At 40.0% G+C, this 134427-nt stretch overlaps 8 protein-coding genes across 10 annotated transcripts; 5 read left to right on the top strand and 3 right to left on the bottom strand.

Annotated features, from left to right (window-relative positions):
• The first annotated feature begins 18599 nt into the window (after positions 1 to 18599).
• On the top strand, positions 18600 to 28792 carry fbxl9 (F-box and leucine rich repeat protein). The gene is made up of 11 exons (XM_054620253.1): positions 18600 to 18833; positions 19873 to 19974; positions 20149 to 20283; positions 21422 to 21601; positions 22575 to 22880; positions 24203 to 24419; positions 25461 to 25618; positions 25700 to 25915; positions 26005 to 26217; positions 26299 to 26516; positions 26605 to 28792. Exons 1-11 carry the CDS (start codon positions 18780 to 18782, stop codon positions 26765 to 26767), a joined length of 1962 nt encoding a protein of 653 aa, XP_054476228.1. The 5' UTR covers positions 18600 to 18779; the 3' UTR covers positions 26768 to 28792.
• A 2866-nt stretch (positions 28793 to 31658) lies between these two features.
• Positions 31659 to 52838, bottom strand: elmo3 (engulfment and cell motility 3). Its single transcript, XM_054619738.1, has 21 exons — positions 52612 to 52838; positions 47551 to 47659; positions 44864 to 44904; positions 44664 to 44736; positions 43511 to 43561; positions 43039 to 43208; positions 42547 to 42646; positions 42273 to 42424; positions 41503 to 41581; positions 40693 to 40743; positions 40420 to 40542; positions 39839 to 39961; positions 39604 to 39708; positions 39141 to 39249; positions 38870 to 39006; positions 34843 to 35006; positions 34042 to 34154; positions 33771 to 33875; positions 33563 to 33642; positions 33388 to 33468; positions 31659 to 33275 (listed from the first exon to the last, which is right to left on the bottom strand). Exons 2-21 carry the CDS (start codon positions 47626 to 47628, stop codon positions 33063 to 33065), a joined length of 2148 nt encoding a protein of 715 aa, XP_054475713.1. The 5' UTR covers positions 47629 to 47659; positions 52612 to 52838; the 3' UTR covers positions 31659 to 33062.
• A 1511-nt stretch (positions 52839 to 54349) lies between these two features.
• On the bottom strand, positions 54350 to 61847 carry e2f4 (E2F transcription factor 4). 2 transcript variants are annotated; one of them, XM_054619833.1, is made up of 11 exons: positions 61398 to 61847; positions 59819 to 59928; positions 58871 to 59031; positions 58454 to 58498; positions 58287 to 58351; positions 58001 to 58189; positions 57669 to 57756; positions 57346 to 57489; positions 56682 to 56729; positions 56523 to 56567; positions 54350 to 56403 (listed from the first exon to the last, which is right to left on the bottom strand). In XM_054619833.1, exons 1-11 carry the CDS (start codon positions 61557 to 61559, stop codon positions 56288 to 56290), a joined length of 1173 nt encoding a protein of 390 aa, XP_054475808.1. In that variant the 5' UTR covers positions 61560 to 61847; the 3' UTR covers positions 54350 to 56287. The 2 variants fall into 2 exon arrangements, with proteins under 2 accessions (XP_054475808.1, XP_054475807.1); XM_054619832.1 differs by having other exon boundaries at positions 57346 to 57492; positions 61398 to 61846.
• A 1597-nt stretch (positions 61848 to 63444) lies between these two features.
• On the top strand, positions 63445 to 76594 carry c19h12orf4 (chromosome 19 C12orf4 homolog). Of its 2 annotated transcripts, none has more exons than XM_054619994.1 (14): positions 63445 to 63577; positions 64056 to 64244; positions 64801 to 64946; positions 66708 to 66889; positions 67555 to 67654; positions 67838 to 67962; positions 69134 to 69240; positions 69422 to 69619; positions 69851 to 69979; positions 70608 to 70676; positions 70824 to 71026; positions 73419 to 73476; positions 73954 to 74021; positions 75164 to 76594. In XM_054619994.1, exons 2-14 carry the CDS (start codon positions 64064 to 64066, stop codon positions 75254 to 75256), a joined length of 1659 nt encoding a protein of 552 aa, XP_054475969.1. In that variant the 5' UTR covers positions 63445 to 63577; positions 64056 to 64063; the 3' UTR covers positions 75257 to 76594. The 2 variants fall into 2 exon arrangements, with proteins under 2 accessions (XP_054475969.1, XP_054475970.1); XM_054619995.1 differs by lacking the exon at positions 63445 to 63577 and adding an exon at positions 63836 to 63886.
• Positions 76595 to 78455: 1861 nt separating this feature from the next.
• On the top strand, positions 78456 to 111658 carry slc45a3 (solute carrier family 45 member 3). Its single transcript, XM_054620584.1, has 6 exons — positions 78456 to 78542; positions 97121 to 97462; positions 103148 to 103338; positions 103441 to 104104; positions 107800 to 108065; positions 108158 to 111658. Exons 2-6 carry the CDS (start codon positions 97315 to 97317, stop codon positions 108575 to 108577), a joined length of 1689 nt encoding a protein of 562 aa, XP_054476559.1. The 5' UTR covers positions 78456 to 78542; positions 97121 to 97314; the 3' UTR covers positions 108578 to 111658.
• Positions 111659 to 113250: 1592 nt separating this feature from the next.
• LOC129108688 (fibroblast growth factor 4B-like) lies at positions 113251 to 117143 on the top strand. The gene is made up of 3 exons (XM_054620585.1): positions 113251 to 113596; positions 114206 to 114309; positions 116967 to 117143. Exons 1-3 carry the CDS (start codon positions 113251 to 113253, stop codon positions 117141 to 117143), a joined length of 627 nt encoding a protein of 208 aa, XP_054476560.1.
• A 5755-nt stretch (positions 117144 to 122898) lies between these two features.
• Positions 122899 to 124937, top strand: LOC129108781 (fibroblast growth factor 23-like). The gene is made up of 3 exons (XM_054620696.1): positions 122899 to 123168; positions 123515 to 123618; positions 123720 to 124937. Exons 1-3 carry the CDS (start codon positions 122955 to 122957, stop codon positions 124149 to 124151), a joined length of 750 nt encoding a protein of 249 aa, XP_054476671.1. The 5' UTR covers positions 122899 to 122954; the 3' UTR covers positions 124152 to 124937.
• A 621-nt stretch (positions 124938 to 125558) lies between these two features.
• On the bottom strand, positions 125559 to 131534 carry tigara (TP53 induced glycolysis regulatory phosphatase a). The gene is made up of 6 exons (XM_054620717.1): positions 131497 to 131534; positions 130179 to 130216; positions 129980 to 130101; positions 129505 to 129582; positions 129279 to 129389; positions 125559 to 126704 (listed from the first exon to the last, which is right to left on the bottom strand). Exons 1-6 carry the CDS (start codon positions 131532 to 131534, stop codon positions 126315 to 126317), a joined length of 777 nt encoding a protein of 258 aa, XP_054476692.1. The 3' UTR covers positions 125559 to 126314.
• Between the last annotated feature and the right edge of the window lie 2893 nt (positions 131535 to 134427).

Raw genomic sequence — 134427 nt, 5'->3', positions numbered from 1 at the left:
TAGATGAGTTTTTGTCTTTGTGATTTGAATTTTGCACATTTTCTATTTGACACAAAAATATTTAGTGATTGCTATTTATTTGAAACGACTGCAGGTTTCATTCACAAAAGATTGCAGACAGAACATTTTATGTGACTTTATTGTGTTTTAAGCTTTGGCAATGTACTCTTTATATTCATGTTGCCATTTCCACATGTCTGTCTATCTCTTTATATTATAGGACATAAAAAAAATGATTCACTGGTCATTCATTTAGACACAACAATGTCATTAAATTAACAGAAATCTGCAACTAATACTAAAATGGCAGCTATGTTCATTTATGATGTTATTTTTTGACAAAGTATAAACTCAGTATTTATACTTGATATTTAGAGGAAACTAAACCAATAACTTATTTTTTAATATATAAACCCTATCTGCTAATTATTGTGCTCCTATAAAGTTGTGTCTAATTTGGGTCTTGATTACGTAACAGTTTGAGAATGCTTTTCCACAGGTTTAATTAATTGAGGTTTCACTCACAACAAGACACAAATCTGAGAGTAGGCCTATTTGATCAATTTGATTGGTTTCTAGGTTGAACTGTGAAATGTGGCCTGTGGATCTGGTGTGGTGTTGTTTTAAAAGGTTTGACTTAATTTGAAAGAACCATATTTGCTCAAATTGAAAAAATGTTGACTGTCATGCAGACAAAGTGGTAGAACACATTCAAGTAATTACACACTGTAATGTTAGGATACTACAGGACTAATAAAGATTCAATGTGAAATTATTTAATGTGGTGGTCTTATCAATAACACCTTCCCTTACCTCCTCAATATTCTACGTATAAAGATGAAATAAATAAGGAAAGCTGTAGTGGATGTTTTCTGCCTTTCAAAAACCTCCAACATTAAATTAACCACCTCACAAGCATGGATGTAGAAACTTGAGTTAAGTTGTATAAACCTGTATTATAAACAGTCCTGTTTAGTATGTACAGTAGATTTATATACTGTCATCATTTCAAATCTCTGTGTAATATGTCTTCACTCTTTTCATAATTTCCATATCTAAATCCATCACCAACATTTCCAATGTCAACCACACAAATCGGCGCTTGTCACCCTCTTGCAGCTTCATCCAAACTCAAACCTGACATGGTACTAGAAGACGTGGACTCAGACAATGAGGGCCAGCAGAAATGTATAGATCAGTCCAAAGCTGCAGCACCATCCACATCAATTATTCTACCATCACCGACAGCAAACCAACAGCAGGAAGCGACACAGCAGACACAGTCCAACCCAGAGCCAGAATCATCAGATAGTGTAAGAAGATCTCAAGAGGATGCTGAGACCCAGACGGGCCGCTGGACGCCGTTCATCGATAACATAAAGAAGGAGGCTGAAGGTGTTGCTATGGCTACCATGGAGGAACGGTAAGACGTGTGAAGTACAAGAGAATGGAGCTTGTCAGAGCTGCAGTCCTTAAACATTTTTACGTCACTTCCACTGAATGTAAATGGCCCCTTTAATATAAATTTATAATTTAAAAAAAATTAAGTTAGTAAAGAGTATTTATCTCCTAAAGAATAGTCACCATAGTGGACCCTGTCTAGCCAATAATACCAGTATTTCCAGTTAAGCCTACAGGCTGCTTTCCAGTAACAAATGATGCAAACCTTAACAAATGTTACAAGGGTTACAAGGTTCTTTGAATATCCCATAACCATCATTTACGAGCTCTATCACAAAGCATGTGTCATTAATTATATTCACCCTGATTAACTTTGGAAAGGATTAAAGGATAAGGAGACCAGGGATCAAGTCTTCAACAAAACAGTAGCAATAACACAAGCTGCAAATGGTAATTTCTGCCTCTTTTTAATGGATTTATATGCCTCGAGCTCTTATCTTCCTGTCTGTATAGCTTGGTTGAAGCAGTAGATATACAACTATACACAATGGTTGAAACATAGTCATAAGGCTAAACTAATCTTGTTTGGTGTTGGTCCAGATAGTTTTTGCTGTGTGATCTAAAGCCACTGCATTTAGAAGGAAGACACTTTTCACATCCCACATTTTATTTACCATTTTATAAACATTTACTCACATCAGTGCGTCCTGTCTCTCTTTAGTCTTCTGCAGGAGCGCATAGAAATGTCACGTTTGGCTGAAGAAGTGGCCAGACAGACAGCTGAGATGGCCATTAGACAGATGGTCAGTGAGGGACAGTCCATCAATCTCTCACTGGGGAGTCAGGAACTGCTGCAGGAGGAGCCTGAGGCCGAGTATGAACTTGTGTTCAATTAGACAGAGAGAAAGTGTTTGTTTCTGCATTTGTGTATTTTGCTGAGCATCCTTGTGAAGTGATGTGACACTATGTGATCACTGTGACCAGGCTGCCTGTGCCACAAGAAGAGGAGACTAAGGTGGACCACAGTAACGTCACAGAGTAAGAATGCATATATACCCATCCTCAACTTCCTTGAAATCCTTTGTATGACCCTCAACTCACTTAGTCTTTCACCTAGAATATGTATCATAGTGCTCTTGTGCTGTACCTAATAGATACTTAAAATAGTTTATATTTCTACACATATAAACTATCCTGATGACTTTATTTGAAGATGAAATATGCACATCTTGTCACTGACACGAGCAGCTTGTTGAACTAATGATGAAACTATAGCAGGCCACTCAGTGGTGAAAGCAGTATTCTGATCCTTTACTTAGGTAAACGTAGCAACGCCACATGTAAAATACTTGATTACAAGTAAAAAGCACATAAGCAGCATTTAATGTTCCAACTACAAGTACCTTGGGGTGCAGATAAACAATAAACTGGACTGGACACACAACACTGATGCCCTCTACAGGAAAGGACAGAGCAGGCTGTTCTTCCTGAGGAGGCTGAGGTCCTTCAATGTGTGCAATAAACTGCTCAAGGCATTCTACCAGTCTGTGGTAGCCAGCGCCCTCTTCTTCGCTGTAGCGTGCTGGGGTGGTGGCATCAGGACTGGAGATGCCAACAAACTTAATAAGCTGGTGAGGAAAGCCAGCTCTGTGGTGGGTCTGGAGCTGGACAGTCTGGAGTCAGTGGGTGAGAGGAGGATGAAGGCCAAACTTGGAGCCATCCTGGACAATCCCTCTCACCCTCTCCATGAGGAACTGTGGCAGCTGGGCAGCTCTTTCAGCCATCGGCTGATTCTGCCAAAGAGCAGGACGGAGCGCTTCAGACGCTCATTTGTGCCCACTGCCATCAGACTGTACAACAACAGCGGAGACCACAGTCTGTCATCATGCTGACCAGGCGCCCCCCCCATGTGGATATACTGTACATTTTTATTCCTGTTCTATCTTTATTTTGTTGTATAGTATGTGTATTTATTGTCTGTGTAGTTGTATAGTATGTGTATTTATTGTCTGTGTCTGTGTAGTTGTATAGTATATGTCTGTATTTATTGTCTGTGTGTCTGTGTAGTTGTATAGTATGTGTATTTATTGTCTGTGTCTGTGTAGTTGTATAGTATGTGTATTTATTGTCTGTGTCTGTGTAGTTGTATAGTATGTGTATTTATTGTCTGTTTATTGTCTGTCTGTGTAGTTGAGCTGCTGCAACACTTGAATTTCCCCCATGGGGATCAATAAAGGAATATATAATAGAATGGATGGATGGAATAGTTCAAACTGTAACAATGCGTCATCTGTAATAAGATGAACATTTGTTTAACAGTGCAAAGTAACACTAACTATTAGATAAATGAACAGTACAATATTCTGACATGTAGTTGAGTTGAGTAGAAGTATTAAGTAGTGTGAGAAAAAAGTTTGGGTGCGTGCAGCTCCATGGAACTAAACCGAGATTGGCTACTTAAACCTGTAGTTAGGCCTGCTATCCCCAGGTCCACTGCCAGTCGAATGACTTCAGTTCCCAGTCTGATCCAGCACAGCCATTTGGCTGTCAGCTCCCAAATCCCGTGGGTTCTCGTTATGTGATCCTCGCCGCGCAGTGCCTCAGCATCACACTACCGTGTCATAGCAACCGCAGCTTCCCTTGACGACGGCTGACCTCCTCCCCCCCTCTTAGCGGTTCCCCCGGTAACAGTGCGCACCTGCAGCTGCTGTTTCACGTCTCGAGACGCACGCAGGGAATATAATGGGGATGTAATGGGACATTTCTATTGTTGTTGCTTTTTTGTACATTTCTAAAAATCTCCTGATCTGTTTTTTTACGACCTCACAGTCGAGTTCATGTTTCGTGGACATTTTATGTTGCGACTGCTCACGATTTACGCACGTGAATGTTGACAGAGAAAGTGAGTATTTGGTGATAACATCGTGTTTAGGTATTGGACTTACTTATGTTATGAATGAATAACGTTGACCTATTATTTAACCATAACTTTATGATGTAATAAGCGTCACGGGCCTATAAGCTTGCCTGTCAAAGGTGTATGCTTCCACATTTTCCAGTATCAAATGAAATGTGAGTCAGGACGTAACTTGTGCTTAGTTTTTCAGTGTCTTCTGTTTGTAATTGTTAGTCAGTTAAGAATAAGTGAGCAGAGAACACAATTTATTTCAATAACATTTACATTCTTCTTTCAATAACTAGCATAAGTGCAGTCTTTAAAATAATAACTCTTATTTTTGTCCTCTTTGGGACATTAATTCAACATATCATCTTATATAAATGTGTACTACTACTGCAGATAATAAAAACTAGGAAAATCTACCCTAAAATTTAATGTAAATAATTTGAATTGTTATTTCTGTATTGTGCAGTCAGAATAGGTTTTAGCCCAGTTTTATAACATTAGGCTACATGTGTCGTCATTTGCTACCAAACGCTTTTAAAACATCCCATTTCCTTGTTTCCATCCTTCCAAACCATGCTCTTAAAGGCGATTTAAGTGTGCAAACAAGATTCAATGAGCCCACGCAAATAGACCGAAAATGTCTGTCTGCGTTTGCAAAATGTTGTTTTACTTTCCAAAGTAGCTGAAAGTGTAACATGTACATTTTGTGCAAGGTTTTCCCTAGAAATTCTAGCATTTTGCTCCTAACTGCATTCCTCTTTTAATACATCCGTCATTTAATGGACTGAGTTACTGAACAGTGAGCTCAATGTGGGGAACCTCACACTATCAGACACAGTGAAACATGATTTGTCCAACTCTTTTGTCCCCTGTCCTGTCCTGCAGACCAGAACAGAGCCTTGCTGAGGAGACTGAGGAACCTATCACTGAGGAACCAGGTAGAGGATCCAGACACATCCACCAGTACAGTTTTTCTCTACATTAGTGCCAAAAATCCCTTAGATTGTTGAAAAGAGTCACAAAATCCAAGTAACATGCCATATTCAAAGTACAGAGTTTTCTTTTACATTATATATCTAAATTCTGTTTAACCCCTTCATCTTATATGTCATAGTATATTTCTGTAATATTTGCATCATGCCGATGTACAATTGTGACTGTTGGGTATTCAAATGTTAAAATCTCATGAAATCTATAATTACAATGAAAATATAGAGCCAAAAGAGGAACCAGAGCCACACCAGACCTCCCCCTCTCCACCTCCAAGTCCTGAACCGGTTAAGATCTCTGAGCCGGAGTCTGAATCAGAATCAGAATCAGAACCAGAACCAGAACCAGAACCAGAACCACAGACCAGGACCCAGGAAGCAAACTCAGAAGCTGAGCCTGTAACCCAGCAGCCTCAGAAAGCAAAAGAAGACGGTGAACTCACCGACACTGACAAAGCTGGTGAAAAAGTAATGTCCACAAGTTAAACATGAACAATGATGAATGTTTCAACTTATGACACTTTTAATTTGACCTCATGCACTGCTTACTTTAAAAACAACCTTCATCCGTGTCAACATAACAGATAGAAACTATTCATAAATCAGACATATGTACAATCTTTCTGGTAAAGAGTCCTTTTCCTCCTTTCCTCCTGTTTTACCTACACATTATCTTATCTTATCAAATCATTTATTCATAGGACTCTCATGTGTTTATTCCATGCAAGACTGAAAGGAGAAATACTTTAATTTGATAATGTAGCCTCGGGCTCATTAAAATTCTTACACAGATGTGTGATTCTTATTTCTTTTTTTTCCCATCCACCTTTGTCATATCCGATTCCCAGCTGATGCTCACCACTCCCCTGCCATTCATTCATATGCTTTGTGTTTTTTTTTGTAGGAGGAAGCTACTGAGGATGGCTGTGGTGGTATTTATTATTCTAATTTGTTATGTTTGGTGTTTTTGTTCTATATATGACTGCGGTTAGAGCTGTTATATTACTGCTCTAATTAGCGGCTGGTTGTAATGAACTCACAAGCTGCTTTACTGACTGCTGTTTTACATGCTTGTTTACATCCAGCCTACTCCCACTATGTTTGAATTAATTACTGTTATTATAAATGTTGCCAGGTGAGTGTAAGCCATGGTCATTATAGATCTTGTCTAGAAGTAGTCTGATGTTGTCATCCAGACCGACTTCTTCAGACTGACCACGCTGCTGTTTGCTTGTCTACTGAAGCCATCTGTCATCTTGCTTAAATCCTGCCTGACTGTATCTCTGGCTATACACCTTTTTCCTCTGTAGCTCCAGTCAGCTGTGATGCATTTAAGAGCTGCCTGATGCGCATTCCTCTCACCTCCGAGTGCCTCGGCAACATCAACGCGTTCTTCAAAGAGAACGGCATCTCCACTCCCAAATTACCCCCCATGCCTAAGCTACCCACGCAGCTCTCTGATGTTACCAAGTTCTTACCCACCTTACCCCCTGAACTGCGGCAAGAGTTCTCCCAGATTCGACTCACGCAGATCCCCCGAAATATCGCCCAGACTGTGACTGAATTTTTGCCCAAAACTTCAGAGGGTTCAGTTAGCTTCAGTCTTTCCGAGAGCTTTTCAAACATCCCGCAGAAGCTCTCTCAGATCCCCACCCGAACGCAGCAGTACTTCCTCAACATACAGAACCGCCTCAACAGCCTTATGCCTCAAGATGCCTAAGAAAGAACAACAACAACAACAACAACAACAGCAAAAACAGAAGCAAGACAAGAATCAGCAGGACGTTGAACTGAACCGGCTAGTCCGACACTCCCCTCTCCCTCCTCCTCACATTACGCAGCTCCAGTCCCGCTCCCCATCTCCGTCCTCCCCCAATGGTAGCGCCCTCGATTTGCCCAATGTGCCATCCTACACTCGCCTGCCACCAATTGTCAGCCCCCCGTCCAAGCAGCTCAACTCACCTTCCCGCCATCTGTCAGGTCTCTCTAACCCAGCCTTCTTCATTGAAGATGACTCAGACATTTCAGCAAGAAGACCCACAGGTGACTATGCAGGAGTGGAAAGTTAAATGTGTTCCATTGTTAGATTTCTTGTAGATACCTGAACTCAGCCATAACAAGTGATAAACAGTTGCCTAATATGTGGAATCCGGATAAGCTTGCTCTTAAATTCAAATAAGCTAGCTCTTAAATTCAAAGTACAATTAATTGCCCCTAAAATATATTTGCAAACAGTCAACTGAGTTCAGATGTCATGGAAAATTTACTGAAGGTGTGTTCAGTGTGCTAGTCCTCTCAGCTATCAGGGCACTCTTAAACATGGCCTAGTTCACAGGTGGATCCTCTTGCATGAGTCCGATCTAGGCCCTGGTAAATCTGCTTCTCTGTCACACTGTCCTGCCCTGTCTCTGCTTGTAACTGACCTGCTTTGCCTCTGGCAGTGCTGCATGACAGTTCTATTTGTCCTAAATACACATACAAATTATTTGCGATGCTCTTTATTAATCAACAAAACATGTGTTTCAACCTCCCCAGAGAGCTCTAGCCTCAGCCTTAGTCCAGCTGTCAATGTAGAGGATGTCGACTCGAACCATGAGAAAGGAGGAGGAGGAAGAGGAGGAGGAGGGGAGGAACAAAACAATATCCCCAAAATCCTCACCCCTCAGGACCCCAAACTTACAACCCTCACTGTCCCTGTGACCCCCTCCGGAGGTCGTCAAAGGTATGAAATACTGCCATTCGAGGTTTATGGAATCTGCTATTACGACAGCAACAAATCTTACATAATATGATGTATTTTACATTTTCTTCACATCTAAGGTTTTACCAAGAGGTGTAGTCCCCGCTGTGGGACTAATAAAGGATTATCTTATTTTATCTTATCTGATGCTGTGTAATAAGTAAACACCTGTTGTGGATAATTTATGTCATATTTTAAAAGACTTTGAGAGGCTGAGTTTCGGTATTAAAAACAGCTTATCAGGGTGTGCATTATTGATCTTTTCCTCTCCCCTCATGCTTTCATCTACAGTAAAGGAGATAAAGAGTAAGAAAACTGCATGGATCGTTTTAGTTGTAGTGCTTGTAATCTTCTTTCAACAGGCATTTTTCTTTTTCTCCAATGAAACCACACATATGAATAGTGTATGCATTCAAGAAAGAAATGCAAAGTAACATCACTAGTATATGTTATTTGGGTTACGTCAAGGTGCATTCTTCTCTGTTGGCAAGTGGAGGGTTTTCAACCAAAATGAGATGAGATTGAATATTGGTAGCTGGCAAATTAGCAAAATTGACAAAATTATAGATGACAAAACAGTTTCTTATAAAATACAAATAATTCCAGTGATAGAATTATGTTTAATCATCATTTATGGTTTTAATGAATCATTGAATGTATCATTTTGGGTTGAAATTCTTCATGTTTTCCCTCTGCTTAGTGCTGTTTGAAATGGATCTACTGCCCCCTACTGTTTGTTGTACAGTCTGGATTTCAGTGTCCTGCAAAATCCTTGTGTGCTGCTTAGTAATGTCTGAAATATCCCTCTATTTGGTCCCAGGCTTGTGAAATTTCTTTGCACATAAACGCCAAAATAACATGCACAAGCAAACCAGCACATACTGTTGTGTTTATGCAGAACACAGTTTTTCATGTGAATCATTATGGAGCTAAATTGTTTCTGTTTTGTGTTGTGGTGTTCAGTTCACTTTTGCATGGTTTTCACCGATGTCTTGTTCCTATGCACACAAGATTGGGGCCCATTAGATGTCTGTGCCAAGGGCCCATTCTCTCATAATCCATCCATGACTGTAGAATACTGTAGGTGGTGATCTTCATTTCTCATCTGTTTCTTGGATCAATATCATGTCTTCCATTGCACACAAACCCTCTCTCTCTCTCTGTGTCTCTCTTTATCTCTCTCTCTCTCTCTCTTACTCTCCCCATCCTTTTTTCTTGAACTCACACACTCTCTTCAATACCTGCTCTGATCTTCCCTGACCGTAGTGGAAGGAATCGTAGGACTATCTGGACAAAGATGTAAGATATCAACCCTTCTTGAATACTGTATTGACTCATGTAGTATCCATCTATCTCTGTATTCACACATCGTGCTGCCAAGTCATGGATATAAAGTGGATATAATCTCCATAGCCATTCATTAATCCAGTCTTTGCTCATTCACTCTTTAAATCATAATTTTAGGTGCTCATTATTTTGCATTCCTCACAATCATGAATACAGAGTGAGCATTAAAGGCAGAACTCAGTTTATAGTGTATGTAAATTACTTGATTCTGTGTCTTATTTACATTTACACATTCTGCTTAACAGATTGTGCAGTAAAGCCACACCGCAGTGGATTTTTAGTTTGACAAAAGAAACCAATAATCTAAGTTAGGCAGCAGTGTCGGTAAATTGAACCATCTATGTTGCTGTGTCTACGTTACTTATACAGTAGGACCCTTCACTCTCAAAGTGAAGATGATGATGAAGAACTAAGCATCCCTGTCAGAGCCTGGCCCAGCCAGTCCAGCCTGCACAATTCAGATGACATGTGAGTGCTGTGCACACACACACACATATATGGACATTCATAATCATAAAAATAATCATCACTTAACTTTTATTTTTCTCCAAGACTGAAAGAACGACCAGCATCTTCAGCCAGTCAGACCAGTGTAGTGGTCAACGAGCGTCTTCAGGAGCTGGTCAGGATGTTTAAAGAGAGAACAGAGAAGGCCAAGGAGAAACTCATTGACCTTGACAGCTCAGATGAAGACAGCATCATCGCCTGTGAGTTAGAATCTCTGTCCTTCTCTCTGTTTTACCTCCTAACACACTGACAGACACATAATGATGAGGAGTAGCTGTTGTAGCTTATTTTAATGCGCCTTCATCCCTGTAGTTGTTCCAACAGGGTCCGTCATTCACCCCGTGGTGTTTCCCAAAGTGGATGCCTAAGGGGAGGGGAGGTGGCAAGGGTGCCTCAAGATTTGTTCATTCACGCTTTCTACAGTACATTTTTTATGTAATTTACCCTTATAAAACACAAGGCAGCATTTGCTCTAACAAAATTTTTCTTTCTTTATTTTTTACCATTTCAAAATGTAAGAACAAAACAATAAACATTGCTATCACTAAATAAAAAATCTTGTTAATATGCAGTTAAGCTGCAGGTAGGATTGGTGATAATGACAGTTTACGGTTACTGTTTTGTCTTCTGATTGCCCGTTAAACAATGTGCTTTCTGGCAAATTAGTTTTCAGGGTTAACAACAATCAGGACAAAATCGGCATTGTGCCGTTGAAAAAGGGAAGTGAGCTTACTGAATTTTCCATCTCCTGAGTATTTATTGAAGCCACACATGACCAGTAAGTTCTTTGTTGAACAAACATCTGCTGGTTGAAACATCGTTATAAGACATACTTCTTCTTTTTTTAACTACTTTTTTATTACTTCTCTTTCCACATGTAGTAATTACCCAAGTCTGATCTGTCTGTGACAGTCAGCAACTAGTTAGCTGGAGTGTACAAAGTGTACACTAGTAGGGTAGGATCCTCACCTTGTTCCTCTAAGTTATTAGGAAAAAAATATGTTCCAGATTCACTAGAATTGTTTCGTATTTTGAGCACATTCATTTATTTGTGGCATAGAAAAGCTTTTCATAGGACCTCCAAACAGGCAAACAGAAGCCTACATCACCTGCTGCAAGCACACACTGCATTGTAAGACTAATCTACCAAAGCTAATACCTTTGTGCCCTTAATGATTGAAGCACTCTGATCCGGTCTGAGATGCTAAACCTTCTTCTTTGCATCCTATCTAAAATCTCTCTCGTGAGTTATTCTAACCTTTTGCCCCTTCCCCTCTCACTTCCCTTCAGCTCCTCCTCAGGCTGCAACTTCTCAGCCTACTCCCGGAGCTCAGCCAGTGGACGAAGGAGAGAAGGAGGCACAAGCAGGTCCATCAGGAGGAGGAGGAGGAGGAGGGAGGGGGAGGAGGAGGAGTGGAGAATGGGGCAGAGGAAGAGCAGTCTAGAAGCTGCTGCAAGGTGAAAACTCCTCGGTGGATACAAGCTTGTATGCACTACCGCTTCCCTGCCAGCATCGACCCTTTCACCAGTGAGAACCCAGCCGAACATCACCCGCTGCTCCCTACAGGGCTGCACTGTTCAGTAGATTCTCCTTTACTTAAACTACTCAGAAATGAATGACACACACAGAGTCTTATCTGGTAGATCCATTTTTTTAGCCACACAGTTCTGACTACATTTTTTTCAATAAACGATTGATTAAAATGTTTTGAGCTGTTTAATGCTCATCCAAAATGCAACGAAAGAAACACCTGTTCTGTTAATATGCAACCAGAATGCAATGATTTAACATTATGAGGGTTGTGTAAAGGAGAATCAACTGCACTTGTCTTCTTACTATATAGAAACCTGTCTCCTTATCATCTGACATTTACTCTTTTATCTTCCTTTTTTTCACATTCATAAGGACTTTGTGAGCCAGTCCATTTTCTACCTCCGTTCTGTCTCCTTTAGTACAAAACCAACTTCAAAATTTACAAATGTTGCTTTATAATATAGATTAGTTCCTGCTTATTTATAATGCTATTTGTAATGCTCTTATTCTAGTTAACAGCATATAATGGTAGTTGATGCTTGCGTAGTGACCACCACTTCTTCTGTGAATACTGAGTAACTCAAGACTTTCTTTACTTTCAATTCTCCTATTGTCTATTTTCCCTCAATTTTCTTCATCTCTCTCACTCCCTTCATCCTCTCATCTTTGGCGTTCTCCTCAGACCTAATGTACGTGCTGTGGATGTTTTTGGTCTCTCTGGCCTGGAACTGGAACGTGTGGTTCATCCCAGTGCGCTGGGCCTTCCCCTACCAGACTCCAGACAACATTTATTACTGGCTGCTGACCGACTACCTGTGTGACCTCATTTACATCCTGGACATCACCATCTTCCAGCCGCGCCTGCAGTTTATTCGTGGAGGGGACATAGTGGTAAGTGGTGACATTAGCCATTACGGAGAGCCGTCTCAGAGTGGGAACTTGAAACTTGTCAGGGGACACAGGCTGCTAAAATCACAGGTAACGCGGTTTTACAGCGAACAAAAGAGGAAATAATCACTGTCGTTATCAACAGCTGAAATGAAATTTATCATATGTGTAGATTTTACTGATTTAATATCAAGGTCAGCAAAATACATCAAGGTTATGTCCATATGTACTGAGATAAGTCAATGATGTTATTATTGGGAGAGGCCTAACATAGCTCATTTTTTAAAGTAAATAATATGTCCGTTTAAGACCGTAAAACATGATTAACTTATCAGGATCATCATTTTTATGTGCAGTTATGTTTTTATTACAGTGTGACAAAAAAGACATGAGAAAGAATTACATGACAACCAAACGATTCAAAGTAAGTAACCACAGCTGAATAAAAGTCAATTTTTGAGTGTATTCGGTTTTGTTTCAGATATTATTCGTTGACTCCTTCATCGAAGCAGTTCAGTGAGTGAGGTGGTACCTTCTTGTTTTTCAGTTTGATGTTGCCAGTGTTGTTCCTCTGGAGATCTTCTATTTTAAAACAGGCATAAACCCTCTCCTCCGCTTACCCAGGCTGCTAAAGGTGAGGTTTTATTACAGTTTATTCAACCATTTTTCTCTTAACAGCCCTTTATAACCTGTTCAAGTATCAGCATTCTGACAACCAATACTCTTACACTAAGAATCCTTCCACATAAATCTTATAAGCTGCTACACACGACAACATTACACTAATTGCACTTATACAAAGTAAACGTTAATTTCCAAGGCTCTATGTATCCCTTATGAGAAATCAGATTGCAATTATTCAGATTTCACTTTTTCAAATGTTTGGTGGCCAATTTTGAAACTAAACTCCTAAATGTTTTTTTGTGTTCTATCTATGCCTCCCTAGATCAACTCCTTCTTTGAGTTCAATGAGCGTCTAGAGGCCATCTTGACCAAAGCCTTCATCTACAGGTAAGCTGTGGTCTGATGATATCTTAGACTGCATTCACACCAAAACAGGCGTTGTGCTGATTAGCACTGGGTTGTGCAGTGGTGTAGGAGTATCAATTTAATCAGCTATTCTCAACCACACATCATCAGGTAGACAAATGGGTTACCTAACGTTCTGGGAGCCAACCCTGTGTGAATAATAGCTGTGGTGAAGAAATATGACCCAGAATACATTAACTTTGGATATTGGCAGGCAGTGATGGGTCAATGTAAGGAGAATAATTATTTAGGTCATAAAAGCTGACAGTGGCATAGCTCAGTGAATTGTTTTTCATTATTGAGATTTGGAGTGAATGCAGCCTGACTGTACTGGCAGTTCTCCTGTACTCTGTGTTTATCTCTGTATCCTGACATTGTCATCCATCCTATACATGAACTCAGATGAACTAATTACTCACTCTCTGTCTCTCAGGGTGATCCGCACCACCACCTATCTCCTTTACTGTCTCCACTGTAACGCCTGTCTTTACTACTGGGGCTCTGCCTACACAGGATTGGGATCAACCAAGTGGGTGTACAATGGCGAAGGCAACAGGTTGGTGGAAAGGAAACATACACACACAAACCACACACACATAAACACGAGTCAACAACTTTTTTTGTTCTTGTTCTGAAGATTAGGACCACTCATTCATTTTAAAACCCATCATCTTCATTTTATCCATTTTCTTGTTCTGTCTCTTTGTAATGCCTCCTGTCTTTGTCTCTGCTCAGTTACATTCGCTGTTACTACTTTGCGGTGAAGACACTGATCACCATTGGTGGTCTCCCAGACCCCACCACCCTGTTCGAGATTGTCTTCCAACTCATCAACTACTTTGTTGGAGTCTTTGCCTTCTCTATCATGATTGGACAGGTAGGTTTAGAAATGTATTGGAGACATTTGTGCCTTCCAAATCTGTTTAACCTTAAAAGCTTGAGTGTGTTATTTTGTTATGCTCTTTATGCAGCAAAGACACTCATACGGCATCAATGTCTTTGTGCACGGATGGTGTTAAATAAGCAAACGTGTTTTGTCTCTCAGATGCGTGATGTGGTTGGTGCAGCTACAGCAGGTCAGACCTACTACCGCACATGTATGGACAACACTATCAAATATATGTCCTCCTATCGCATACCCAAAGACGTGCAGAACCGTGTCAAAACCTGGTACAACTACACCTGGCAATCACAAGGCATGCTGGGTAAGGAGAGCGCTATCTGTGTCCATTCATATGTATCTTATACATCTGACCTTTCAGTCATACTGTTCCTATTACTGTCTGTCTTCTAGATGAGCAGGAGCTGCTGACTCAGTTACCAGATAAAATGCGTCTGGACATTGCTATAGACGTCAACTACTCCATTGTCAGCAAAGTCCCTCTTTTTCAGGTAGGAATTCCTAAAAACAAATGAAAAAATAGCACAGTGTACGTTATAGAGACAAAGTCGGACATTGTTGTAAGTGTCCCATCTGAATGAAAATAGTCTCTCTGCGAGGCCCAGCTGAGTTGTTAAGCTAGTGCAGTAGTCATATAGAGATCAACAAGAGATCACTGATTTATCTTCTTTTTTTTTTGTCCTCCCTCTTGTCAGGGTTGTGACCGACAGATGATCTTTGACATGCTAAAAAGTCTGCGCTCTGTTGTCTACCTGCCTGGGGATTATGTCTGCAAAAAGGTAAACCTGTGTTCTGTTTAAAGAAGACATCTGTATGTGGCAACCTTTTGTTGATTGTTGCTACTTGTATTGCTCTCTGCCTCTCGTCATCCTCCTCTGCCTCTCTCTTTTCTCTTGTTCAGGGCGAGGTGGGTCGGGAGATGTACATCATAAAGGCAGGGGAGGTGCAGGTGGTTGGAGGACCGGATGGGAGGACAGTGTTTGTCACTCTCAGAGCAGGATCCGTCTTCGGAGAGATCAGGTGAAGAGATTTTCCCAGGTGGTGATTAGTGAAAACATTTTCTTTAAAGATGACAACATATTCCCCACCTTTGAACAGGATTTCTTATATATCTAAGCTACCATGTCTGACAAATACCTTTGAATGAAATCCCCCAAATTATGCATGAAGAAGTCCAGCAGACCTCTGCTTTCATGAAATTGAAAAGTCAAACGAGGTGGAGAAAGTCATTTTCAACCATCATTACTTCTGATTGGCAGTTTGCTTGCAGTAGGCGGGGGTAACAGGCGCACAGCGAATGTAATCGCCCATGGATTTGCCAATCTCTTCATCCTCGACAAGAAAGACCTGAATGAGATCCTGGTCCACTACCCCGAGTCCAAGAAACTGCTCCGCAAGAAGGCCAGGTTAAACATCACTGAAACCACATTAACAATTACCCTAAACATCACTGTACTCTCTGCTTTGTATATGTCCGGTACAGATGTAGCGGGGCCACAAGATCAAAAATGGAATCACACAAGCGCCTTGTTTCTTTGTCTGCTTGAATGTTATTATTACTGAAGTATTTTACTGTATCACAGGAAGATGCTAAACAAGGGAAAGAAACCTGAGCCCAAAGAAGAGGCGAAGGATCCCCCTCAGGTCCCGGCAGCCCCTGTTAGACCAGAAACCCCCAAACTGCTGAGAGCAGCCCTGGAGATGACAGAGAGATCCTCTGGACTTAAAGGAGCTCTGGCTAAAGTCAAAGGGAAGACTAGCAAGACCAGTGTCTCATTACAGGTAAACATAACAAACCAAAGACTAAACATATTCACAAGTGGCAGAGACAAGAAAAATAATGCCTTTTATATAGAAGATTAATCTTTTCTCTTCTCTTCCAGCCCTCCTTCTCCTCCTCCCTGCCTCCTCCATCCCCCACCTTCAGCTGCGGACCTGACAGAGACGTGGACACACCATCACCCATATCAAACAGCTCCGCAACGCTTCGCTCTACCTCCCATTGCCCAGACAACAACAACTCTGTGATGCAACACTCTGCATCACGGTGCCACGGTGACGCAGACGAAATGCCGGCCGCGGACCAAAGAGAGGAGGATGTCAGCGAGGTTGAAGGGAACGAGGGTGGGAAGAGGAAAGAGAAGAAGTTGTGATAACTCTTTAAAAGACAAGGGTAAAGAGAGAGATGAGTTACAATCCCTTAGAGGAGAGGGGAAATCGAAGTGAGCAAAGGGGAATTAAGAAATGCTCTCTTTAAAGGGAAAATAGAGGAATAAACAATGCAAGGGTATGTCTGCAATGAATTGACAGAATGGTTAAAATGAAAGAGAGAAGAGGTGTTGTTAAGGAACATTTACAAAACTGCTATGTCCTGATGTCAACCTGATCCGATAGTGGGAGTTGTGTGGGACAACGTCATGCAAAAATATCAAGGTATTACTGTATACGACTCTGAAATATGAGCACTTACCCATTTAGTAAGTTATAGCCTTGTAGCCCACTATATTTTGTCACGTTTGTGTCAAATATCATTAACCTAACATTAGCTGTTGTAGGAGGAGCTTTGATACCCATTAGCAGTTATTTCAACCTCCACACACTGTGTTTATCTTTATTAATCACAATAGATCATCGAATATAAGAGCAAGTCATTCCTCACCTTGTTAACTCTTCAGAATTCAAGCACATCTTCATCATCTACACTGAGTTGACATTACTGAATTCAAATGTAGCTATGACGATGAGTGGATTCTGCGTGGGATGGCATAGTAAAGCCATAACTGCGAACCTAGATCAGTCCTTTCTACAGAACTGAACTTCTTGTCTTTTTTTGCTGTTGTTGTCTGCTGACTGTTGGATTCTTTTGTTAACTTGAAATAACAAATTGCCTTAAACGTTTTGTAATTTACCTTATTGTTTTGTTGGTGTGAGTAGCTTGCTGATGTATTTACAAGGGGGTTTGAACAACAGCACAGACCCAGTTAACCTGTATTTAAGGTTGTAACAACATGAGCGTCTGTACCTCCATCATCAGATATGTTACAAATAATGTTGACAGGTCATTGTAAAGTCATTACATATTATTGTACATAGATTTCCAGTTGATCCCTGACTATCATAGCTTTAAGCATTGCGAGCTCAAACATCCCCTAGCCTCTTATCATCTCCAACACTGGATTTTACATGCTTATCAAAGCGATCAATGTATCAACAATCAATAACGTACAAAAATGTAGCCATCAGCACATGTAATACCAGTTTTACATATTTTATAACTATGGTTAACAATTTTATGTTCATGTTTTCTTCTGTTCGTTTTGTACAATAATGTAAATATATTTGTATGTTGAAATTTAGATCGATCACACTTTCTGTTCATTTAAAATCACTGTCCTGCTTTGTAGTGTCATGACATGTACATACATTCTAATAATGCTAAATATTTGTGCTGTAAATGTGTTAAGGATGCAGTAATGATGTCAGATTTATTGTTTTTGTATAGATGGTTTATTTTATCGATACAGCCTCAGAAGAGGAGCCCATAGACCAGCCAACCATACTGCCAGACAATCTGTAGAAAGGATTATCAATGTTGTTTCTCCTTATGGTTGTGTGTGTGTGTTGTGTTTGTGTGTGTGTGTTGGTTTGTGTGTGTGTGTGTGTGTGTATGTGATGAGAGGGGAGATATGTGTGCATAATGGACTCAAATGTGTGTGTATTTTAATGCCCTTAAAATTTTGTCACAGATGTATGTCTATCTTTTGTGAATAAATGACCTGTTTCAGCATAAATAGTCCTGAGTTTTATGTCTGACCTGCAGTGATCCATTTAGGTTAAAAAAGCCTGACAAACAACATGACAAACTGTTAAGTTAACCAACAAACCAAAACAGCAACAACTAAACAGGAAGCTCTTTGTGATAAAGTTGTTGTTGAAGATAACATGTGATTACCGGTTTTCTTCATTCCGCTTTATATAGACTAGGCCAATGATTTGTTTTAGTTAGTGCATTGATATGAACTTATTTGCAAAGACGGCATGCCCTATCATTTACAGTATATTTTGTAAAACACAGATATCAAGTTCTTTATCATTTCTGTTTAAAGGCAAACGGTATCATCCCGCCTTAAGTGCAAATACATTTTTCCATTTCGTAACGTCAAAGTGTATTGAGTGTTAGAAAACCACTCAGGCTAAGCAGTAGGGGACATGAGAGAAAACCCCATTTCCCACAATGCTCCGCACCTTTGACGTCGATGATTTCTCTCCGGTCAGCTGATCCTACTGAAGTCAGGGTGCCGATGGAAATGTACAGCCTGTGTGTGGAGCAAAGTAGCTTAGTGAGATGACAGCAGGCAACATAGCTGTTCATTGGCGGCCATTGATCATCTGATATCGGCAATGTTATCGATTAGTTAACTGTCAACGGCTTCCCCTTACACAGAAGCTGTTTTAACTTGTTCAGCTAGCTAGTGAATGGCTAACTGAGTCTCTTGTGATGGTCTGGAGTTCTTCATCATAACTAAGGAGAAGCTGAGATGGAAGACTGCAATGGGGAAGACCTAATAGAGACACCTGAGCTTCCTCTGGAGGTGAGTGACTGAAGGATAGGATTTATTTGTGTTGTTTACAGAAACACCTCATAACCAGAGACTGTGCTTATAACCCTCCATACCCCCCTGTGCTCCGGAAGAACAAAGGTTGTCATATTTAGATTACTTTTTTTTTTTTTTTTTTAAACATAATTTAAGTTATTTGGATGTAACAAACACATCAAAATATATGTATATATTTTATGAATAATAATAATAATAGTTTTTATAATGTGTCTTGTAAAGGACATGCGGTCAATATTCCGCAAAAAGTAGATTACAAGGCACAATTTGGTATTAATAAAATAATCTTTCTTATTTGATGAATATTGGAAAAAAATATGAAACAACATTTCAAACCTGCTCTAATGCCCTGGCTCTCTTCCTCCTAATCTTCTGATGGCTCAAAATCTGTCTCTCAATCAATTAGTTTTTACAAATTCGTTTCTGCCTCATTCCTGTTTCCTGAACTGCGAAAATATGTTTGAAGATGAGAAGAAGCAGATCTCATTGTCTAGGAAATGGGTAAAAATTAGTTTTTTTTAAAAAAGGCTTACAATTAATATATATATAATAACACACACTTTTAAATTTGTAATATAATAAAATGAAACTACATACTTATAATAAACAGATACATTTGACCACTCAACTCCCTTACTGCCTTAAAACTTGTTTCCCGTCATTCTCTGTTGTCTATAAAGCCCAGGATGTGGTTTTCACAGTACATTCAGATAACCTGCATGCATTGTGTTTAAAGGAAAGGTCTCAGTGTCATGACCTCTGTTGAGGACATAAATAAATTGTCATGTTGCAGGAGTTTGTCAGTAGAGAAACAGTGACATTCCTCTGCCGGTGGATGATGACTGGTAATGACATACTGTTCATACTGTCAAAGGACAGCATATCATTCAGTCAAACAGTATGCTGTCATTTCAGTTAATACAATCCAGTCAGGTGACCCTGGGGTGTATTTTTCTCTTCCAGGGTCTTTCAACTTTAACGTGATCTAATGCTATATTTCCATCCCTTGCTGCAGATCATAGTTTACATCCTGAGCTTTCTTCACACTTCAGACAGGAAGGAAGCATCGCTGGTCTGCCGCAGCTGGTACTATGCCAGTCAAGACTCACACTTTCAGGTGATTTGCTTCAGAGCATAATGCAGCATCCATCTTCATAATACATATTTCATAGGCTGTAGAGCCACAGTTTTGATAACTTGAAAGACCTCTCTGGAAGGATCTGCTTTACCATGTATGCTATAGGACAAAGAAAACCCAATGCTACCTCTCTTTCTTCTTTTCTTTGTGCAGAAGAATGTCACCTTCTGCTTCCCGGCTTCAGCCTCGTCTCTGGAGCTGATCAGAGGTCTGGGCAGAAAGTCACGCTGCAGTCTTATTATCAGCCAGCTTGATGGGTTCAGTATGTCCAGATCACTGCTTCTGGAGGTGCAGTATGCTATTACGATTAAAAAAATGTCACTACTTGGGTTATCATAAGTTCGGATAGTTACTGTCTCATCCATATTTATTTTCTCCATTCTTTTCATAGCTAAAAACAAAAGCTAAGGAGATTAGTATTGACTACATGATATTATTGTAAAATGTTCTAATTGCCAAAGCTTCAATTTAAGAATATGCTAAACTGAACATATATATATTACTAATTCATCTGAAGAACACCTGAAGCTTCCCCATGAACCCAAAATAAATAATGCTTTGTGAGGTTAAACAAGACAAATTGGAAGTAGAAGTTGATGGGTGAAATATCTAATTGGGGAGCATTTTTGATTGTCTGTGTTTGTGTATCTCTTCCATCTGTACTGAAACAGTAGCTTTTGTTGTAGAAATGACATCGCTGCTGTCATGTGAGTTCTGATTTAGATTAGTGTTGTGATTTCACTTGAAATGATCACACGCTTCGTTGTGATACCAGAGTCTTCCCGCACCTCGAGGGCTTATGAAAGCCTTTTTGAAGAAATCTGGGCAAACCCAAGTTGAGTGGATTTAATTTAACTTAGAAACACATTGCCTTCAGGTCCTCCCTGCTGAAAGGATAACATTGTAGTCAACCAGGAACAAGAATTGTACATTGTGTTGAATATTTGCACGGCAGCACTCTTATCATTTAGATTTCCCGTCAAACTGACCAGGATAAAGTACAGCCATAATTAATTGTGGTCCAAAGTTCAGAGCAGCTGCAGTAGGTACTGCGGAATTCACACTTATTATCCCTTATCACTATATCAATAATCTGGGTGTGTGTGAGTGTGAACATGCAATCATTGAATTTACCATTAAAGCTTTTGTGGGCAACTAAGTTGTAAAACCTCAACTTTTGCAACACAGTCGAATCTACTAGTGCTTACATTAATTCAGCATGTCAATGTCGGAGTTGTTTTATTTTAGGAAATTTGCTATAACCATCACACATTGTCCTAACGTCATTTCTCAGTCCTCCTGCCATCGTTTACTACAACCTCTTTTATTATCCTCTCTTTGAATTCTCATCATGTCTTCCCTCTGTGTGTCTCCCTTTGTGTGTGATCGTCTCTGCTATCTCTTTTTGTCTCTCTCCCTTCTTTAGGTGGGTCTGAGCTTGGGCTCTAAGTTGGAGAGCTTGGCCCTGCCTGGTAGCAGTATAACAGAGGCCTCTCTGCTTGCACTCCTCCCTCGCCTCACCTCCCTCCGCAGGCTGGACCTCAGGGGCCTGGACAGCCTCTTCATGTCTGGGGCTTTCCTCTCCAGGGAGGAGCACAGACAGCAGGTATTATACATTATATTATGTAATAGTGAGGTGGAGGGCTGAGGCAGACAATTGTTTAAAAAGACCTTAGCTGAATATCTTGCAAACATGTCTTGACCATCCTGTAAATCCATTCATCCAGCATAATCCTTGTTTGAACACTGAAGATGAAATAACAATAAATACTAACAACAAAACTTGACCAAAGCCATTTTGGTTACTGACACACTGCAAATGCAAAGAACAAAGATTGTATGCATTCTTTCCCCAAAGTCAAAACACGGTAATTACATGTTTGGTTCAATTTAATTTGGTGAAATGGTGCCTTACTTTTTGAGAGACCCTTTTACCTATGATTAGTTTATGATAAAGTAATGATGCTTTCCTAGTAACCAATCAGGCTAATGAAAAATTGTTACTAATATTGTATTGTAGTTTTTAAAAAGGAAGTAATGATAGCTATCAGTTTTGGGGCATTCGGTAAAAAAGTGGCTAATATGTAGATTCATATGAGCTTGTGATTTGACACTGATCCTTAACGTTGTATGTAGCAGTCTGGCCTCAAGAATTGTTAGTTATTTTCTGACATTCATGCAAGTTGTTGCAGTTGAGCTACTTTTAAATCACATAATCACATAAAGTCTATTAAAATGTAAAGGTATTAATGGTATTATTTTCTGAATAAATATTAACAGTTGAAAGACAGAAAGACACTTAACGATATAGGTTATATGTACATTTAATTCCTTTGAATTAACAGAGTTCTTTTTTGGGTATTTGTAGTAGCGTTACCAGCGTCTTAAGACAAGTCACTAAAAATGTAATCACAAGGGTGACTCATGGCATTCCCCTCAGTATTACAGCAGATAAATATAGCCTCCCCTTTCATGCTTGTTCTGAACAGTACATTTCTATTGATATTGATTTTTACAACTTTATTGTTTTTCCACCTGTAGTAATGCTCCATATTCAGGTCAAAATCTTCTTGTTTCAGGTGAGGGCAGCTCTGTCTGGTCTGGAGGAGCTGGATCTGTCCGACCTGCGGTACCTCTCCGACGTCACTTTCAACCGGCTCACGGGCTGTACCCCTCGCCTCCGCCGCCTCTCGCTGGCCGGCTGCCATATCGCCTTTGAGTTCGACCCATATCGAGGGTGCCCGGTGGGAGACGTTAAGGACTCGTCAGCATTGCTGTCACTGAGGAATTTGCGGAGGTTGTTAACAGAGCAGAAATCCACCATCGTAGCTCTGGACCTCAGCAGAACCTCTATTACCCCTGAGTCACTACGCACTATTGCACAGGTCAGCTTGCATTTAGTCCCTGCAACAGGTTATTTATGGATTAAGCAGCCAGGATGATTCTTCTCAAATGAAACTGCTCAAGTCATATCTCATCACCTACAGTGGGTACGGAGAGTATTCAGACCCAGTATTCACTCTTTGTTTCATTGCAGCCATTTGCTAAAATCGAAAAAGTTCATTTTTTTCGCATTAATGTACACTCAGCAACCCATCTTGACAGAAAAAAACAGAAATGTAGAAATTTTTGCAAATTTATTAAAAAAGAAAAACTGAAATATCACATGGTCATAAGTATTCAGACCCTTTGCTGTGACACTCATATTTAACTCACATGCTGTCCATTTCTTCTGATCCTCCTTGAGATGGTTCTACTCCTTCATTGGAGTCCAGCTGTGTTTAATTAAACTGATTGCACTCACAGTGCATGTCAGAACAAATGAGAATCATGAGGTCGAAGGAACTGCCCAAGGAGCTCAGAGACAGAATTGTGGCAAGGCACAGATCTGGCCAAGGTTACAAAAGAATTTCTGCAGCACTCAAGGTTCCTAAGAGCACAGTGGCCTCCATAATCCTTAAATGGAAGAAGTATGGGATGACCAGAACTCTTCCTAGACCTGGCCGTCCAGCCAAACTGAGCAATCGTGGGAGAAGAGCCTTGGTGAGAGAGGTAAAGAAGAACCCAAAGATCACTGTGGCTGAGCTCCAGAGATGCAGTAGGGAGATGGGAGAAAGTTCCACAAAGTCAACTATCACTGCAGCCCTCCACCAGTCGGGGCTTTATGGCAGAGTGGCCCGACGGAAGCCTCTCCTCAGTGCAAGACATATGAAAGCCCGCATAGAGTTTGCCAAAAAACACATGGAGGACTCCCAAACTATGAGAAATAAGATTCTCTGGTCTGATGAGACCAAGATTGAACTTTTTGGCGTTAATTCTAAGCGGTATGTGTGGAGAAAACCAGGCACTGCTCATCACCTGCCCAATACAATCCCAACAGTGAAACATGGTGGTGGCAGCGTTTTTTCTGTCAAGATGGGTTGCTGAGTGTACATTAATGCGAAAAAAATGAACTTTTTCGATTTTAGCAAATGGCTGCAATGAAACAAAGAGTGAAAAATTTAAAGGGGTCTGAATACTTTCCGTACCCACTGTATGTGCTGGTTTATGCAGAGACAATGCTTTATTCTGATCATTTATGATGTTGAATCTTTTCATGATTTTATGGTGTACTCTAACTTCTTTGAAGATAAGAGTTTCACTTTCTTGTCATCATAGAAAACACATATTCTACTTTTTTAAATTCCTGATATTTACTGTGTTTCAGGTTCAGGATTTGGTCTTAGAGGAACTGTGTCTGCACGGCTGTAAGGAGCTGACTGACTACTCCATGGAGGTTCTGGTGAAGCACCAGCCGAGCCTCCAAAGACTGGACATCAGTGCCTGCACTGAGCTGACCAGCAGGTCTGTAGAGGCCATAGCACGGGGCCTTAAGTCACTGACACACCTCTCCTTGTCTCGCGATTGGAGGATCACTGAAAAAGGTACAGACAGTATATTTTTGTTTTTGTGTGTATCATACAAAAGTTTATTTTGTTAAGATAGCAAAACTAAAAGTTTTAACGCTTTGCTCAGTGGCCATTAGAAGCCTGTGTTTATTACAGCTTACAACATCAGAGCTGAATCAGTAGCTGCTCTTAAGTGCCTTATCAAAACTAAATTAAAAACTAAATGCTGTATCCCGTTCGGAGCATGAAAGAGTTCAGCAAATTTGTCCAATTATGAAATACTGTTGCACAAAGTTAACACTTTTCCCTGATGGTGCCACTGAAGAAACACACATAGGGTCCACATTGAAATGGGTTTATCCTCCAGGGAGCATGAATGTGTTCAAAAAATCTTACAGCAGCCCCCTTTATGAGATTTTAATATTTTTGTGTTAAAGTGAAAATTTTGGCCTTATGCTGGTGCTAGCACAAAAATCAGAGGATCACTAAACACATTAGGATTCATTCTCCAGGGACCATTAATATCCACAACACGAAAATTCAACCATTTTTTTTAAACCTTGTCATTGATTAAAGGTGATAGTCAATGACAATATATGACCCGATGGTGGTGCAAGACGAAAGATCAAAAGGTCACTGTAATGATGTAACTCTTCATAATTAATGTTACACAATCTGGCTAGTACCTGCTGATCAATAAAGAATTATGTGGGTTTAAGTTGTGTTTATTGTGAAATATTTTCCCTTTTTTACAACCACCATGCACATTAGAGAGGTAATGCACACCTAAACATGTTTTTTGAGCTGCAAACTAAATTATATTACTTTACTGTAATAAAACACGACAGCCATCTACTGTTTTTAACCTTCCCAGGCAAATGTTGACAGAGTTGACCGGTTTGGTCTAATCTATGTCATGAAATTGATATCATGATAGAAGATAAGATAAGATAAGATAATCCTTTATTAGTCCCGCAGCGGGGAAATTTGCAGAACATTGAAGCCCTCTTATCAGGGGTGGGGTTTTCTCTAGCAAGGGCTTGCAACTCGTGACTCACACATCCACATCATCCACAGGCCTTGCTGACCTTTTGTCTATGTCGTTCCTGAGGAGTCTGGATCTGTCTGAGTGTCTGCATGTCAGCGGAACAGAGATAGTGAAAGGCTTGTCGGGATCCAAAGCTGCCAGAGCACAGCTGGAGACACTCAGCCTCAAGGGCTGCACCTACATTAGGGTAGGTCAGTATATGTTTGTTTACATGTGTGTCTCTGTGAAAAATACATGGAAAAAACTTTCCTCTTCCTCCTCTTTTCAGGATTTCGCAGTTTTCTCTCTCACCCAGCTTCTAGGGGACACTATCCGTGAGCTTGATTTGACGTCATGTGTCAACGTGACTGACTTGTCTGTGCGTGCAATAGCCACGTACCTGCAGAAGCTGGTAGTTCTGCGGCTCGGCTGGTGTAAAGAAGTCACAGACTGGGGTCTGCTCGGGATTGAGGAAACGACGAAAAGTGAGCCTGACCAGGAGACGGTGAGAACCACAGACGTGTGAAAGCTGTCAGAGAAGTTTACAGTACATGTACTTTTTGTGGTAAAGTAATAAAAAGTGTAATTCAACAGGGAGATAAGGGTCCCAGGTTCACCCGTACCTTTGGCAACATGGGCTTCTTCAAGCCGCCACGTTTGCCGTTTGAGGAGCGACCCAAGCTGGTGACACAGAATGACCTGCAGCAGTTCAAACAGCAGGCTGGAGCTTCACTTTTAGCGCTCAACAGGCTGCAGGAGCTGGACCTCTCTGCCTGCCCCAAACTCACTGACAGCAGCATCACACAGGTAGGAAGCTGAGGAGAGGCAAAAGGTAGTACCGTAGGAATGCAGATGATTTGAATTTAATATTTTACCTCATCTCTTCAGGTGGTGCATTACCCAAACCTTTGCCGTCTGTCCCTCTCCATGCTGCCGGAGATCTCTGATGCCAGCTTGGCGTCAGTAGCTTGGCACTGCCGCAGCCTCACCAGCCTGGCACTCAGCCACTGCCCAGGTATCAGTGACCGTGGAGTGGCACAAGCTGTACCGTACCTACACAGGCTGCAGCATCTCTACCTCTCCTGTTGTAACAACATCACGGACAGGTGAGTGGCACACAGCTCCACGTCTACTGTATCTGTAGCAATGGGTTTGTGGATAAATTCCTGAATTCTTGACCTTTGAACCCTGCAGATCTTTGTTCCTCCTGATGCAGCACTGTCCCCGTCTGCGAACACTCGACATCTCAAGGTGCAAAAACATATCTGTAACAACTGTGGACCTCCTTCAATGTCAGCTGCCCTTCTTGGAAAATGTCCACTACAAATTTATAGGTGGGGCTAATCCTACCATGTGACTGATTGACCAAATGTCCACTGCATGATGACTGTTGGTCCTTTTCAGTAACTAAACGTTCTGACCAAAGCCTGCTCTGTGAGTTGGGCTCAACTATATGTCATCCGGTAAGTGATTTTATAAGTCTCTTCTTTGTGAGACAGATGCCACTTGAATGAAACTAATGTGGAAGTAAACATTTCATATTTTTGTTTATGCTTGGATTCAAACAAAAAGGCAGGGCAGACAAAACTGTAACCGACTGAAATATCACACACCCTTGCCATAATATTTCAAGACCATCAGCAGTTTGGACCAAGCATGAAAAGATTGAATGTAATGTTTATGTCAGTTTATGTGGTGCATCATCACGGAGGGCACAGATTTCATCTAAGTATGTGTACAAGTATATGTTAAAACTAAAAGAAACCCTGAAAGAAAAGAAGAAAAAAAGTACCACAGTATCTCATTATAGTTCGAATGTGAATTGTTGTCTTGTACATTTTGTTTTTATGAGGAAGATGTCGCCCAAACTAAAGACTTTGCTCATTGTGTTAATTGTCTTGAAGAAACAAGGTGCTTTATCTACGCTTAAAGTTTAGGCAGAGAAAAATGAAAGACGCTGTCCCATAAGGAATTATGTTGAGATTGAAAGATTAAAAAAAAAAAAAATATATATATATATATATATATATATAAAGGAGGGCAAGACTTTATTTGGAGCTCACGCTGTATAGCATTAGTGACAGTACTTTTGACTTTTCTTGATTATTTATTTTTTTAACAACAAAAAAGGAGAAATATTTTTCTATCAATCACAGTTCTGTATTGCTTAAGAAGAAGTAAAGATGGATATGAAGTGAAATAGTTGTCCTCAAATTGTTTCCTCAACTTCAACTTTTAGACCAAGATACATTTGAATCTCATGTTATTTTTAACCTATTGTTTGGATTCAGTTCAAATTTGCACTAAAATTGCCTGATATTTGCCCAATACTTCAAAGCAATTTGATTATTCAAATATGTATATGTTATAAAACTACAGCCGAGAGGTTTTTAAATACAAAGTGTTCATAGGCGTACATTTCCCAAATTCCTTTTAAAAGAAAGTTAATTTAACTTAAAGGAACAGTAAGTAGGATTTAGGGGGATTTATTGGAAGAAATTGAATATATTATTCCTAATTATGTTTTCATTATTGTACGATGACCTGAAACTAAGAAATGTTGTGTTCTCGTTACCTTAGAATGAGCCATATATATCTAAATATGGAGCTGGTTCACTGTCCGCCATGTCGCACTGCTGTGTTTCGGCATACCAAGTACTGGCTCTAGAGAGACCCTTTTGCATTTTTACATTACCTGATGATGATATTTTGGTACGAAACTTGTACAAAAACAATAAAGGTGGTGCAGTAAAGCAAAATGTTTAAAGTAAGGAGAAAATGGATTTTAAAAGTTAATATATCACAAAGTTAAAAAAAATAAAAAAATGTTATACTTTTGAAAATGTATAAAACATTTAATTTAAACACCATGGAACCCTATGGAGCACAATATTTAAAATTGTATCTCTTACAATGTTTAAACTAGACACTCCAAGCTCCGCCATAATATATACTGTTACCACTTTTAAAGATTTTGTACAGATTTTTGAAATTCTTTTTAGTTTTCAAGGTATTCTTATTTCCATACTCTCCATTCATTCTATATTTCATTTCCTACAACTTACAGAATTATAAGAAACTAAGAAACTTCATGTTGCTTATAAAATACTCTGAGTTCTAAGCAATGTTTCCTATTTTTGGTCCGCCTGGTCTGTTTTTGTAATAATACATGTATAACCTCAACACTGTAATGCAGAATGACATCATTTACAATCTCTTTTTCCACGACAAACTGCTCTATCAGAATATGTACGCTACACTGATGTAACATGAATGTATAACTAGTTATATCACCATAAATACAAAAGGAAAACAAAAATGGAAATTGAATCTCAGATATTTATTCAAATCTGTATCTGTATCACTTCCTCTACTACATTATTGCGTCATTGTAATTCAGTCCTTCACCTCTCCTCTTCTAACATTATATCTAGTCCCTGCTTATTACCTGCTGGGCTGCCAAAAAGTGATGGTCTACCAAAAACAGATTGCAGTTAAATGGAGCATTGGCAGCCGTTGGCTGCATGTAACGCTGTATCCGCAAATTTATAATCTACAACTGCTCTCATCCGGATCAAACACTCATTATGTGCAAATACACACATCTTTAAGTCTGTGGTAATTCCTTGGGAAAATTAAATGTTTCTTATTACCGAATTATCATAAATGTTGCCAAACAAGTGTTTGCAGTTTAGTTATCAGGCATTACATTTAGGCAATATAGTTAAAACTATTGTGTTTGGTATGGCTAATATCCTTGTGTGCTCTGTGCCCTTAATTATGACCATCCATGTACTTTGTACCAGTTCAAATATCGTTAAAGAGATATCAAAGTATGCAATGTAGAAATGTCAACTAATTCATAAAAAGTCATATTATAGTATGCCAGAAACATTTCAATCAAACATTCATAGTTTAATGTGTAAAGAAAAAAAACATAGAACGGCATTACTCATTGTATAGTATTTCAATAAAAGTCATAAAAAAGTAGTCATAATGCAGTATAGTGATATTGTATATCAATCAAAGATGAGAATGTTATATCTCCTATATGGTCAACTCTAAGAAGTTAGGTCTTCACCCACTCGACCTGGGTTCATTTCCTGTATGGGAAGACAATATAATAATGGCATATGGGATAGAAAAAGTTATACTGTAGTATGTTGAGAAAAAAAAGTCAGCATTGTTTCTTGAAAAAGTAAAAGAAAAAAAATGTCATAGTATAGTATTTTTTAAGAGTTTAGTCAGAAATAAGTCATATAATAGTATGTTAAAAAATCATAAAAGTGTCATAGTATAGTAAAGTCTTTCTAAAACGTATAGTATAGTAGGTTAAAAAAAGGCTATAAAAAAGTCATAGCACAATAGGTTGAAATGAACTTTAAAAAAGTAATGGTATGGTATCTCTAGAAAAGTAAATGTATAGTATGTTAAAAAGTCTAACATGCCCAATGTGGTCTAGCAGTTAAGATTACTGCTTTTCACCCAGGCGGTGCGATTTCGACTCAGGGTATTGGAAGATAATATAGAATACACTAGGGCTTTTGGTGAAAAACATACTATCAATCTTTTGTGATTTATTTATGACTTATTTAGATATACTCTACCATGAACCTTTTCAACAAACTATGACTTTTTTGAATATTTTGACATACCAACCAATTCATTACTTTTTTTCGATATACTTATGATGAATTTTGTATTACTTTATTTGACATAGTAGAATTTTACTTTTTATAGCTTTTTTAATATTCTATACCATTAGTTTATAGTTTTATGATTTTTTAAGACATACTATGCTATGACTTCTTCCTGACTTTTTTTACGTCTTTTTTTGAGAAACTGTGCTATGATTTTTAGACAAACTATACTAAACTATACTTTTTTCAACATACTATCTATGACTATTTTAAGGCTTTTTTGAGAAATAGTATATGACTTTTTAAATGACTTTAATCAATATACTATACAATCACTTTATATTACGTTTTTCGACTTACTATACAATCACTTTTCATGACTTTTTTCAACTTATTATACAATGAATTGTTTATGGCTTTTTGCCATACTATTCTATGACTCTTTTATGACTATTTAGATGAACTAAACTATGACGTTTCGTGAATTTCTTTACGTCCTAGATTATGAAATGTTTGGCATACCGTACTATGACTTTTTGACAAAATATTCCGACTATTTAATGCATTTTCTATCACACGATAATATGACTCTTTATGTCTGTTTTTACTCTACTATGTCTTTTTCCAGAACATTTTGTTCATTCAACATTGTCCCTTGTGTGATAGACGATCTTATTGGAGAGGAGTGGATGTGACATTGTTTAATTTTTTTTGTTGTTTTTTATAATCGCCCACTTATAGTGTTTTTTTCTGGTGGTGCACTGGCAGAAGTGAAGCGGTGTGAATGAACTAGAAAATTAAAATAATAATTTCTGCTGGAAACACATGACTTAGTTAAAATAATAATCCTATGACTAACGCGTTATATTACATGCAATATATATTGCATTACATATCAACCAACAGTGCTGCACTTTAAAGGTTTAATATGCTGGTATTTTCTAATTATCAATGTATAGACTCAAACAAAAAAAAGGCTCTTAAAGGACAGGTGTTGTGCCAAAAAGTGATGTTCCGCTAAAAGTGATCTGCATTTTATTAAAGCTATATCACCCAGTTTATAGTCGACAACTGCTTTTATCTGGATCAGAGTCATGACGAGCAAATACACATAACTTCATCTCTGTGGTAATAGCAAAAGTATGTCTTCAAGAATGCTATATTATATTCAAGAATATAATATATGCAATACTATTGTTTACGATATGTGTTTGGTATCTCTAATAACCTTGTTTGTATTTGGTAAACTAGAGTGTATATATAATAATTTATGAATGTGTTACAATAATCTCTTCTGCATTCTGATTGGATTATTGTACCTGCGCTGTGCCCTACATCATAGCTCATTCCAGTCCATTTTACCTGTTTGAATACCTTTTAAAGGGTCAATACAACCCATAAAATGCATTTTTTCACTTGCTAAATGGCAATTACAGCTCCTAAGGTGTAACTGAAAGGTTATTTATTTAGGCATAAATAACCTTTCAGTTTGTTTCATTGATGAGTTATATTTGACATATTATAGACAAGCATCAATGATGAAACGCACAGATTGTTAGAAAACTTTGGCTGCTGTGCCATGAGCAAAACACACACATGCTTGTTTTTTTCTCAGTATAAATCAAACTGTTTATTATTGTAAAGTCACCCAAAGTGTGTGTCAGGAATGCACTGCAGAGGACACTCAAGACCGTGCTTAAATGAAGTAACCCTGTGCAAAAAACACAGCACGTGATATACTGTAGAGCTGTCAGTTATTAAGTAGCTGCTTTGAGTGTCTTTATTTTGGGCTTTGTGAGTCTGAGTGTAGCAAACTGTGACTGAGCATGTTGCCTCTATCATATTATCATCATTATCATCCATCATCATATCAATGAACATTATATAAAATCAATCAGTTTCAGGATCGGATGCAAGCAGTTGAGAAAACCTTAAAAATACCACTGATTGCATACTGTGTCATACAGATATACGGGGAGGATTGCTAGTGGGATATAAAAAATGTCTCACACATTTTTCTTATTATAAAACTGTTGATTATGGCAAAGGTACCGTTTACTTTTGTTCAAAACTAAAGCTCAAAACAAAAGGTCGGCTTGGTACCTAATGTATCACTATAAAATAATAAAAAGTCGTACAGAGCTTTCAGAGCATCTCTGCTCCGTAATAATCATATCGAGCTGTGATCTGTACCAAGGTCAGTACCTGTATTACTTATATTTAAGCAAAACACTGTCCAACATGCAAAACATACTGTATTTGTCTTCCACATGTTGGAAATGAGTCTAACATGTACCATATCTTGAGAAAGCATTGTGTTCTAGGTAATGCCCATTTAAAAAAAATAAAATACAAGAATTTAACAAATGAGCACAACTAGCATTTGAGACAAAGATCAATGCATATATTGTCTCAACCAGTAAAATCCAACCTCACACACAGGTATATTCCATGTTTCATACATAGTTTAGTTAAGATATATTTAGAATTATAAAATTATGATTACAAAACAAAATTAAAGTACCATTACTGGAGCTGCTGTATTGTTTAAGAATAATTTCCTTTTGCCAAGTTGTTTTGGAGCTGTGTTGAGGTGTCCAGACAGCTGGGGAGGAATCCTTCAATCAGAAGATATTTCTTGAATATTCTGCAGATAATCTTCAGCATGAGTACAGTCATAGCCAAACAGTTTGATAGCAATTTCCATAGTTGTAGTTTCCACAGGTTTTCACCTGTTCATTGTTGCACTTGGATGTAGAAGTCCAGGTCACAGAAAAAAAAACATCTAATGTTATTAATCTGTGTTATAGGAATAAGTGCATGGATGCACAGGTCAGTTCCAACACACACGCACCACTTATTTAATACACACACACACACACACACACACACACACACACACACACACACACACACACACACACACACACACACACACACACACACACACACACACACACACACACACACACACATATATTTACACAGTCACACATCCTAGTTGCACAGACTCTACTGCTCAGTCTGGCTGAAGTCGTAGCAGAAGTTGAAGTTGCTAGGCGGTTTTGGGACCACCGGTGCACTGTCGGGGATGGGAACGTTCTCGAGGTCCAGGAGGCGGAGCTTAATCTCCATAGAGAGCAGGATCTCCAGCTCGCTGCGCATAGATTCACTACTCATCTCCCGACCCAGGAGAACACTCAGTCCATCTGTCCACAGGCAGAACTGACAAAGACAGGAAGCCAGTGAGAATATTGTTCATATTCTTACTCTACAATCATGATGCTCACAGTAAAAGAAGAAACTGTGATAAAGAGGAAGAAGTTCAGAGACTCACATCAGTTCTGGAGGGTGCGATGAAGTTCAGGCTGTCCTCTTCTACGTCATATGTGATGCTAAATGCCAGGTCCAACACCTCCTGTAGTGAGGGGACATATCGAGAAACACCCATACAAACACAGTGAGATGTGAGCATTATGAGCAAGAGCATATAAGGAAGGAGTGCTGCTGACCTTGTTCTGTTTGCCCTTGTTCTCCTTCATGTGGGGACAGTCTTTTCCCGTCAGCAAGCCTTTTATATCTGCTACTGGAACTGATTGAGGAGGAAAATAGAGAGAAATTTAAAGAAATAAATCAGGGCTCCTGCTCATTTTTATCATCTAAATACAGAAAAGTTGCAAATCTTAACATATGCCAAGCCCCAGGCAAGCTTCAACTCACTCTTCTTTTGCAGTGTTTCAATTGTGGGATTGTCTGTGTCTTCCTCCACATCACCGTAGTGAAGCATTTTGTGATTGGGAGACAAGCGGCAGTACCACAGTTTATCTGAGAAAAACAGAAAATCAGAGATGTTTGAGTAACAAGACACCGTCGACTGTTATTTAGAGGGGTGGGTTTGTGTGTGTGTGTGTGTGTGTGTGTGTGTGTGTGTGTGTGTGTGTGTGTGTGTGTGTGTGTGTGTGTGTGTGTGTGTGTGTGTGTGCCTTCTCACCCTGTCTGCGTCGGCTGCTTATCTTCCTAAACTTTGTTCCTTGACACAACCTGTTGAGTCTCTGCTGGCGGATCAACTCAAGCAGCTCTGGCTTCAAGCGTTCTTTGAGCTCACTGGAAAGAAAATCACACACACGCTCAACAAAATGCTTTGTCACATGCTATTAGCATCTTCTTTATTATAAAGAAACTCACAACCAAATTGAAGTAAACTGACCACAATACATAGAGGCAGAATAAAACACAACAGTTGCCAGGACTATAAGAAGTCATCCATTCCATCCTGTCTTCTTCATCATTCACAACAAGGACGGCACCTTTGCTAACAATACACACAACCTGCATGGATGATCCCTCTATGTGACAGCAACACACTGTTACACTAAGTGTTTAGTGACAAACAGTAGCATAATACACAACAGTATGGCTGCTGACAGGTCAGCTGGTTCCATAGAGATGGAAACTATTTGGAGTTGTCAATAGAGCAGCTGATCAGGATGTGCCATAGACGCTGTGTTGCTTTACTTTTTCTACATAAAAAAAAAAAAAAGAAGCTCAATTCACAAGAATTTGATCCCGTTAATTGTCATTTTTCTCAAGGGCCATGGAGCAAAATTGCTGCAAGAAATCCACATAAGTAGACAAACCCTGCATCAGAAGACTATTGAAACCAAAATAAACAAAGGCTGATCTGATCCGACATTTTCTGCCATGCAGCTGAAACCACTTCAGCAAAAAAGATGCAAACGTAAATTGTTTCATCAAAGACTGGTATCTAATCTTTAGACATACTGCTACTCACAGTACGGGTGGAGCAAGAGTCTCTTCTTGGTGCAGCCGTTCTGTCTGCCGCAGCTTGAGGATCTCGCTGTAGTTGAGGGCATTGACTTTGTTCTTGAAGAGCTCCAGGGACGTTGGCTTACTGGACAACGTCCTGGTGATCTGCTCCCTCACCACCTGCATCACCTGGGGATGGACACATGGAGACGGAGAGAGGTTAGACACTGCTGAGGGATGAGTGAATGCATCGGAAAGCATTTTTTTGTTTAGTTTGCATGATTTGTATTCATACGGGCTGTGTCCTATGCAACTCTCCCTCAAAAACAATTCCCCTTGTTTCAGAGATTCCTTTGGGTTGTAGTGGCCTTCAAAAAGAGAGCTTCTGTATGACGTTAAGTGGTACGATAGATGTAACTTGTACACTTTATCAGAAGTCAGCAGCAGATTAGAGCAATGCAATAATTCAGACGATGATGGTGTTGAGGGCCATCCTTTTTCTTCCTTTATTCTAATTTAAATGGTATTGTCTTGCCTTTTCTTATGGTTTACTCTCGACACGGACTAGTTTGCAGAATGTGTGACAATATACAAAAAAAAATCAAAGTTTCACTTTATAGCTTTTTCAGAGCAAGGACAAAGTTGAGACCAAGAAATTAAGAATTGGCCTCCTACCAACCAAATCACAGCAACATAGCAAATGTCTAATATACCTTTGAGTATTTTATATAAACATTTTGGGTGAGGATATAAAAGCCCCTAAATATTGCCTTTTAACTTTAAAACCAACAGTTTCCTCTGTTTCCTCTATTAGGCCAGAACATGTTTCACGGATTGATTGATAAAGAGTGCAGCCTGCTGGGTGTTGAATCAGGAAGAGGATTTCACTTCATCTCCTCCACTCTTTTATTCATTATTCCTTCTAAGCCACACCCCTTTCCTCCAATCCATTCATATATTTTCCCGCCTACTTCTATTATCAGTTAAAAGTGAAGGACTCCCTGCTGGTTCCCGCTGTCCAATCACATGAGCCTATATCAACCTCTCTGACCCACAGAGGGGCCAGCCATTGATCAGCCCTCTTTATTAACCCAATTATCTGCAACATCCACCCAACACCCTCATACCAATCATGCTCAATTAGTAAACTGGGTGTTTTTTTCACTGAACAGTAACTGCTATCATCCTTATATTTGGTTTGAAAAACATAATACACATTTAATTTAAGAAACAAGTTTAAAATGCTGTAGCACTGACTCAGCATTTGCTAAACCCGTGTGATTGTGTGTTTGTGTGTATGTGTGTTCATTCTGCATGACTTGTTAAACTGAAGCTCACACAGAGGGACAGGGGTTGACCCCAGGTAACCTGAAACAAGAGCTCAGGGCAGTTGGTGAAATAGTGCATATGTGAAAATAACTATATCTACCTTCAGTATACGTGCCTCAGTTGTAAATAGTGGAAAATCTCTATAGAAATCTATAGTGCTACAGAGAGCAAGCTGACTCCAGCACTATTTGTCCTGATCTCGCTTTATCTGACACACACTCTGCTGACCTAGATCATTCCTGTTCACACCCAATTCAACGGATTGTGATCAATTAGTGACTCAAGTGTCAATTGACCCATTCAGTGCAGCTCTGTCCGGACTTCTCTTCACACGGTTATGTCCTATTATACAAATAACTGTTTGCTACAACAGAGCATTAGGTTACAAGCAATTCACAAACATGAAATCAATACCAAAAAGCAGAAAATCTCAATCGTAACAGAATCTGGTAGTGCTTATTAAGCATCCGACACAGATTTTTTTAATGTGACCGAACTGTTTATGACCACAGAGAATGAGTCCATCTGTCTGGCCTCAGTGGATGTGCAGATGGTGGAATCCAGACAGTCATTTTATATTGTGTGAACATGCAGGGACACAAAACAAGCGACTAGAGTTTCACACTGTCTCCCTGCTCAAGCCCCCTGAGCCAAAATTACCTCACTGTCCTGCAACTTTCACATGACACAATCCTGAGATAGCTGCCTCACACTGTGGTGTCATCTTAACTCTCATGCAATAAATGATTTCTGTTGTTAAGGCTCACCTGTTTTACGAGTGTACCCTTGGAGAATGGAGGAAAAATAGAACTTGGAACATTTGATATTGACTTCCCAAATAAATCATCTATCTTGACGCATTCCAACCAGGAAACAATACCAAAAACAACCTTACCTCCATCTTTCTTCCTTCAGTGCAGACTATATTTCAATCCCAACTTCAAATTGCACCCATCGTCAACAATCAGAGAAAAGTGACGGGGATGACAAGGGGTGAAAGCGAGGGAGAGAGACAGAGATCACCTTCATGACAAGAGAGGTGCAGGCCTGTGGGTGTTTTGTAAACAGACTCCCTGATACTGTCACACACATGCACGAACGCCCCTCCTACCAACATCCCCCGCCCAGCCCCTCTGTCATTGAGCTAAACTGGCCAATAGGAGGCCGCTGTCTCCGTTCCCTAAACCCTGCAGCATGTGCATGTATGCCAAATATCTGTGTGCGTGTGTGTGTGTGTGTGCGCGTCTGTGTGCATGTGGAGGATGACAGTTATAACAGGGGGTGTATAGAGCTACCCAAATATGTTCTTTTGATTGAATTGATTGTTTGTTTGTGGCACAGTCAACTCACATTAACACAATATTTCCAATTAACTCATTAAGTAACGAAACCTAAATTTGTGATCTTACTAATACCACCACCACCTCTCTTGTTCTGTGGTTTATCTTCCACTCCGCTCCCTCCAGTCCGACCGTATCATTCTCCCTCTCTCACATTGTTTCTAGAAGTTTTACGTTCCCTCTGTTGTTGAGTAATTACTGCTCATGCCCTGAGCGCTTTGTTTTTTATCGTTTCCTTCTCCCTCTGTTTCTGCCGCCTATCACGCTTCTCTTTGTCCACCTAATGCCCCTTTGTCTTTGCCCTAAAGCACCCTGGGTAGGGGTCCGTGGTCAAAAACAAAAGGCCGGTCTGCTGGACTGGCCCTCATCACACTGGCCAGCTACCAAAAGGTCAAAGGGGTCACAGGGTTTTATGACTATCAGGAGAGCTCAGTTGATGGCCTCAGTTGGGTGTGATGTTGAAATGCGGTTCAGGACAAAAGCTCTACCACTTTCCTTTTCAGCACATGTGGATTCTCAATATTTCTCCCTTAAATCACCGCAATGCTGAAGGCTTGGCTCAACCTATCGTCATTGTACAATACTACATAGTGGTTGTAAGGTCACTGTGTGCATCTCAATGCAGGGTCAACTCGTTCTGTGTGGGCAGGGTTCAGGGATGGTTAGCATAAGAATGCCCCTTTACAAAGTCACAAAAGTACAAACCTACACAAATCTACCATAAAAAAACCAAACAATTTTAAAAGGCTCTCATATAATTTCAACTCTGTATGTCTGGAGGAGCTCGCCCTTTTGTCAAATTTGAAATATAGTTTAAAAACCTTTGTACAACAGGGATGTAGTACACCCTTTCACAGCATTTACAGTTTGTACTGAGATGTGCCTCAATACTCTAAATAGCAGTATCATCATTAATATTTAGGGGTTAAGATGGTGTTGTGGCCAAAAAGCACAGCTCTGGATCGTTAAATCTTTGTTTATCATACCTCACAATTACATGGAATCCTTCAAGAAATAGTTTGTCATTTTTTACTGAGAGTTATGTGAGGAGATCAGTACCTCTCTCATGGTTCTTTGTTAAATATGAGGCTTGAGCCAGCAGGCAGCTTAGAGCAAAGACTGGAAACAGGGCTGCAGCTAGCCTGGCTCTGTGCAAAAGTCAGAGACTGCTAAGCTAAACTAACCAGCTTCTGGTTCAAGCTTCATATTTACCGTACAGACATCAGAACAGCATTGATCTTTTCATCAAATTCTCAATGCATATTCGGAAAAGTTGAACCATTCTTTTGAAGTGAAAAGAAAACTGCTTAAGTTTGAAGATAGAACTGCTTGGGCAAAATGTATCCTGCTAGCTATGAAGACAGCCATGCCATGCTACTGTACCTTGTCAAAGTCCTCCTGTGTGGCTCTCATCTCTTTCCAGGTCTTGTTGAGCAGCTGGATGCAGACACAGAAAAGCTCCTCCATCAGCCGATCCTGACTGAAGAAGATGGGGTGGTAGTCAGATCTCGTCTCTGAGGCTGTTATCAGAGGAAGGATCAGAGAAGACGGAAAACAAAATCAAAAAAATACCAGATTGTCAGTTGTTGAGTCGGTTTGACAAGAGGTTACAGACAGTCATGGCAATAAGCCTGTAGATTTGAGGGCAACTTACGGGGCTCGCCGATACGAAGGATTTCACACAGGATGAGTGTAAGCTGGATGCTGCTCCTGGCAAATGGACACTCATGTTTGTCCTCCCTGCTGCTGTTCTCCAGGACAAACTTGGAGACAGAAATAATTGAACATTATATTGTTAACATATGAAATTAAGCTTTAGTTGGTCATTGAACCAACACAGACAAAAAGCATTTTTACAACAGTTACACAACATTTGTTCTTTTTAATGTATTAGACAACTGAAACATGTATGAGTTACATGAGATCAGGTGGTCAAAATGTCTTTTTCATAGAGGTGATTTATTTTTCATTTCAAATACAGCTCAGGTTAATGACATACTACTCAAGGAGGTTAACATGATGCTAGCCATGACATTGCCAAAGTCAGAAAGTGCCATATCATTTTAAATGAGGAGCTTTTCAAACTGTTGAATTATAAGCAGATAAATCATGCTCACCCTGCTGTAGGCATCAGGATAGCGTGCAGCAAAATAATACATGGTGTCCAAAGCTAGGAGACCAGGAGGCGTTCGCACCAAGTCCTGCCCAGGGTTACTGTTGTTCTAAAATGATAAAAAAAAATCAATATTAATCACAGTGATAGGAAGATGAAAAGTACTTAAACTAGGAGCTTTGTTAATGATGAAAGTGAATAGCAACATTACAGAATAACTTCCGATAGCAGTCACTCACTGAGAAGCCTAACTTCTTGAACTCTTTGGCGCAGAGCGAGCGTCGTCTCTCGTGGCTCAGACTGTTCTCACTCTCCGTCTCAAATGCTGTCTGCCGCAAACCGTGAAGGATATCTCTCTGCTCCTGCAAGGGGAGAGAAAGATAAAAAATTGCTGTTTACTTTTCAGAGAGTGACATTGAGTGCACATCTCTGTGTAGTCACTGTCATGCACCCACTCTTCATCTGGTTTATCTGATAATTAACACTAATAATGTTATACATTTACATTTTATTAAGATGAAAGATTTAGAGATTTGTCCAGAAAATGTAAAAACTGACTTCAGAACAAGGAACAGCTGATTAAATTTCAGTGCAGATCAACATCTGTGATAAGTGGGGAATTATTGCATTTTAGCCACAAACGATTTAAGACTGACCAGCTGATACATCTTTAAGAGTGTGTGCGCAGGCTTAAGAAATCAAATGATATAATTCCTATACTGATTTTTTTTTTTTTTTTTTTAAATGTGTGAAACGAAGCAGAAAAACTTTCAGCAGCAGCAGATTTTTTCAGTCTTTGGCTCCTTATGTTGTAGCTCACCTGGCTGTAACAGTCCATAGGGGTCCTCATGCGGCCCTCCAGGTGATTTAAGGTAACGGACTGTAGGACATAGAGGTAGTGGGCCATCTCATCCTGGACTGAACCAGAACTATGGATGATGTTCTGCAACAAATACACACATTTCTTCAATAGGCCAGAGATGTTGCTTTACTTACATTCCTAAGCACAACAATGAGGTATTCTTTCATTGTGTTAACACTGACATACACACAACTATGTGAAATGTAAAAGTTAATAAAAAAGATAATTTACTTTATAAATGTACTGCCGGAGATTCCTCTTATTCAGGAACGCAAAAATATCCTGGAAAAATGAAGACAAGAAACAACGGAACAAATTGAGCATTGACTAAAAATGTGTTACTAAGGGTGCAATGACATGTTTCTAACAAGTGGTGGCGATATAGTGTCAGTTACTGATTAGTGGGTGGGGACACGGGTTGTGTGGGACTTTGACCTCTGTAACCAAAACCATCACTTGCTGGTACACGCATCTCTAGCTCAGCTTCGTTTTGTTCAGGGCATATTTGCTGATAAGAAGAGTGTATTTGTTGACTCAGTGTAAAAGTGAGGAAGTGTGAGATTGTGCTTCAGTTACAAAGAGAGTCTGAGAGAAAGGAAGACAGAGGGCTGAATGAGGGAACTGTTTCTGTACAATGAGAGAGGAGCAGGAACTGAACAGTGGGAGAGAAAGCCCCGACTGTGTGTCGAAAAGCTGAGTTGACCAGACAGAATTAGATAGATGGTCCTTTCCAGCTGTCTGTAGAAGTGACTTTTACAGGATTCTTAACATTCACGCCACTTTTAGCCTTGGATACAGAAGCTTCCAATCACTACACAAATGCACCATAGTAAAAAAGTTATGATGATTTAACATGAAAAAAGCATCAGCTAAGTTAGAGTATGCACAGAGCATACCTGATTAACAGCTGCAGGCACTACTGTTTGGAAGTCACAGACATTCAGGAAGGAACCTAACCAAATACCTACATGTATGCATGCTCTGAAGTTTGAATAGCTATGAGAAGAGGAAGTTGAAAGTGCATTAGAAAGTAAGAAGCACCTGTCTGTCTGAGTCCCCGGCTGTTTGTAGTAGTGCCATAAGTAGAGCCATAGCTTTGGTCTGTATCTGCTGGTTCGTCCTGAAAGTGGTCACAGACGAGAAAAGAAAAAGTGAGACAAATATATAATTTAGATGTTCCACTGCTGCATCCAGTCTGACTGTGAAATTCTGGTGTGATAAATGGAAGAGACAATGGTATTATCACTAGTTTGTTTTTTTAAGTTAAATACTTCCTGTTACAGAGACAATACTGCCGTTTATCACTGCTCCACCCTATCGCCCCACGGATTTGTAACTCTGGTAAAGTTAGTTTTCTATTTCTCTTTGCTGAACAGTAGATACTGAACATTTTCCATCCATCTTGGTTTCTTCCACTATCTGCCACTGAAAGTGATTTGCTCTGGAAGAACAGCCCCAGAGATTGCTTTTCAGCAAATGCATCCCGCCTCTTGCTCTCCAAACAGTTTTCCTGCATGCAACCAAAGCCCGCTCAAACGTGATTTCAAATCCTTCTAGGACAACAAATGGTCAGACTACAAAGGAAACCCGAACACTTACAATACCAAATTCTTGTCACATTGCCTTTAGATTCTATGTCTAAGAACCAATGTTATAGTTTTGATTGGAGTAAAAGCTAGAACACTTAACACATTTGACACAGCACAAGAGGAAATATTCTTATGTTCAGCAGGTGTGGCTTCATTCATTCAAGGTTTCAATTAATATATGATTGGCTTCTACGAGTCAGACCATATCTATCTGTAACTTACACCATGAAGTGAGCGATGAGCCGCTCCATAGTGACTTCCTGTTTGACCTGCAGGAAGAGGCCGTGGCTGCTCAGCACCATGCTCTCTAGGATGTCCAAGGACACCTGCTGTATTGATGCATCGGTCAGCTTGGCGTTGACAAAGCTAGCAATCTGAAATCGTAAAAGGAAGGGAAGGAGAGAAGGATGACGGAATAGTATAAAGGAGGGCAGCTACAATAAGTGAAAAACAAATCAGTGACAAAACAACAGACAGAGAGCACAAGATACAGCACCTTCTTGATGAAGACAGACGACAGATTCTCCCATGAAACTATCCCATGATCCATCAGTTCCATGAAGCCAGTCAGTGTGTGGGTCATTATCACGTTACTCCTGAATGACGCAGACACACATACAAAGAAAATATTATGCACTCACAGACACATACCCTGACAAAAAGGCTTTCAGATGGACTGCTTGTGTAGGCATCCTTGTATTTATCACAATGCAATCTAAACAATTTCCACCATGTGACAGAGCACCCATGATGCAACTCCCTGTGCTGTCTCTACATGCTACAGAGGAGTTTGTCAGTGATTTATATGATCATGGAAACTACTCAAAATGTATAAACCAACAGGCTTTTAGCAAAATTTGAAATTATATTGCAGCATGTGCAATAAACAATTCACCCTTCAGCGCCACTGATATCTATCTAAGGAACAACATTCTACCCCAGCCATGGAAAAGATGCAAGCACAGACACACACACATTGAGTACTAACTCGTTAGCGTCCTCTACTATTTTGACCAATAAGAGATGTCCGTCTCGACTGATGAACTCCTGAGCGAAGGTCACGTCTGTGGAAACGCTCGCCAGCTCCTTCAGCGAATCGCAGCGCACACCCGAGTCCGAGCTCTGGATACCCTTGAACAGGTCTTCTGCACAGCGGCCCTGGGTTCACCAGCGTCGACAAAACACATGTTCACACACACCAGACTCAACAGTTTTGTCCTTATCTAGTTATTCATAACATATTGTTACACTTCTTGGAAACTTGGCTACTTGTAATAGTTAATATAATAATGTCTTATTCTCTTGACTGTTCACGCAGCTGATTCTGTAAATGTTCTGCATGCAGTATATAAATTACAGTGAAGAGAGACAGTGACAGTGAGAGACAGAGAGCTGGAGGAATGTGAGAAGAGGGAGGTGGAGGAGTAGTGTGGCTGAGAGCCTGGTTGATGCAGACTCACCGGTGCCTTGGTCAAACGCAGAATGCAGCCGTTCTTAATGTCCAGACGATTCTACAAAACAAAAAGAAACAGACACACACAAACATGCATGCAGAGGAAAAATTTAAAAGCTGTTGAAAAAAACAAAAACACTTGGCATGTACCGGGCCACAGAGACCGCAAGGTAGAGAAAGTCTTTCACACGTGGATACAAATAGTTTAGCCACACACCGACATATAAACGGTACATAGACCTATACACTCTGCTACCCATAAAAAAGACCCACACTTGGATATAAATAGCCAGCTAAAAACTGCAGTGCATGAGTAATTAGTACTGACACTCTACTTACTGATAGTAAAAGAGAGAGAAACGTTTAGCTTAAAACTGTTTTGTGTGTAAGTTGCAGAAAGATAACAACTTCTTTTTTCTCTAAAGAGTCCCAGGCTATTAGCCGAGGGACTGATGTGATTGGCCTGCTGATCCAGCATACTTTCTAATAACAAAGCATTTATCCTACTCTAGCCTTATTTCAAGAGTTTATTTAACAGGGTAATTGCTACATAGGTAAGAGACATACAAGAGATGAGATGTAATGTGTTTAGGGCTGCTAGCTGAAGAAATGTCCACCTCTGTCCCTCTTTGGAATAGTTTGGATATAGGCTATGACATGAAGGGAAAATTCTGAATTCCCAATAACTAAAGCATCTTTTTCTTTGTATCCATCTGATGGCATTGTGATGGCTTCTGCAGCCCTGCCTTCAGCCCAAATAGGGGAAAGGCATTCAGTGGCAACCTTTTCAAAAGGTCATTTGACACCAAGATGCCCAGTGTACTTCCAGCTGCTTTTCTCTGTCTCTCTCCCTGTCCTTTTCAGCCTGTACCGTACTATTTTTTAATAGTGCCAATGACGTTGTGGGACGTGGGATTGGTCTTAGGTCAAGAAATGTTATGTACTTCTGGACTCAAGAAAAATACTCACACAATTGTGATTTACAGATTCATTGCTGTGCTTTGACAACTCAGACAGAGATTTACAACATTTTCGTCCTCAACATCTAAAGGGCTGTCTCAGATCTGTTGCTTAATGTCTTCAAGATCTGCTCAAACACTTACCAGGCCGATTCCCTGCTGTAGATAAATATTTGTATTGATTCAGTTGATGTGACTCACCGATTCAGTGATGTACGTCTGCACTCCATCAGCGTACTGCAGAGCGTAGTTGTCAGGACCTGGGAGATTCCAGCTACACACACAAACACACCGATATTAACTATCACGGTTATGCATACAGTTCAATGATAATGATATCAAACACTACTGCAAAGACAGCATAGAGGCAGCACAAAAACTCTGATCCATTATCAACTTACCCATCACACACTTCCTTTATTACAGCAGACAGAGGCTTTTTCTGTACACAGACACAACAAAACAGCATGAAGTCAGATACATATCAATGCAAACATAAAAAAACTCACACCTGCTGCATACACGTGGGTCGTAACAACAGGACATAGACTCTACTATCATAGTATTTTCTCTGTCAGGGAGCTGAACACACGCTTCAGAAATGACATGCCGTTATGGGATGTAGGTACCACAACTATTTTTCGCTGGCTGCAAACCTTGATTGCTGAGAAGAGGAAATCCTAAGCTCTCCAACACTTTCCGAACAATGAAACCCTCAGTGCCCAGATCTCTCTTTGAACGTAAATAAAAGCCAGACTACTTCCATGTCTGGCTCTCAGCTATCCTGCTATTAGTGGTCAGTCCAGCGGTCAACCAATCAAAATGTCTGCGGTAGAACCAGGGGCTGCTCTGTTATTAGTGGCAGCCCAGAAGGTCAACCAATCAGATGTGTTTAGTGGAGACGGCCGGGCCAATGAGAACATTTGTGGGGATTCTTCTGGGCTGACAGGATTGGTTGAGAACAGACGCGTCCAAAACAACAGTCTTGAATGGTTAATTGTTGTGCTGCTGTTAAGATTATTACCTAAATAACTAACAGAAATATTGTTTACGGTATCATGGCTCAGAAAAGTGTGTCAACCTGGGATCTGTGTTCTTTCCAATTTCAATTATTCAGCATTTTCCAAATGTTCTAGTTAGTGAGATCCATTCTCACTCTGTTCCAACCTCTTCAAAGTGAAGTACAGTATGTGATTGTGAAACACACACACCCTGCTGTCTGGGATACAGTTTAAACTACTACTCATAGCTTAGTGTCTTGCGCAAAGCCGTGCAACTTCCCCATAGGTTCTGGGAAACACATGGAAAACTTCCCCACAATCTCGTTTCGTAAAAGCAGAAAGAAAAACCAACCAGTGGATGGGTTTTAAACCCCTAACTGTTCAATATTAAATAAATATATAAATATATACAAATTGTACGAGTGGGGTATGTCTGTGACAGGGCTGGGGGTGTGTAATGAATCAACAGATGGAAGGTGGCCTGTGATTGGCTGAAAATTGAGGGCCTTGTGACAAAACCACTGCGGTGGAATGTGAAATTAAAAAATTTAAATGGACTGTGAATGAAAAAGGGCATTTTGGAAGAAAACATTTTAAACGTAAAATAAAAAGGAACTCCTTTAAAACTCTGCACAGTTCAGTGCAATTTATTCATATTTATATGATAAACAACTTGATTATCTAATGTTGAACATGTTGGGGCTCCATAGATTGGTATGCAACAAGCAGAAGGGACAGTGACTGAAAAGAAAATGTTAAAAAGCTGACCTGTTAGTCTAACTACCATTCAATGACATGAGAGATTATCATATTCACCAGACTTGGCAGCGACTAATGCCATTTTTAATATCTCGTGCTGCAGCACAAACCACACTGGTAAGGAAGTGGGGATGATCACCCTCTGTAGGCCTCGACATCACAGTCAACCAGAAGTGTTATATAGCATCAAGATCATCTTCTTTGCCTTTCTGTTTCCACTGTTCCAATGATCATGTCAGTATTTGAGCTGTACCACTATTGTTGATCTTCTTCATACAAATTTTGTTACTTTTGTTGATCTAATCACAGAACCATTTCAGAAAGAAGCATTGTTTGTTCAGATAGAACGTCCTGAAAACCATTCTAACGACCATGTTTTGAATTTTGTCAATGGCTCTGTTTCTTATAAAATAATGCACCTGAAATACCAGATTTTTTTAATGCGAGTGCATATGTGCAGTTAGATATGTTAGAATGTCAATGTGCTAGGGTTGGTTGGCCTGCATTGTCCATTCATAGACTGAATCATAGCATGTCATTCTTTAACAGGCTATTCTTTACTTGCGTCCTTCGTATCTATGTGAATGTATCCATCTGAAAAAATGCTGAAATCAACAGTCTTCGTTCTGTGACATTTTCGCAAGACTTACTCCTGCATCTTGAAATGGGAAAAAAAAAAAAAAAAAAACGCTTGTAGGTATGCTGCTCCTGTGGCTCGGGGTTTGTCACAGATTGATTTGGGTCAAGGGGAGCTGGTCTATAGGAATTTCCCAAAATTAGAATAAAGTAAAGTACATTAGTTTGTAGATGCCATCACTGAGCTAATTACTACTTTGTCATCCAGGATATATTGACCTGAGTTTTATTTTGGTATACCATATGCTGTGAACTTAAATTGTATGTCTGTAATTTTATGTTGTTGCCTGAAACGTTGTTTAATGTGCTGCTGCCTGTCTTGGCCAGGCTAAATCATTCTGTGATCTTAATGAGGCTTCCTGGTTAAAAAAACAACAACAACAACAACAACAACAACAACAACAACAACAACCACATGTATGTCCAAGAATGTCAAAGGCTGCTGAACTACCAGCGCTCTTAAAGTTTAATGAGTGAGTGACATGACAGTTAGTCAGGGTTCATTGTGAAGTGATACACTGATGATCTTCAACACACTGGATAGTTTTAACATACAGCTGTGGAGTTTGAGTTGAAATGGAAGATATTTGGCATTTTCTGTGTGTGTGTGTGTGTGTGTGTGTGTGTGTGTGTGTGTGTGTGTGTGTGTGTGTGTGTGTGTGTGTGTGTGTGTGTGTGTGTGTGTGTGTTACCTGGTCCAGTTGTATGAGCTGGGGGTAGGCCCCAGGCATCTGGATGGCTATCTTCACTATGTCCTTCTGTTGAGGCATGTTGGCACCTCTTGACTCCACCACTCTCTAGCTGTTGATAATAAAAGAGATGAAAGTGTCATAATTAAGTGCATCATCATACAATATATCCCTTAATCAAAGTGTAAAGACCATTACTATCGGCAACCTTAAAATAAAGGGAAAATATTTCACACCGACCTCATTGTGTACCAGAATGTGGAAAGAAAGAGTTAAGAATAATAATTTAGAAAAAACTAAATACACAGCAGTTCTGTCCCGTTTCAATGAAGACAGCTTTGTGAAAACTTTAAACAAAATGAGATTGAGTTTGTATCTGACTGGACTACAAGTCCCAAGATAAAATTGTGCACAGAAAGTTTGGGGCTGGGCTAAAATCTGAGCTCTAAACTGGTGATAAACAGAATATTGATCATTTAATAAATATACAAAAATATGGGCCTAGTGTTGAATTTAGTTCCTAGATCTTTAATTAGCTCTTCTAGTGGGCTATTGCTGTGGAGTAAAAACGGATTATTTATTGAGTGATTTTAAAACGGGATCAGGTGAAAGCTAACCAACCCGAGAGCAGTGTCTCTGTAAAGTGGACCGATGAATCCGGCCCTCCCATGAAGGTCAATGCAACTATCATTTTCAGTATGAGGTTGTACAGCACTCTGTTCCTCTTTCGTTGTGTATTTATGGTGCAATGAGTGAAGCTGAGAGCACTAAATACTGTCTGAGAACGCACTACGGATCGTTCACTCTTTCTTCTCCCCTATCCAATTCACACACACACACACACACACACAAACATCATACACATTTCCTCCCCAGCCTTCAGACAGCATTCCCAGAGGATACAGAAGAAGCAGTTGTGCCTCCGACCCTTCCCCCTTCCTTGTCCTTCTTCGTGTCTTGCTGTCTCTCAGCACATTGAAACAATACAATTGGATCTAAATTCTTCTCTACATTCACGAGCTGTCGACGAAAGAAAATAGGTTGAGCTTGTGCCTGCTTGTGTTGGGTGTGATTAATAACCCCCACCCTCTTCTCGATCTCTTGGATAGTTCACATACCATCGCTCGAGTCTAAAGAAAAAACGCTCTCGCAGTTTATGGCAGGTTTCAAAGCAATACTACTGTCAAAACAACCACAGGTCTTTACTGTCTACTCAACTCACTCGCCCTGAGGCAGCATCTTTCCTGATAAATAAGGCAGGACTGCCTTATTTATCAGGAAAGATGCTGGTTATTACAACAATATGCAAACACAAACACAACATGTTTAGTTTTGTACGTATGGAGTAAGCCGCGGGGTGCTGAAAACATTACACTGGTGCTGAAGGTCAACTTCCCTCCAACAACTAACAACAAGAGTTTACAGCCTTAATCTTTAAGAGCTTTGGGTGTGTATGCAGATTTGTTCTTGTTCAGCTTATGAGTCAGCAAATTCAAGGGCAAACTCTGAATAATGGCATGTCATGTCTTTGCAACAACAAGAACTGCCTGTGGAGTTTTAGCTGAGTATGTTTCTGAACTAAAAGTGGAACCTGAACCCATGTGTCTATTAACTGAAACCCAAAGTATTGCTATGGCTGCACTACAAAGAGTGAAAGGAGATGTACCTTTTGTTTTGTTAAAACAATTCCTCACAGGTGGGCAGAGTGATATGTCCAGTTTGAAAGTTGGGGCTTCTACAACAGCTGCATCTTAGGTTGTTGCATTTGGCTACCCACTGGGAATGACAGAGTTTGACTGATTCTTAAGACTGTAATATTTATTAAAACCAATTGTCAAAAAAGGCTGACAATTCCAAAACTAAAGCTAAAGCTAAGTCCGTGATGAAATAACTCAAACATTTAAGGTTAACAGTTAAAGAATCCTACTGACTTTTTCCTTAAGCGCCATCATCAGGTTTGCATTTTAATTTGTCCAGTACTTCGGTTTATGAAAAAAATACTAGGATTAGCAAATGTTATCAGGCTAAGAGACTAAACTGAAATGGGTAACATGGTAAACATACCTGCTGAACATCATTATCATCAACATTATTAAATGTTATTGTGACATTAGGAAGTACCGCTCTGCACTAAGTACATCCTCACAGAGATGTTGGCGTGGCTGTGAATCTAGGTGTTGTTTTCCTGAACTATAAATTTGTTGTTTATTTAGACATAAATGTTTAATGTTACTGTACTGTTAAGTTTTTAACTGAATGAGGTCATTTTGCAATATGTTTGTGTGTGACTATTGGTGCTTCCAGATTACGTTTCATGTTGTCAAACAATTATCGATGTTACCAAGCAGGTAGAGACAACCAATATCTATCAAGTCTAATAATTTAAGAATTTTGTCTTAAACAACAGAAAAAAAGGCAGCAACTATTTTATGATATTACCATAATCAGAATTCTAGATAATTTATTGTCTTCTCTCATATCACTTTACCGTTAATATTAATAAATACTTTATTGATATTTTGCTGTTTTACTTGTTAGAATATGTATTAGGTTTCCTGAATTGCAGATTAAACTGCAGGTGTATCCACAGAACACACACTCTCTAGTGCACTTACACTGAATTTATCAGGTAAAAGGGCTTATGACAAAATTTCACTAATACACTCATTGAAAATAAAACATCAGTAGACTTTTGTCCAGCAAGGCAATTTAAAAGGTCAGACCAGTCAGATGAGAGAGAAAAAACATCAATTCAGGCTTTCTAGCAGCTAGGATTTCCCCTGGCTGACGGCAGCACCATTAGTCTACATCATCATGACCTGTCCATACATGCTTGAGGCCTCCTGTGATACTCAACACTGCTCAGCCTGCACTGACATTCCCCCTTCATTACAACAAGACGAGGGAAACACATAAAGCCAGTGCTTTGAGCCTCAGCTTGTTTCCTCAACTGCAAAACAAAACAAGCTCATAAATAGGTGGAACCTGTATTCTGACAAATTTATTTCATACTGTTCCACATGTAATTACATTACTGGCTGGTAATGGTAATACAACATATTTAAAGTACTAATGAGGCGACAAACAAGGTGTTAAAACATTCAAAACTCTGTCCTCCAAATCATTTCCAATTTTTTTTTGAACAGCAACAGCCAGAATGTAAATATAAACAGTGTTAAATGGACTATATGTTGTGCTTTTCCAGTCTTAGGGACTACTCAAAAACACACTACAGCAAAAGCCAGCATTCACCCAATCACACACATACTCATACACTGGTGGCAGAGGCTACCATACAAGGTGCCACCTGCTTATCAGCAATAAATATTTACACCTCTACACTCACACAATTTGGAGTTCAGTATCTTGTCCAGGGACCCTTCAACAACTAGACTGCAGGGACCTAAGATTGAACCAACGGCCTTATGTTAAGCTGAAGCCTACTCCTGAGCCACAGTCACCGCTAAAAGCGATAAAAAAAATATAAAAACAAATTGCCATACTTTTAAATACAATCAAACTCGCTCTGAGTTCGAAGAACACCTCTGCTCATGAGTCACATCAGCATTTTCCCTTTTTAAACTAAGCAGAATAGAGGGGGGAGATTTCCACTGAAGTGTGTCTGTCTGTGCCTGTCGATGCATGTTTGTGATGTCCCCTGAATTAAAAGTGAGGAGAAGCCGAAACAGCACCTTCTGTGTCTGCCTGTTTTAAACCGAAGATAAGTAAAGGTGTTAGTGCAGTATTCTGAATGCTACTCATCTAAAAAAAAAAAATCAGATTATTTTTTCTTTAGTGTGAATATTTGCTGTTTTTCTCAGTTTTCTATGATATTTAATGCAATATATTTGCTTTAAGTACTGGGTTTGGGCAAAGCAACATATTTTGAAGGCATCACTAAGGACTCTGATCGGCATTTTCAGTATTTTCTGACAGCTTATAGACCAAAATGTAAATTAATTATTCAATAAAATAGTTAGCAGATAAAAAATATTTTAAATATAACAACTGACAGTTAAAGTAAAAAAAAAATCAGTTTTACTTAACACGTAACAGTAAATGTAATATTTTCTTAGGGTTGAAACAATATAATACTATCAGGACGCACACGGTAAACTATTTTAAACAGAATGATGACACATTCATAAACCATTTTTATTGTATTAGTATGTCATTACAGTTATGGAAAGTTATTACAGCTACAGTACTGGGAAAATAAACCTAAACTTTACCAGGGTGATGAGATTAAAATCTCCACCATGTTCAGCAGCTGTCAGTGCCCGTAGTCTTCTATGGGAACTTTGATTCAGTGCTAAGCCTAAAACCACCAGCACACCCAGACCCTTTGTTAGCCTGCTGACTCACTAGTGTGTCTCAGACCCCCTGGACTGATAGACACCCCAACCAATGGAAGTGTGTGTGTGTGTGTGTGTGTGTGTGTGTGTGTGTGTGTGTGTGTGTGTGTGTGTGTGTGTGTGTGTGTGTGTGTGTGTGCGTGTGTGTGTGTGTGTGTGAAGGGGGAAGCTCTCAGCTGCCTGAAATTCCTAACCTGACAGGGTTCCACACTCTCTCTCACACACACACACACACACACACACACACACACACACACACACACACACACACACACACACACACGAACTTAGTATATCTTAAATACAGTAATAATACAGATAAAGACTATATGCTTCTATTGTGATTTAATGCCTTGCTTTGTATTTATTAAAATAAAAAAATATATTAATATAACATACAACTGGTATGTATCCTATTCATTAGAATAATATAGCTCTACTTTATAAAAACAAATGTAACTTATGTGCAGATGAACACTGTAATCTACATTAGTTCAATAAAGGCATGTGCTCTGCTTCATACATGAATCACCAGACTATGTTTTAAGTGAACACGTGAATGCAAATAAATGTAATTAACAGCACCTGAACTGTTAGTACTTCAAAACTGATATGACTTTTGACAAAGATTTTGCAAAAAGATCCATGACAAGTTAGTGAAAGAATAGAGAGAGATAGTCAGCTGCAGAGCTTTTTTTCCTGGTCCTACCTGGTTTGAAAAGTCGAGGGTTTACTGTCCCACAGGAGCCGCCGCAGTCGGAGCGAGAAACATTTGCAACTGTCCTTTTTTCCCCTTTGAAAGAAACTCCCTTAGTCCGCAGAAGTGTCTTTTCTTAGAGAAACATTTGAGATGCTCAGAAAAACAGGAGGAGAAGTCCTTACAAAAAGGTTTCAGGAATGATTAGTTGACCTAAAAGTTCCGGGTTGGTTGGAGTCGTTCAGTCGAGAGTTTGAGGAGGCAAGCTGGCGGGATTTAGATAAGGTGTTTCCGGCTAGGACCTTCAATATAAAACCCATCCTGTCCAGTGTGTTTATATGAATGTATAAGCATTTTCGTTACAATTATGTGATGTGATGTAATGCTATGTTATACGGAAACAATCTATGAGCTGGACTGTCACTGTTAACTTGCTCCATTTCATCTAATTCCCTCTCAAATGTGTCCGTGTAAAATGTACATTCAAACGTTTCAGAATGTTACTTTTGGTGATCGAGCGACACAGCACTTTTACTTTGAAAGAACAATTATAGGGGAAAAAATGATAATGCTGCTTGTGCTTATGCTGAGCTAGAGCATTTTTTTCTTTCAGCATTTCCAAGAAGTAGATTAACTAAATCAAAGTTCCGGGTCGGATGAGGCATGTTACAGCTGCCCCCTGCTGTCCCTTTAATAGAGTTGTATATACTGTAGACATGAATATAGCTGCTACGTCAATACTATAGGTATATACAACTATTATTAATCAGCATTGTCACATGTTGTAATCAAATGAGCAGCTGGGTGCCCTATGGCTTGTTGTTACCACGCTGGACTACATTACTACACTGATTACAAACACATTGCTGCACGTAATGTCTCTCCTCGGTATAAACCTTGATTTTGAGCTATTTAGTTATATACAGTACCAGTCAAAAGTTTGGACACACCTTCTCATTCAACTACTTTGAAGAATCTAAAATATAAAACATATTCTGGTTTGTTGAGCATTTGTTTGTTTACCACATAATTCCATATGTGTTCCTTCATAGCTTGGATGTCTTCAATATTAATCTACAATGTAGACAAAAATAAAAAAATAAAGAAATAAAAAACATTGAATGAGAAGGTGTGTCCAAACGTTTGACTGGTACTGTATGTTTTTAGCATCTTAATCCTAAAGCCATCAGTACACCCCACATCGATAATTAATTTTCTGATCAAATTGTTCACTAAGGCATTCTCTTGCATCATAAATCCAGATGAGGCTTTAGAGGCGCATAACGCCACACTATATGATTTAGTTATATGTCGGCCAACGGAGTGAAAGGGATCATACATCCTAATCCCAGAATCTAATAACCTTTGTAACGCTTGTTATTGTGAGTTCATTAAGCCAGCTATGTGAGAGTTTACTTGATAGTTGCATGTTAGGCATTAATAAAAAAAAAAGCCTTTATCAGCTGCAAACACCCATGAATTGTACAGTTGTCTAGTAAACTAATCAACTATCTGCCCATTCAATGACACAACTGTCACTATTGTGATGAAAGTACAGTCTACAGTAAAGTAATATACTGTCCATGTAAAAAAAAAAAACCCAAAAAACATAAATGAAAGGGTTCAGTTGGACATATAACCTGCTATCACAACTTTCATCCCATTTTGTTTCATTTGCATATTTTCATTAAAATGCACGTAAGCAGTTACTTAAATTGGAAACCAGAAAAGACATTAAGAATACCAACGTTTTTATTTTGTTTCATTTGATGCAACTATAGCTTAGCGATAGTGAATCTGTTAAGAACAGTCTGTAGCATTGAGTCTCTCATGCCATCACACACAGGCACGATTCATTCAAACCAGTACTGCCTGGCTACTCTACTGAAGAAACTCACAACACTGTCCGAACACGATGACTTGTTACTGATTGGGAGTGGAGGAGAAACGACCAATCAGTCCACAGTGATGTAAAGTGCAACAATGAGACAGGATGCTTTGACAATGCAGAAGGTTTTGTGGATGAATTCCACAGTGTAGCCCCAAATAAGTAGCAGTAATAATATATCAGGTATAAAAATAAAGGCTATCCTATACAAGCGGTAGAGATGGATATAAACAGTACATACTGTACATACATACACTTCATCCGGGGCAGAACAGGACATTATTACTCAAAATAAAGAAACAGTAGAAATATGAATAATGTTGATATTGTACTTTAACAGTTTGACTAGTAACAATCCTGAACTGCTACACACCTGTCCCCTGCAAACGGAGAATGATTAGTTGAAAAATTGAATTTAGAGTCAGAGTGACAGGCAGTATTTCATTTACGAGAAACAGAAAGAACTTGGAAATAACTACTGAACAGGGATCTTTACCAAATATACAAACAAGCAAGAACAGCAGCGTTGTCCATGACATCGTGACTATATTCACGCAGTAAAAATACATAAAATCCCTTTCCATAAACATGAACTGAGTACAGTGGTAATCATATACATACATAATTAAAAGATAAAAGCCACAGAAGTCATTTTGTAGAGGGGTGGGAGCTATTCTTCTGCTGTACTCCAGTTAAGTTGTATAATAATCAGAGCATATAAAAAATATGCAAGGTTCAAAAGTCCAGAGACAAAATAAAACTGAAAGCAAGCCAGTATCTTTTAATCAAACCTCTCAGTGTGGACATGCCAGAGACACTGTATTGACTTAGAGGGTGTTGATGTAAAAGGTAGAATTCAAAATTTTTCTCCCAACCCCTTGTTTTGGTCCATGGCTCATTGTGTCACGAAGTTTATTGGCTTTAGTATCTTACCATTAGGATCCTCTTTCTCTAAATGATTTGCAAAAACACTTCCAACACTGAAGGGTTTGATTGAGGCAAGTTCCCCATGATTCAAAACAAAGCACTTCATACATACAGTATGCTTATTTGAGTCTGGAAACTGTGTTTATTTGTCAACTATTGATCTGGCTTTGTTACAAATGTAGTTCATAATTACACAATAGCCTTGTGTGCTGGTAATACAAAATATATATTCTCTATGTACATGAGGACAGTGCATATTTAACCAGCTGTGTTTGGACTCATTCCAGCCATGTATGAGCAGCTGCCAGGTGACGAAGGCTGTGCTCTGTTAGGCTGCCATGACTCTTTACCTGATAGGAAAAGGGTTTCTCAATTTTTCCCCCTGGAGACATCTGACTCAAGTTAAGAGAGGATTCGGTATAAAACTCAGGCGCGCACGCGCGCACACACACACGCGCACGCACACACACACACACACGCACACGCACGCACAGACGCACAAGCACACTGGCATACAAGAATGCCTACTCACATTCACTCACAAGCAGACGGGAAAGCTGATACACAAACATAACACTTTATCAAACATAGCAATCTAAAAATATAATTATTTGTCATTTGTTTTGACTATTTCCTTGGAAAAGCAGTAAGTAAAATGTTTTGTTCTCGCCAGTATTTCTTCACAGGGCTGTACATCGAGCAACTGTCTGACTGAGCTCAGTGTCAGTGCAGAGGTGTCCTTAAACGCTCATCAGATCATATTGGCTTTCCCGCATCTCCTCTGACCTTCACTGTCAGTGAGGGGGAACACTTGGGAGAAAATGAATACCGCATGTTTGGGGAACCAGTTCCCACTCACATCAATCTCAGGGGTCAGAGATTGAGGATGGGCACGTCGAAGAGGTCGCAAAGGCCCTCTGTCTCATCCAGGTTGTATATGTAGTCGTGGTCGCTGGGTGGGGGGGACAGACGGAGGAGCGGCGAGAACACTAGAGAGGAAACAGACAAAGAGATGAGACCAGGATGCATAAAAGGAGGCATTGAGTGCCGACATGTCTCAAAAAACTGTAGTTCGTTTCTTTATGATCTTGTCTGCATACAAGCTCACCTTCTGAGGACATCAAGTCCTCCAAAAGGTCTCCACTGATGATCTCTGTCAGGGAGAGAGGAAAGAGCTATCAGTATGCAGGACACCGAAAAAGTGGTACACACTCTGGCATAATCAAAGGAGAAAAAATGTAAGTTATTAATACTGAAGAGGAGTTACCTTTTGTTGGATCAAACATGTCAGAGAGCTCTTTGGGAAAGTCCAGCACTAGAAGAAAACCACAGCAACATTTCAGCTGTATAGTCAGTCACCACATTACACAAAACCCTTGTGTTTAACTTTCAAAAAGTTGCTATGATGTCCCTAGAGAAATAAGAGATACGACATAATGTATCATTTTATACTGTGATGGCCTTGGGATCAAAATTTTGAACCCATTTTTGTACTTATGGGTCAGAGTGTCTCTAATTTGGCTACACTGTTTATTAGCTGAGATTGAACTTCCAAAATTTGAAAAAAAGAAAAACGTGCCAAAACTTATGACATATGCAATAACACAGCAAAAGGGTTTGAAATGTTGAATACGAAGAGGCCAAAATGTCCTGAGTGAGGGTTAAGTGAATACAAATAATAAAAATGTTATTTTAGTATCGCACAGTCCTGCAAGGAAAGAAGCTAATAAAAAAAGGTTTATAACCAATATCTCAAAGAGACTATCAATGTAAAAGTAAAATATTACTATCATCATCCCTTCAACCTTTTCAAACCTGCATTATAATGAGAGAAAGAGAGAGAGAGAGAGAGAGAGAGAGAGAGAGAGAGAGAGAGAGAGAGAGAGAGAGATAAAGGGGTTCAAAAGAGTTCAGCAACATGCAAAACTCACATTCAGACGGATCCGACTTAATTGGTTCAAATACTGCAGAGGCAGAAGAGGACGCAGATCCGTCCAACGAGGCAGAGGACTGCAGTTGCTGAGTAACTGTAGCAGGTGTATCTGTGGTTGGGGTGAGCTGCGTGGTGCTCGGCACTTCTGAAACAAAACGAGTGTGAATAAAATAAGCCATTCTAGCCATTAGAGTAACCTAAATCACAAAAAGTTCAGTCGAATATACAATAAAAAGGTGAATTTGATAACAGAGGGAAGTCCAAGTCTTGTAGACTAAAAAAAATTGCCATATTTCAGCCCACAGTGCTACACATTAGTACCTGTCACTGAGGCTGTTGGGTTTGCTGCTACAGCTGTTGTTGTGGCAGGAACAGGTTTTGTAGACATTACAGGAGCTGCTTTAGAGACCTGGAGTGTGGAAAGATGAAGTAAAGAAAAACACAGTTTTCAGTCATTTTTCCATGGTGATTGTGCATTTATAAACAATATTTCTTACAAAACAATGAAAAATGTTGGTCTAGGGACCTTTATCTTTTTCTAATCCTATTTACTGTTCCAATAAAGTAAGACATCTGAACACCCAGTCTTGCAGTAATCTGATCATTCCGTAAAAAAAGCTTATTGCATGGAGAAAGCTGATATCTGTGTGGACCTGTGTGGCAGCAGTGGGCGGCTGAGAGGTAGGCGTCGGTGCTGGGAGACTCTGAAGGATGTCATCTGGAGGAGGGACGGGTAAAACAACAGGAGAGGCACTGGACGGGTCCTTATTGACCAGCAAAACCTCGATGGGACCAGATGAACTCTTGAGACGGATCTGGTATTTCCTCTGTCCGTTCAGGACCTGGATGAAAAGACATAAACCCAGTCTGATACATGATACGAAACAATAGCTGGACCTAAGGAGCTTAGACAACGCGCAAAAGACACGCATGACTCACAGCTTCAGGTATGGGGACCTCTAGTTGCGTGCCAATGGGAGCACGGATTGCTAGGAGAGTGTCACCTGAGGAAGAAGGACAGGCAAGAGGTGAAAACTGTATTTGAGACTGTCGATAAGAGTGTAAAAGAAAAATGTCTAGAGCGATTAAGCATCTCAAACAATTACCTTTGAAAGCTCCACAGAGGTCTTCATGTCTGATATATGCCATAGTATTAATGTGTTAAGGGTACAACTCCACAATCATGTTAACAGTACACCTTTGTACATTGGCATTAAACATGACTAATTAAATGACTCTTTAAAAGCCATTTCATCTTTAGGATGATAGGTTAACAAAGGACATGATGGTTTACTGAATACTACTTAAGTTTCGAAACGTTGGATCCTAGATTTCGAATTATCCAACCAATGACTGACAAATCTTTTTAGGAGCAGTCGTCGCTAAGGATTTGGAATGTAACCGAATTAAATCATGTCTAATGAAACCGTCACATTGAATCAGCACTGATCATGGGATGCATCTCTGAAAAACTATTTCCAGCCATTACATACACATAAACACACTGTGCAGTGAAGGATATGGGCTGTTGTTTGAGTCGTCTGTAACATTCTTGATGCTCTGTTGGACCCAGACTCTCTGCTGGTCCAGCTCGTTTTCCCTGAGAGCCAGGTCATCTAGCTCGGCCTTTAGATCAATCAGCTTATCGGCTATCTCTCTGGTGTTACATCCTGGACCTACACCCCTGAAACACAAAGACAAATACAGGACATGGTCATGTGCAGTCAGCATGCAAAGACAGCTGCACACAATCATGAGCATGCATGCTGTTTTCATTAACACCCTGCTTTATTATTGATACAGCTCTGCAGATTCACTTTCTACTGGCTACTAATCACTCTGTCTTGTATTAGAGCATGGACAAAACAATCAGGACTACAGCTGCATTGACAGATGTTGTAATTACCACACAGCTTGAAATAATGTTTTCTTTGTTACATTTACTAATAAAGTGGTTCAACAAGTCCCACAACAGTACCCGTCCAAAGTCATACATTTTCATATAGTCAGGCAGGTTGGAGTCAGGTGTTTCCTATTGTTATGTCTATGTTGTCACGGCATAATGAAATGAATACACTGTGGCAAGAGGGTCAAATTAGTATAGCAAAGGGACAAATTGAACAAACATTGTCTGTGGACAGGTTTATAACCAAAATGAGAAGATTTCATGCAAACTGAGAACATAATAAGTTCCATTTTTAGGAGTATGGTTTAAGAAAGTTCAGCTCTCTCATTAGCTAAGCACCAACACTTTTCTGTGATGAAGGACAGTACAGTAGAACACTCTGAAATATTGATCTAATAAGCTCATGACATGCAAATTGTGATTTTTTTTATTTTTATATTACAATTAAAATTAACATTTTGACTTTTCATGAAGGCAGCATACAGAGAATTATTTTTTTCTTCTCAAAATTAAGGGTGAGTCTTACCACCTTTTGGAAATAAAAAAAATTGAACTGTGTGCTTACTTCCATTGGATGCTGTTCTTGGACTTCTTCTCAATCAGTCCAATTCCCTCCAACACATTAGTGATATCATAGATTCGTCGTTTCTGGCGCACCGCCAAGGTGTCTGCGGCCTGAATGTCAAGAAAAAAAGCATTAAAAAATACAGTCAAGATTACTGCCGCCATCTCCTTTAGTAGGTTCATAACTGCTGTATCTGTGCCAAAGCATTCAATGCCTTACATAAACCCACCGGGGTATGACAGCAGCATTTCAACTTCCTTCACAGCTCAAACAATTGGTGTTTAACCAACTCAGATAACCATATGGCTGGTGCTGATAAGTTTAGGCTGTGTGTGGGCACTGTGGTCACAGACCTGCTGAATGACAGCTAATAAACCGTTAGGCTTTTTAGTTTACCAGTTCACAGGAAATTTCCCTTTCACTCATGCAAAATAAGGCTTTCCAGTTTATTGTGATTGTGGGAGCCACAATGAATGTCACATGTTGTGTTTTACTTTTTCCTAGCAGTGTCAGCATATAGATAGACTTCAGTGAGGAGAGGGTGAGTCAAAAGATTAATCAAAGTCATTTGGTTTCATTATTTTAAAAAAAAATGCTAGTTTTTTTTTTTTAAATGGACAGATGAGAAGGAACGAGAAAGAGTTAAAGACAAAGCAGGAATTACTGTCAGATCCAACCCTTCCCGGCACATCACTGAAGGTTATGTGAAAAAGACAATACAAAGTAATGCTTGGCTGGTCAAGCTGCCATCTGGTTCACTGGTTTTGGTTGAGTTAAATACATGGCTGGCAGTGTTTTTACGTTTCTTTTTATATTCCAATTTGAGAGCATTATGAACATGTTTGGTTAAGTCTGGGCTTCATGGTAACCCCCTTTTTTAAACAGCATTTTCAAGGCTTAGACATTTGGCTGAACAGTGCCCCCCCAAAAAAATCCACTTGTTCTAAACATCTTATTAGGAGTTAAACAAAAACCCAACAAGTCATTCATGGGACTTCAGTGGCTGCTCAGCAAGTATCATGATGGTTTACTGGGAGTTGTAATGTTACATCTATCTAGGTTGGCAGCTAACACAGCTAACGTGAGTTTATGTCATGTTAAATGTAGTTTACAAACTTAATGCACTGTCGCTAAACTATACGTGCGGTTCTTATTGGAAACTAATTGAGTGAATGCATGTCAACAATTGACACAGACGTTTATAATCAACCAGAAAAGGATTGCTCATGTGTTAAAATGCAGTTAGCGTTAGCTTTGAAGGAAACGACAAAAGCTGACCCACTTTTCAAACTTTGAATCTGCAGGGGGGACAGAGACAGACAAGTGGACCCGTGTCCTCAAAGTTCAGATTGTAGTCCTACTTTGCGAAACGCCAAAAACCATGACGGTGAAGTATCCGAGGTGTATACAAAAAAATACAATGCCATAAGCAAAGAAGTATATCCCATTCAAATTAGCCTGTCACACAGCTAGGCTATGCTAACAGGCAGGCTAGCGAAAGTGCATGTAAGCGGACGGCAGCGGGTAGCCTCAGAGTGACATGTGCTAGCTAACAACAAAGACTCGGCTGCACGCTCACCGCTTTCAGATCCAGCACTCCGTCCTTCGCCTCCTGTAGTAAAGTCACAAACTTGGTCGTGAGCAGTCCGAGGCTCTTCTCGTGCCTGCTGGGAGTCTGTGGCTGCAGCGCGTCCCCCACAGCTCCCAGCTCGCCTCTACTGGCCGACTCTAGCTCCATCATCACTCGGGACCAGCGCCGCAGCGTTACTTCCCACTGTCCTCCCCGTGCAAACCCAGCCCGCGAGCCCAGCAAAGCAAGCCCCAACGCCGCGGTCGGACTAACAGAAGGCCGGGGAAGTGTGCGTGGGATAAACAGGCGTTTACTGTGCTACTCCGACCTGGTTTACTCCGAATAATGTCACTAAACTGAGCCGAGCAGGCTGAGTACGGCAATTCAATGAGCGAGCACTCGGTGGAGAGAGCCGTTGGCCACGCGAGGTATGACGGGACGGTTCATTGGTCGCAGGGAGCGTCTGCAAGTACGCACATCGTTTCAAAAGCGTATAGAAGACAACGGGGTGTTAATGAAAACCTGTGGAGTCAATAAATATGTTATAATCCACCAGTTTATTGTATAATAGTTAAAGGTTGATGTACCTCAATCACTAGTTTTTTAACTGTATTTAAATTGTAAAGAGAAGGGTTATTCGGATGTATGTGGTAATGCCACTTTTTACATGTTCCCTTACTAACTCAAACTTGAAGAAAACACACGCACGGATGTGTTGGCGTGCATACTACACACACACACACACACACACACACACACACACACACACACACACACCCTTCAAATACACACTCCAGACATTTCTAATAAAAAGTTATTTAAAAACCCTTTGAGTTTGCAGTATTTGCAGTAGACTGTATGTACTTGCACATCATTTTGACTGAATTCATGTGGCACTATTATAACATGGCTATAGACTTAATATACGATACCATTTTATTTTTAATCTCCATGACAACTGAACAAACTCCCCTACGGAGGAAGACGTAGAGATGGCGTGGAGATGTAAAGCTCCCCCTTTGTTTCTTCTCAGTGTGCGTGTTCACATTATATTGGATTGTGTAGTTGTCAGCTCTCACTAAAGCAGTCAAGTATCCAGTGCACAGCCACGTGTTGACTTACTTCAGTAGTTTAGTTGTTGATTGTAGAGTTATTCTATAAGATATCAAGTTCAACAAACAAATAAATACATAAAACATTAGATCTACTCAAAATAAGTGAGTACAAACGGTAAAAAGTTACTTTTTATTTAATTAAATGGCAGGTATAGGAAGTGATTGGCAAAGTTGGATCCAGGGTAATTTCTTAGAATTAAAGGTGTGGATTTCCAATCTTTTATTCTGTCTTGAGTGGCCTGCATAATATAAGTAGAGGGTCTTATTGAGCTTATCAGGAAACAACAGAGATGATGGAGTAAAGCTATGAAACCTCATTGTTACGAGGTCACAAAATATTATTGATTGAATAGTGATTAGCTTTATTATATATCATCATTTAAATTTAAATTTTAAATACTCACCTGCTGTACATAGTAAAGTTTTCATTCCTTTTGTGTATTTTTATCTGTATATTGTTGTTATTGTGTTTTTTGTTGCTGCTGCTGTTTTTTGTTGCTGCTGAGGGCTATCAAACGGGATTTCGTTGTATCACTACAATGACAATAAAAACCTCTTTATCTTATCTTTATCTTTATAATTCTTTATTTTGCCTCCACGATGATTGTATGATGATGATTTTGAGTTCCACATGAAGTTATTTTAAAAATGCATTATTTAACAGTAAGTTTTTCTGCATTTTCCTATGTGACTCCTCTTTGATCAGCGAGACCACAAAGTACTGGTTGTATCATCTTTGGCCAGCAGGGGGCAGTACTGCCTAAGGAAAAACGCTCTCGAAACTTCAATTTCGGGGTCAGTAGATTCGTCGGTCTGTAGATCTGCTGTACGAAAAAGAAAACATACGATGTTTCATGTTTTTTTGTACGATTAAGCTTTAAGACACATACCATAGCAGTTCTGATGAACAACTGAAAAAAGAACACTATATACACGACTGAACGTCTTCTCGCGAAAGTGCTCCTGCTGTCACACCGCTAGAGAAACACCAGAGATACGCTCCGGACCAGTCAGCTGACTCGACCTGACAGCAGCGCCCCTGAGGAAGGAAATACCATATTCATTCATTCTCAGGTAAATCCGCCGCTTATTATATGCATATGTTCATCTAAGTAAAGCAAATAGCGATGCTGAGTTAGACATGTCCACGACAGGCTGGCTCTTTTTTAAAAAGTATTATTATTTTTAGCTTTAGCTACACTGCTAGCTAGCATGGGGCTACAATAACATGGACACGTTAGCTGACATTTAACAGTGATTTGCTAGTACACATAATGAGAAACCGCGAAACACATATCCTCTGTGACAAGGTATTAATGAAACAATCCTGATCTCAGTGTGTTGCTTGTTTCAATGGGAAAGCTGTTTTCTCTGCTGTGCCAGGTGGTTAACTTTGCTTATTTCACACATTTGAAAATCTGACTAAGAGCGATGTTCCGTGTTGATGATAGACTTCAATTTCTGTTTCTTTGCTAAATTACAGGCCATGTGACTCTCAGACTTAAAGTATATCACTTTCATTAATATGACTGTCGCCTTCTATTTTTTTCAGACGCAACCATGAAGAAGAACAAAAGCAAAGCGAGCAGCACTGCTGAGAAGGAGTTTATGTTTGAGTTCAGGGCAGGGAAACACAATTGTGTCCTCAAAGTGCCTCTGCAGTTTCCTGTTCAAGAGAACATCTGTGATCTTCATGGACGCCTGATGCTGCTACATAAAATACCCTGCTACATAGAGAAAGGTAAGACTGCTGCTCTGACAACCAGTATTATCAGTAACCCTGACATTATTTATATCATATTACCAAAACGCAAGCATTTGAATGTGAAACCTTGTCAGGGGCTGTTTGTGGTCTTGCATGAAGCTCTCCAGCCAGGCACTGTGGATGGCAAGTCCCCTCCGCATTGTCATTTAAAGGAAATAAACAAATCATTAAAACATCTCTGTTTTCTTTTTTTTAAGGTGACAATATTTGTCACAATATACTCCTACAAAACACACTAACACTGAACAAAACTGACACTAAATTGATAATTAGTGACTGCTAAAATGGTATTCCAAACATGTTGATTTAAACTCTCAACCAAATCTCCACAGTTGAACAAGACACCTCATATTCTATTTATTTGAGATGAATCTATTCTAATGGAGTGGTGTAAGAATGCATGCTGTTAGTTTGAAACCTAAACGGATGGAATGGAGCTACCCCACTGATTTTGCAATGTAATACTCGGCTTGCGCAGAAATTAAAACATATAAATTATTGTTTTTTGTTGTGTTTTTCCTTCTTCCTGCAGAGCTCAAAACCTCCCTTTCCAATTTCATTGAGAGTGAGACCATCCTGGATTATGACAGAGAGGCAGAGCTGGCCCTGCAGAGACTCACAGTGGGAGATGTAGATGTGAACCAGCTCACCAACGCATGGACCAGATCTTATGTGGAGGTGATCACACATTTCAGTATGTTATTGTGCCTAAGAACTTAAAGACATAAGTATCTTATACCACAAGCTCTAATATCAGTATCTACTGTAATCCAACTGTTGACAGATTCACTGTCATGATTTTTGGATTAATTTGGATTTACTCACATCTCTCACATTTGCCAGAAAGGTTGCCATGGTGCCTTTTGTTACAGCTGAACATCTGTTATTTTTTTAGTTGTGTGCAGTCACTCTGGGTTTAGACAAAGTTGTGGCTTTTGTAGACTAAAAAATGTCACATTATATTGGTAATATATCATTATATTAGTTAATAAGTCCATAAACATAATGACTGAGTGATATAGATAATCCTTATAGAGTTAACCTGATTGTTTGGAGCACCTGTGACCAATCAATGACCTCAACATGTCACTTTCAAATATCCAGCTTAGAAGAACTGTCTATTAAAAAAATACACCATACATGCTTACCACTGTTATTAGGAATTTAAAAACTCCACATGGCATCTAAACGTTTCTATACTTTTCCACCTGGATCATCATTTCAGCTTCATCACAGTTTGTGTTTTTGGGATTCCTCATGACGCTGACAATTATATTTGATTTAATACACAAATGGCTAAAAAACTTTATTTCTGTGAAAAATGGCTATTAATAATGTGAACAGCGTGTTTTTTTTCTGGGCAGGTGTTTATTTCAGGCACTGGCCGCTCAGCACGCCCTGATCGTATATCCACTACTTCATGTTTCTGTAGTATCACAGCAGTGTTTTCGAAAGTGTCCTCGAATGCTCCCGCTTACTTCGGGTCAGTCATGGATTATTAAGGTAATTTAAACAGAAGTAGTGCAGTGCATCTGCAGATTGATTATTCATGAGTCCCTAAGAAAAAAAAAAAATCTCATTACATAAGCCTGCGTGCTGCATTTAATGTCTCTCCATTGCACTTGGTTGCACTTTGATAAATGTCTTTCCAGAGATCGATTATGCGGCGGCGGGTTGCACATATTTGAGAGAAGGGTCATCACTTAATATTATTGATCAATACAAAACAGTCCTGTGTCACACAGAAGTGCTTTTATAAATAGATACATTGAAGAATGGTCTTCTTGCTTACACATTTCTTAGGTATTGAATGTCTCTTATTTCATGCTTAAGGAAAGCACTATGATCATTTGAATTTACACTTCAAAGTCCTGGAGACTTAAATCTGGATATTTATAAAAAAGACAAGGGCTGCCTCAGCGGTGTTGTGAAGCCCCTCTGGCCTACTTCACTCAGACATTTATGGCTGGCTACCCAATTACATTTTACTGCAGTCACACAAAAATACACATGGAAGTTTTCCAGCGTCCGTCATGTTTGTGGCCTGAGCCTGTATAAATAGAGGCGTTTCAGATTCTAATACTGTTCTGTAGCTTTACTAATTATGGATGGGGCTTATAACTTCCTTGTTTGTTGAGCTGAGCAAAACATATATTCAAAATGTGTTGACATTTCATTCGGCCTTCATCTTTTGTCTTCCTGTGACCACAGAAAATGTTGTTTTTTACACTTTCAACTGTATATCAGCATCTTACTGGCTCTTAATTCTACTCTTGAGCAGCAGATCATCATCCACATGACAGATTTATTTTCATACAGGGGAGCGACTATGCAACATGGAATGCATCGAGTGGTTAGGTTGTGTTTCTTTGCCTTTGTGTAACCACTTGCAATAACCATTTTTAATTGTTCATTTTCTTTCTCCTCTAACCGTTTCAGACTACACTGGAGCATGCTCGGCCCGAAGAGCCCAGCTGGGATGAAGACTTTGCCGATGTTTACCATGAGCTGATCCACTCCCCTGCCTCAGATACTCTTCTCAACCTGGAGCACAACTACTTTGTTAGCATCTCTGAGCTCATCAGTGAGAGAGACATGGAGATAAAGAAGCTACAAGAGAGGTTGGTATTTTTCTCTATCTTTCTTTGTAAATTCGCCCGCATATGGCTAAAGCTCTAGTCACCTTCTTTATTCTTAGCGCGCTTTCCCTTGTTTGGTTAATTTGGTCCGGACCAAGATAGTGATGCATTGTTGCGATTTTAGAGGGATAGCGTGTTTTTATGTTTCACTTATTTTAGTTTTAGTTGGGATCTGCTAAAATAGAGAAGGACGTTGGCCAATTACACATCTGTGTTAGTCCTTTTGTGTTGACGCACACATGCACCCATAGTCAACAGATGTTTTTTTGCATAGATTTAGGCTTTAGCTGTCGGATTATCAATCTGTTCATGATCAGCAGATGGATTTAATTGTAGTTTTGTCTTTTGAGTTCACATCTGCTGTGCTTTCACACAGCAAATGCAAAAGCTTCATAGCAAAGCGGGTGAATACATATGCTTGCACCACACAGATTTCTTTGTTTTTTCATTTCACTTTACCAATTTTGACCATTTTGTGTTGGGTCAATTAAATAAAATCCAAATAAAAATCTGTTTAAATTTAAGGTTGTAATAGGCAAAATAGTGATATAACCAAGGGGCTGAATACCTTTGCAAGGCTTTGCAGATAATGATGTAGTTCCTAGCAGTCTAATAAAATCAGTGAATATTTTTTTTCTCTCTGACAGGCAAGCCGCTGAAATGGATAAAGTGATGCATGAGCTTGGAAATACTTTGAGTGACCATGATGTAAACGCAGTTGCCTCTCAACACTTTGATGCACAGCAGGTAAATGATACGTTGGGGTGCTCTGCAGCAGTGTTAAAAGCAGGTGCACCTTGATCCCAGTACAACATTATAATTTTACCACAGACATTTCAGGGAATTCAGATTTGCCCTAGCCTGCTCCAGCAAAATCTGTTGTTATTATATTGAAGTTCCTCAGTGTTGGACTTCGTCTTCTTTGAGCAGGTGTTGGAGAACAAGTGGGCCAGTGAGCTGAAGCAGGTTACTGGCATTCAAAAGCACGAGTATCAGCAGTGGGTCATCAGTCTGCACCAGGACCTGCAGAAATCCAACAACAGCAGCCAGATTAAGTGAGTTTATCTGTATGTGTTTGTCTATACACACTCAGACAACAGACCCTGTTAACATGTATGTTTGGATTTGTGTGAAAACTGAAGCATGATCCATGTTTGTGTGTGAACAGCTGATATTAGTAGGCTTACTTTAACTCATATGCAGCTTAACAGGCTCTTTCAGTTGACAGTGTGGCATTAATGGGTTTAAATTCAGTTTAAGTTTATATGTATGGTGATTAAGCATGGAAGTACAGTCAATATAAACCCTTAAAACTTACATTGAGAAAATAGGGTGAGTTAAAGAGGGATCTTAATGATCATAGGAACTTGTTAAACCTGCATGAAATGGTTTAAATATCCCCTATGTAAATTGTGCTACTGTAAAAGTCTCACTAAATCTTGACTAGAGGTCAAACTGACCCTTAACTAACAGGATCTTAACCGCTGCACTTTCTAATCCAAAACATGAAACGTCTGCTAGCCCTTTTGAAGTTCAGACCTCATTTACATAGAAATTCAAGCGATTACAAGAGGTCAAAAACAGCTTTACAACATCAGTTATGACTGGCATCGTGGAATAAGGAGCGGGGAAAAAATGTAATAGTGGTAAACAGTAATGTAGTCCCACAGAGTGAGTGGCAGTTTAAATTCAGGTCCTACACTCCTCTGCGTGTATTGGATATTCCATCACAACACAGATACCACCAGGAACTGTATGCTAAGAGCTACTCAGACAATGTGCTCACCCTGCATCAGTTTTTCTTAATGATGAATATCATTAATCTTGTTATGTGTTGGTGGAACTTAAATCTTCTACATCAGCACTTTGAACACTTTATAAATATGCAATTTTAGAGCTACAGCCCGTAAAGAAAATCAGGTCGCAATTTAGATTCCCTTGATATTGTTTCTTAATGTTTGTAAATGAAGTGCTGAAACCAAATGTCGAATCCTTAACTTGCATATGCAAATTGTTAACATTATTTATTGTTTTTAAATATTCACAAAAAACTGCTGCTGAATAGGTTGGTTTTCTTTTAAAATCAAATGTGAAAAGTGCCTTATTTGTTCAATTATGTATTTTTTTGGGGAAGTATAAAAATTATAGAAGATATTAAAATGTTATATCTGCTTTTTTTTTTAAGATATCTTAAATATTGGATTTTTATGTACCATTGATTCCCAGTGAGGAGATAAAGGTGCAGCCCAGCCAGCTGTTGGAGCTGGCAGATTCTGGAGCCAGGATATTCGAGGAGCAGCCACAGCTGGAGGAGAGTTTTACCATTCATTTAGGTGCTTCGCTTCTAACATGCTCTCCAAGTCTTTGTACACAGTTTTGAGGCAGCTGAAATTTCATCAACAATGTTCTTAAAACACTTGTATCATATTTTGTTTTTGGTCAAAGTCAGTAAAAATGTATGGGAAGCATAATTGATGTGAGCTACAGTACAATGCGTAATCATTTTCTGATCAGGAGCACAACTGAAGACGATGCACAACCTGCGGCTGGTCCGGTCAGATGTGCTGGACTTCTGTAAGCACCGACGGCACGGCAGCGGTGGAGCAAAGCTGAGGCGGCTGCAGACGGCCCTCTCACTCTACTCCTCCTCACTTTGTGGTCTGGTGCTGTTGGTTGATAACAGGGTCAACTCCTACAGTGGCATCAAGAGAGGTGAGGGGATTTTGTTTTCTCACTTTTACTGTTAGAGTAACACTTTAAAGTGTTTAAAGAGGAGTGAAGCTCCTCTTTAAACGTGATTCCATTCACCTTTAAGTTTGGATTAATTTGTTTTTAATTTGAACTACAGTATCGAGACATAATAACAGAGATAAGCTCTGGCTGGATATTAACTTAAACTTCATGCATCATCTCATCCCTGGCCTGTTCTGTGTTTACCCCTAGACTTTGCGACCGTCGCAAAAGAGTGCACAGACTTCCACTTTCCCTTTCTGGAGGCGCAGCTGGACGAGGTGCAGCAGGTGTTGCTCTATGCCAGAGCCCAGCGGAGCAGCAAGCAGAAAGAACAGCCCGGTTAGATTTTTGGTTGCTCCAATACATCTATAATCTAGACAGAACATTTAAAGAGGATTAGAAAGAGTAATGTAAGACTGGTGAGGCCGATGCTTCCACAAATCACATCCTGGATGCACATTTTACCAGCAAATCAAAAGCTACAAAAGATAATTGATACATTTTTTTTAAACCAGCTTTGCATTACACAAGGCCTAACTAATATTGTTGTTCATGGCCTTGTTTAGAAAGGCCATAGAGACTTCAAGATACAAGTGGTTTTACCATCTTAAGAATTGTTTGTCGTTTGCTAAATTGAAGTTAATCTCTAAATGACCTGTTTTGATGTTTTTAGTACCTTTATGTCTAGAATTTGGAAGGGGAGTATATCTATAAAAATATCTGTAACAGTCTTGCAGTACAGAACTTCACACTGCAAACAATTTTGCAGTGTGAAGATCTTTTTCACAGCATACGTTGAGTGGTTCGTGGAGTAGAGCTGTATATATAAACATTCTTTCTTTCTATGTTACAAGCCTTTCAAGGAAAGTCCAGCAGCCATTGCCATCAAGTGTCCTTATGAGATAATTTGACCAAATTGTTTTTATGTACTGATTTTCGTTGCATTTTTCAATGTATATCCTTACAGAGATTCCAAGGAACGGAGGTGACGATAAGAGCAAAAATCTTGAAAGAAATCCATCAAACATCTTACCAGGTAATGGATATTCATGTTTTTGGTTCAGATAAGGTGATCAGAGAATAACATTTTCATTGATATTCATCGGTATTATTTTTCAACCAAACTAGTTCTGCATACCGTTTTCTCAATACCACACACTGTACCTGCTGCGTCTCCCTCAAGGTGAGTTCTACATCTCGCGGCACTCCAACCTGTCAGAGGTCCATGTGGTTTTCCACCTGTGCGTGGACGACAATGTGCGCTCAGGGAACATCACGGCCCGGGACCCGGCCATTATGGGCCTGAGAAACATCCTGAAGGTCTGCTGCACACACGACGTCACCACCATCACAGTCCCTCTGCTGCTGGTCCACGACATGTCAGAGGTAAGAGTAACTGAGAGCAGGGTGAACGCTTGTTTGTATACGGATTATAATAATGTAGTAATGTGATACCTCAAGGGAATAATTAAACCCATTGAATAATGTAATTATCCTCTTAGCCCTGTGTTTGTTCAAACATGGTTTAAGTTTGCAGGATATATAAGAGTGCCTTTAGTCAGTTCTATCTTACCCCTTCTCCCAAACTACACATCTTCTACATTAAGTGGGGTATCCTGGTTTGGGCTGAACAATTAATCGAATTCGCAATATGGCCTACTGTGATTTTCAAATCGCAGGAGACGCAATATTTGTCAAGTGCAAAATGTGTTTTAAAATAACATTGCAAGTTAAATATTGTCTTGTTGCAGATGTCCTGGCCAACACATCATCTTTGTTTACTTCAGATTACCGTCATCATTTTAACATGTTTTTCTACACAAATGTTGATGATAATAATGTAAAATGATTATTTCCTGTTAAATGGAAAGTACTTTGCAATATCAGTCAAAAATAATAGCAATTCTTTTTTCAAATTCTTTCAGCCCTAATCCTGGTTACTTACTTACTTGGTGCAGTGATTTCCAACCCAGGGTACGAACTTGTACCCCAGAGAGTTTTCTGCAGGGTGTATGATATAAAAATTGTGGACTCATTCCACAGTCATTTTTGTAGAAAATTGAAAGTATGACTTGGTTTTTAAAAAAAAGTCCACAGATGCACTCAACTGTTACACCTCAACAATAATAATTGTCATTCATGAATAGTAGCTAACGAGCAAGCTAGAAGTTAGAACATTTTAATAAAAAAATAACGGGTAAAACTGTTGAGATCAGAAGCTAGAAGAAATGTATGAACAATTGAAATAGTTAGCTTAAGATAATGGATAAGTGACTAAGCGTTTGCCACACCAAGTTATCTTAGTATGAATACAAACATTGACTGTTCAATGCTTAGGTTGGTGAACTCCCAAGAGTTTAGAGGTCAGGTTCAGGTGCTGATATGGATCCATTGTTGCTCAATAACTCCTCAGCTGGGTAGATTCAGCTCTTGAACTTTCACCATTAACCGTATCAGTATAACCTGCTTTGTTCTTGTTCTTCTGTGTTAATCCAAAGTAGTGTGTGATTTGTTTGTGGTAGAAGGTGAAGAAAACCTTGCTGGCCCTAGTTTCTGTGGCCCTAACTGATGGCATAGTCCCAATTTCTTCCCTTTCATTCTCTCTCTGCTTGTTTATGCGTTGCACCCTCAGCTGTGTTGTGGTAGAGTAGTGATCTCTTCTGTTTACTTAGTACCTCAGGGTGTATGTACGGCAGCACTCTGTGCTAGGGGAGAGCAACAGAGAAAGCTTTCAGTGATCCCATCACCATAAGGTGGACTTTTCTTTTTTTATCTGGAAATTGGAAAATCTTTTTATCAAATCTTTTTGGACTGCTGGAAATGAATGGTATCTGAATAATGATTGTAATATAATGAACTGAGAATCTCTCAAGATGGGAAGTACATTTTCATCAAGCGTCTGTCTGGATTGCACCCATGACACAACGTTCAATTTATTTCCTTCTCATGTCTAATCAAGAGTATTTGTTTACATTACCAAAGGCGTCTCACTTTTGAAGCCCCAGGAACCAGATAAACTTTAATTAATAGCTTCTGGTTCCACATCCAAACTTTCAATCTGTCATCTTCCTTTCAGTCTTGTTGGCCATTAAGTGGATATGTTAACCTGTTTGTACGAGCCTGTTCTTGTGTTTTGGCACTGAAAGCACCATAGTCTGTCAAGAAGAGCTGTAGTCTGCAAACATAAAACAGGGCTGTGCCTCTTGTACTTATTTTTAGATTTTCCTCCCTGAGCATTTAAGACTTTGAGGAAAAAAGAATAGCTATTGCTTAATTATCCTATAATACATGTTTAAGGGTTTTGCGGAGAGGAAATTGAAAACTCCGTCAAACAACTTGGAGTGCCAGTTTCCAGACAGTGACCCTTACACAATTTGACAACTGTTATATTAATTTTTCTGGATGTAAGAAATGTTTTTACTTGCCTCAATTGCTTGGCAAAGACCACACCTGCCTTTTAAAGGTCATGCAAACAGCAACATCTAGCTCATCACTGACACCAGGTTAGGTCATGAACTTTTCAAGGTCACTGTGTGAAACCAGCAGCCTGCAAACAAAATTGCCTTCACTAAAATATTTTATGTGCAGATAGAGTCACCTGAAAGGAGACTTTGTGCTTGATCTAGTTCATTTGAATATGTACAGTATCTAATTTGCACACCTGCGTAAGACTCAGACAAAGTAGGTTTGTAACATAACTCGCCACTAACTAAATTGCTCTGCCTTTTTTATTTTGAATGCTATTTTCATACTCATTTGTCCTCTCATCTCTCTGCAGGAGATGACCATACCGTGGTGTCTAAAGAGAGCCGAGCTGGTATTCAAATGTGTCAAAGGTAAGAGGAAAATTTCAGTTAAGGAATTATTTTATTGAGCTTTTTTTGCTGCCCCACACATCAGCACTGTTAAAACAGAAAGTTACATTGCACGTTGTATTGGTCCCCATTCTGCTGTGTATTGGTGTAGCAGCATAGCAGAGATCTGTCAAGTCCAAGTCTACAGCTTTTTAAAACAAGAGCAAAGTTCTTTTTTGAGCTAAACTCCCCCTTTGATTAGAGAGACTTACCAGTGGGTCAACTCAGAGTATTGTACATTTTCCGTAATGCAAATCGAATCAAATATGCAAATGTTGTAACTGAGATGCACAACGCTCCTCCCGCTGGAGAGGAAGACAATGCAGGATGTAAGATGTTAGATGCACAAAATAATGTAATTACAAAACTGCATAAGGAAAAAAGAATGCATGAAATACACTGGACATTACAGATAGATATTTGATATGTGAATTACTTTCAATCTGTTTCTATTTGCAGGCTTTATGATGGAGATGGCCTCATGGGATGGAGGAATATCACGCACAGTCCAGTTTCTAGTGCCAAAGGTGAAAGCAGAATGTACTACCTATGTTTTCCTAACTCTCAGCTGAGGTGACACACAATCATCTTTTTGAGTAATTGCTTGCCAACAAATCTCTGTTAATTCAACAGAAATGTGTACTCAAGGACTTGCGTGTACACAACATCACAAAAGGCACACCTGGCCCAGCTGTACGTAGCTTAGAGGAGAGACTGTTTGAAGAGCTCACAATAAATCAGAGATTATAGCGCTTTAGGTTCTCTTGACCAGTGTTTACACTACCGTGATAAAAGAAAGCTGAGAGACATCATCCATATAATTGTGTGATAAGCAACGGGATTAACGTGAGGCTTTACAACACTGAGGCGTTATGTTGAACAAGCTTGGATATCCAGCTCTAACCGTTTGAGAAGTAAAAGAAAAAACATCCAGGTTCAGCATCACAGCAAGGTTTTTTTCTGTCATTCTGTTCAGGTAGTTGTGACTGCCTAACCGTTATTTTATTTCCACCTTATCTGGATGTTGTATACCTATAGATTTTGCGGTTTGTCAGGAAGGCAGCAGAGCTTATAGCACCATCTCATGTTGACAGGTTAAGATGATAAAAACCAGAGCCATCAAAGGATTCCTGACTCTACAGGCTTCCTGTCAGCTACATGCTCAGACACCATTCAAAATAGCAGCTCTGAAACAACATTGTTTTCAATGCCTTCAAAGAGACGCGGCAGCTAAATATATACGCTCTGTGTTTGTCTGTGGATGAATGATGCGAGAATGCTTAAAGATTAATACTTAACATTCTTATTTGACGGGTGCCGATGCTAACACGGTATGTTCTCCTGTTAAAGTCACAGCTGCCGAAGCTCACATCATTTTATCATCTTGACTAGTGTTTCCTCAGGGAAAAAAAGACCCTGTGATGTTGACTTAAAAGGCACCAAAGGGGCCTTATGACACTTGGTTGTAGACACAAAAAGTCCAGATGTATTTTTGTCACGGTCACAATTTCGAAAAATGGTTTCATTGGTTCCCTTCCATTGTCGCAGTGTGTGGACTGAAAACGTGTACAAGTAGTGTTGTTTTACTCATTGCTGCTGCACAAATCTCAGTCCCTTGCTGTGCACTTAACCTGTCTGTCTCTTTGTGTGTCTCTTTTTGTATTGACAGAGTATCTCAGAGGAGATGTTCTACCAGTTGAGCAACATGCTGCCTCAGATCTTCCGCGTCTCCTCCACCCTAACTCTCACCTCAAAGCACTAATGGATAGGGATGCACCACATTGCACCCTTGATGCATTCTGACTAACAGAGACTGATTTATTTCAACAATTATACAGACAATTTGACATTTTTCATGAACTGTGGACTAAAGGAGTGAAGATTTAGTGGAGAAGAAGGACATGAACCCCATTGATTGAAATGGGGTCAAGGTAATATGGTGGCATTAAAGCACTTACTGAAGATTTTCAAAAAAGATTTAAATGAGACAAGAGACGTTTGTATGCAATTGGTGAGCCTTGTTATTTTTGCACCGTCCGCAGCTACACCCTCTGTAAATACTTCTTACTGGAATCAGTGGCTAATCACTAAAGCAGCTGCTGCAGTTATCATTTCAAGCCTCCGGGGTGCGGTTCTGGTAACAGAGTTTTATGACATCATGACATCAGCCACCAGTGCTGCAAGCGTACCAGTTTTCCTTTAAAGCTGAGATCTGTAGCTTTCCGCACGTTGGAGCTGCAGCGTAACGGAGAATGATGTGTTGGTGAAGTTGTTTTAACTCGCTGGTACGGAGTGAAATTGCCATCATCAGAGCAGAAAAAATCAAGTGTTCACTAAAGAAGTGAAGCTGGATTTAGCGGCAATTGGACAGGTGTGACCTAACTGTATTAGCAACCACCCTAAATGTGACTTTTGTAGTGTTTTAACCTCACATTACCATACATATGGATGTAATGACAGTGTGTTGATTATAAAAAAAATTAAAAAGTCACAGATCTCCTCTTTAAATCATTTATTTTGTATATGAGGTCCCTCTCACGATCACATTTCATCTGTTGAATGTTCACAAAGTAGTCCTGATGTGTGATCACTAGGGTTAGCCATCATATGAGTTGACAGTCCAAACCGATGGGTAACTGGCTGATTTGTCCAGAGAGAAGTGACATAAACTTGGCTCCTTTAGTCCCGAAGATGAATGTCATTGCAGCGGAGATGAGCAATGGGCAGGTATTTTTTTATGCTGCATTGCAGAGAGTTGTAATGAGGATCAATCTTTGTGTATGTGTGGTCCCTCTTTTCTACCTCTATAACAGCAGATGGCACTGTTCCTAAAGACAGATATGTGACAAGGGGGTCTACACAGACACTTACACACTTCTCTTAGTAAAAGAGATAAAGTTTAAAAGAGCGTCTGCTGCCTGTTGCATTTCTTCTGAGTCCTTATGAGCCAGGACAGACCTTTCCGAAAAAACTCAGCCTCAGTGGTCCTGTGTCTTCAGTTAAATGTTTGTGAATTGTGTTGAACACTCGAACCTAATCAGATGTGTATTCTGTATATTCACTGTATATGTTTACAATTTTATGTTTGAATAAAAACCACACCACACTGATTTGATGTAAATTCTTCACGAAAGCCATCACAAGCTCATGACAGGCTTTCGCTGGTGATATTTTTTTTCCCCCTGCCAACAGTGATGCACTTCTAGTTGCGTTTGGTTCAGTGCGTTACTCAGTGTTGATGGGTTATCCACAGGCACATAATCTCTCTGAAGTTAATAATCCATGTCATTCATTGGAATTACATTCCTCCTACATCTAATGGTGGCCTATAAGCCATTTCAGACGGACTGAAGTCAATTCAGCTTGACAGAAAGTTTGCCACAGCCACGCTCAGCGGTGGTATTAGGAAGATGAAAAGAGATGACAGAGTAGCAATCAAAGCAAGTTGCCTTCTCTTCTTTCTGGATAAACAAGAAGGCCAGTGGCCCTGGGAGAGTTTTGAGATTGAATAGCTTCATGGTGAAACCTGCAACAGTTTCTATCACACTGCCACGCTGAGAACCCACAAAATTGTGAGAATATGTATTGCTGAGTGTTTGGCATTCTTGGGATTGGTCTCAGCGGCCTAGAGTGTTGGGTTTCCTTGGGAAGAGAATGCATGTCCAACTCTTCCTCCTCTCTCAGTTCTGTACAAATGATTGAAAATGATCAGAGCAACATTCACAAACTGGATATGAAGAGTTTTTTCCTTGAAGAACTACAGCACACCAAGTTACGCGTGGAAACAGTAGGCACCTGTTAAAGCTGTTTGGTCAGAAGTGCACCCTAAGGCTCTACTTAGGGCTGAAGTACCTGTTTGTCAAGGATGTCAAGTCACTCACAGGCACAGAGAAACCTGTCCGGGGAACAGTCATCATCATCATCATCATCATCAGTGCCGATAAAAGAAACGTTAGTTTACATTTTACTGCTTGATTCAAAACGTTGTCCTACCATGGGAAGCAGTAAAGTTTTCTGTGCTGGTGCAAGTTTTACCCTCACGGAGCAGAATTATTCAGTGATAATTGATTTCCTCACTTACTTTAACATGCCTGGGAAATACAAGTCTGAAGAATGGCATGCCAGAGCTCGCTGGACAGCAATCTGCTTATGCACAAGAACTGAAGGATAATTTGACAGAGAAGATGGTTACTAGTAGATAATACATTTATAATGTGCTGAAAACAACATAAATCCATATAAGAAGCTTTTTTTTCCATCCACAGATTTAGGTTTCAATAGCCCACTTAGCTAATTGTAGCTATAAATACACATTCAATAACCGTTCTTTAAAGATAAGAGCATGTTCAGTGGCCTGCATTGTAGGGCATGATAATGATCAGTGGATGCCTGCTCATTTCTGCCTCATGTAATTAACTAAAGCTATATGATATTTAAACTAAACTAATGTTAGAAAGCGCGCTTGCTTTAGGTCAGAAAATGAGTGAGGTGACAGTTGCACAAGATGTGTACAGGTGGTGAAAAATAGAAGTAGTAACTGAGGAACAAGGTAGAACAATGTAATAATAGTTCATATAAATAGCATTCAATCAGAAATAATAGCGGTTTTAAAGCCTTACTAAGTAAATACATATAAATATGTTTGTTTACGGCTGTTTTCCTCTCACGTAATCACGTCACAGGTAATGCTCCCGGAACTAGCAATGTTTTGCTTAAAGAAAATAAAATCTAGTGTGACCACTTTGAAAATAATATTATTAACATAAAAGTGTGTGTCTCGGTTTAGTTTGGTATTCACGCAATCCTAAAGTCTGTATGGGTTTTGTTTGTTTCTGTTTCACATGGAGAATAACATGTTATTCAGCTGCGGATGCTTTCCGTCCATTTATTGTTTTAAATTAAAAACCGGAAGTTGTACTTGTAGTTTCCACCAGCTTGACTGCAGTTGTCACAGCTGGGTATCTGGCTCTCTGCAAGTTGAGCAACAGCGATACGTCGAGAGCGAGCAAGTTGCTGCACGGATCTCCCGGAGCTGCACCTAACTTGAGGTGAAGTTGCATTTAAGAGAGTCCTTCAATTAAGTAATACATCGGTATTGATTTGACTCGTACCGCGCCTATTTAGCATTGTTTATTAGACACAAATCTCACGCGCTACTTTGTAACTGGACGATGGCTGTGCGGGTTGAAACTTATTCATTGTATGCGTCGAAACCACAGACAGCGGGTTACATTTGGACCCAAACGTCGGCGTGTTTATCGCAGGTTGAGTGTGCCTAAACTCATACGAGGCCAGTGACTGTGATTTAGCTGAGCTGAAAATGGTAGCTTGCGGTGGTGTTGATGTGGTTTGAGCCCTGGGGCTGAAAGGTGTAGCCTATGGTTAGCCGGGGTCCAGCAGCATGGTGCTTTCTGGAAGTTTTTTCCACTCTGCGTCGCTAACTGCAGCTCCACCAGCGGGGCTCCGTGCGCACACACACACACACACACACACATATATATATACACGTATATATATACACACACACACACACACACACACATACACACACACACACACACACACACACACACACATATATACACACGCACACGTACACACGCACACACACTGATGTGGTGCCAAGTGCCATGGTGGCAATAACTTTACAGGCTTACCGAGCCTGTAAAGTTATTCGTCTAAATTGTTGTTTTGGAGCTGTTCTGACGCAAACCCGGCAGATGTGACACATGGGTATATATATATATATATATGTGTGTATATATATATATATATATGTGTGTATATATATGTATATATATATGTGTGTATATATATATATGTATATGTGTGTGTATATATATATATATATATGTATATATATATATATATGTATATATATATATATATATATACGTATACATATGTATATATATATACATATGTATATATATATACATATATATATATATATATATATATATATATATATATATATATGTGTGTGTATATATAGTACCAGTCAAAAGTTTGGACACACCTTCTCATTCAATGGTTTTTCTTTCTTTATTTTTGTCTACATTGTAGATTAATATTGAAGACATCCAAACTATGAAGGAACACATATGGAATTATGTGGTAAACAAACAAATGCTCAACAAACCAGAATATGTTTTATATTTTAGATTCTTCAAAGTAGTTGAATTAGAAGGTGTGTCCAAACTTTTGACTGGTACTATATAAACCGTGTTGTTTTCATACACTGGTCAAGTTTTTGGTAGGTTTCAGTACTCCGAGAGCCAGCTAAACTAAACAAAATCCTTGGCAAGATAACTTATTTTATTGTACTGAATTTAAGAAAACATTTTTTGTTAGCCTTCACATTTCTACAGCTGATAGCCGACTAGGAATCCCTTTGTCTGATGTTCAACCTTCACTAGAACAAATGTGTTTTGAATGAATGAGTCAGTGACTGGTCCTGCCCAATTTCCAACAAGTAGACTTTTGTCAGTAACTTTTACCTTCCTTGTAGTATTGTTTACTCACTCACTCCTCCCTAATCCTAAACATATTCTCTACCAGCTGTTTGTTGGCAGAAGACTCCAAGGAACATTTTAAAATCTTGGATTAATCATTGTCTGGAATTGTTACTGTGTAACTGCCTATTAATCAGTTTATTATTGATGCATTATATTGTTTTTTGTTTTTGACTTTCTCACAGTTAAAATTTGAAAGGAAAGTCACAAAAAGGTGACGCTTTATTGCTTGTGTTTCCTTGTTTTCACCCTTTTCTGAACAAACGTTGAAATTGTTTGCGCTAACGATCATTTTGCTTACTTTTGTCTTACTTTTCAAAGCCTCGTTCTAATTTTAAATCCTATATTTAGATTGAATTCAGGAATGTAAACTTCATGTACAAGTAGCCTAAACTCTTTCTCTAACTAGCTGGAGTTAAAAGCTAAAAGTTTCCATGTTTCCATTTTGTGTGAATCTGTCTCTTTGGCTTGTACTAGACCCTTCAAGATTGAAATACCACATTAAGGGGGGAGAAGAGGATCAAAAGGTTAAACAGCTCTAAACCCATGACAGGGGGACTTTTATTGTCACCATGACTGTGACTCGGCCGTTACACAAAGACCTCTTTCCCCTCTCCATGGACCACTCAAGTGTGTTATTCATCCTACTCTGGAAAATAGACTCTTCTCTTTGGCCCTGTTGGCCCCGGCAGCTCTTCTCCTCTCCTCTCCTCTCCTCTCTTGACTTTATTTTATTTACTCATAACAAACTTTCTTTATCCGTCTTTCCTTTTTAAACTGATACAAAGTCTAATTGTGCCGTCTGCCGGTATGTGTAAAACTAGTCTCCATGTGAAATCCCGGTGGTGTACTGCATTAACATCATCCAAAAATAGGAGTACTAATGATCAGCAACTAGAAGCCGTTACGATCAGAAAGGATGATCTCAGAGCAGCCACATTTTCAGCACTCACTACTTTCTATGTGTTGCCCCAGGAGGAGTTTGCGACGCTCTCCGCAGAGCTCGTCTGCTCCACGGTGATAGAAAGGCTTCTTAACCCCGGTTTGCTGTGGCTAAACCAGCTGGTTGTTCTCTGACTGCCTTCTGACAATCTAATATACCCCCCAAGCAAAGTGCTTGATAATCACCCGCCGTTGAGGACACCGAGCTACTTAGGCCGACTGAAGGCTTTGCAGTTTTAATCAGTCGTAGGCTGTTTATCTCCAGCTCGGAGTGCTTTCCACGCGTACCTGGATTCTCGATGAATTACACTCAGCTTCTGCATATGTTTTTCGAGGACAGGTGGTGGATTATTGTGGTGGGTGTGATACATTTTCTTTTTTTCCTTTTTTTTTCCTTTTTTTTTTGCTACCTCTTCTTAATGCGTATGGCCTGAGGAGCTTTTGCTGGAAGGGTTTTGTTCTGTGTCCTCTTCAAAGCATTGTGTGCTGCTGTTGCTCTGGTGTCATGTGTAGCCATGAACAATCACAGGTGTGTAATCTGTACGTCAGAGAAGTGCAGGGGACACTCACACGCTTTTTCCATGTCTCTCATGAAAATCCGCTTTCCTTACATTGCTTCAGGTTTTAAATTGCAGGTCCTCGTTTAATCAGGTTAGTCAAGTTTTGGCACTTCAATTGTGTTTTTCTATAGTTTTTATTCTGCTTGTCACGTGAGTTTTATCCTAGTTGTCTCAATTTTCTGTCAGCAGGAAATTAGCCTAAATGAAACCAATTGGATCAATTGCTTTGGGGTTTTACAATAACTGAGCTGTTGGCTTTATATTGACAGAAGCTATGCTGTTTTCTTTGTCTCTGCGTGAACTCCGAATTAAGTTAATTTCTCCGATCTGCGTGGTGTATTTGGTTGTTATCTTTAGGCAAACGTTCAAACCACTCGGGCCTTGAATGTTTCTCTCAAGCGCTAATCATTGTAAAAACAGTGAGCTCATTTGTTGAAACAGGAGGAGGGAGAGAAATGTAATGGTAAAAGAGAGTTGATGGGGGGAAAAAAAGTGTTAGATTCCCTCCCACCCTAAAGGACAACAACCACCAATCAACGGCAACACAACACCTTATCACATGCTGTGAAAACCTTGCAAGTGCTGGAATGCACATTATTAGAACACCATAACTCACTCACAGCAGGGGAGAGGGTTGAATATTAAGCAACCTGTCTGCTTTCTGGATCTCTCATTGACAGGAAACAGAGGAGCGCAAAAGTTCTTCCCAGCTCTCTGCAGGCTGCGGGGTCAAAGTCCAAACAGTTTCCCTGTAATAGTGCTGCTTTTCAGCCAACTGGGTTAGCGAGAAAGACCGCTTATAGGCTCCTCTAATGGGCCACAGCTAAAAGAAAAGATGACAGCTACCCACCCTACCACTCAGGAATGTCACCTCTCTGACATTATCATTCCATGTTTTCATTGTTTATGCCTTAAGGCTGCTTTCTCACAGTTGTTGCCTTGAATTTTACCAGGCAGTGTCCTATTTTTATGTTGTCACTAATAATACTGAATATAATGCAGAGTCTTCAGTTAAGTCATTTGTTTCACCATGCGTTCACCAGCATTTGTTTTTGAATATCATTTGGATATAAATATAACATGTTAACATCTCCCTCTCTTTGGCATCACAAACGTCCTCTGACAGTCTGATGTTCCTGGCCGAACATCTGTCAGGGTCAGAGTCTCTGGTTTACTTTAATTTGTGTGAGCGGGTGAAGGAAGCCATATTCAATTCAGGCAGCTAGGTTATCTGTTCTTTTAATATATGGTCTGGTTAAACAGAAGACATGAATATTTCCTATCTCCTCTTCAGTTTTTGCATGAGACCGCTCCATGCCAACGTGTGTGGGTGCATTGGCACCGGTTCAGTTCTCTAGTGGCTTGCTTGGCCAACTGCTTTTCTCTTTAGCCCTAATTTGTTGTTGTGTGTTTTTGTCATTTAAAACTTGAATGCACTGCAACACAATGGGTGAAATATGCCGACGGCACGGCAGTTTCTAAAAACAGAAGCACTTAGTGCATTATGAGAACATATAAGTGACATTAATTTGGTATGGCTGGCAAAAGTAACTGTCCGCTGATGTTTGTCTTTCTCCTGTCTATGCAACACAATAATAAATGCAGAAGGACTCTGTTTTTGCAGTGAGGCATTACACTGATCACTACAACTGTCCTGTAGCGTTCGGTAACCAAAGCTCTGTCATTATGGTTAAGAAGTCTGAAGGTATTTCCAGACAGACTCTAAAAACCAAATTTTAGCCTTTGCTTTATTCATGCGAATTTGACCGCTGGACTGTTTTTCGTAGTCTGTTTTTCTTTGCCCTGAAAAGCCTCTGACTGATCTGAGAACTCACCAGGACCTGCAGCTCTTTCTGTTATGTTGCTCCGGTCTCCTTTCCCCTCCCCATTCCATGCATTCATAAATCGTCAACAAGCCTCAGGATAGGTACATATTCTGGTTTAGCAGCTACCAACATAACACACTTAAATTGCTGACCAAACTATTGGTGGTTGAGTTCCATTTTGGGGAACGTTGATGCCAGGTTTTGACAAGGAAGAAGAATGCGTGAGCTAAAAAGAGATGATATATCTGGTTCTTTTGCATCCTTTCAAATTTTTGTAAAACTTGTGTACACACAACATATGTGTAATTCCTTTAGTCAAACAGGTTCAGAATAACAATGGTACTGAATTTAGATCCATTTTAGAATGTGATCTTCATATCATGGACCTCTCCTCTGGTTCTTGAAGTTTTTGTTTTTTGTTTTAACGTAGAGCTGATAAAGGAGGATCTAGGCTTCCATTCAACAAGTTACTAGTAGCTAACAAGGCAGCACTCAATTCCTTTTTGGCGAGAGAAAACAAACAGACCCAACAGTCTGACTCTCTTTCCGTTGTTCCACTCACAGCCCCTCTGCTAGCCTAATTCCATTTACTGACTTTACTTAGTTCTGCCCACATGTTTTAAGTGTGGAGGGGACTGCGTGGCATTGAAGGCAAAACAGCCTCAGGTCCGGCTCTCACGAAAGGTGCGGAACAGACGGCAAACGAGCTTATTACTTTCCCCTTAATTTCCCATGAATGAGAAGCCCTACACAAGAGTTTTGACAAGGCTGCTAAATCACAGTTGAAGTCCAGATGAAACTAGCCCTGGAGCGGGGATAACACCGGCTTGTCCTTAGACATTTTTCCCATGGTGATAAGGACTTGGCCAGATGTTCGCAACACATATTCACACTCCCTCTCCCCTTGACTGAAGTCAGAGGAGCCCTAGAGAGTGTGTAATGTGGCGGATCCAGAAAGAGCAAATCTGGTAAGGCGTTCAGTGTGCCAAATTATGAATGACCCTGCCACCTTCTGATAATGTCTTACTGAAAACTTCCAGAAACACCAAGCCAAGGAGAACAGAGAAATGTTTCCAACTTGAATTAGCACTCTTTGAAGCTTGTCTCTGTGAATGGGGAAACGCCATATTATGAGACACCACAGTGTTCTCTTTCATGTAGCGAGCTGAAAGGGATGCTATTGAGTGTTTGAGGGAGACCTTTGATATTCGAGATGCTCTGTGCCTTGTGAACGGATCAAGCTTATGATTTGAGTCAATATGTGTGCGAGTGCTTTGATGCCTGCTTCTGCCAGTTCAATGTTTTGTCAGAAATGTTTCGTACAGCGGGCTTAGGGGATCAGCCATGATGGTCCCAACAGCTCACACATGTGTGAAAAGGTGGCTGCTGCTCATGCACACGTGTACAGAAAAACACACAGACACAGATGCACACAGCCACATCTAATGGAAATGCTGTTTCACCCTAGTTGACAGTAAATGTTTTCCCGTTTTGTGAACTTGTTTGATTTCGAGTGTCCTGTCCAAGGTTTTGAGGACATGATTGAGACGAAGGAAGGAACTAAGGAAAGATTTGTCTTGATTACATGTTTCTTTTGTTGTCAGGCTTCTCGTCTTGTAGAGCTGATGATTGACATTTCTTATTTTCCCCAAAACGCCCAGTGTAGCCTTCCGCCTTTTAGTTTGCATTTATGGGTTGGGCACACAAAGATAGTAACGTTGTAAAAGGCTTCCTATTGTGTTTTTATGCTGCTGTTTTTATGTTTTTGAAGGAAAGGCTACATTCAATTACAATGCCACTGCAGAGCACTTCATGTCTGTGGGCAGGATGTTTACTGACATGTATTTAAATGTTGCGTGCGCACAACGTTAAGCATATGCCAAGAGTCATGGTGTGTGTGTGTGTGTGTGTGTGTGTGTGTGTATGTGCGTGGCTTCATGCCTTCCTGTCTATGCTACTGGTTTGAGAGGGAGCGAGAGGACTTTGCCCTTCTCCTCCGTATCTACCATCTGGATTGTGTAGCATTTGACTGAGGCGTTAATCACTGTGCCTTAGGGCCACTACTGCTTTGACAACAGCTGGGAAAAGGAGATGGACCTGTTGATGTCCATCTGTCCTCATTTCTGTCGGTCCTCTATGCGTTGCTGCGTTAACTGTATCCATGCAGCTGGAGGGGTTGTGACCTTGGTGTTTCTAGTTTCTTGAAAACAGCTGGACGGGCCTCCTTGGCACCATTTCCTCTATCTGTAATTTCTCTCAGCCCTCAACTTCCTATAAATCACCCGGTACCTTTTATACTACTTTTTTCCCCCAAGTATTTTAGGTTTGCTGACTTGTCTTTTTTTTAAAGTATTACAACACTGTAAAGGCTAATCATAGCCACACCCCTATGCCTCCCCCTGAAAACTCAAAAGTGTTTGTATGTGCTGCAAAAGCTGATGTTCATGCGTTTACGTTCGACAGGCAGCCCTGCAGTCGTTGATTAATCCTATATCTCTGCACTTGTAGGAAGGTGTCTAATTTCCTTTTTATATTAAGGGCCTAGTCATTTATTGAAGTCATTAATCATATTCATGGTTAAGGTTTATTTCTTATTAACTTAAATGCTGGAAGATCAAAGATCTTACATTCAGCGTTCTGGGTCATAAAGCACACAATGAGGATATTTTTTCTTCAAACGACTACATTGACCATCAACATGGATTGGACATCCACATAGAAGGTGTTGAATTCCCTATAATGCCTCCACTGGTGTCATCTTCCCTGTCTCCGAATACGAACCTCAGAGTGTATCAGAGCTGGTTACGTGGCCTTATAGGCTAAATAATGTATTGTTTTAGCATCAAATTTGCAATGTGTGTATTCAATGGTCACATTTCAGTTTAAACCATGTAATAAGGCTAATTGAGCCCATCGTGGCTGACTACAGTTAGTGTCTTTGAGATTGGCCATGAAAATAACCCAGTCTAGACCATTTGATTTACATTACAGTCATTTAGCAGACGCTTTTATCCAAAGCGACTTACAATCAGTAGCTCAAAGCTTATATTGCATATCATTACATATCATTCACCCATTCACACACTGATGACAGGGCATGCAAGGTGCCACCTGCCCATCAGACTCTAACTAACATTCATACAACATCCAGTCCACACCGATTCCACACCGACTTCGGGAGCAACTTGGGGTTAAGTGTCTTGCCCAAGGACACATCGACCGGGTATCGAACCACCGATCCTCTAAATGAAGAATGACCCTGCTCTCCACTGCACCCCAGCCGCCCCTCATTTGATAAATAATCTGTGGGTACAACACAAGGCTAAAATGTTATCCAATAGGATAAATGTATTTTAAATCTAAGTGCAAAAAGGATTATTTGTCTTGATTATTCCTTCCTGAAAAGTTGTAGTTGCCATAGTATTTTAGAGATGATAAACAAGATATTACACTGACGGGTGTTTGAGACCTCATAGTCCAAATCATCATATTGCTTAAAAAACTCTAACGTTTACCTCCATCAACCCTTGGCTTCTTCCCATTAGCAGCTGGGAAGAACTAAATCATGAGCGTTCCTCCTAAAGATGGTAAATGTCTGAGAGCAACGCAAGTAAGATTGTTAAGACATCATTTTAGGATGTTTTCAGGCATCTCTGTCTGAACTCCATGTGTGTTTTTCTGCTTGTTCTTTTTGAGCCCTTGGATGTTCCTGTAAGGACACTTCTTCTCTCAGGAGAATAACAAATGTCCTGCAGTGAGGCTCCTTTTCAGGAAGTGATTCTACCAGCAAGTCATGCTCTCATTTGTTTTCAGGGAACTAGAAAGCAGTGGTCTTTCAGTTTCTGCTCAGGATGTTACACAGTCAGCTATTACTCTAGCTAGTAGGGAAGTCATGCTAGATGATTACTTAAACAGGCCCTATTATGCTATTCTCTGGGTGCATATTTTCATCTCAAGTTACAGTTACAACATGTTTACATGCGTTAATGCTCATAATCCGCCTTGTTTTTCTCATCCTGGCTGTCCTGCAGCACCTCTTCTCACCCTCTCTCTGAAATGATCCATTGTAGCGCTTGCTCCTCCCTCCAGAAAGCAAAGTCTGCTCTGATTGGTCAGCTAGCCCATTTAAAAAAACTCTTCCTCCAGAGCTTCAGCTATGTCTCTCTTTTGTTGTTTGAGGGCCAAACTAGCCGGAAGCAGTTTTACGTCACTTCTGTAACATTATGACCTCATAAAGTTACGGAAGTGAAGGAGAGATTTCAATGGAGCCTTTTCAGGCAGGGGAGGGTAACTCCTTTTAGGCGTGGACTTCAGATTTTACACTCGACGGACCTTTTACATGTAAAAAATAAAAATAACACTAAAGTAGAGGGGGAAAAGTGGAAAAAGCATAATAGGGCCACTTTAAGTGATTCTTCGTGCATGATTTGCTTCTTAATATATAAGATGATCGCTATAAAACTCAGAAAGAAAATAGAAACATTTAGCTGTTTTAAAATGAGTTCCCATTTATTTGTATGGTTTTATTTGGTACAAATCTGGTGGTTCTTAATTTCAGTTCTGTGTGAAACATGAGATCACAAGAGCAGTAAAAGAGGAATTATACATTTTCTCTGGGGAAAAAACTTTTGCATGATCAATATAATGTTGCATGCATTACTGTTGAGACATTTGGTAAATATAGTACATTAAAGGGGGGATTGTGTCAGTAATTATTTGACAGAGCAAATGTTTTTGGCACCTATGTTTTTTTTTTTTAATTTAATCTAATATTACAAGACATTTGAGGATACTAGACAGTGGTGCACCCATAAACAATGGAACCTGCATTCTCTGGGGAAAACCCTGCATTTCTCGCCGACACATGTCAAACTTTTATTAAGGAGTTTGAAAATGTGTTGGATCTGAATTCGGTACAGTGGATAAACCATTCAAACTTAAGTTAACTTTGTTGCTTTGAGTTCATCTTCTCTTATCAGGCACAGAAACAAACATGTGTAAAGCAGTCTTTTGCAAATGGATGAAACATGTTGTGTGCTCTTGGCGCAGCTTTATGGATGGGTTCTTTATTTCATAATTGAATTTTCATTTTTATGTTGCTCGGCATGCTATGACAGTTATGTGGCGGTGTGCAACAGATGGCCATGTGTAAGAAAAATACTGATGGGATTGTTCAGCCTTAAGAGACTATGTAGAAGAGTCTTGGACCATCTATGTTATGTCCTATTATAGATAACTCTTGGAGAAGGTTAACTGTCTGGTTCTCTCATTGGAATAGTGCTAATCCCGAAGGCGATACATGTTAAAAGCTATTGGGTATGTAGAGAGGCTCTGTGTTTAATGTGTTAAAGCATCAGCGTCACGTATCTACTTAAAAGTTAATTTGCCGTGGAAGCACACAATGAGTGATTGATCTTTCCCGTCCCGTCCTTCGTGCTATGTATAATGGGAGTGACATTTAGGCTCTAGTGGGTCCCTGCTGCCATGTCAAGAGTAGTGGCCCTTGGATTCTATTTCTGACACACTGTTTTGGTTTCCCTGGTTTATCAAAGCAGAGAGCAGTGTGTTGTAGCTTATTATGGGCACATTGGGTTTGGCCAGCAGTGGAGGAGCCGGGTTTGTGGAAAAAGGCTACCATGGAATTAAAACCGTCTCTGCCTGCCCAGAGTGCTCAAGTGTCTTTAGCCAAAGCTGTAGTCAAGCACATACACCATGTTTACAATAGAAACTTTACAGCACAGAAGGTTGAAGATGTGTAAGGTTTTGGTACAATATCCTTTCATGTAGCAACAGATCCATTTATAGAAAGAGCTGTCAGGTGGTTGGGGAAACTGTCTGTTATGGAACAAACAAAGGTTTCTTTTTTTCACTGTATACCTCATTATTCTTACTTCCATACAGTTCTCCCGTACCAACACAATAAAAACCTTTTTCTGTCATTTTCAATTCCTAGTTTATTATAAAGCTACAAGGAGGGTGTTCGTTGGAGATGTGCATATTTGTACTTGGGGCTGGTAATTGCACACCATTGAGATAATATACCTTTTACAATGTTTTAAAGGAAGGGCGATATTAGTTTTCTGTGTGCTTTTCCAGATTTATGCAAATATAAGATTTTGTGAGAGGGTAAGACATATTCATGAGTGAGGAAACCGAACTCCACGCTGAGTTAGTGAGGCCCTGGCTTTCTCCAAAAACTGGATCTTCAGAATTCTCTTAATTCCAGTCAAGCCGCTCCTGTTGCAGAGGGGAAGCGCTGCCAGCAGCCGTTCTCCGCACTCCGTCTTCATATTGATCTGCCTCTGGGCTCCACAAATGGGGATTCCTTAAAGCCAGCCGTAGTCTAATGACATTACTCAACACACACCCCCCACCCACCACCACTAACCACCCTTCCCATTTTAGAGCTCCCTTCGCTCCACTTTTCTTTTTTCTACTTCTCACTGTTATCTAATTAAAAGCTTTTCTCTAGAGGGTTGGTCTTGGCCTCCAGGCGTGGGGTACAGACATGGCAGCCAGCCGGGGGTTGAGTGATTGTGTGATTGTGTGTGTGTGTGTGTGTTTTTGCGTGCGAGAAATCGTGTGTGTGTGTGCATGTACGTGTCTACTCAAATAAGCTTACTGCTGGATGAGCTGGTGAACCAGGAAAAGGGTTAAAGCGGTCCATGGACACGCGGTCATGCAGTAGTATGAGCTTAACTAAGACTGGGCTGCAGGAGGGGAGGTAATGAGAGAGAGTGGGAGGGCTGCCTCCGGCCTGATAGACAGTTGAACATGATACTGGGTCAGGGGGTACAATACAGAACCTTAGGGAGTGGTTTATAGATAGTGAGAAAGAAGGGATGGGGGAGTAGTGTCATTGTGGGGTTGTTAGCTAAGCGCCTGTTGTGCTCCTACTAAACAACACAGGTAAGCGTGTGTCTTTGTACAATATTCCAGGTTAAGGTTTTACCTGTTTGGCCTGAATTTTGTAAAAAAAAATTAAAAAAAAATTGACAAGTGACAGGATTCCTCAAGTGCTTTGAGATTTCCCCAGTTCTCACCTAACAGGCTGGGGAACTGAAGAGAGGGAGGGAGGGAGAATGATGGGAGGGAGGCAAAGGAGGTGGGCTTAATGAGAGAGGAGGGAACAGGGGACACAAAAAGAAGCAGGAACTAAAAAGAGTCATACTCCTGGAGCATAGAGTTGAAGCAGGTGGTCAAAAGAGTCAGTGCAGATGTGCTCTGCGAGTGGAGTGTGTTGATTGGATAAAAAGTGTGAGTAGCCTTTAATTGATTAAAAGCTGAATTTTCAGCAATGCCTGTCTGTAGATGGACCTTTGAGCTTAGCTTCATTGGCTGGTGAGTATTATTTTGCCAAATATCTCCACTCCTTTGGGGCACATCATGTTATTTTGCTTTCATCACACTATATCTTACATTGTATTCCCTCAGCAGGATTAATAGATGTGTCTTTGTAATGGCAAAGACGCACATTTTTGGTCATGCATTTTGGATGTTTAGCTGCTGTCATTCAGCCAAGCATGATGAATTTCCTCTGAATGTGATGAAATGAAACTGTACCTCCTGTATTGTGACTGCTAATGTTAGTGAAGGCCAGTTTTATCCTCTTTTCTTATTGAGAGTCTAATTCAAGCCATGTTTTTACCTAAAAAGAACTTACCTTGTTAGCATTCTTACAGGAATGGTCTCTTAACATTGATTGAAAAATAATTTCCCACAGACTGATTCGACACCCTGATGCATGTGGTAACAAGACGATGTTTTAAAATGGCTAAATTAATGATTTGACTTGAATATGATTTTCAGGTTTCAAATAAGGTTAATCAATTCACAAACAGCTGCTGACAGTAACTGAGACAGTCTGATTTAAATAACAACAAATAAATGCCATACATTTTTGCCTGAATCTTCAATACATGTCAATATTATAATATGGGGCGGCTGTGGCACATGAGGTAGAGCGCTTGTCCCGTGGTTCAAACCCCTCTACCGGCAACATGCCGAGGTGTCCTTGAGCAAGACACCTAACCCCAAGTTGCTCCCCGGGTGCTTCATTGCAGCCCACTGCTCCTCCGGGATGGGTTAAATGCAGAGAAATAATTTCCCCATTGTGGGACTAATAAAGGCTTAATTATTATTATTATTATTATTATTATTATTATTATTATTATTATTATTATTATTATTATTATATTGCATGTTAAGGCATAGTGTTGATCACAAATAACATTCTACAGCAATTAACTGGTTGTTGAATTAAACCTAATTAAGCTTGTGACTGCTCTATTAACCAAATGTAAACACACCTGCTCATGGTTGAATGAAAACTTATTAGCGTGTTTACTCCCTCTTATTAGTCCTTTCACCTTGACACAAAAGGTTTTTCTGTAAAGCCACGGTCCGCAGGGAGGCGTGTTATCGGCCACATTGACTCACATGAGGCTACACGGCTGAACTCTGCTGCACTCCATTGTTGGGCTATTTGCATGGGCCAGAATGATAACGGTCACCTCCCTGAGCCGTAGCATGCTTCATTCTCTCGTGTGGACAGAGCTTCCCTCTGACACACACGCACACACAAACACGCACACTAATTAACCCACACCAGAGCAGCCCATCCTAGACTGCATTCCTCGCATGTTCACCTGATAAGTACCATTTGCGTATGTGTCAAGTCTTTCTGTGTGGATCCGCTGCAGTCTCCTTTAGATAAGAACTGGCTTTTCCTGTGTTGGAGTACAGATGCTATTTAAACCTGTATTTGGGGAATTCCTGTGATGTGAAGGAATTACTGAATTTGAATGATTGGTTTGATAATAGATTTTTTCCCTATACCACAAATTACATCCTCCTACGTACAAATATTTTTTGAAGACACTGATAGCATTGCTCTCTCTAGAGCCATGGACTATTAGTTCCATGTCGTCTTTTTAAACGGAAGGGACTTATTTTGAGTCATTGGCCTAATTAGGTGCCGATATGGAAAGAGCACTTCACATTTTGGCACTGCAAATGGTGTCACTAGACCCTCCAGAAGTAAGACAAGGTTGTGATTCCTGCTCCGTCGTAACATGTATGTCCTTTCATCGTATCTTCTCCCAGAAGCACTACTTCAAAATAACTGCAGACAGGTTGACTTTTCATTTAACAGCACAGTACAGAAGGAGAATATTAGCCAGCAGACAGCCATCCCACTGCTGGCGCTGTCTTTGAAAAGTTACGTTGGTCACATGATTTGCGGTGAAAGGCAGGGTCAGGGGTCACAGTGACGGATGTGGGCTTAAGATTACAGGCTAGGGGGTGGGGTCAGCACGGTCAGGGCTGCCTTTCAAGTGAGCAGAGGCAGAACACAAATCAAACACTAAAGTTTTTTTATTGAAGTAAGTTAAACGAGTTCCATGTTATTATCCAGCTGTGAGTAACTGAAGGAGACGGTGTGTTTGGGGAAAAATGGTGGCAGAGATTTGATGGTGTCTGTGCAAGGGGCAGTGGTTGTCTAAAGGTTAGAGAAGTCAGTTCGTATTTCCCTGACAGGCACGACAGATATTAGTAAAACTGCCATGAATAATTAAAGGTTAAAGAAATGAAAGATTCTGAACACCAGTACAAACCAGGTCAAAGAAGAAATGAAATTTAAGCATTAAAATGAGCTAATGCTACATTTTGAGCTTAACTGAGTGATCAGATAGTGACACAAGTCTGAAATACAAAGATTAGATGCAAATTTGGCTGAATGCTAAAAATTGAGTTTTGAGATTTGTGCATTTCCTGGGGATTTATGACTCTGCTTCATAAACGTACACATGACAAGAAAAAGGAGAGAAAGAACAGAAGGAAGTCGACTTTCTGGTTAGTTCTGAGTTCAGTCAGAGGCTGAGACACACACACACACACACACACACACACACACACACACACACACACACACACACACACACACACACACACACACACACACGCACAGTCGGTGTGCCAGTTGCTAGCTAACATGCATCTTACTTACAGTTGGTACATTGGCTGTTTGGAGAGAACACACAAAAAAAAAGTCCAGTGGCAGATTTTGTGCGAAGGACTTCAAGGCCAGCATTTGAGGGGCTGAGCAATGGAAACAGTGCGCATTCACGTGCAGTAACTCGAAGGGAGGAAGGCCACAGTGCTGCAGCCGTTCAGCTTGTGCCAAACTCCCAACCAGACCCTCCTCCTGAGGTTTCTGCTGCCACAGCCTCAATGTGCTTGTGGCTCTGATGTCATCTCAGAGCAATTCCTTCCCCTCTGCTCTTCCATACCCCCGCTGTCTGCTGGGAGACCCCCATCCTTGCCCGCCCAACTCCTCTCACACACACACACACACACACACACACACACACACACACACACACACACACACACACACACACACACACACACACACACACTTTCTATATCTTACCATCTATATGAACACTGCGTTAATAAAAGACTTGGGAGGGGACTTGATGGCTCACTATATCAAATTACTCTCTCTGGCACAATGTATACAAAGGATGTGTTGTATTGTAAGAATACCGCTCGGAGTCATTAGGACCGATTATTTTTTTTTTTTTTTTTTTTTTTTTTTTTTTTTTTTTTTTTGGGGCGGGGGGGGCCTGCGGCTGAATAGGGCACGGTAATGGAGCAGTGGGAGAGCTGACAAAAGCTGTCCCCCCCAACACCCCTCCTCACCAGCCCTGGCTCAGATTGTACTGTTTAAACACCTAAGGTGACAACGAGAGTAGGGCTTCACGATATGAGCAAAATATGCAGTATGCGAAAAAATGTTAATGTCGCAATTTAACAATATAACTTTCGATTCTAAAATAACGAAATCAAGGTGTACTCAGATCGTGCAATATGGGAGTCTTTCACAATGTTTAAATTGCGCCAGTTGACAGCTCGATGACAATTAAAATGTTATATTGTTCAGCCCTCCAGGAGAGCTGTTTTTTCTAAAAGCGTGTGAGTGTGTTTGTGTTTCCAAGGCTATAGGAGGATGATCAAGGGCATGACTGGAATACATTGTAGAGTCAGAGGTGCCATTAAATGCGTGTGCGTGTGTGTGTGCGTGTGTGTGTGTGTGTGTGTGTGTGTGTGTGTGTGTGTGTGTGTGTGTGTGTGTGTGTCCCCTCCCCCCTCCCTAGAAAGCACGCTTGAGAGCTATGTTCTGCTTTATGCCAATGCCACAAAGCAGAATTGGCTCAAGAGCCCCATATTAAAACAAATGGATTTTATTTTTATGTTTGACTTTGAGGTGGATGAATGGACTGATAAATGCTTCCCGACACTACTACTGTTTCCCTCTATCCGTGCCACCACCTTCAGTCCTTCCATTCTCCTTCCTCACCCTCATCCTAACTCTGACTCTGACACTGCCACTCCGGTAGAGACTCAAGCAGCCATTCAATTAAAAAAAAACAACCCGGAATCTGACTTGCATTTGGAGCAGGCATCCAGACAAGCCGCAGACGCTTGAGTAGACAAATCAGATTTCTCTATTCTTGCCACCGGGGGCCCTTCTGTTTTCAGTGAGAATGTCTGACAGAGAGTCAGCTGGGGCTTCAATTGAAAGCATTCAGACTGAGATTCAGAACCATAAGGCATAACCAGCCGTGGGCAGATATGTCAAAAGGGTGCTGTTAGAATGCAGGTCAGAGACGAAGCTGACCTCAGGGGTTGAGGAAGGATAAGGACATAGAGGGAGGGGGAATGTACACACACACACACACACACACACACACACACACACACACACACACACACACACACACACACACACACACACACACACACACACACACACACACAGAATATGTCGGTAGGGGGTTGTTGTGGCCAGACAGGTTGCTGGGGCAGAGGCTGGTCCCCTGATGGGTGCCTTTCAGCATGCCCAGGCTGGGTGGGAATGGGATGTGACGGGTGTGAAATGGTTCTCTCTCTCTCAGGCCTCTGCTAGGTCCAGCCAGCTAACACTGTCGCTTTGTCCTTCAGATTTCTCAAAGAGCCTGTATATCAAAGGACTCATAATGACTGAGCTGGGAATGTCTGATTGCTGTAGGAACTCTGAGGACATCGTTGATGACATTCAGTTAACATTTTTGATTATAACGTTGCGAAAGGAACTGGAGGATTTAGATTGGCATTGCTGGGATGCCTGATGACAGTGATCTGTGCGAGTGGTGCTGAAATATAGACGTTTAAGGACGCTGAGTTCACTTGTAACAAACCACTTTAGTTTCTTGAGAGAAAACCACACAAGAAGCATATCCTTGGAATACTGTATGAATCTGATTATATCACTTACTGATCAGAGCATGTTTCTGTGATTTACCACATCTTGTTAGAGATGATGACGTTCTTTTTTTTCTTCCTTTTTTGCTGGGAGAGAACAGATGGGCAGCATTGGCAGAAAAATGTAACACCAAATGCAAATATAGCACCTTGTTGTTTATGTTTTTGCGGCTGTTCTGACTGTTCTTGCTCTTTCCCTCTGCTTTAAAAGCACACACACCTCGTTGGCGGATGATGACGATAATGGTAATCTTGGTCTTTTATTAATGTACAGATATCTAATAGCAAACAGATAACAGGCAGCCTGATATGTTTTCTTTGTCTAGAATAAAAGTAACACCTCATTCCTTCAGATGAATATTAGTAAAATGTAAGACTATAATCTGTTCAGAAAAGCAGGACAGGTTAGGAACTGGGATACGTTGAACATATGGTATCTTGACAATGAAGCCTGTGAAAAATATTAGCTTCTTCTCACTGAACGAAAAAAAATCATTGAATGTGTGGGTGACTTGTGTGTCAATGTAGAACAGCGTGCAAAACATAATAAGGACATGGTTTGTTGTGGTTCACGTTGGGGTTTTATTTGTCTTCATACACAAAGCTTAGAGTCGAGTGTGGATGAATGCAGCTCAACCTTTGACGGAATTACAAGATCTTTACAACACAATCAATTTTCTAGAATCACAACATAGTTTTCTGTTAAAACATGCTGTGAAATATCATCCCTCTCAGATGTTCTCTGCTACCTCCATGTCTTTTCAGGTGCTAAAGACTTTCTCATGCACATTCCGCTGAACAATGGCAGTAGTCTTGAGTTTGAAATGCAGAGCTTAATAATACATATAATGACAGGGTCAGCCAAGGAGAGGCTTCCGCTAATACTAGAGTTATTATGGGGAAAGGGAAGAGAGATGGTAAATTATGACTTAGACTTCCTTTTTAAAGGTCGATCTTTCCAACCTCTACCATGCATGTTTTTTGAGACTTAAATAAAGGCAAGCAATGCAGCAGAGGGAAAACTAATGTTCTTGGCTTGGTTTTTTTCGCCACGTCGCTCCAGTTGACTCATCTCCTCTGTCTGCCTGTTGTTGTTCCTGCTGTCCTGAAGCTGTTGGCGAGAAGCTCTGAGTGTATATATATATATATATATATATATATATATATATATATATATATATATATATATATATATATATATATATATATATATATTTGGACTGTAGCTTCCATTCCCATGCAAAAAAAAGGAATTCGAATTTGTGTAGATTGGATGCTGTCGTGAGAGAGCATGACACGCTGACATCCCCCCCATGCAACCTGAGGCCACTGACCTCCAGGTGTAGTAACCTAGGAATGACCTGTTTAAAGTGGCAACACTTAACCCTCACTCACGTTTGTTCACAGCGGTTCAAAAGTTCCTAAACGTTTCCTTCCTTTTCTCACTGCTCTCCTTTAATCTTCCCCTGCTTTTCAGATCAAGAATGCTGAGAAGAGGATGAATCCCCCAGGTCATCTGAGACATCCACGTGTCTTTGCTGCTGTCCCTCCCCGACAGCCCTCTTGTCCCACCGGGGACAGACCATCTGCCTCCCCACGCTGGCCCCCGTGCCCCTGCCCCAAGTAGTGTCCATCCCAGAGGGGAGGAAAGTCGAGCCAGCCCCTGTAAATATGCCCGGATGGAGGTTTCAGTGGCGTCTCGTCCTGCTGAACTCCCTGGCCTGTGGCCTGGAGATCTGTGTGGCAGCTGGGATCACATACGTGCCCCCCCTGCTGCTGGAGGCTGGAGTGGAGGAGCGCTACATGACCATGGTGCTAGGTAAGGGCTTGGGATCTGGTTACCAGGCCTCTTTGCTGTCTCTTTGTGTGTGTGTGTGTGTGTGTGTGTGTGTGTGTGTGTGTGTGTGTGTGTGTGTGTGTGTGTGTGTGTGTGTGTGTGTGTGTGTGTGTGTGTGTGTGTGTGTGTGTGTGTGTGTGTGTGTGTGTGTGTGTGTGTGTGTGTGTGTGTGTGTGTGTGTGTGCTTCTGCCTCATTCTTTCTCACACATATGCATAGTCTCTCATAATTTCTCCCTCTCTGTCCCTATTCTGACAGGGTATTTATAGTTGGTATTATGATTATTATTATTTATTATTATTATTAAACATGAAAGGCAAAGTTGTTCTTGTTCACATTCACAGACACTTGCCTACACTCTGACAAATATAATTCTGAACTGACAGGGTTTGACCATCTACTCTGTGGCTTGCTTATTGACTGCTTGAGTGAGTGTTTCCTTGTCCAATTGATAGATTTTCATAGCCCTTAAGTGCCATCTATTCACTTTGCAATACTTTGTGTATTGTCATAGGGCTGAAAATAAATTAGATTTTATTTTAATCAGTCTGAATGCTTGGTGGGCTGTGGTTACATTAAAGCCATTATAAGACAAATGGAAAATGATTTGATGAGTTTCTGTTGACGCTATGAGAAGAAGAAGGCTTTAGCCTCCAAGGAATGTTGTTTTTTGTAAATTAGTTTTGCTATATATAAAGATGTAAACTTTTCCAGTGGTAGCCAAGTTTGTGTGTTGATGGGGGGGTTGTACACAGAGGCGTGCCTGTGCCTCAAGGCTCCTATCCTCTTTCGCATTCAGGTCATTAAGACATAATTGAGGCCGTTGCACAAATCAGTGGACATATCATCTGTTGTTTTGTTGAGGTGGTAACCGGCGCTAATTAAAAGGCAGCAGGAAAGCAAAGTGCCGGAGGAGGAGCCGTGGTTTCCAGACAGACTGATAGATTTGTTGCCTGTTGGACAGATGCATAAATTCCCTAGACTGTGTAGAAGAAGTGGACGTAGTCATTGTGAAGTCACCCATTGGTTTGTGGACTGCCGTTTCGAAGCCTCGAGTTCAAGCTCGAAGCTTCGATTTGGCCGTCGCCATCTTTGATAACGGCCGACGCCATCTTGAATTTTTGCAACCGGTGAACGGAAGTGACCATGTTTTGAATGCAGAGGAGTGACGTAGAGACTCAATATATGGCTCTGGTAGAGGCAGTGACCTGTTTATCCCAGTAAGCCCGCCCTCAAGCATACTCCGCTTTATGGTCTATTTTACTCTAAATGGGAGCATCATTTACTAAATGAACATCATGCTGTATTGAAGAAGACTTGAAACTAGCGTTTTAGACCATAAACTCATGTTAACAATGTTTACTGAGGGAATAAATCAAGTAAGAAGTAGTGTCATTTTCTCGTAGACTTCCATAAAATCAGATTTAAATATATTTACAGAGTAGATCTTTGCTATAGCTAATATTATTAATTATAGCCTAAGCTTAGTTGCAATGCTTGTTCCTTAGGCTTTTACTTTAAAAATACATATACATACATTCTGATATGTGTGCTACAGGTGCATAGCGCACACTTCAAGTGGATAAAAGTTAGTAACAGCAATCTAATATATTTGACATGTGCTTCAGTCTACCCCGTATGACAGCTTTCTTTGCTACACTATTTTATGTAGTGTCTAGTGTTTTTATTTTGAATTACAAAGAAATCTGTTGAGAGTTACTCTGACTCGCCGGATGTAGACTGTGGTTCTAGGTCACTCGGCATTCTCCACCCCTTCCTCTAACTGCGTTATCTATTTTGCAAGGGCAACTTTGCTGCATCCAGGGCTTAGCCCCACCCAATACGATTGTGATTAGTTTAGAGAAATCCAGAAAGCCAGAGTGTCCCGTCCCCCCCCCCTATACCAGAATGTTAATGTGTGGAGCCAGGTCCATAACTAGAAAAAGCAGAAACATTTGGGACAGGATGTGGACGGACAAATACTGAAACTCAAAAGAAGCTTTGCCTGTAGCAGCACTTTAGAGGCATCGTAACCCTGTTGTTAAAAACACCACTCATTCGTAAAATGTGCAGGAGGTTAGAATGCCACTAAGTCTGTGCTCCACTGGAATTACACTTAAAATAAGGTTGCACATGCGTGCCACTGAAAAGTTGAAGTGTAAATTGACTTAAATTTATCAAGAAGCATGTGTTTGCTTCTGTCTTTTCCTTAGGGAAACTTTTTAACAGGTTTGTCAGACATTTTCGCAGCATTATCTCACAGTCGCTAAACTTCAAAGTATTACACTGCTGTTGCTGCTGATCCAAAGAAACATCTGTATTACTGGAAGCTAGTTTAAAAGCACCTGTTGAAAGAATGACACAATTTAAGCAACACTGACACCACCAATTGCACTACAGTACAATCCATAAAATACCAGTTTTGTTGACACTGTGTCAGGGAGGCTTTGAGTTTGTAGTGTTTTTTTTTTTTTTTTCAAGCTGTGAAAATGTTTATAATGTAATGCAATCCAACACACCACAAACTACAGCCTGACAAATGAGAGCACTGCAGTGTACTATGAATCAGTGACGGCGTTAATACAAACATAACATTGTAACCCTCCAATCTAGGGGGGGTGTTGATGCGTACACTTTTTAAATACATGATTCAAAACATTTTACTGATGTCATTTTTTTGCATTGAAGTGCGCCATTATATCCAGGAAATCTGGGAAGAGCCATGAAAAGTAGTAATTTGGCTCTGTGGCCTTGTACAGCAGAGGTTACACACATCGCAAACTAGAGCGAATGTGCAGCTGATGACCGATCCACTATGTCTGGCTAATTTATAATTAAGTTACTGGTTGTGTGTTTGTGCCTTTAGTTACATTAAACCTTTCAATCTGTACCTTTTTCCTTTCTTAAACCATTTCAAAACTCCCACTAATGGAAATGTTAAGACGGACAGGTTTGTTTCTTGAAAAAGGTCAGTCATCATGAAGCTCCCAAATTAGTACCATCAGCTGTATGGTATATAGTTGCACACTGTAACTCAGTTTACTTGTGCGTAATGTGAATAGTTGCATTATCCTAGCCCAAATGGCCTTCACATGGTCTTCACTAAAGGCTTCTCTTTGAGATATTGTCTTGTGACTATGCAGATGATAAATACAATTCCACCAAATCAAAAGGCTCCGTGTGGATGACAGAAGTGACTATTCAAGTATAGAGAACAATATACACTTCTACTCCTCCGTTTCTGTAACAGCTGCTGGTGATATGGAGAAAAATGAATTCATTGTAGGGCTCCTCCCAAACAGCCTTCACTGTAAGCCAGTCTGGAAGTGGCTCTCAACCTAATTCTTATCTCCCTGTATTATAATGGAGTGCCTGAGTGTTATTTGAATGAAGATAGATATTGTGTCTTGGGAGGGTTAAAGCCAATTTCCCCGAGCAGTAGTGTCAGGTTCTCTGAAGGCAGCTTTCTAATTTATCTAATAGCCATTTGTTGGCTGCTTCATCCTCCAGTTGTTACTTCCTTTCTCTAGTGTCTTCTCCGTTAGCGGAGAAGACACTAGAGAAAGGAAGTAACAATACTCCATACTTTTACGTTTCTCTTGCTATTTCAAGCATATTTAGGTCTGTATTTAAGTAACAAAGCACATTGAGGAATGTGACACATTTTATATTAACTGCGATCATATGTGTGTCTGTTAGGTTAGACCACAGACTGATTTGTGTGAGCGTAAGGAGAACTGTAAAGTAGCTTGCTTTGTTTTCAGAGTCTGGAAAGCATAGATATATTGTCCCTGAGGAGTAGGCCATTACTTTACATAAGACATCACAATAACAACATGAAACATCTTTAAAAAAAACATGGCAGCCTAAACAACATGGCAGCATAATTAGAATGCCAAGTTCTAAAATGTTTGTGTAGTTATTGCACATTGTTGACAAGCTCGATGGAGATTGGAACAAACAAGCTTCAAGCGGTTTGATTTGCACTTTGGCACATGTCAAGTCTTCCTCCGGAGGGCAGTGGTCCGATTCAGAGCAGTGGGGATGTTGAGAGTCTGCAATGATATTTATGCCCCTGCGGTGGCGAAAGCGTGGCCGGAGAGGCATTATGTTTTCGTGTTGTCTGTATGGTCCCTTTTTTTTATATATATATATACAATATCTCATGAACAGGGAATTTCTTTAAATCTGACAAAAAAAACATCCACCTGGACTAAAAGAATGAACTGATAAAATATTGTTGGTGAAAGGTCACTGTGACCTCATTCTCATGAACGCTATATCTCAGGAACGCCTTGATTGATCGTTTGTCCAATTACCTGTCATGTATACAGCACCTGCCCTTTTCCAAATAGTTTTCTCCGATAGTTCTGAGTATCTAACCATCTGGCGATTCAGGTTACACTGTGACCTCACACATTTTTTTGGCCATAACTCAATAATTTATTTACGAATGATGCGTATTTCACACAAATGTCTAAAATGAAAAAGTTACATTTAGACAGACATGGATGTAATCTGCATCACTGGTTGGCGGAGGCAAACAACCGCAAGGCGGTACTTCCAGTTGTTGCTTGTTTCATGCTGCTCGAACAGGCTCTGTATGTGCTTATAGTCATTCATCCATATTACCACTAATGCTGATTTGTGCATGCTGGCAGACCTGCTTTTCAGGTGCAGTGTGAAGTTGCCAAACTATGCTGTAACTCCGTATCTAATGACCACGATCTGGCTGCTCTCTGCATACAGCCTACATCGCATGCTTTGGTGTATCTGTGCGTATCAGTGGGATTTTTTTTATATATTGCAGCAAGTATTGACCAGATACTGTGTGGAAATAGTGTGTGTGAAACTGTAAGTTGTACAGCTGTAGATGGTGAGGATTGCTGTGATGGGCCTCCACAGCTGGAGGAGGAGCAATGTTTTGATGAAGAGGTCCTCGTATTGTTTGTATTTTCTGTTTTACAACAATGGGTGACAGACATAAAATTTGCAAAATGTCTGTGCACAAAGGGCCCTCCTCATGAGAAACGATGAATGTAAACAAAGTTGTGCTAGTTTATAATGAACACTCCACAGGGTATCTTCTTAAATGTCAAACTCACAATGTGAACACCACATGTACCATGGTGTTTTCTAATTAGTCGGATGCGACCACGTGTGGAGGATGAGCTGAGGGTGGGTTAACCCTCAGGCAGCAGGCCATCTGTAGGAACCTCACTATCAGTCAACAATGATGGCATAGAGGCACTTGCAGTTCAGTCCCTGGTAGAGCAGCAGCAAGCAGGACCTGACAGGACCGATAGAAGGCAGGCTGAAAAAAAATAAATAAACACCTGTCAACCAGTAATGTAAGCCGTTGCAAGTCACTAAAGCTGAACAGAGACCCGATCGACACCTGAGTTTTTGAATTGGGATAAATCTGCTTGGAAAGTATAAGTAGAAATGCAATGTGTGATTTAAGGATTTTGTACCAGTTTGATAAATGTGTACGTTTTTCTGAAAGGGAAATACCTTAATCCTCCAATGCAGTCTGTTTCAAAAATGTCTGAATTTTTCTTTTTCTCTTTGTCCACATTCCCTGACTCTTTGCTGTTTGTCCTCTACATATTCTTTCTTTCTTAGTGTTGTCTCTGATGGCTTCTGTGTATTCCTGCTCTGTCCACAGGTATTGGTCCAGTGCTCGGCCTCCTATTCATCCCTCTGATTGGCTCTGCCAGCGACCACTGCCACAGCAGTTATGGCAGACGACGGCCCTTCATCTGGCTGCTGTCTTTCGGAGTCCTTCTGGCGCTTTTCATCATTCCCCACGCCGACATACTGGCTGCACGCCTTTCCTGGGGAGGCCGCACCTTCCAGGTATGATACCTGTTTATTGTTTGTGATGTCATCATTTTGGTGAATTCTACCTACAAAGCACACCAGACAATAAATGAACGTGTGTTCTACCATTTGCTACAGGTGGGCTTCCTTATCGCTGGGGTGGGGCTCCTTGACTTTTGTGGACAATTGTGCTTTACACCACTGGAGGCTCTTTTGTCGGACCTGTATCTGGACGAGGAGGACTACAGCCAAGCTTTTGCCATGTTCTCCTGCATGATCAGCCTGGGAGGCTGTGTGGGCTATCTGCTCCCAGCACTGGACTGGAGTCGTAGCATACTCTCTGTTTACCTAGGAGGCCAGGCCGAGTGCCTCTTCTCCCTTCTTATCCTCATCTTCACCTCCAGCGTGCTCATCACCATGAAGGTGTCTGAGGAACCCTCGTGTGCCAGCAGTGGCTCGGGGGGGTCTGGATCTTTACTGGATTCGGGAGCCGGTGCGATAGAGGCCGGCCGGTGCGGCGTGCCGCGCTCTTGCTGCTACCTGCTGAAGTGCAACCTGAGGTTGCTGAAGTCTGGACCCTTGATGTGCCTGCTGAGAACATGCTGGTCCATGACTCCGGCCATCTACAGGAGCTACTGCCATGTACCGCGGGTGATGAGGCAGCTGTGTGCGGCTCAGCTATGCAGCTGGATAGCTGTCATGTCTTTCATGCTTTTCTACACAGACTTTGTGGGGGAAGGCCTGTACGAGGGCGTGCCCCGTGCATCACCAGGGAGTTTGTCCAAGCAAAGATACGATGAAGGTTAGAATTCCTCTTTATACAATATAATATTGTCATGTGTTATGTGAGTCCATTCATTTGTCTCCAAAAAGGAATTTGTCTTACTATCTTATTGAGGTATACACACTACACATTTTCAGAGGGTCGGTGATTCGATACCCGGCTTCGGCAGTCGATGTGTCCTTGGGCAAGACACTTAACCCCAAGTTGCTCCCGAAGGCTTGCCATCGGTGTGGACTGGATGTTGCATGAATGTTAGTTAGAGTCTGATGGTGACACCTTGCATGCCTGTCATCAGTGTGTGAATGGGTGAATGATATGTAATATACTACTGATTGTAAGTCGCTTTGGATAAAAGCGTCTGCTAAATGACTGTAATGTAATGTAATTTTGAGATTGTGCCTCCATTAATCTTGTCATGTTGATTTTTTTAAATATATCAAAACCAAGAAAAAAACCTAATTAGCGATAGTTTAGCATGACAACATACTTCCGATTCGCTAGTGTGATCGAGACATGTCCTACGATTGTCATCAAGGCTTTAGCTCCACCACCTCTCCATGTAAACTGGCTCAGGGTCCGTCCTGGCTGCGCTGTCTGCTCTGTCACAGCTGGCCAGGATGCACTCACATTCCTTGGGCACAGGTGGAGGACAGAGACAGAGTCTGTGTTCCTGCATGCCTACATGTTTTCCCGCCACCCTCATTTTGGCTCCTGTAAAGGAATAGCACACATTTAAAAAAAGACTAGCTGCTAACATAGACTCCTATGTCTACACTTTACATGAGATGGTTAACGTTTTGTGACACCACTGAACAAGTAGCATATCCTTTGGGTAAGTGTGCTTAAGCCAATGTCATGCCAATCCATAGAATTTCAGGTATTTCTTCCCACCCCTGCTCTTCAGAAATGGTAAACAAATGCAACGGTATTTATCCTTTCCTGTTCCTGCTGTGTAAATCACAGCGATGACACAAATCCTGTTGACAGCTGTATGGCTATATTTTATTGCCATGCCAATGCTTAGCAGTGTGGTTCTACCTAAATATAACCTTTTAGATAGACCAGACTGAATCTGTAGTGTCAGTGGTATAAGAGGGAGACTTCTGTCTTTGGTATATTTTAACAGAGAGTCATTGAGAAAGAACAGTGAAGACGAAGAATGTCACTGAGGTAAACAGATGTGAGACAGATCATCATGTCCATGTTGAGAAGTTCCAGCTGTATTTATGTAGTGGGTCATGTCAGAGTTAAGTGTTTAAAGTCTCTTTTTGTTTACTGTCTAGCCAGACTGACCATCTTACACCATAAGTCTCTTCCTTCTTTTGGCTTTTCCATTACCTCACATTACTTAACTATGTACTTTTCTGCTTCCCTTTTCATTTTATCAATCCTTTCCTGCTACTGTCCACCTGTTTTCTCATCCCATAATCCTCATACTCAACCTCTCCGCTCACACACACCATTCTCTCTCTTTCATTTGACATTTTTATCCCTCCATCCACATTCTTTTCTCCTCCCTCTTTCTCCAACCCAATCTCCCCTCCCTACTTTGTTTACATTTTTACTTTTCCTCTGTCTGTCCTCCCTGTGCTTGCCGGACCACGAGGAATGTCACACTCACAAAGAATTAATGTCAAGAAATCAGCACACAAAGAACGTGTTCATTCAAGTCCTGTAGACGGACAAAGCGCACGATTCTGAGGTCTGTCTGAGCTGCATTTGTTTAATCTGAAACCCAGCGGATGTTATTAAATCACATTTCTCAGCCTGCAGATGTTCCTCTGCATCAAGGTAATCTGCTTTGTCTGTAGTTGCATTACCTTTTTTTTTTCTTACCACACCGTGTTAACAGTAACGGCTTGTCTTTTTGTGATCGTCTTTCCTTCTGGGAATGGTTGCAATGCAAAGTAGTTATATGTGTAGCTTGTACTACAGAAACATCCATTTTCCCATACTGCAGCAGTTCTCCTGTGCACAGATTCAGTAGCATTCTGGCTCGATCCCATATCTCAGAGGGCTTGAATTTCGGTCCTCAATAGCTTCTGTAGTGTTTGTAAAGTGGGCTCGGCAGCTTTGCTTTCCAAGAGTAATATGATCCACATACTCCTTTCACATAAGTGATTCTCTGCTCTGCTGCTGAACTTCTGACCCACACTGTTCACGGAGAGCAAGCTGGGAGATCAGTTTGATAGCAAGCAGAAATAAATAACAGTCCAGACATGTCGTCACTCAAGCTTCCAAGGATAAAATTGGGGAAAAAACGACTTTAATTAAGGGGTGAAATGCATGTGGTTTAACTGGGGACATTATTTAAAATGGAAAAAGAATCCCACAGCGAACAAAATTCCATAGTTGACTAAAATGTTAAAAAAAATTTAGTCATCACTGAAAACGGTTGGAAATAAAAATTTTCATTTTTGCCGTTAGTCCAATGGTAGTTCAAAGAGAGCAAATGCTTGTATGTTTATAATGTACTGGGGAACCACACAAAAAAATATTTTATTTATTTTCATCATTTAAAGAACATAACCTTTACCCCTAGTGGTAGGGACTGTTTCACATAATGGTTTTCTTAAAGGTTTATTTGATATTCAGAGCATTACTATAGCAGCAAACAACTATATCTCTGCAATGTAGAGATATAGTGAAGTAATGTCTACCTGAGCACTGAGAAGTCTCTCTCCTTCTGTGTCTGTTGTAATGTGAGCTCCTCAGTGCTTTGTTCACATAGCCGGGCCGGCTGCTTGTGCCTTTTAGTGCATGAGAGTGTGCCCCACTCCGCTCTGCGCTCATATGGCGCTTACAGCTGATAATGCTGTCTCAACTGCCGGTGATGTCACAGAACTGTAGTGCTCACCCTCGGGTTGTGGTGGATAAAAGTGCCATTATTAGCACCGTTAGCTGTGAGCCGCTCACAATATTCAGTATGGCACATTTTTTGTCTCACATTGCTTTTATGGGTTGAGGTTGTAGTTACCAGATGCAAGATATGGTAGATTACAATAGTAAAACATGTCACTGATATGTGTTCATTAAGACTGTAGCTGGCTGTCAATGTATTTATTTAGGAATTGAAAACATTTTGATGCTATGCAGAATGCAATTTGAATTAATCTTATTTTGCCTAATTTAAATCTGCAACTCTTTCTGTGTCTGAATTTAAATTCTGCCTTGGTCAGGTGGTGAGACCTCATCCAAATACTTGTTGTTTGGCTCGCTGATGGGGCCAGACTCAGGCCAAGGTGCACATTGTCTCAGTAAACAAGGGCCGGCCTGTGCGTGTGTGTCGTTCTCTCAAATTTTTCAAGAATTTATCAAAGGTCAATGCCGTCTGCAACTCTTTAAGTCAGTCATCCCAAACAGTGTGTCTGTGCCCCAGAGTGCAATGAATGTCTCCCCAGACAGTACTTCGTTTTTGTGTTTATGGTCCAAACAGTAAAGTTTTAGCTCATCCAAATAGCTGTAAATGCATCACAGTTTAAAGTTGACATTAGGTTGGCTATGCATGCTGTGCATCTTTCACTAGATGGGCCATAAAAGGAAATGATCAGAGATAATCCAGATGTCAGATAGTTTCTGTACTGACAACAAGATAGGACAACAGTTTGTAACAAGGAAGTCATTGTCACAGCTATGTCACCTACAGGGGATGTCTGAGAGGAGCTATTAGTTTACTGGGCTCAAAAGTGTTTTTCTTTCTTTGTTTCTTTCAGGTGTCCGTATGGGCAGTATGGGCCTGTTCTTGCAATGTGCTACCTCAACCTTCTTCTCCCTGGTCATGAATCGTTTGGTTCGCCGTTTTGGCCCACGGTGGGTCTACATAAGCAGCATGGTGACCTTCACAGTCTCTGCTTTGGTCATCTGCCTGTCAAAAAGTGTGGTCTTGGTCACTATAATGGCGTCCCTCACTGGCTATGCGTACGCCACACTGCAGACTATGCCCTACACACTCACCTGTATGTACCACAAGGAGAAAGAGGTATGTAAAGAGTTAATGACTCTTACACAATGACAGTGTGTTGACATAATCTGTATGATTGATGAGTTGACTCTTTTCTTGTCTCATTTCAGATCTATATGCCAAAAAGGAAAGTCCAAAGCATGCATATAAATGGTATTACAGCCAAGCGGGATTCTTTGTATTTGACTCCTGGGGAAGAGGAGGACAGATTAAACCACAAAACGGGGACTCCCTACGGGCACGCCTTCTTAAGCCAGCCACACATCCAGAATGGCTCATCTCACAGCTCCGGTGGCACGGAACATGAAGAGACCGAGTCGGGGTATGAGAAACGTGGCGTGGGTTTAGACTTTGCCATCTTAGACAGCACCTTCCTCCTCTCTCAGGTTTTCCCCACCCTCTTCATGGGCATGATCGTTCACTTCGCACAGTCAGTCACCGCCTATATCGCCTGCTCCGTCATCTTCGGTTCCATCGCCATCTACTTGGCTGGTCATATCATCTTTGACCAAAAGGATCTCAAAAACTGAGACTTGGATGCAAAAGATGTGGAAGCGATTGGAATCACAAATAATCAATTATTCCTTCAGGTTCCATAGGCGGAACTCAACGATGCACTACCGTTTCCAGAATGCCTTGCTCTAGTACCGTGTGATTGCACTTATAAAAGCTCTGTGTTGGGAAGTCCGTGTCAGGTTATAAGAAAAAGCAGTTTCAGAGATGGGGCAGGTATTGTTACCTGAAGAGTCAACACCAACTGTGTCCTCAGGTCAGGTGTGGTACTCTATTGAATGCAATTGAATTCTATAGAAATCTCTCTAAAAACCTTTTTGTTGTGACATCTTTTCTATTCATCGTCTCCTTCCTCAGGTACCACAAACAGATTTACTGTAGAACTCATCGACCTCATATACAAACCTTCTTAGCTTTTTATGGGTTTTTAAATGATTTCATCCTGAGCTATCTGCAATTTTTAATAGAACAGCCTTTTTGATTCCTCAAAACAACAACATTTTAAAAATAGTGTTGTTTTTTTATAAACTCATCTGCAGCACCACTAAGCCAGTCTGGAGACTAGTCATAATTTTATTGAGACAGGCCTGTCTTTTTTTTCACAAAAGAAGAACGGATAGATAAATGGATAGTTTCTACCTTTTCATAAAAAAAGAATTACAAGTGGGATCATACAAGATAAGAAAAAACGTGCATATTGCAGACATTTCTCATAACACAACAGTTTATCATCTTTCATTAGACCTTCCCTAGCTGTTAAAGGGCCAGTGTGTAGCATTTCGGTTACCTTGCATGGCAGCTGGAATCTAGGGATGTCTCAAGACTAAGCAAAATTACATCTTGTCAGGCTTCAAGTAATGCGTTTGTGTCCGGCAAACCAGTTCATGGATTGATTAGTGTCCTGTGAGTAGCTACCCGTGTGACGCGACTACACAGAGAGACAACTGTTCATTCAAAACAACAATGGGGGCTCCTAAAGATGGAAAAGAGGTTTTCCGCCCTTCTACTGCCTGGTATTCTGTAAGAGTTTGATTGACAGATGGTTCATCCAATCACCTGCCAAATATTTTTTGAAAGTGCCTGCCCTTTTTCCAAACAGTTTCCAATGACCGCCTCTCAGATGTACCATTGTCACAGTGGCCTTCCTCGTTTACCTGAAGGGTTGTTTGCCTGGACTACAGAGCTCCTCCAGAGGCACAGAGGACATTAATCAACAGTCTTCAAATGCTGAGTAGTTATCTCCAGCAAAAGTAAACTGACCTGAGTACATTCAGCTGTACTCTGATGTTAGGCCCCATCTTCTGCTTTTCCCCCCATCTTGTGCAATCTATTAATTAATCAACAGTTTAACTGTAAATATTTTGTGAAACATTTTGCAGTAAATCCCTATGGGAAATTTGTTATGCAACCTGTTGAGGTGAGGTTACCTACTATGGAAGCTGTTTACTGGAACCTGGAAATATTGCATCAAAGGTCTCCTGTCTAACCAAGAATAATGTAGTCTAGTTGAGTTCTCATGTTGTCCAACTATGCTCCTGATCAGGACAGTCATCTCAGGTTAGTTACATTGTTTTAGTGTCCCATCCTGTCCTTTTTAAAGCCACTGATAAAATATAAAAAAAACTTTCCCTGCTGTCTAAAAATTCATGTTATACTATATTCTCAAATGACAATCTAGGACATCCAGATGTGTTTGTTACATAATGTTGTATGTAGGGGGATGTCTGAGGGAAGCTCGCTTCATAGCAACCATTCCTTAAAGACCAAAAAAAAAAGTAATACAGTAAATGGATATATTTGGTTACTGAAAATTATGTGGGAGTAGGCACTGTTTATTGCTGGGTTAAAGGCAGAGTTGAGGTGTGTGTGCGCTGTGTGGGGGGGTACATTACATTGAAGCAGACGGTGAGGGATATGACTTGAGTGTGTGAGGTTTGTTTTTTTCACACCATTCATGATAAACTGTATTGAACGGGCCCATGTGATGCTGTACGTTAAATCGTATTGTGGCCTTCAGTTCAGCTTTTGAAGTTGGCCGGTTGGTGTAAACCATGCTTGTTTCCCAACGGCCAAGTGAGGCAATTTGAGCATTTTATATCCAGGTTGTCTGATCGTACACAAGGGGTGATGAATAAGTCTCCGCAGATACAAATAGTCCTGAAGGATTTTATTTCCTGAGGTGTGCTCAGCATGAGGGAAGTGAAAAACGGCAGAGGATTTGTTTGTCATGTCGACACCACTGCAGAACAGAACTCTCAAGCAACTGCATTATCCTTTTCACCCTGAATTCAACCCTAAATTGTCCAAGAAAAAAAGGTTGTTTTACAAGTGCCTGTACATTTTACAAACTTTTTTGTACATATGTATTTATTTATTATGCCTTTATTACAAAATAGCGCGTATTAAACTATTGGCCTCGTCTCTTTCATTGGTGCAAGGGCGAAAGCTGTTTCTGTGAAAAAGATAAATTATTTGTATAGATGTGGTATAGAAGCATCATCAAACTATAATTTATTTATCATTACCTGCTTTATCCTGTAACTGTGGTAACATCTCAGAGCATATTGCAAGTTAGAATACTCAAAGTTATCAGAATTTTCCACCCTGCATCTATCAGCTGAAAACTTTCTTCCTGTCACACAACTGTGTTTAGATTTTTTTGTTTTTCCTGTTGCAAATCAGAAACCTCATAATTTTTCAATACTGCCTTATCTGGTTCGTATATAACCACTTATTTCTTCTTATCGGAGATCCGTGTTATTGTTGAATTTAACATATAAACACAACAGATATATTTAACTGGATGGGTGGATTTCTTTTTTAGTCCCTTTTGCTCTCAACCAAATGTCTTTTGGATTTAAGAAGTGCCAATGGTCTGACTATTTTAAGGCCAGAAGTCATTGTGTTTTGATGTGATTGATCAGGTTTTTTCAAATTAGTGTTTGTCTCAAGGGTTAGGGTTACATTCACTTGTGTTATCATCATAAATGCAGTCAGCCATATTAATAAGGTGTATTTCATTGTTTGTTATACATCCATCAGATTGTGTATAAAGATGCAGTTACAAAGTAGATTTTATACAAAATAAAATAACTGCATTGTAATGAGATGTCTGTGAGTACATTTTTTTTTTAACACATTCTGCTTCTCAAAATAAATAAAAAACGGATGCATTATTGGTCGTACTGGGAGTATTTAAAATGAAAATACAAAGGGATCTGTTAACTTTGTTTATTTAAATTTTTAAATTTATTAAATCTGAAGTTCATTTTAATTATATTTATCTTACATACACATACATATCATTGTAAGTGTTTTGTAACTAACATGTCTAAAAAATCTCTGGAGTTTGGTCCACAGTCGACTAAGGGCTGAGTGGTTAGAAATGACCTTGGAAATGGTGCCATCCTTTGGAAATCTTGTGGAACTGATGTGTGCAAGAGAGAGAGAGCGCTGCTGCGCAACTGCACCGGTCTCACTGACGCATGTGCATGCTGCTGGTGGCATTATCTATTACATGGAAAAGACGATAGGCTTTCATGTTGCAGGGAATGGCATGCTGACAATGTGTGCCATTTCATGACGGGCCTCTCCAGTTTGCCCCTCATAGTTCTCACGAGTGCACCATGGGAAATGCACGTGTTATGATGTACTGTTAAAAAAAACAACAAAACAAAAAACATGATACTTTATAAAAAATGCCTGTCTGGGCCTCCGTTACCCAACTGTTCTAGAGCTGAGGGGAGGGAGTCGGTGTCTTGCTCAAGGACACGTCAGAAGGGTTGATGTTGGCCTACATGGAGGTCTTGAACCCTGATCTCCAGCGGCAGAGGGTTGGTGGGCACCCTGCTGGTTTCCTGGTCCAGCATTGTGTTCCCAGATTTACTGCGGGAAGTTCTTGAACGGCGCAGCAGAAGAAGAAGAAGAAGAAGAAGAAGAAGAAGTGGGATCACAAGAGCCCTGTCATTGCTCTCCGGTGACAAGTGGGCCTGTTTTTACACCTTCCTTCTAAATAAGGAAGCGGCCTGACAGACATATGACCATCGACCCAATTTGGGAGCAGCCCGTGTGTCCCATCGCGTCCACGGCCGCTGAACGCCACCAATGAGCTTTCTCCCCTTTCCCAGTCCAGCAGTGACGGTATAGCCTATTCCCCTCAACTCTCCACACACTTTGGTATTTTATTTATTTATTTATTTATTTATTTATTTTTCTGCTGTCAGCACCTTCTCTCCCTCTTGTATTGTCCCAGCGGCGAAGTCAGCATGATGTCATCTAGGGGATGCGACGATAGCCCTGGCAAGGTTGAATCAGGGTTTTTGGTGAGTGGTTAGAGGATTTTTTTTATTCTGAACTATTACCGAGAGGATAAGACACAAGGGGGAGAATAGAGAGAGAGAAAGAGAGAGTGTGTGTGTGTGTGAGAGAGAGAGAGAGAGAGGCGCGGATGAGCTGCAAAACATGGTAATCACCAGCACCAACCTCGCCATCACCATCACCATCACCTCCAGCTCTGCCGCGCACTCTCCCGTCTCCTCTCCTCCTCTGCACCGGGGCTTGCGTTTCATGCCCAAAGCCCTGATCTGCGCTCCCGAAATAACCCTCAGCCAGCATGCCGAAGGAAGCAAAACAAGAAGAGCGGTATTTTTAGGGTCATTAATTTCGACCACGTGGCCCGAAGGTAAACCGGATGGCCGTTGCGCAAAGGCTCCTCGTCAGTATGTCCTGCGAGGCCGGCACGCCGCACTGGACGCTGACCGCGGTGGTTCTCCTGGGCTTTCTGCTGGGGATCGTGTCAGCGTACCCTTTACCGAGCAGCAGGACAAATGCAACTTTACTGGAGAAAAGATGGGAGACCCTCTTCTCCCGCTCTGTATTGGGGATCTCCGGGGAGAAACCGGAGCAGAACTGGGAGAGTGACTATCTGCTGGGCATCAAAAGAGTGCGGAGGCTCTACTGCAACGTGGGCATCGGGTTTCACCTTCAGGTCCTCCCCGACGGCAGGATAAACGGTGTACATAATGAAAACCAGTACAGTGAGTTATACCTCCACCAATGTAATTCAATAGACATTAAAGAGAGGCAGAGTCAATAAGCATGGAGCTGTGATGAGCAGGCTAGTCTATCCCCTCTATTCATTTTGCATGATCATATGTCATCCGACTCTTTGGGGGGGGGAATTGATTTCTTCCACGGCAAGATACAAATCTATTAAAACAAATAAGTATCCATCAGTGCTGAGCACCCCCATTCCTCCTCCTCCTCCTCCTCCTCCCCCCAAGCTCAACCATGACATGAATGTATGGACGCTTTTAGACACAACTTATTTTTACGCAGCCCTGTGAGGGCGGTCCAGAGACCCAATAGCCGTGCACGTCCATGCAATTGCTGCAATTATTGCAATAACAAGAATGCGCTTAATTGGCACGCGCCTGGGTGCAAATGTAAGATGGGGTGAAGGATGCAGAACAAAGGCACCGGCATGCTGCGCAGCAATCTGCAAGGTTACACCCATAGACGCAGGGAGAGAGTGAGAGAGAGAGAGAGAGAGCACAATGCTACATTAAACACTGAATCAGCCAGGATGATCGGTTGCTATTTCATTGTATTTGCACTCTAATGTTATATTCTTTGTCTTGTGTCAGGTCTAATAGAGATCTCTACGGTGGACAGAGGAGTGGTGAGCCTGTATGGGGTGAGGAGTGAGTTGTTTGTCGCAATGAACAGCCGTGGGAGGTTATACGGAACGGTAGGTATGCACAGTATTTCATTTATTGTCCAGCAATGTTAGTTAATGGGATCCTGGAATTAGGACGCACTTGCAGCTCGATCAGCCTTTTTTTTTTTTTTTTTCTTTTCTTTTTTTTTTTTTTTTTGCCAGTCATATTTTGGGATGCCGCCCTATCTGCCAGCAGGGGGGCTGATCATTATACGTTGCGAAGTCCCAATATGTTAATTTCATCAGGAATGTATGAAGCTCTATTTAAAGCCAGTGTGCTAGGCCTGGTGCCCTATTGGTAAATAATGATGAGGTTAACAGATGCAGGGTTCAGTCCACGCGCCTGTAATGTGGTCCTGTGTGTGGCTGAGGAGGAGGAGGAGGAGGAGGAGGAGGAGGGGAAACCCCCTGACGCAATAAAAACCTGTCAGCAGAGCTGGAAATCGATTTTAACGGCAAAGCGTTTATTTTGCAGGGCAGTGCACAACACACACATCCTGGGAGGCAAAGGCCCCAACTTACCCACCAGCAGCTCCTCCCACCTACAACATGAAACAAATCTTAAACGGGCCATTTACATTTTTAGTTCACATTAGTGGTGGTGATTTTGGTATAAAAAAAATGTGAGTGGGGTCACACAATTCATACAAGAACATTTGATTATGCAATCCCAGCATACATAGATGCATCACATTGAATCTGACTCTCACAACCAATAAACTGCGTGCAAGTGAGAGAAAGAAGACACTGAGCTTGCTGTGACCAATGTATTACCAGCCGCAGAGATGACAATATTCCAGCCGAATAATGCCGTCTTAAATCACACAATGGAGATCTGACGACATATCTTACCATACCAACATATAGGGCCACCAAAGGACAATGTTTAAAATCACTCAAAATATAATAGCCTACACATGACCAGCAACGAAAGGTGCCTGTTATCTATTGAGTAACTCATCTTTGTAAACATTGTACATGCATTCCAAATGATCTTTTTGAATAATGGCTGAAGTGCCCTTAAAATAGGGTTCAGCATAGTAAAGGATCCTATAGTCTGGAGTCTCCCTCGCACATAGTCTCAAATATTTATCTTAAAATGCCAGTGTTTAAGATACCAGCAGACTCGTCATGGCCACGCAAGGCAATTTTTCACTTCCCACAAAGTTTAATACAGGTTTGAATTCTGCCAAGAACATGCCTGTTTTCTTTGAGTCTGACGGTTGATTGTTAAATTCCAAGTTTGTAAGCACTGCCAAGCTGCGATACACAACTCTTGTTTTTTTTTTTATAATATGCTAGAGGTTAACCAAGTTTTACTTTTAAACCACTCGTGGTTGAATTATGTTTTTTTTATCCTTTCCTTCTTGAGATAAGATTAAGTCATCCAGTTGATGTGGTTCGAAAGTTTTTTTTGTTTGTTTGTTTTTTAATTACAATTTTGCTCCAGGGGTAGATCATACTGTAGTTAAATAATTGGAGTTATCATGGCTATAAATATATAAATGTTGCTGGTGCTCGGGAGGAAACATTGTGTTTAGTAGAGCCCTGCTGACACATTGCCACTGGTTTGCACTCTGTGGCGAACATATTTGACAGACACAATGAGAGTCGGTTATCTGGTCATGAGTGATGAAGCGTTAGCTTGAGAGTTGGCTGATGATCTGATAAGAGATTGAATTAGGCCGCATGACTTCTGGTGGAGAGTATTTGCTCTGCTGCTGCACACTTTACCAGTCATACACTGTCAGCACTGTAGCAGAGAAGTCGTATTGTTCTTCAGTGACTGATATGTGTATTTTAAAATGATCTTGGCGGGGCTTTATGTGTAGAATAGTGATCAGTGCTCTTGCACCTTAAATCTTCCTGATATTGTTTATTCATATCAAGGTTTACTGTGATTACTGTGCTTATTTGTATTGTTTAAATAGTGTTTTTGTGTTTTCATTTTAAAGGAATAGTTTGACATTTTGGAAAATAGGTTTATTTGCTTTACTGCAAACATTTAGATAAGTCTGTTTACTGTAGCCAGGAGACATGTGAAAAAACATAGAGTTCTGGTTTGTTCTTGGATTTATGTAGGACGACTGATTAAAAACACAAGATATAACATATCTTGACATAAAGAGCTTTGTAGGTACCGGTAGGCAGATTTTGCTACCTTTGGTTACAGCATCTACCTGTCTCCCTATGCTTCAAGCTAAGCTAAGCTAAACTAAGCTAAACTTCTCCTGGTTGCACATTCATATTTACAGTACAGACAGGTGAGTGGTATCAATTTAATCAACTACCTCTGCAAATCTATCAAAATGCAATTCTACTCTTTAAGTTCTGTTTTCAAATTTTTGCACTTTTTTTCTTCTGTGAATACACCATCACTCCATAAAGTTTCCTTTTGTATTTTGAATATTATCACATTAAGTACTTGATGTGGCTATCTGTGTTTGGTTTAATTTAGTTCAATTAATACCTTTTTTTTAAAGGAGCAAACTCAATACACCTAATATTTATGAGCTGTTAGCGCTGCTGGGAGATTGCACAAAGATAACTCTAACATTGCTGTGTTTAATCTAATATTTAGCTTTAACCTTTTGTGCATTGAACAGAACCTTTTTAAATAGTTTTTTAGTGCTCTCCCATCATAGCTTCAAACTAAAAACTGCTGTCTGTCTCTTTGTTCTCTCCAGAGAGTCTTCCATGACGAGTGCAAGTTCAAGGAGAGCTTGCTCCCAAACAACTACAACGCCTACGAGTCTCTGGTTTACAGAGGCTCCTACATAGCACTCAGCAAGCATGGCCGCGTGAAGAGGGGCAACAAGGCCACCACTGCCATGACTGTAACGCACTTCCTACCCCGAATATGATGAGGCAAAAACTGGCAATAACAGACTTATTTGCACATGTGGATTATTTCCCAGGTAACATAAATACCGTATACGTACGTACAAACACAAAAGACAACATGGACTGTAAAAGAAAGAAATACCACTATATCTGATAGTATTTATTCAAACTTTATATGTATATTTGGGTAGCTTCCTTTGTATTAGAAATTATGGAAATGCCATTCTTTGCTGCTTTTATGATTTTCATCATTTTGTGATATGCAGGGATGGAGAGGTGTCATTTATCCCCTCAGTTTATATGGGTGCTTGCTAGAATCTGTTGAGTCCTTGCCCTGTCTGTGGATGACAGTTGATCCTTTTGGAAATGAAATGGAGACGTTATTACCTCAAAGCAACATTTTCTGAGAAGTAGAAGAGGACGAAGAAAAAGAGAAATGTGTGCATGAAATTTCTACAGAGAAGAATGCCTGTTTACTGAAAATGTTTTTCATTTGTCATCCACGAAGGATTCGAGCGCTTCCCACTCTCTATGTTCAATTGTCTCTGTCACTGTCAGGGCAACCAGGGCACTTGCAAATATGGCGGTGTTTTTTTTTTTTGTTGCTTCGTCATGAGGTTGGCGGTGCCTTGAATTCCTACTTGCGGTCCCCTTGCCCTTGCATGCGAGAAACATGGTGCTCAAGTCAGAAATAGGAATGAACTGCAAGTCATCGCTCCCTCAGACACCAACGGGGGGCTTTAGCCCAATTCCTAGAGGGCCAGAGGTTTCTCCACTTTATTTTCTTTCCATAATTAGATCAATTAAGTAATTGAGACTCTATGCTGCACAGGCACCCAGAGGAGCCTCTCGTTAATATGGAAAGCTAGATTTAGAGTCGGCACTCATCCGCCCCCTGTCATGTCCAAGGGAGCTTTGACAATCCCAGGTTTTTCTTTCACAATTTTTGTAGCCTGATCATCAGTGTGTGACTGTGTAGTAAATATGTGGGCATGCATTTATTTCAAGTATATATGTGGAATTGCTCAGTTTGAGAGCTGCTCAATTTGAATTTCTTTTGAATTTCTCAATGTTGGAGGTCAAGGGGGCGTCTGTGTAACAGAATATCATAGACCTGACAAAATGTCCTCAATTTCTGTCTGCTGTATGGTTCCCTCCACTTCAAACTGAGTTCTGTTTCATCATTAGAATCTGTTGCATCAGGTCTGTAGCCTTGCTAGTTTGTTTGATTGCATTTTTGAAAATGTGTTGACTTTATAGCAAAAGTGAAGATGACTTTCACACAGGGTTGATGATATTTGGCACTTAAAGTACGGTGTTTGTGAAGAAGTTTGTACTGTGACAGTGGATGTCAATGAGGAGTCAATTCACTGTAAATATGATGGTCTGCTGCATTCATTTGAAATTCTGAAGATACTCTAGTTTGGTTTAGAGTTCATGATCCTGGGATATGTGAACAATGCTTCAAGTAAACCAGTCTGTCTGACATTTAGATGATGTGGATTGCGCTCATTGGTCCCAGATTTTATAGCTACTTATGCATTATTCAGATTGGCCGCTGAGTCAAAGGATGTCTTCTTGTAAAAAAAAAAAAAAAAAAAAAAAAAAAGAAATACGAGCAATGTTGCAGTGAACCAAAGGGTTATAACAGCAATGTTCATTCAGGCTTTGGGTATGCAGCATACCATACTTAAATTCAACAACTGCTCGTTCTCCTCTTTCAGATACCGTAGTTTTCCGTTGTGGAGACGTAGTGGGGGAGGAGGAGGACAAAGAGCAAGCAAAGTTGAAGATAGCAATGATGCACAGATGACTTAGATGGCACTCAGCATGTGGCACTGGTTGTTTGTTTAACTTGGCGAGGATGTGAATAATGCGGGGTAAAATACCTGAGCATCAGACTAGTGGGCCCCTTGCCGGTTGATGTCAGACTGGACGGTCAGCACAGGGCCCTGGGATTCTTGTCCCATTCATCTGAGCCATTTTTGTACCAAGGTCGAAGATACGGGCTTCTGTTACTGATGTACACTTTTTCTGGTCCATCTCAATGACTTTTGTCGTTTTACAGACCTGTCATGTGTTCAAGACATACTTGGTTGTCTTGTAATGTGCAATGAAGATATGAATGATTCTGCACCTTTCTCATACTCCTGAGCAGAGTGTTTAATGTTGAAATGTGGTGCGATTGAGCTAGATTTTTACTGATTTTGGATCCCTTGATTCTGTTCTGGTACTTGACCTGCAATATTCTTTAAGTAGCAAACCACCAGTCAGGCCAGTTTGGTCACATATGATTAAAGGAAAGTAGCAAGGCTATTATATATATATATATATATATATATATATATAGTTATCATATTTTACCTCATGCCCTTTCTAACATTACTGTAACGCATTGACAAAATGTCTGTGAGCTATGGTTTACGTGCCCTTTAAGCTCCAGCTTATGTCTAGTAGCAGAGACGAATGTGCAGTATCTGGTGTGTTTGTAAGCATGTGTGTGTGTGTGTGTGTGTGTGTGTGTGTGTGTGTGTGTGTGTGTGTGTGTGTGTGTGTGTGTGTGTGTGTGTGTCTAACTGAGTGCGCTCCTGTCACGTTCTGTTTCTGCCAAAGCGACAGTAGAGATGGTATCAGATCGATTAACCTTGAGTCAGGAATAACAGGGCATTGTCTGACTGTGCAAGCTGATGTACTGTACTCTCCTCACAGGAGAAGATAAAGGCGAGAGGGATGTCTGCCAAAAGAAAGCACTGACTGTGGTTTGAGCTGGGAGTTATGTAGCAAAAGGCCACTTCAAAAAGAATCAAACACTTCCAGGAAAGGGACACTTGATTAAAACAAGTTGTCCGGTATATACTGTGATCCGAGAGAGCAACTGTAGAGTCCCAGGATGTCACCTTTTAATGTTTTTGAGTATTGACATCTGATAATTGTGTTTGGGGGGATTTTGCCATGAGCATCTTTTTACTTATTGTGACTTATAAGCCTTTATTTATTACATCACTTTGATCAGATTTTTTTTGTTTTCTGGACTGATTTTGTGTCGGTGAGGATTTGGCTGGAGAAGTATTTTGACTAATTTGTCAAAATATTAAAAAAAAGGTGCATTTTTATTTTTGTGGAGTAATATTTACCGAGCAGGGATATATGCTGTTTTCCCTTGCTAAGCTTTCATCAAAACAAGCTCACATGCAAGATCACAATCACTTGTTTTTGATGACCGAATTGTGACTATTACTGGATGTCATTTATGATTTATTATGGTATGTTTCAGAGGACACTGTCAGCACAACAAGCGATGAGTTGAATGGGAATTGTAAAGTAACAATGGCTCCTCAAGTAGTAAGGGACACTTGATAAGTTGTGTACGCTAAAACTCAGCTTGGTGTCAGATTTTCAAAGCTTGAGAAATGTTATTCTGTCACAAGTCCTGCAACTTTTGCATGATGATGCAGAAAAGGTTGTACGATATAGAAGTAACTGAGAGAGGGTAGTTAATGGTATACCCCCTTTCAACATTAACACGTACTTCCTTAATTCTGCATTATGCATATAGAGTATGGTGCCATTGTGCTTTTCATACCTGTTCAGCTGGTTTTAAAATGTGTTGGTTCACAGGGAACTGGAGGTCTGTGGGAGGATCTGGGATCAGACTTGTGTGTGTGTGTGTGTGTGTGTGTGTGTGTGTGTGTGTGTGTGTGTGTGTGTGTGTGTGTGTGTGTGTGTGTGTGTGTGTGTGTGTGTGTGTGTGTGTGTGTGTGTGTGTGTGTGTGTATGTGTGTCCCTGTGTGCCGGCAGCCTTTGTGTTTCTCTCTCAGTTTTCTATTCCTGCACTGAGGGGAGAGTGCTTCCTCTGAGTCTCCCTCCTCTTTTTTAACATATACCTCACCTTCTGCCTTAGTTCCGATTATTGAAATGATTGTAAATTAGTTTGAGACAACAGACTTCTCCAATCATTTGTTTCTGAAAAAAATATGATGATGAGTAAGTAAAATACTATATTACAAATGGTTTTCCTTTTATTTTTGTACGTATGTGCTGTGCACAGCAGTCAACTGTATTCCTGAGATGATAATAAAAGACGTTTTGTAAAAGCTGTTGTGATGGAGTGCGTTAAAGATGTGTGTTTGCTTCATTGTGCTTCTTGAGGCTTAAACACAGATTATTAGAGGTACTAGGGAAGAAGCTGTGAATGCCTGTGATAATGTTAAACCTCAAGCCAAAGTCATGGTCAATGAATAACCATGAGTGAGTATGTGGCGCCCTCTTCTGGTGAAGGGTTACATTTTGAGGGACGATAAAGCAAATGTATGAAAATGAACTGAAACTGAAAAAGAAATTAGTGCACTTTATTTAATGGTGTTATTTCCTGGAGTTTCATTGTAAGTTTCCAGGACACAATTATGTGTTCAATTAGTACACTTCCAATACATTGATTTTAATTATTTGCTAAATTAACATCATGTATATTCTTTTAGTCAGTGCTCAGCAGGTCAGCTAATGTACAAAAATGTCAAAATTGTCTACGAGGAAGAATACGAATGAAGCTGTTCTCTCGAGGAAGTTTCTCTGAAAATGAACAACTGCTTTTGCAACTCAACACAGCAAACTAAAAATAACTCAGACGTTCATCTCTATTTCAGCTATTATTAGAACTCAGTTACGTAGTTCCTTCCAGGAAAGTTTCAAGACATGATTTTGAAATAACAAACATGGAAAAAAAAAATTGATACTCTATGTTGCCGTTACTGTTTATTCTCCTAATCAATAACCAAAATATTGACACTGCACTCCTGAGTACTACCATGAACCTTTCTCTTTGGTGTAAATTTTTTCCAGTCAGCCAAAAGTGTATAGTCATGCCACTGATCAGTTCCTCTAAATAAACCTGACTTACTGTTCAGATTGTAAATACAATTTTAAAATGTCAACTTTTCTTGAGCAAAAAAACCTTAAGAATACATTCAATTAAAACTTACTGAAAGAAGCAATCATGAGGAAGAATTTTCCCCAAACAATTATAATGAGGTAAAAATATAAAAAACACCATGATGGTGCTACAAAGCTCTACGAAATATACACTCTGATGTAAGGAAGTGAGAGGTGGAAGAAGTGTACATTTAATTAACAAGCAAGGTAACAAGAGATGCATCAGTAATTTGTACTTAAGTTGAAAAGGTATGATTTATTGATTTTGGCCTGTGGTCATTATCAGGGTTGTTCATATAATACAAGATTTGCTGTGCCATAACCCCAACTCTCCTTGTAATGTTACTTTGACCAGAAGAGATATTGTTAAAAACGTTCAAAGTCTGATTCAAACAGACTTCAAGTCAAACAATAAAGAGTATATAAGTAGTTTGGAAAGCATGTAATTCTTACCTTATTTTTCCTGATTAGAGACAAGAGTAAAGTTGAATCACTGTCTCCATCATCTTTTCACATCTTCATCCTCTCTCGTCAGCCTCTGGAGTTCCAACTTTAATCTTTATGTTGTATTTTTTGAAGATTTGAATAAAGAATAAATTAAATGCTTCCACCTATGGCAGAATATTCCCACAAAGATGTTTCCCTTAAAAGTGATAAATTAATGTTCTCTTTCACAGATAAAATAGTATTTTACCAGCTTGAGCCTGCAGGAATTCTACATAGACAACTCCTAACTATGGAAAAGGTAGGCTTTAAGTCATTTTGGTAAATGAGTTAGCCAGTTAATCGACCCTCTGTTTAAATAGACCTGTTGGACTTTCTCCTCCTCCAGTAGCTGCTCACACACCAACCTGCACATTTGTCCTGCTAAGAGTAAAGAGAGCACGGCATCCCCATCGATCATGCTACCGGCTTTCTTCTCGCTCATCCTGATTGCTGTTCATGTGTCTGTACCGGTGGATTGTACACCGAGGCTCCGGGACCCAGAGCACCGTTTACAACGTCAGCAGAGCAGCTTCAAGACAGGAGCACATGTGGATACATCAGCTGGTACAAGTCGGTTCTACTTGGAACTGAGTGGATCAATGAAAAAAGGCATAAACAGAAACTTTCTGGGTAAGTCTCCCTTTATCCATACAAAAACTAAATGCAACTATTTATTTATCTAGCTTACTTTATATCATATCTCAGAGGGCAATCGCCTGCTTTATGTATATATATCCTAAATAACAATCAAACATACATGATACAAGTTTGGAAATACATTTTTACTGGATAAACGTACAAATATATGTTGTAATGATGTCCAACGCATATATTTTGCATGTCATCTAAACAACAAACAATACTTCTGGTAGCAAGAAATGCTCAACATATTCTTAATATGCAGTGTATACAAATTTTTAAGTCATATAAGTAATTTATAACTAAGGATGGCATGTTTAAACCTGTTTTCTTACAGTTATTTTGCCAGTAAGAACAGCTACAAGCAACTTTGTGTTAATATTTGATCTGAGAAAAAAATGGTTCCTCTGTATGGACTCAAAGGGAGAGCTGTACAACTCTGTGAGTATTTTCAAATGCACTTAATTTGAGTTAAGTCCAGAAAATGACTTTAGTGGAAACAGTAACATTTTGTACTTGTCTGCTTTTTCTCTACCCACCAGAGGCAAAAGGACACAGAAGATTGTCTCTTCCAGCGCCTTTGGTTAGATGTGGCGAACCACCATGATGTGTTATACTCTGGAAGTGGGGGCTGGCTGCTCAAACTGATTGGAGCTGAGCTGCCAGTTGCTCACCACCAGGAGCCACCTGAACCCTCCTCAGCCCTGGTGGAGAGGTTCCTGGGTCCCTTGGTAAAGAGACAGAGGAGGAGTGAGGAGGTGAACCCCTCTGATCCATTAAGATCACAGACACATCCCTCTCATTCTGCCATGGATCACAAGGATGCAGATCACCGGCAGCCCGATCGGGACCAGGCCGGCGCCGTGTCCAAGGAGACCATCACCTCGTGTGATGACCCCCTGCGGGTCTTACAGCCCAACGGGCCTGTTAGTCCTGTCAAGACTAATATTGCAGACCGAGCAGAACAAGACTAAGATACTGAACTTGAGTTTAATAAGTAAAAAGTCAGAAGGGGCCGCAATTATTTTTGTTTGTCTGAAAAGTCACTTTATTTGTGACTGCATGCATAGTGGGAGTAGATGCTTCCCCTGGACTGCAGAATCAGTGGGAGTCACAGAATGACTTGCAAAGGGCTGGTACAATCAAACTGACACTGGAGGGTGGTTTGTAAACAGGAAAGCATTATATATTTTACAACTTCTGAAAAAAAGAGATAGCATTTAATAAAATCATTGAATTTTCAAAATTTGTTTTTATGGTACTCTTACGCTTGGTAATGTACCACATTACATCACAGCAGCTTGTTCAGATCTTTTGTTTGAATAGCAGATGATGGATAAGTTTGGCAACATGCAGCAAGTTTGGTCCAGTGTCCTGCTGACCTCTGCCGTCAGTTAAAATTTAAACCTCGGGTCAGATGTGGCAATGTTTGTTTTGCATATGTGAAAATGTGTAATCTGTAAGTAATTATGAATATTTATACATACATTTGTTTATAAAGTAAAGCTTCATACAAGGAGTGTACAAACTAGTCAAAAATAGACCAGCGCATACTGAAAAATAAGAATCATCTGCTATTTCTGAACATATAAGAAATGAACAGAATCAAATTAAGTCAGGTGCCGGACACCAATAGTCACAGCGAAGAAAATGTATTTATTTATTGAAATGTGTTAAATGACTTCCTTCTTAGCTTATACTGTTTTATTATTTATACATTTCATGTTGTGTTATTTCTTATGTGAAAAAATAAATGGTAACTACTCTGTGGATTGTCTTTCTTATTTGTCTATACAAAGTTGTTGCTTCCAGGATCAACAGATCACTAATAAAAAGTTACTTACTTTCTAGCAAAACCTTGCATATTGAAGAAAAACAGGAACTTTGAATGAATGTGGGTCTGAATGTGTTAATAACTCTCCACTTGTCCAGTGACCAGTCACTAAGGATTTACTCGAACATTCAAAATGTTCCTGGCCCCAAACATTATGACACCTGCATGAAACCTACTAGAACAAGTTAGCATTGCTGCACATTCTTTTGCGCACTAACCAATTGTTTCCCAAGGAAAGGCAACAAAAATCACATGGTTGTTATGCACACAGCCAATTGGTTATGTAACTGTCAAATATTAGACCTGGACAAATCATGTTCAAAAGAAGTAATGCATATCGAACAAATGTAGAACAAATGAAAGCACATACTTACTTATGGAAATGTCCTAGGTTAGGATATGTTTATAAATCAAAATTGGAAATCAAAGATTTATATTGTGCAATGATGAACAAATGATAACCAGTGTAGACTGTATGTGTTTTTTTAGGAAGTTTTATTTGGAAAAGATCTTTAATCGCTTTTTGCAAGTTTCCACAGATACCGTACTATGATACAGAAACAAGTAACAGCTACATTTTCTTACTTAATAAATATACTAACATGCGCAAGTCTGACAGCATTCCTAGTGTTTTTTTAATTACAGGATCACAGAGACAACGTGAAAAGTAGAGAAACCACATGCTACAGTACAACACACAGCATGAATGCACTGTTTCTCTATTCATCTGCCCTTGTCGATCCAAGTGTTAATTCCCAACAATGAAAAAGTCACTGATTTGCCAAAAGTCAACACTGTTGCGGTTTATTTTGTGTTCTTACGTAGGATCTATGAACTTCCGGAGGCTTAATATAGAAACATGGACTCATTAGCGCAGCAACCTGCCCACATTTACAGTAATGAACAGCCAGACAAATGATGACACTGCCCTGCAACAAAAGGTGCTCAGCTCGATGATTCAGCATTTTATACCCTGAAAATCACATTTTGTTGTGGACCACTGTTTCAAATATTGGTGACTTTAAACTACATTTCTGAATTCAATTAATTCAAGTATAATATAATGTGGTTTTAGGATACTGCTTCCGGTAAAATATACAATCAATAGCACTTGAATACTTGACCTTAGATTTTTTTTTCTTAATTACATTTAAAAAACAAGCTTGTTTCAAACAACTAGATCAATTCTTAACTCTCAGTGTTGAGTCTCTGGAGCTTTTCCACACTAAACGTGTCACTTTCCTCCTCCACCGTCACTCAGTTGTCTCTTACTTTTCTCAAAACCCTCTTTTCATTTAAGCTCCTATTTTTTAACATGGTCCCCTCTGTGGACGAACACACAGCGCATCCCTACTAATTCGAACTTGTCGTCCTCTTTCCTCATGGTAAGTAAAAACCGACACATTCCTGTGTTAGGACTTAAAGCGAACATGTGTGCTTTGTCAGAACCCGGAGGCAAGGAGCAATGTAACTCTTCCACAAAGAAACGCAGAGCCACGCACATGTAGGCCCCGTGGGTGACGACCAAAGCGTGGACCGGGACTCCCCTGACCCCATCGTCTGCCTTCCCCTCCACAGGAGATGTTTCTGATGAAGCAGATAAGGTCGTCTCATCCTCCCCTCTGGTGTGCCAGTGTTCGGCCCCAATTTGCTGGAGAATTTTCTCCCAAAACTCTTTGACTCGCTCTTTGACCTGAACAAAAGAAAAATCTGTCATGAACTGTGCCACACTTTTCTTGCATTTTCTTTCTTCACAAACATCATATGTCATGGAAATGTGACAACCTGCAACTGTAAGGGATCAGTTGAAGGTTGTTATATTCAAGACAACATATGTACAACCTTTCCAACAAAAAGCACACAGGCACACTTTTCAGTGTCATCCTGATTCAACAACTTGTAACTCGTCAAGGAAAGCTGGGAGGGAGGCATGTAGCCGACACTGATTGGGGCTCTTACTGCTTACGTCAAATCCATCTTTTGTTAATCTGCATCATCATCATCATGATGTGCTGGTCACGTACTGGGATGGACCAGAGTTAAGGTCCAAGCCAAGATCTAATGGATGAAGCCTGCATGAAGTATTTCTGCAATAGAACATCCCTCCTTCTGACGCCCCCTCGCACTGTCCTCCCACACAGCCTTGAACTCAAATAACACAAAGCTAAGTAGTGACTTTTTAAACGGGAGCAGTGACGAACACTCTGCAGTTGTTTGACAGTGATCACATGTACTTTGATCCCCATGACTTGCACACAAAGGGGCTCTGGCAGATACAAAAGATGTACAATCATGTGGATGCAAAGAGGCCCTGAGATGGCACGTTACAGCCGAGAAAGTGATTTGACAGAGGAGATGAGTGTCTCCTGCCACCTAGTGGTTGTGTGTGTACATTGTATCATTGTATATTTATATATTTATATATATATACAGTGGGGGAAATAATTATTTGATCCCTTGCCGATTTTGTAAGTTTGCCCACTGACAAAGAAATTAACAATCTATAATTGCTATGGTAGGTTTATTTTAACAGTGAGAGACAGAATATAAAGAAATTAATCCAGAAAATCACATTATATAAAAGTTATGAATTGATTTGCATTTGATTGAGTGAAATAAGTATTTGAGCCCCTACCAACCAGCAAGAATTCTGGCTCCCACATACCGGTTAGATTAGTCCTTTCACTTTAAGAAAGTACTCTGAATCTCAACTCGTTACCTGTATGAAAGACACCTGTCCACAGAATCAATCAATCAGATTCCAACTTCTCCACCATGGGCAAGACCAAAGAGCTGTCTAAGGATGTCAGGGAAAAGATTGTAGACCTGCACAAGGCTGGAATGGGCTACAAGACCATCGGAAAGCAGCTTGGTGAGAAGGAGACAACTGTTGGTGCGATTATTCGGAAATGGAAGAAACACAAAATGACCATCAATCGCCCTCGGTCTGGGGCTCCACGCAAGATCTCGCCTCGTGGGGTATCGATGATCATGAGAACGGTTAGGGATCAGCCCAGAACTACATGGGAGGAACTTGTTAATGATCTCAAGACAGCTGGGACCACAGTCACCAAGAAAACCATTGGTGACGCACTACGCCGTAATGGATTAAAATCCTGCAGCGCCCGCAAGATGTACAGGCCCGTCTGAAGTCTGCCAATGAACACCTGAATGATTCAGAGAAGGCTTGGGAGAAGGTAATGTGGTCAGATGAGACCAAAATCGAGCTATTTGGCATCAACTCAACTCGCCGTGTTTGGAGGAAGAGAAATGCTGATTATAACCCCAAGAACACCATCCCCACCGTCAAGCATGGAGGTGGAAACATTATGCTTTGGGGGTGTTTCTCTGCTAAGGGGACAGGACGACTTCACGGCATCGAGGGGAGGATGGACGGGGCCATGTACCGTGAAATCTTGGGCGACAACCTCCTTACCTCAGCCAGGACACTGAAAATGGGTTGTGGATGGGTCTTCCAGCACGACAATGACCCAAAACATATGGCCAAGGCAACAAAGGAGTGGCTCAAGAAGAAGCACATTAAGGTCATGGAGTGGCCTAGCCAGTCTCCGGACCTTAATCCCATAGAAAATCTGTGGAGGGAGCTGAAGTTTAGAGTTGCCAAGCGACAGCCTCGAAACCTTCAGGATTTGGAGAAGATCTGCAAAGAGGAGTGGACCAAAATCCCTCCTGAGATGTGCGCAAACCTGGTGACCAACTACAAGAAGCGTCTGACCTCTGTGCTTGCCAACAACGGTTCTCCACCAAGTACTGAGTCATGTTTTGTTAGGGGATCAAATACTTAATTCACTCGATCAAATGCAAATCAATTTATAATTTTTATATAATGTGATTTTCTGGATTATTTTTTTTTGATATTCTGTCTCTCAATGTTAAAATAAACCTACCATAACAATTATAGATTGTTTATTTCTTTGTCAGTGGGCAAACTTACAAAATTGGCAAGGGATCAAATAATTATTTCCCATATATATATACACACACAAATTTACACACATTTAAAAGCATTGAAACAATCACATTGGAAAAATAATCCAAACCTATTCGTCTGTGGTCCTTGTCTAACCAGAGATGTGTCAAAAAAACACATTAAAATCAGTTTCCTGTATATACATACAGAATGACTGCTATTGAGCAGTATGTTTTATTTTCAAACTGACAGAGAAATAAATAATACCTGTATAAATGATGAAATAACAGAGAAACAGATACTCAACCCTTATACAACAGCCAACCCCAGCCTCACCTGCTCCTGAGTCTCCCCCTTTGGAGGGGTGAAGTCTGGAAACGACTGACCGGCGGCCTTGGCCATCTCTCTCACTTCCTGCACCCGCCGCCCCTCTGCTATCCCAAAGCTCTGAAAAATAACAAGTCCTTGACTGGATGACTCAGGTTAATCTATTACTAAATCAATATACATAGCTGAAGAAAATGTTTTTGTTGTAAAATCATACAAAAGAAATGCCACTCACTTTCTCTTTAAGTAAAGGGTCACACACCATTTGTAGACCAGAACAACTACGGTTGTGTTTCATTATTGTTTCAGCAGTCTGAAAGAAACAATACACATCATCATCATCATCTCATCACAGCCTAATATACTGTGCCATACTGTCATTATCTCTCTACAGAGAAGAAGGGCAGTTTTATAAAGTTTTATTTTTTTCCCCAGATGTGAGTTCCTTGACTTGAAGACATGACATCGGTTAGTGTGTTGTATGGTCTGTACTCTTGACACTACTAACTACCATGCTAAGATAAATATTGTGCACAGGAACACATATCACAAAGTGAGAAACAGTGTGGTCTAATGCAGTATAATATTGTAGAAATCCTCTATTACATCTAATCAAAAAGTAAAAATAAATACATCCTGCAGTGTTTTCAAATTCATTTTTCAAATCAAGATTCATAGCGAGCTCCTACTGTAAAACTAAAGCATCGTACCTGCTTGGCCCGCAGCATATCACTGACAAACACGTTGCTGAACTCAACATCTTTAAGGTAACAGCCTGCTGCCTCAGCCTGCTGCAGCCCAATATCAGACAGAGAAGAATCTATAGCCTGGCCTGTGTGGAGAAAGACGGAGAGAGGAGAGTAAGACACAGAGGAAACACAGGATAGTATATCTTCAATTGTACTCTACCTTGTAGCAGGCCTTCTTTATTGTACTGCGTTTCCCCACTACAGAAAATAAATCATTAATTAATGCCGACGTACAGAAGCTATTATCATTAACAGATTAGGTAAAGAAGCTCATAGAAGCTACTGTTAGACCATCATACATTTTATGCTTTTTACCATATAAAGACATGGATTTATTTCCCCTGCATAATGCTTTATTCAAGCACCTTTAAGAAGGGCAGATGATCAAACATGGCTCCTGTTGTTGCATGCTCAAGCTCTCTGGCATGGGCCCTTAAAGGAGGGGCCTTTTTTCTGACAGTTGCTGTGACAGTGTCAACTAGACATCAATTAATCAATCAATCATTTTTTTGTTTGATTATTTAATCTCTGAGTCGGTAAAACATCAGAAAATAGTGAAAATGCCTTTCAAGATTCCCCAGAGACCAAAATAACTCAAAGTCTTCAAATTGCTTGTTTTCTCTGACAAACAGTCCCAAATCCAAAGATATTTAATTTGTATATAACAAAGAGAAAAGCAGCGAATCCTTGTACTGGAGAAGCTGGAACCAATCTCAGTCTGCTAATTTATTTAATCTAAATTTATTTTCAATTTTTTATGGATTCAGGTTTTACTGGCATAATTTATCTTGACATGCGCAACCATTTGAAAGAAATGTTTCATTTAGTATAAATGTATAAAATAAAATAAATTTAAATAAATAATATAAAATAAAAAAACTATGATGAAAAGTGGATTTAATTTGTATGATTATAATTCTGATTAGTGTTTCTATTATTATTATTATTATTATTATTATTATTATTTATTATTATTTTTTTTTATATATACAAAGTATTATCATATTAAACCCGATTTCTAAACCATATATTTCTAGTGTTGAATTGCCTCTTAGCAACATGCACCGAATGAATTTAGGTTCCCTTTGGTAAGCAGCGATGCATGCGGCGTTTGTCTAGGGCTTTTATTGTGAAAGGTAAGAACGGAAAAGGTGAAGCTGTTTCATGGAGTTGGCGTGATAGGATCACGACTTGTTGGTCGTTTACCGTTGTAACTTAGTCAACGTTTTAAAGTAATGTACTGACTTGCTAGGCGACACGAAGAAGTTTCACATGTCAGCTAAAATGTCCCAAATATAAACATTTCCACATATATTAATACATATCATACATAGATAATCACTTTATCAAAAACTAACTTTGGTAACAGTAAAAGGTCGAAGGAGAGACTATTAATAGGAGCAGAAGCAGTCCTACTCGAAGCCCAACAAATGGCATTTATCATAAACACGTTGAGTATGAATGTCAGATGCACTTACTGTCGAATAAGGCTCAGTCCAAATCTAAGCGCTTTCATGCTTCAGACTATAGTTGTATAATATCACATTGACTGTGTGGTAGTTATAAAAACCTGCCTTGAACACGACTACCATAGAGTACTTGTCTCGCGCGTGGAGAGGTAATCTAACACCAGAACCCCCCGCGAGGGCGTAATACATAACATAAACATATAGCATAAAACAAAACAAAAAAAGAGCCCGTTGTCACAAAAAACAGGGAATTTAGTGTTTTTCTAGAAACACACTTTTATAATTAATTTTAATACAATTATTAATCGATAAATAACAAAATACATTGAATTAAAATGAAAAGTTTTAGCAGTGCAATATCCCCTTTTTCATTCCTACACCAACATTGGTTTGAATGTGTGTAAAGTAGTTCAACTTTAAATGAATGCAACTCAAAATTCTGATGACTTTATTCATTTTGTTTCATTTTATAGACAGTTGCAGGTGGGTCTTTGGGTACTCAGTCTGTGGGAACTATGGAACAGACTCTCCAGTGTCGCTTCATATTCTTTTTTGCATTATTTGGTTGACTGCAATGCCAACTTTTAGATGCTACCTACCGTAATGGAGAAAATGATCTAGTTTGAATTAGTCTGTATTACACACAATTCCTACTATAAATATAACAAAACTATAAAAGTGTATTATTGTTGTCGGATGTTCACGTTAACTGTCAGTTGTGTTGCATGTAAAGGCAGATGCGACAAAATAAAATAAAATAACTACTTATCTTTTATTGTTGCTAAATGTAACACTTGAGGCGATTTAGCATATCTGCTGCAAGTTTTTGTATCCTCTTATTTTGGAGAATTTACATCCTAAAAACTTTGGAGTTATAGGACGTTTGTTTCACAATTGTATTTCAAAAGTTCTTCAAGATATTCTATCCATCCTGATTTTCTCTCCAAGCAAATCATTCATACAAAATCCTACAAAAGAAGCTACAAAACGACAGACATCCAATTGATTCAGTGCAAAACATTAAATATTATTTTTGGTCTTTTTTTTGAGCCCACTCTCAATCTGGTTGAATCCAGATGCATCAGTATCTTTGAAACCAATTGAAAAAAATCTTGCCTCACCTCACAGGTTAGAGGACCTGGTTTATTCTAATATTTTGCTTAAAGAATCTAAACTCCCTGCCCCAATCATATCATTTGTATTATCCCCATTGCCGAAAAGGAGACCAAAACAAATCTCAAATGGCATCTTGACACCCCAATATTTTATAATTGTTTATTACTTACCGGTGGGGTCCCATTTTTCACCTACAACATGGCCAAGCAAAAAGGTACATAAACTAGCAGGTATCTTTAAGGGTCATTTAAGGGTCTGAGGTCATTTAATGATATACTGTACGTATTAACTACAACTTACCTGGGTCATAATTGTTTCTATACCTACAGCTAATATCATTACTAAAAGTATATGGGGTACCATGAACCTTTGGGATCACATCATCTACATTATATCTGGAATACAAAAAGCCAAACAAAAGGATTATCAAAACGGCACTCATTCTTTTCTGTATCTTCTTACAAACCTCTGTGTATGAATGGGTCTGGACCAAAGACCTCGAACACGTGATGGAGAATGTTCTTCTGGACTGGGATCAAATCTCGAAAACTATATTTGAAACTTCCAAAATCCCCAATCACCAGCAGAACCATCTCAATTTTTTACGACGCACCTATTTTAAACCATCACCAATATATACTCTTAATAACATGACATATAATACTGTGTATTTTTTTTTCACAGAGAATACTATGACTTTTTTTTACATGCAATACTATGACTTATTTATGACTTTTTCAACATTTTTAAGATTTCTATATGCTATACAATGACTTTTGGATGATTTTTTATAACTTACTAAATTCGACATTCTATACTATGACATTTTAGAACTTTAAAAAAAATGCTATACTGTGACTTTGTTAGACACACTATCCGGTGAGTTTTTTGAACTAACTATTCTTTGACTATTTAATGACTGATTTCCAAATACTCTAATACTCTCGACTTTAAGACTTTTTCAACATACTTTACTATCCCTTTTTTGACGCACTATGACTTTTTTCAACATACTATACTTTTATTTTTGTATAACTTTTTTTTAAATACTATACTATGACTTTTTTCTTCATACTATAATTGTAATTTTTTATGATTTTTTCTGACATACTATTTTCTGACCTTTTCCGACATACTATACTATGAGTTTTATAGGACTTTCTTTAAACCTACTATACCATGACTTTTGGATGAGATTTTTCGACTTACTAAACTATTGTTTTTCTGAACAGGCTATACTATGATTGTGTTATGACTACTTTTAACGTTCTTTTTTATGACTGTTTCTGACATACTAAACAGTAACCTTTTTAAGATTTTTATCAACTTACTATACCATGGCTTTTGTAGAACTTTTTTCGAATCACTATACTATGACTTTTTTTCGATATACTAAACTATGACATGATGTTTAACACATGCTCTGGTATGATTGTCTTATGACTTGTTTTTACATACTATATTATGACTTTTGTATGACTTTTTGACACACTAAACATAAGTTATTTCACAATTTCTTTGACATAGTACACTGACTTTTTTATGATTTTTTCGACATGCTATACAATGACATTTTTACACCGTTCTTTCAACATACTATACTATGACTTTTTCGACCAACTACACTATAAAATATATTATTACTTTTTTCAACACGGAACACTTTTCTGACTTTTTTAGACATGTTTTACTATGATTTTTTTCAACATGTAATACTATGACTATTTTCATCATGCTATACTATGACAATGTTATGACTTTTTCAACAAATAATACTTTGCTATACTTTGACTTATTGTGACATACTATACTATAACTTTTGTA

This window comes from Anoplopoma fimbria, chromosome 19 (genome assembly GCF_027596085.1).
Source record: "Anoplopoma fimbria isolate UVic2021 breed Golden Eagle Sablefish chromosome 19, Afim_UVic_2022, whole genome shotgun sequence".
In the NCBI taxonomy this organism is placed as follows: Eukaryota; Metazoa; Chordata; class Actinopteri; order Perciformes; family Anoplopomatidae; genus Anoplopoma; species Anoplopoma fimbria.
Note: the sequence above shows the minus strand (reverse complement) of the source record. Positions and strands in the feature narration are given on the sequence as shown.

Coding starts and splice junctions, on each gene's coding strand:
- LOC129108781 (XM_054620696.1), top strand. CDS start 122,955: ATGCTACCGGCTTTCTTCTCGCTCATCCTGATTGCTGTTCATGTGTCT. Junction 123,169..123,514: donor CATAAACAGAAACTTTCTGG/GTAAGTCTCCCT, acceptor GTTTTCTTACAG/TTATTTTGCCAGTAAGAACA. Junction 123,619..123,719: donor AGGGAGAGCTGTACAACTCT/GTGAGTATTTTC, acceptor TCTACCCACCAG/AGGCAAAAGGACACAGAAGA.
- LOC129108688 (XM_054620585.1), top strand. CDS start 113,251: ATGGCCGTTGCGCAAAGGCTCCTCGTCAGTATGTCCTGCGAGGCCGGC. Junction 113,597..114,205: donor ACATAATGAAAACCAGTACA/GTGAGTTATACC, acceptor GTCTTGTGTCAG/GTCTAATAGAGATCTCTACG. Junction 114,310..116,966: donor GTGGGAGGTTATACGGAACG/GTAGGTATGCAC, acceptor TGTTCTCTCCAG/AGAGTCTTCCATGACGAGTG.
- e2f4 (XM_054619832.1), bottom strand. CDS start 61,559: ATGATGGAGCTAGAGTCGGCCAGTAGAGGCGAGCTGGGAGCTGTGGGG. Junction 58,352..58,453: donor CCTCTGTGGAGCTTTCAAAG/GTAATTGTTTGA, acceptor CTTCTTCCTCAG/GTGACACTCTCCTAGCAATC. Junction 57,757..58,000: donor CGCCCACTGCTGCCACACAG/GTCCACACAGAT, acceptor TCCACACTCCAG/GTCTCTAAAGCAGCTCCTGT.
- tigara (XM_054620717.1), bottom strand. CDS start 131,534: ATGAAAGCGCTTAGATTTGGACTGAGCCTTATTCGACA. Junction 130,217..131,496: donor GGACTGAGCCTTATTCGACA/GTAAGTGCATCT, acceptor TATTTTCTGTAG/TGGGGAAACGCAGTACAATA. Junction 129,583..129,979: donor ATATGCTGCGGGCCAAGCAG/GTACGATGCTTT, acceptor TGTTTCTTTCAG/ACTGCTGAAACAATAATGAA.
- fbxl9 (XM_054620253.1), top strand. CDS start 18,780: ATGGAAGACTGCAATGGGGAAGACCTAATAGAGACACCTGAGCTTCCT. Junction 18,834..19,872: donor CACCTGAGCTTCCTCTGGAG/GTGAGTGACTGA, acceptor CCCTTGCTGCAG/ATCATAGTTTACATCCTGAG. Junction 19,975..20,148: donor GTCAAGACTCACACTTTCAG/GTGATTTGCTTC, acceptor TTCTTTGTGCAG/AAGAATGTCACCTTCTGCTT.
- c19h12orf4 (XM_054619994.1), top strand. CDS start 64,064: ATGAAGAAGAACAAAAGCAAAGCGAGCAGCACTGCTGAGAAGGAGTTT. Junction 69,241..69,421: donor GAGTTTTACCATTCATTTAG/GTGCTTCGCTTC, acceptor TTTTCTGATCAG/GAGCACAACTGAAGACGATG. Junction 71,027..73,418: donor TGGTCCACGACATGTCAGAG/GTAAGAGTAACT, acceptor ATCTCTCTGCAG/GAGATGACCATACCGTGGTG.
- elmo3 (XM_054619738.1), bottom strand. CDS start 47,628: ATGCCTCAACAGAAGGACATAGTGAAGATAGCCATCCAGATGCCTGGG. Junction 40,543..40,692: donor TCCGGCAGTACATTTATAAA/GTAAATTATCTT, acceptor TATTTGTTGCAG/AACATCATCCATAGTTCTGG. Junction 39,007..39,140: donor CCTTCGTATCGGCGAGCCCC/GTAAGTTGCCCT, acceptor CTCTGATAACAG/CCTCAGAGACGAGATCTGAC.
- slc45a3 (XM_054620584.1), top strand. CDS start 97,315: ATGCCCGGATGGAGGTTTCAGTGGCGTCTCGTCCTGCTGAACTCCCTG. Junction 103,339..103,440: donor GGGGAGGCCGCACCTTCCAG/GTATGATACCTG, acceptor CATTTGCTACAG/GTGGGCTTCCTTATCGCTGG. Junction 104,105..107,799: donor CAAGCAAAGATACGATGAAG/GTTAGAATTCCT, acceptor TGTTTCTTTCAG/GTGTCCGTATGGGCAGTATG.